Consider the following 133,930-nt stretch of genomic DNA (forward strand, 5'->3'; position numbering starts at 1 on the left):
GAGGTGCGCGCAGGATGGCATCAGCCCTCCGCTCCCCGCTGTTTGTCCGGCTAGCGGAGGGATACGGCGGGGGCGGGGCATGCGGCCGCGAGTGGCGAGGGAGTGCGGGAGAGAGGCGGCTGAGGCGGGCGCGGGGGGGCCGCGGGGGGAGCCGCCGTCGCTGCCGCCGCCGGGGGGAACCATGCGGGGGCCGCGGGGCGGGCGGGCGGAACAGCGGCGGGAGGCGGAGCGGCGGCGGCTGCGGCGGCCCCGGCAGCAGCAGCAGCAGCATTAGGGCCCTGCCCGGCGCGGGGCGGGGCCGCGGGGCGGTCCGGGGCGCACGCGCCGCCCGGTGCGGGGCGATCGCGCCGCTTCGCTACATTGTATCCGCCGGCGGCGGAGAACAATAGGCGCCGCCGCCGCCCCCGGGCCTGGGCGCCGCGGCCGCCCCCGCCCCCGCCGCGACCCCCGACACCCTTCATGCGCTTCCCCTGCCCCGGGCGCGCCGGGCCTGGAACAGGTAAAAAAAAAATAAAATATAGAAATAATAAAATAATAACTAAGCCAACCCGGCCGCGCCGCCTCGGGGCTGCGCGGAGCTGGGGTCCCGGCGCTGCGGGAGCTGTGGGCTCCGGGGGTGCCGGTGCGGCGGGGCTCGGAGCGCGGCCCCCTCGCTCGCTCGGTGCGCCCGGGGCTGCGGGCGCGGAGCGGGACGGGACGGGCTCGGCGCTATTGTCCCCTCGGCAAAGTTTGCCGGGGCCGGGGGAAGGGGGGCGGCAGCGGCGGGGCGGGCTCGGGGAGCGTGCGGGGCGGCTGGGAGGGGGTGCGCGGGTTCCCGGCGGGGAGGGGGGCCGGTGCTCGGTCCTGCCGCGAACTTCAGCCGAGCGCAGCCCGCCGAGCCCCCCCGGGGGTCCCTGAGCCCCTTCCCGGCCAGGGAGGCTGCAGGAACCGCGGGACACGGCGCGGGGGCGGCTGCTTCTGCACGGAGGGGGCTCGTGGGGCCGCTTCGCTCTCCTGCACCTCTGGGCTGCCCGCCGGGACCCTCTCCCCACGGGGCAGTCAACAACTTCACCCCCGGCCCGCGCCTGTCCCGGGGCAGCCGAGCCTTTGTCCGGGCTGGGGAGGGACATCGGAGGGGAGGACCCGGCCCAGCGGGCTGCTTTGGGGTTAGAAAGTGCATGGAACAAATAAAAATAACCCGTCCAGCCTGGCTTTGGGGTGGCCGCGGGTTTTGTTCACGATGTCCCCGGGTGCCTCGGGGGTGCAGGGTTTGGGGGAGCTGGGAAGTGATGCACCGACCCCCCCCCTCCTTCCAGGGGCTCTCCGGGGTCTCGTCTCCCCCAGTCTCACTCGAGACACCAGGGCAGAAGGTTGGGAAAGTAGCTTTAAAAACACTGGCCAGATGCACTTATGACACTTTAAAAAAGGCTTTTCAAAGAAATGGGGAAAAAAAAATCCATGGCTGTTTTTTATAATGGTGAAGGGTTTTTACACTCTGGGCTGATTTTAGCCTTTTTTTATGAAACTTCATTGAAATGTAGTGGCTGAGCCTACAAACACTTTGGATCGTGTGGAGATTTTTTTTTAAAACTTTTTTTTTAACCTTATGATTAATGAGTTAAATTTATTGGCCAGCTGCCCTTCGTAACCATGAATGAGTTCCTAAAAAAAAAGGCCAAAAAAAAAAAAGGAATCTTTTATCTCGTCCCAGGCCTCTCTTCCTCCCTCCCAAAGAAATATTTTTCTATCATAGCAAGCTGGCCAAAAAGATCAATCTCCCTTTTGAAAAAAAATAATCTGTAAAATTAGGAAGAATAATATTTACCTATCTTGCAAGGTTGCCTGGAGGGCTTTATTTTTGCAAAACACTCCGAAAACAAAATTTTTTTGTTTCCAGTCCCTTTTGGGAGTGGAGAGGTTCAGTTCTCACTGAGCACGGCCTGGCCGGGCATCCCCAAACACAGCCCCTGAAAAAGCAGCTGCAGGTGCTCGGCGACCCGAAGGAAAGAGCTGTAACATCAGACTTTTTTTTTTTTTCACTTTTTTTTTTTTTAAACAAAACTCTGCAAGGACAAGAGAGCCTCCTGCGGGGAGCAAGCGTGGGGGAAGGCAAGGGGGCGAGCCGAGCCAGACAAGTGCCTGAGTGATAACTTGCCTGAACCCTTTGATAAATGAGTTGACTCTTTTTTTTCCCCCCCTTTTTTTTTTCTTTTCCCTCCTTCATTCGCCACACGCCAGGAACAGAATTGGCCCGAACTAGTGGAATTGGCAGCAAAAAACTAACATACAAGTGTGTCTGGTCAATAGAGCGCTTGTTCCTGCCGCTGGGTGCTGTGTGAGGACTCCGACTGTGCTCTGGCCCCAGAGTTGGACGCTGCAGACGCGCTCAGGGTTTTTCTTTTCTCGCCCCTCTGCTCTGTCTTTTTAAAATATTCATCAATGGGGTGGGTAGTTTGCTGTAGTCATTAAAATATCTCTCTCCCCTCCCCCTCGCTTTCTGCAGGACTGCCACTGTTGAGTCTGTGGGAATATGAATCAGCAGCAGCAGAGAATGGCTGCAGTTGGGACAGACAAAGAGCTCAGTGACCTGCTGGACTTCAGTATGGTGAGCGAGCGCGGCCGGGGGGCTGCACAGCCCCGGGGCTGGGAGCTGCACAGGGGAGGAAATGTGAGCCTGTAAATTGGACGTGATGGGTTTCAGATGTGCCGTGTTTGTGTGCGTGCACATGTGCTGCAACTTGTTTATTTTCGAGTTAAAGCAAAGCCTCTGCCCCTCCTCTGCCTCTCTTCCCCTGAAACGTGTGCTGTTCCCTCGCAGGGAGGGCAGAGAGGTTTTTTCTCTGGATGGGAAATTTTGGGGGAATTAACAGAGTTGTGTGTTCTCTGTTTAAATGCTCACTGGGTGACTTTTTCTGCAGCCATGCAGAGATGTAACTTCAGTAGCTGATTAATCAAGCTTTTTTCCTCTCCCTAGATCCAGACTATTAAACTTTTGCTCCCACAGGTTATTTTGTCACAGTTTGAAATGTGTCCAAGCTCTCCAGCGCATTATTTTTGCAGGAGTTGGACACTTGTGCTCCCCATGCTCTGCTCTTCTGTATCCTGGAAACCTTGAGCTGCATTTAGGAGCTGTTTATTTTCAGAGAAATAGGACCTAAGAGTTCCCCCCGAGGGATGTGCACAGCTCGGAGGGAGGAGAAGTCCCTTTAGTCACAGCAGAGCGGGGTTAGTCCCTGGCACATCCCGCTGTGGCACTGCCAGCGGTGCTGCCTCTCCTTGCCAGGTGACTTGTGGAGGGCAGAGCTGCTGTTCAAAGGCAAATAACTGTCTGTTGGGTTCCTCTGTTGTGTGCTGCACCCTCATGGCGCTGGGAGCGTGTGTCTTGCTGCCGAGATAAGCAAACGTGCTGCAGAGATACAAACAACAGCTCCAGGAGGGGGAATGGCCATGAGAGTCACCCCAGCCTGGGTCACCCAGCCCACAGCCCTGCTGGGCTGGTGTTCTTGCCCCTTGGAGGAGAAGGGAGGAAAAGTGGTGGCAGAGCTGGGGTCACCTGCTGTCCTGGTGGCTGTGACACCTGTGGATGTGCCAAGGCTCATCCTCTTTTCTGCTGAGGTTCAGCCATGGGAAAGAAACCTTTTAATACAGCTGGGGGTTGTACATGTCCTGACAGTGCTCTGTGCTGGAGGGGGGGCACTGGGGGGGCTCTCAGGCCCCCCAAGAGCAATTCTCCTGCAGGAGAGGCCCAGTTCTCCCAGTTTCATACTTTGTTGGAAGGCTGGTTCCATTAAATTGCTGGTGATGGATTTTTCCAGTAGCATGTTTTACAGTGGGTACAGGGATGGCAGTGATGGTATCCCTGTAAAACCAGGAATTTGTTCAGGGTTTGCTGTGGTTATTTATCCCTCTCAGAGGTCCTGCAGGTTGGCAGAATCCCTGGGGCTTTCCATCTCCTGCACTGGAGATTTGGAACTGCATTTTGGGTCAGTACCGCAGAATCTGCTCCCTGACTGGGGCTGCAGCAGCTCCCGAATCTCTTTTTCTCCTCCTTGGAAAAAATCAAATCCCAGTCACCACTTAGAGCTTTACAAACCCCCAAGACCTTCTTTTCCAATTTAACCAACCATCCTCATTTGCATGCCTAGAGCTGTATTCCCTGGAGGAGTCCTGACCTGGTCCCTCTGTACACGAATGTTTCCATCCCTGGCGGTGAATCCACACCAAAAAGGTTGAATTTGGGTTTGGATTCAAAGCTCTTACACTGGCTATAATCCTGGGAAGCAGCAGAATTCATCCTTTGCTCCTTCAGGGCTGATATAGAGGTGCTGGGGGTGGCTGCTTGCAGCATCAGGGCCTGCAAATGTCATTTGCCAGCAAATGACTCAAAGCCATTCCCTCCAGGATCCGTTGGCCGATGGGCTCCGGCGCAGCCTGGACCAGAGCCAGCTCTGTTTCACAAACCCTCATCTCCGCACACCCTTCTCTCAGTTTGCATAAAGGGAATATTAACATCTCTCCGCAAGGACGAGGAGCTGAAATGGAAAAGCTTCCTAGACATGGATGGTGGGTCTGTTAAAGAGGCTGCTCCATGGTTTGCTTTCCCTGTGTCCTTGGGATACAGGATTTTTGACCACAGAGCTCGCTCTTTCAAGTGTATTTATATTTTTCTTTGAATAAACAGGAGTGGAGCATTGGTTCAGTAATCCTCTCCAGGAGAGTAAAGGGGAGGGAAAAGTAGAGATACTCAGAGCAGCTGGAAGCATTTGCTTCAGATCAGTATTTTGTTTCTTTTTTTCTAGGGAAAGTGTGTTCAGCCCCAGCAGTCTGTGGTCCAGCCCTGTGTTTTGCTGTGCAGGGAGGGAATTTTAAGGCCCTAATGGGGTGGCATGGCCTGCTGTGAGTTGCTGGGGTCAGTAAATGACAGGGTTGTGGGAGATGCTGCAAACTGGGCTTGCAGTCCTGAAAGGAGAGACTCATCCCTTCTTTAATAAAGAAATCAATCCATTAAGTAGATACAGAGCTCCAAAGCACTCACCCAAAGCTTTGTGCCACTGTAATTTGCCAAAAAGGGCAAAATTCAAAGATATCTGTAAGTGAGCAGGAGCCAAAGGCCCAGCAATGCTTTGGGGTGTGCATGGCAGCACACTTACCTCTACTCCCAAATAAATTGCCTTTTCTATTGCCCCCAAGTGCAGGTAATTTGTAATCTTGCCTTCACCACTGCTCCCTGGCAGCAGGCCAGGATGGGCTGGCAAATCTGGAGAGGAGCTTTCGAGAAAGCATCCTGCCTTAGTGACCCGAGTGGGCAGCTCAGCCTATTGGTTAGGGTGGACTTTGGTGGCTGCCAGGCTTTGCAGCTTGGCCTGATGTGCACAGACTGTGTATGGGGGGAGCTGCCCTTGGCCTGTGCTTTGGGAGATGCTCAACCACAAGGATTGGGATCTCAGGAAAGGTACTTTCCCCAGAGGGTGCTGGGGCACTGCCCAGGCTCCCCAGGGAATGGTCCCTGTCCCAAGGCTGCCAGAGTTCCAGGAGTGTTTGGACAGGATGAGATTATTGGGATGTCTGTGTAGGGCCAGGGGCTGGACTGATGATCCCTGTGGGTCCCTTGGAGCTCAGGATATTCCAGGATTTTATGACTTGTCGTGGTTATTTGTTATCCCAGGCAGTGTCTCACGTGTGGCAGTGTTGGCGTGCAGTGTCACACAGGTGTCCTGGCTGCGCTGGGCTGCTCTGTGGCCAGGGCCACCCCGGGCAGGGGACACGGAGCAGCCCCGGGTGTGGCAGTGCCACCGAGCGCCAGCCGAGCCGAGCTGGGAGCGGCTGTGTGCCAGTGCCAGCCGGGGGCTCTGGCAGGAGCGAGGTGCTGTTAACAGCCATGATTATTAGCAGAGTATTAACCATATGCTGCGGGGAGCTCCTGGCAGAGGGGGTGTCTGGCTCGGCGCAGGGTGGGCAGGGGCTTGAGCAGTCACACAGGACCTGCCGCTCATCGCTCCACCAGCGGCTGCTCCCGCTGTGCCGTGGCTGCCGCAGCTCCAGCCCCGGGTCCGGGGGTGGGAGCCAAACTGTTGGCAGCTAGCAGGGCTGGAGCAGCTCTCCTGCCCTGCTGGAGGATGCTGAAGCTGTGTACTGCTCCGGCCAAGGCCCAGCGCCTGTGTTTCCGCGATAAAACTCTCAGTTTTGTTCAGAGCTGAAGCAGTTGTAGAGTTTAAAGCTTGCCTTCACACTGCAGCAGGCGTTTGGGGCTGTAGTCAGGAAGGTCTGTCTTAAGTGAACACGTATAAAATGTCCTGCTGGCAATGTATTTTGAGTTGAATTCCCTCTTCTCCTCGAATTAACAGCTGGATACTTTCCATGCTGCAAAATAGATTTCAGGTTTGGAGTTCAGGCCTGAGGTTGGTTCAGCCTTGAGTTCATCAGGTGGGAGAGAGTAAGCACTGATTTAATTTGAAAAGCAATGCACTTCTAGAAGCACACAATAAATGAAATGCCTCCTTGATGTTCCTTGTTTCAGGCAAATTCCCTTTCTTCCTTAGGAGTTTGCTGTATGAGGTGTGGGGTCTCTTGGCTATAACCGCCCCTGGGGAGTGTGCAGGCATTTGGATCTTCCCATGCTCTGGATTTGCCTCTTTTACCCTGGGAGAAATGGAGAAGAAATTCTTTGGGAGGGGTGGAAATCGAGCTAGGAGGGATTGCAGAAGTTGTTGTCAGCTCTCAGGGAGGCTGGAGGTAGGACTTGAAAAACCAAATACAGTGACTTAAGATGGGGGATTTTACATAACCGTTTAAATCTACATTATTCAAATCTAACAAAGGCCAAGTAATGACCCAATTACAACTCTTGAGAGCTCATGCCTGGGTCCTTCAGTAGGTGCCAGCTCGGGTTCATCTCCTCCCTCCCCCCAGTTTATTTTTAAAGCAGCATTTAAAAGCAGAAAGGAAATTTGCAGTGGGTGGATGAACTTTGCCTGTGAGCAACGCACGCCAGCAAAGGCACTTCATGTATGACTTGTGCTGGGCTCCTCGGGGCAGCTTCAGCCCACACCACAGTGGAAAAAGAGGCTGGCAGCAAGAAAAAAGCCTAAAACACCTCCCGGGGTGGGCAAGTGATAAGTGTGGAGGGGTAACCCAGGGCTCCTCCCTCTCCATCACCCTTCTTTAACAGCATGAAGTTGTGTCAGGGGGTTGGGATGATCCCAGGGAAAGGTTCTTCCCCCAGAGGCTGCTGGGGCACTGCCCAGGCTCCCCAGGGAATGGTCCCTGCCCCAAGGCTGCCAGAGCTCCAGGAGCATCTGGACAATGGTGCCAGGGATGCCCAGGGTGGGATTGTTGGGGTATCTGTGCAGGGCCAGGGGTTGGACTGATGGTCCTAGTGGGTCTCTTCCAGCTCAGAATATTCCAGGATTTTGTGCTGTAGCATCCCCACCTGCCCTGCTGCAGGAAGGGGTCCATGATTCCTAAATCCCTTGGGGAGGGAAAGCAGGAAGGTGTTGCATCAGCTTCAGAATCTCTCTTGGAGCAGGCGGAGGAGGGGAGGGATTCCCCGGGCTGAGGGGGAGCGTGGGGAGTTTTGGGGGTGCTGGGGGGATCCTCCTGTTCTGCCGAAGCAGAAGGTGCTGGGTGCACAATGGAACAAGGCTGTTCATTTTCTCCACTCGTGTTTGCTGCTCAAACCTTGGGTTTTTCAGCCTCAGCAAGTGCTGAGCAGAAACGCTCATGAAAGGAGCCGGCAGTGCCTTTCTGTAATTTTTTTTTTTTTGTGTGTGTATGTGTGTGCTTTTTGCTGCTCAGTTCATGGTGCATCCCTTCCCCCTCTGCTTGCACATGCAGACCTGCCCCATGCCACTTGGAAAAAAGGGAGTTTAATCTTAATCTTCTTCCCTACCTTAAGAAGAGGGAGTGAGCACAGGTGGGGTGGGATCAGCCATGTAGATTCCATTTTCAGCACTTTTGGAGAAGTTTGCAGAACACCCCTCTGCCCTGCGAGGGGGAGGGGGCAGGGAAGCCCTGCAGCAGTGCAGAGGAAGGTGAGCTGCAATCTTTGGGGTTTGTTTTTATTTTCTAGCCCAACTTCCTGAGGAAACAAAGCTCATCCGACGGTGGGGCTGCTGGGCCACCCCGAACATCTCAGGAGCCTTTGGGGTGGGCAGCAGCCTCAAGGCACATCTGAGGGGGCCAGGGGGCCGTGGGCAGGCAGGTGAGGGCAGGTGTGTGCAGGCAGCTGGGGTGAACACTAAACACTGTTTACACCTTCCATGTGTAAAACATCTACACCCCGTGCATGCATATATATGATCCCAAATTTGTGCTCTTTATGAATGGCAGTTGGTTCCTTAACTGCTCTCTTTGCATCTCTACCACATTTAACTGTTTTTTGTTGGGTTTTTTTTTTTATTCTCCCCAGCATTTGTGAAAACAAAGCTGGGCAGACGGTTCTGTACAAAGGAATGTTTCTGACCACAGCCAGACATCAGCTATGTCAGGGCATGAAACGCTGCCTTTCTGTAGGCTCTTGTGCCATTACATTGTTTAATCTTCAAAGCATTAAACTTTTGAGTTACTCAGACATTACAAAGCTAAAAATAATAAAAATTCAAATGACTTGGTGGTGAAAGTATCTTGAGTAGAAAAAGGATATTAAAATGTTAATTCACTAAGCGTTTTCCCACCAGTTGTTTTATTGGCTGGAGCTCCATTTGTGTGGAGGAGAATTAGTTTTCTTTTCTGCTGCACGCAGGTGCATGTAAATTATTAAATAGCAGCCTCTGAAACTCTCCCAACTTTTATTAAAAATATTTATACAGGTTAGGTGACAAGGTGTGCAGTATTTTTGAGGAAGCTCCTGGCAGGAGAGGCTCAGTTGTGATAATGAAGCTGCAGTGATAGAGCAAACAAGTCCCCAGAGTGATCAATTCAGCGAAATATATTAATTTTTAAAATAATGAGTAACTATCTTTGCCTCTGGAGCAGCTTTTCCCCTCAGGCCCCAGGGCTGTGTCAGGTCCTGGTGCTGCTGGAGCCCCCAAAGCAGCAGGGTGGGAGCTGCTCCATGAGGCTGGGGCTCATCCCTGACCAGGGACACTCACGGGCAGCCCCGTCCTGCCCAGCCCTGCACGTGGCTGGAGGTGTGGGATGGGACTGGGACTGCTGTGGGAGCTGGGATAGTGAGGGATAAAAGGAGCTTTGGTGTCATTATCCTGCTGGCTTTTTATGAATGGAGTCTGCCTTTCCCCAGGGCTCACCTGTAGCCAGGGTGAGCAATTTTGGGAAGAAACTACTGGTTTGGACCACAGCAAGGATGCTGCTTGGCTGGTTTCCAGCTGCCCCTGGGGAGCCAGGGGTTGTGCACGTGGGGATGTGTGTGTTGGAGCAGGGATGTGCCTCTCCTTCCCCTCCTGAGCGATGGAGCAGGGACAGGAGGAGAGGGAAGTTTTTTGCATCAATAAAGGGCTGCTCTTCCCCCTTCCTTCCCCCAGTTTGACCCCTTTGCAGTAAAACCAACATACTGAAATCTCTTTTCTCTTCCCTTCTCTCTCATCTCCTTGTTTTTCTAGATGTTTCCCTTGCCAGTGGCTAATGGAAAAAACAGACCCACGACCCTTGCAAGCACTCAGTTTGGAGGATCAGGTACTGTCATCTTCGGGTTTTTTTTCCTTATACCATAATGTTTCTTGCAATAAACTTGTGTTTGGTTCCAGAGACACCGTAGGGGAGGGGGTTCTGTACTTTGGTGATGTATTTTTCTGGTGGTGCTCTACTGCTGTTTCTCTGGATTGTTTCCTTGTTGCTCCGTGTGTCTCTGGTGGGCAAAGCTGCTCTTGCTGATCCTGTTAAGAAGTTGCTGCCTGAGCTGGAGGTTGTTGTCCCACTGTTTCAGGAGCCTGGGAGCAGACAGGGCTGTTCTCTAAGCTGCTTAGACGTGTCTGCACCGCCCTGGAAGACTTTTGCCGTTCCTCTCTGGAGACAGGGTGGTGGTGGTGGCTCATTCCTGGTGCAGTTTGGGGGTCTGCTCCACGCAGCTCCTCCAGCAGCTCTCTGCTGTTGGGTGACATCTCAGCATTCCCAAAGGGATCTTGCAAAGCCCTCCAGGGTGCCAAGAGAAGGCCAGGGATGCTGACATCCCAGGGCTTTGGGAGCAGGGCAGTGGGGAGGAAGGAGCTGGAGATCTGACTTGGATTGGAGACTCTAAAAATATGCTGGTTGATTTGAGGCTCAGGTGGAGAATTCCTGGGCAGTGCTTGCCAGGGTTTTCATGCTCAGGAAAGCTGTACTGTGCAGGGCTCACATGGCCCCTGGTATGAGGGAAGTTCAGCACATTTGCCCCTTTTGCTGGACACTTTGTGAATGGTTAAAACTCGACCTTCCCTAGCCTGGGCTGGCTCCAGCTGCCCAGGGAATCTCCTGGCCATGCCATGACACTGGAAGGCATCCCTGAGACTGGGCTGGGATTCCTGGAGAGAGGCTTTGGTGCCACAGTGTGCTGTGGAGCACTGCGGTGCCTACAGCAGCAGGATGGGGCATCTGCCCTGCCCTGCCCTGCCCTCCTTGACCAGGGAAATGTGATGCCTTCAGAGCTGTTTAGCTGTGTGTCAAGATGGTTTTGAGCAAACACTTTTGCAGGGAGTGAAGCTGTTGAGTGGGCGCTGGAGGAAATCGGAGGGGAGAAAACTATCGGCTTAACCCAGATGGAAGCCGCTCTCCCCAGCAAGTGTTTCTTGTGCTGTTAAAATAATCCACAGAAGACGTGCTACACGCTGGGGAGAGAAGAGCAGTGCAGGAGCTCCCATTAATCTGTTTCCTGCTCGGAGCCTGCCTTGGCTGCCGGGAGTGTGGAGCTGGCCAGGAGCAGAGGCTGGAGCAGGGCCCTGCAGCACAGCCAGACCCCCTTCAGCCCAAACACCACCAAATCTTTGATTCTCCCCCCACAGCCCTTCTTTTCTTTCGGGTGAGTGAAAGGTAATGTTGACACCACCCTTCCTCTGGGCTGCTGTTCTCCTAGCCTGAGTGGGAGCAGTTCATGGAAACAGAGCTCTCATATTATACAACTGCACTGAGGGGACATTGCACAATCCCTGCTGTCCCAGCCTTGAACACTGCAGAGGCTGCTTCATCCTGCCATGGGCATCCTGGCTTGGCAACACAGCTCAGGGCTGGGTGTAAGGGGAGAGTTTGGCTCCAGCAGCATAGTTACCCCTTGGTGAGCCATCTTTTGCCTCACCTGGAGATCAGGGGACAAATTTCATCTCAGTGTCAGCTTTGGGACTTCTTCCTGCTCCTGAATCTTTGGCTCTTTGCTGGTGAGGTGAATAACTGCAACATCAGCGAGTTGTGCCATGCACTGGGGCGTGCTTTGCCTGTTAGAAGGATCCAAGGTGTTTAAACAACGTCCTAGATAATGGCAAGAGGTCGTTTACACAGTTTGCTGGTGTCGCTTTAGCTTTATTCACTGATTGACAGCAAGGTGCAATCAAGTTCTAGTTACAATTGTAGAATCATGGAATGCTTTGGCTTGGAAGGGACCGTAAAGCTCATCTTCTTCCGCCCTTTGCCATGGGCAGGGACATGTTCCACTAGATCAGGTTGCTCCAAGCCCTGTCCAACCGGGCCTTGGCCATTCCCCAAGGTAGTTCAACCCCCAAGGTAGCTCATTCCCCAAGACACAGGCAGCCATCCAGCTCAAAATTTGATTGGAAATGGAATCATCATTAACCCTGATGTGGTCAGAGGGTGGAAAGCAGATGGTCCTTGGATTTGGGGGCCTGGAGTTGCTGGGGGAGCAGAGCAGCTTTACAGCCACACCACAGCGTGGGCCTGGAGATTTGCTTCCTAAATCTTGCTGTGCAGGAAGGCCTGGGCTTCATCTTGAATGTGCCACGTGTGTTTCAAGCACTTCTCAGTCAGGGCCTGCCCCAGCAGTGAAGGCAGTGCAGCATTTCCCCTCCCCTGCCTGCAAAGGAGAAGCAAACACTGATTTGTGTGAGTCTGAGCTCGGGGCTGTGCACCACACTGCCAGGATCTCTTTATTTGGGCTTATTGTGGTAACCTCAAGATAACAAACTGATGCTGTCTCAAGTGCCAGAAATACTGGTGTTTTAGCCTTCTGCCCACCCAGGATGGGAACCCACCACGGGGTAGGTGGTGGGTTGGACATGGCAATTCATGATCTCCCTCTTCCCATCTCCTCCTTGTGGAAATCCTGGGGCAGTGTGGAGCTTTTATTCACTTTCCCCTCCAGAGGACCTGTTACCTCCAGGCTCTTTCCTCCCCAGGGAAGTGAGGAGGGAAGGCAGCAAAGCACTGACTGATCATTTCTAGCCAAAATGAGATCCTTGCTTCCAAAGTCCAACTGGTAAATAAATGAGCACAGGCATTTGAAACAGGGAATCCCAGTGATAAAATTGCCTCAAATTCAAGTCCTTTTCAAATTCAAAATTTCTTTACCAGAAGTGTAGTTAACTATTGGCACAGGCTGGCCAGGGCAGTGATGGAGTCACCATTCCTGGAAGTATTCAAAACAGGTGTTGATGTGACACTTGGGGACATGGTTTAGTGGTGACCATGGTGCTGAGCTAACAGTTGGACTTGAAGACCTTGAAGATCTTTTCCAACCTCAACAATTCCATGTTTCTAATAACTGCCCAGTCTAGGCTGCTGGTGGCCCCTTTATCAAGGGAACTCATTTTTCTCCCTTCAGGCCAGAGAGACTCAAAGTGCTCACGCAAACTCTCCAACTTCGAGATCCCTTTGCTTTCCTATTTGCCTCCTACTTTTATTTTAAGCCCTGCCACTGTTTCCCTCATTTCTGTCCTCAAATGCTCCGGGGAGGAACTGGTTTCGCTCCCCCGCCGCATGGACAATTCAGCACCTCCGCTTTGCCTTTTCTTGGCAAGGAGAGACCCAACGATTGCCACGGGGATGGAGCTGACGTCACCCAGCCCGTGGCTGCAGCATTTATAGCACATATAGGTCACCGCGGGAAGTTGGTCTTCCTGGGGCTGGGAGCTGCAACCAGTGTTTGCCAGCATGGGCCTTTTGCTGCCGGGGTTTTATTTTAGCCAGGCTGCTCAGCCCATGCTTGTTTTCCTGCTCCTCAAAGGGTTTCACCATCCCCTCCCCAAAATGTGTTTGTTGTTTGCAGCAGCAAAACATCTCAGAGCGTGTCCCCCGTCGTGTCATAGTTCATAAATGACTAATCTGAGTTGCAGTGAGCTCCCTCCCACCCAGCCCTGCCTCGAGCAGGAAAGCACTGGGCCTGAATTTCACATGGAAATGACCATTTTAATTGACATCGAGGCGGTGGGAGTGGCAGGAGGCAGCAGAGTTGTGCTGTGGCCTCGTGGCTGCTGAGTTTTCAGCTGGGTCAGTGCGTGCCAGCTGCACCTTTGCTCCAGCAAAGGGGTTTGGGCTCTGCAGAGCAGGGAAATAAACTCAATACATGTGGTTGTGTGAGGTAAAACATCTCCTGGAGCAGCACCTGAGTAGCACTTCTACCTGTGGGTAATGTGGAGGGTGTGCAACCATCTTCCTTCCCATCCCGAATGGTGTGGGGTGCCAGGATTGGGTCCTGTTGGAACAGGAGCCCAGGGATCTCCTGCTGACAAATTATTTTGTCCTCTGCCAAAAAAATAACCTTTTTTTTCCCTCCCCTTCTTTTAAATAAGTGAATTCAGCATTAAATGCCTTTTCCTTCATGCTTTGTGCCAAAGTGACACAAAGTTCCTTTGCTTGGGCTTTCGGGTGGGTTTGGAAGGGAGAGTCCCCTCCTAGCCTGTGCTGGGATTCCCCAGCCCCAAAATTTGTTGAGTGCTTCCTTGCTCGTGAGCTGAGGGCCCCTGTGAGGGAATTGCTTTGATCGGGGGAAGTTCATCAAGTCCATTTGAAGCTGGAGAAGCAGGGAGTTTTTCAAAGGGTTACAAGCTGGTGCATGTAACAAATTTTAAGTTATAGTCTGGTGAACAAAGCAAATGGATTCTCCCTGGAGGGAGGCGAGCCCGGATCCCCTTTGAAACCCGCTTTAAACAACGCACAAACTTGGATACCTGTGGCAACAGCACTGAGAGTCATAAATTCTCTGAAAGCTGGGGTTGTCTCTTTAATTGGTGCTATGGGGGAGCTGTTTGAAGGTTTAATTATTTCGAGTGTGCAGGCAGCCGTGCGTTGGGAAGCTCCAGCGGGATGGGCAGGGTCTGGTGGCAGCAGGATGGTGCTGGGCTCCCCCTGCTCCTGGAGATGGGTGCTCTGCAGGGACACGGCGGCAGGCAGAGCTGGGAAGAGCCGAGCGCAGCGTTTCTGTCGCCGGGCTGTCAGCAGTCGAGTCCCAGGCTGCACGAACCCATTTGCAACCGTTTTCCATAGTGAGGAAAGCAGGAGCTTTTATTAGCAAGGCTGTATCACGTTTTCCTACTAACTGCCTCGAGTTCCCACATGTTTTGCTTATGCTGAAGTGGGAGTGCTGGGCTCTGCTTGCTATTTTGATGGATGATGAAAGGCAGACATGAGGTGTGCAATATGGGACTTGATATTTAGAACTGGCACTTCCCCTTCAAGTTTGGAATCGGGGCTGCGTGTTTTTGCGGCATGCCCGTGCAAACTGTCACCAAACACCCCAAACACAAAGTCACCACGACAGAAAAAGGGAAAGCAGAAAAATTCACTTGCCAGCCCATTGGTGTGTGACCATTTGTTTCAAAGCAAATGTTACTGTTTAGCCATTATCAAAAGAAATCGAAGGAGAGCTGGGGGTGTTCACCTGGAGAAGAGAGAAGCTCCAGGGAGACCTCAGAGCCCCTGCCAGGGCCTAAAGTGGCTCCAGGAGAGCTGAAGAGGGACTTGGGACAAGAGCCTATAGGGACAGGACAAGGGAGAATGCTTCCCACTGCCAGAGGGCAGGGAGAGATGGGATATTGGGAAGGAATTCTGAGAGTGATGAGGCCCTGGCACAGGGTGCCCAGAGCAGCTGTGGCAGCCCCTGGATCCCTGGCAGTGTCCAAGGCCAGGCTGGACAGGGCTTGGAGCAACCTGGGATAGTGGAAGGTGTCCATGGCCCATGGCAGGGATTTGGGAGGAACTGAACTTTAAGGTCTCTTTCAACCCAAAAACCATTCTGGGATTCCATGGAAAAGCTTAGCCATGGACACGTCCAGCTTGCAAAGCCATGAGGTCTCATTGCCCCCAAGGAAACAATCCCTGTTCCCCACTGCTCTCCACAGCTCTGGAGCATTTCCATTTCTGCTGCTGGCTCTCCCGGATGTAGGAGGATGCTCCAGGGATGGCAGGGACACACCCTGATGCTGCAGTCCCCACCTTGCTGGTAACAAAGCCTGGAGGACTCTCGGTGAGGTTCATCTCCTGTGTGCAAGCTAGGCTTTCTGCTTTGGTTTTGTCTGTGCCCTTGGGAAGCTCCTGTTTTCCTTACTCTCCCCATGCTGCTCCCTGTTTTTCTTGTGGGGTATGGATATGGAAAGCAGGGTCTGGAAGGAAAAGCTGGGACAGCCAGAAATCTGGGGGCAGAGAGTGCAGGTTGGCAGGAAATGAAATGTTTGAGGGAACAAATGGCAAGGGAAGGTCTTCACACCTGAGTGCAGAATCACACCCTAACTCTGATCCTCATGTCCTGGAGTGCATGTTCCTGCTCCCAGGGCTTCCCCACCTGGACAGATGTTTCTCCTGTGCCTTTGCAGTGAGGTGAAACAGAATCCCAGAATGGTTTGGGCCCATCTCATTCCACCTCCTGCCATAGGCAGGACACCTGCCATGGACCCCTTTGACTATCCCAGGTTGCTCCAAGCCTCATCCAGCCTGAAATATGAACAGCTCTCTCTTCCCTGCAATTAATTTTTTCCCCTTGAATTTTATTTCACTACTGAGAGCAAGGGTAGCCTGTCCTGCCAGAGGCACAGGTGGTTTCTAAGGGACACATGAGGACTGAGTCTGGCAAGAGCAGGGACATGGTGACAGTGCTGTGGGGATGCTCTGGCAGCAGCTCAGGGCTCCCCTAGCAGTTGGGGAGAGGCAAATATAACCCAGTCCCTGTCTCGGTGTCTGTTTAACTTAAGGTGGGGCAAGGGTGCATGTTTTCAAGGGAAGGTTTTTTGGGGTACTTTGGTGTTTTTTTTTGTTCTTCTCCCACCCTGGAGAAGAATCCTCTTGACTGGATTTGAGATTTTGAACTGGGAAAGAGCACAGGGAATGCTGGGGGTGCCAGAGCCAAAGCTGTACTGAGATAAGTGACAGCTTTTGTTTAGAAACTGCCAATTTGCCACAGACCTTGTTTAAGCACAGTTTTAACTTTGCCAGAATTGCTGAAGCAGTGCAGGGCTCTGTTCCCCGCAGAGCTCTTTCCTTCCCTGGATGAGGCAATTCCGTACCAGTAAGGCCGTGATGGGATCAGTGTGTCTCAGGTAAAAGTCACGAGCCTGGGCTGAGGGGAAGCTGGGCTTGGTGTGCACCTTCTGTGTCAAGATAACAGGTACAAGCTCCAGCACCAGCTTGTCTTTAAATGAGAGGAGCTGGTGGGTAGCAATTAGTAAGTAAAGATAATAAGTTTAGCTTAGATATTGGGAAGGAATTCACCCCTGTGAGGGAGGTGATGCTCTGGCACAGGGTGCCCACAGCAGCTGTGGCTGCCCCTGGATCCCTGGCAGTGTCCAAGGCCAGGCTGGACAGGGCTTGGAGCAACCTGGGATGGTAGAAGGTATCCCTGCCTATGGCAGGGGGTGGAACTGGATGGGGTTTAAGGCCTCTTCCAACCCGAACCGTTGTGGGATTCTGTGAACACTGTTCCTACCGCTCTCATCTCCATTCCAAGCTCTCACATGGTCTCTGGAGAGCAGGACACTGGGATTTGGTGCAGGATGCACCAGCTCTGCCTGAGTTCACCTCCAGTCCTGCCCTAACCGAGGGCTGCCTGAGCAGCATGTGTTGGCTCAGCATCCCAGCTCGAGGCCTCCACGCTTGTTGTGCCCTTTCCAAAGGGGAGAGATGGCTTTGGAAGGGACCCAGCAGGTCTGGCAAGTGTTGCTGCAGGACCTTGCTGCTGCTAATTTGCAATTCCTCATGGCCTGTGGAGTGCCCTGCTCCGGCACGTGTCCCACGTGTGACCAGCTCCTGGTGCATCTCCATTGTTAATGGTTGTGTGCAGTGACATTCCAACTGCAATTATTAGTGGTGTTATTTTTAATTTGAGACCACAAATGGGTTTCTCAAGGGGGTGGATTTGATGCAAAGTGCTATTTTGTTGCTCTGGAGGGCTGCATCTCTCACCTGGCCCTGCATTCCCCAATTCCCACACAACTGAAGGACACTATAAATGTCTGGTTCCCGACTGTTGTTCTTGTCTTGGTGCCCTGCTGAGATTTGTCTTTGCTTCTGCCTGGCCTGTGCTCCCTGCTCCAGGCACAGGATGGAGGTGTTTGCCCAGTGCCATTCCTGTCATGGGGAGGGAGGGAGCTGAGGGGATGTGAGGGGATGTGAGGTGATACCAGGCAGGCCCAGGCACAGAGGTAGCTGTACTGGCAGCCCAGGGCCTTTGGGCTCTGTGCTTATGTCCAGAGGAGGCCACGGAGATGCTCCAAGGGCTGGAGCCCCTCTGCTTTAGGGCTAGGGTGGGAGAGCTGGGGGTGTTCACCTGGAGAAGTAAAGGCTCCAGGGAGACCTCAGAGCCCCTGCCAGGGCCTAAAGGAGCTCCAGGAGAGCTGGAGAGGGACTGGGGACAAGGGATGGAGGGACAGGACAAGGGGGAATGGCTTCCCACTGCCAGAGGGCAGGGATAGACGAGATATTGGGAAGGAATTGTTGGCTGTGAGGGTGGGGAGGCCCTGGCACAGGGTGCCCAGAGCAACTATGACTGCCCCTGGATCCCTGGCAGTGTCCAAGGCCAGGTTGGACATTGGGGCTTGGAGCATCCTGGGATAGTGGAAGGTGTCCCTGCCCATGGCAGGGGTTTGGGAGGAGCTGAGCTTTGAGGTCACTTCCAACCCTAATCATTCTGTGGTCCTATCTGCCTGTTGGATTCCCAGCTGTGTGGGTTGGGATTATCCTGCCCCTTCCCAGCAACTCCAAACAGCTGAGAGCAAGGGCTTGGCAGCCTGAAGACTCTGAGCAGGGGCACTGACTCACCGGTCCCTGTGTGGCCAGGATAAGGGACTGGGCAGTGTCAGGACTGGGTGCTGGGGTTTCCCTGGCACATCCCCAGGCCACCAGTGCAGCTGGTTATGTGCAGGGACCTCAAAATGACCAGCTTGGGAAGTCAGGATGGACAGTGATCCACTTGGGGCCCCTTCTCCCCAGGGGAGCTGGAGGGGCAGGGGCTGAGCTCTGCTCTGGGACAGGGACAGGAGCCCAGGGAATGGCTGGAGCTGGGTCAGGCTTGGGATGATCTCAGGGAAAGGTTCTTCCCCCAGAGGCTGCTGGGGCACTGCCCCAAGGCTGCCAGAGCTCCAGGAGTGTTTGGACAATGCTGCCAGGGATGCCCAGGGTGGGATTGTTGGGGTGTCTGTGCAGGGGTTGGACTGATGATCCTTGTGGGTCTCTTCCAGCTCAGCATATTCCAGGATTCTGTGATTCCCAGCTAGTGGGCAGGTCCCAGCCCCACAAACCCCTGGGATGATGTGTTGGTCTGACTGCAGGTGCCTGGTGCTGATGGAGCGGGGATTGTATTTTAGGAAATCAGAGCTTTTCCAGAGGCTGGTGGCAGTGCTGTGGCTGGACAGTCATTGCCTCATCCCCTGCAAGCAGAGCCCAGCCCATGCACACTTCAGAGCCCCCTCTGCTGAGAGGTCCCCAAATACTTGGCAAGCCTTGATTAGCACATTAGCTTCAACAAATTGAGTTATACATCCATGGAGGGAAGAGGTGCTGCACTCCTTCAGTGGTGACTTAGAGTTTAATTAATTTTGTTGCCAAATGAGGCATGAAATACAGTGTGAAATATATTGTGGTGGTGAATGTGTAATTGTACAGGGGCCTGGGAGCAGGGCTGAGGATCGGGGATCACCTGAGGCAAGCCAAGCATGCAGCTCCCATGGCCTCAAAACAGGGGGTTGTGACTACAGAGAGCTCATCTGGGGGGACAGACAGGGGACAGAACCCCTACGGTGCTCCCCAGGGAGTGGGGACCAGGCCAACCCCCCATCACAGCAAAGCAGTGCCCAAAGTTGTCATTGTGCCCACTGGTTTGTCACTGCTTTTCTGCCAGAGGATCCAAGTCCTGGGCAAGATTCAAACTCTGGCTGGGTCCCCAGGTGTGTCCTCCCCAGGAGCAGCCACTGTGGCAGTTCTGTCTTTGCCATCCAAACACGGATTTGCCCCAGGTTTTGGGTAGGACGGAGAATGGGAGTTTTGCCAGTTGGTTGTAGAGATCCTGGTTTGTCTGCCCCTGACTTGCAGGGTGGAAGTACATCTGGACAAACATCAGAAAGGGAAAAGCTGAGCTGTGAGGGGAGATTTCTTGGTTTAGCTTTTGAGAGTTTCTGAAGTGGCTGTTTGGATGCTCTTCTCCCTGCCCTGATTAATGTTTCTGGAGGGAAGTTGCCTCCAGTGCCTCGCTCCCTGACTAAAGAAGGGAAACAGGCAGTCCAGGACATCTGCCCTCATTTTTTAATCCTGAATTTTTCAATTAACTCGCCAGGTAGCCCAGCTCCAAAGTCAGCAGGGAGAAAAATCTAAAAAACACTGTCCATCTGCCTGTGAACCCTGGGAAGCACATCCCCACCTCCAAAGTGACCTCAGGCAACGTCTTCCTCTAAATTTAGCTGGGGATTGCGTCAGGAGTAAGAAGGAGGTGAAGTTAATGTGGCATAAGCTTTTTCTAGCAGGGGAGTTTGCCTGGTTAGACAGGCACTGAAAATAAATAAATGAGCTTTGTATCAGAGCCTCTGGGGCCAAGGCTGGCAGGAAGGGCAGCTTCCAGCACAAAGGGACATTTGGAGGTGGCTTTTTTCAGACCAAGGGAGACAAGGGACAGTCATCTATAAACCTGGCTCTATCCTAGCTGGGAATAGCCTTCCAGGAAGGTGGGTGATGCTCCCCATGCCCTGTCTGAGGGTACTGGACATGGCCAGTGAGTTCTGGGGTCACTTCTGGCAGTGGCACCTGCCTCTGTCTCTCCTGGGGACTGTGGCAGCAGGTTTGGTGGTGGCCACTGGGCACTGCTTGGGGCAGAGCTGTTCCTCCCCTCCTCAGGGAGTTCTGAAGCATCTTCTGCCCATCCTTCCTTCATCCCTGGCCCCTGCAATGAGGAATTGGCAAGGTTTTCTCCCTCCAAAAGCCCTCTCGGGTGTCTGTGCCAGTCACAGACGTGGTGGCATCCAGGGGTGCCCCAAAGGACAGCCTGACCTGCAAGAAACCAGACTCCTTCAGGGTACGCCTTGGGGTCACTGGTGTTGCCAATACCCTCTCTCACCTTTCTGCCTCTCATTGTGCCCAAGCCAGGGGGACAAATCTCACTTCTGACAAGTGACAAAGCCCATCCTGGTGGCGGTGAGTGCGTGACCTTTCCTGAGAGAGTGGGGGTGGCCTGGCCCCGCTCTGCTTTCTGGGACATTTTATTCTGAAGTGATGTGGTCTCCCTTGCAAAGGCTCCTCCTGCCCTGTTAACATTGTTATACAAAGCAGCAGTTTGCCATCTAATTAGGAAAAATACGCACTAACCTCTACCATATGTTGCTCTTCTTCTCGGATTTGCATTTGAAAGTCCAGCTGAATTTCAATGTGAAACTGGATTTTATCCAAATGATGAATGGCCCGAGAAGCTGTGGGAAGGTGGATGTGCCTCCCCATCACATATGGTTGGTTGGTTGGAGTTTTTTTTCCTTTTTAAAGAAAAAAATTTAAAGCAGGGTTCCTTCATTTCCTATCCCATGGTTCAAACTGTTCACACCTTTCCTTCCAAATCTGCAGTGGATTTGTCTGGTTGGGTGGTCATTCCGGGCTCTGAGGTGCAGGAGCTCCAGCCCCATGAGAGAGAGGGCTTAGATTTGCTCTGAAGCAAATTATTTTTGGTGGCAGCTCCACTTCTGGCTGTGTCCTGGGCTGAGCCCCCAGTGTGGGCAGGAACAGGGGAGGGGGGATTCTGCCCCTCTGCCCCCTCAGGTGAGACCTCACCTGCAGAGCTGACTCAGCCCTGGGGAACAACATCAGCAGGACATGGAGCTGCTGCAGCCAGGCCAGAGGAGGCCACAGAGATGCTCCAAGGGCTGGAGCCCCTCTGCTCTGGGGCCAGCCTGGGAGAGCTGGGGGTGTTCATTCACCTGGAGGAGGATCCAGGGAGACCTCAGAGCCCCTTGCAGGGCCTAAAGGGGTTCCAGGAGAGTTGGAGAGGGACTTGGGGCAAGGGATGGAGGGACAGGCCAAGGGGGAATGGCTTCCTCCTGAAAAAGAGAAATTTAGATGGAATATTGGGAAGGAATTGTTCCCCATGAGGGTGCTGAGGCCCTGGCACAGGTTGCCCAGAGCAGCTGTGGCTGCCCCTGGATCCCTGGCAGTGTCCAAGGCCAGGTTGGACAGGGCTTGGAGTAACCTGGGCTAGAGGAAGGTGTCGCTGCCCATGGCAGGAGGTGGCACTGGATGAGCTTTAAAATCCTTCCACCCAAAGCAGTGTGGGATTCACTCTGTTTTCCCAGCCCCTCATCAGGTGAGTTTGTGCAGGAGCTCCTCACTGCTCCAGGCATTCCCTGAAAGGGCCCCAAACACCAATCCCTGGCTGGGGTCGGAAGCTTTTTGGTTTTTCACTTGAGGTGGAGCAGTGGCTGCTCCAAGCCCCTTCCCAGACAGGGCCATGGTTTGGGCAGTGCTCCCCGGGCATCACGGAACAGGAGCAGAGGCTTTGCTGCTGCTTGGGTTGGTGCAGGTTTTGGGAGCTATGGGATTGCTGAGCCCACACTGCACATCCCCACAGTCCCATAGAGCTGCCTGGACTTCCCACTTGGCTTGAGGCTGGATTTTCCCCTTGTCCGAGGTCTGTTAAAGCTGAATTAAGTTCTGTGACAAACTCAGCATTACGTTGCTGAGCTGGGTGTGCTCACACAGCTCTTAGTGACCTTTTACCTCACCTACCTGGCACAAAAAGCTCTTAAAAATCACTTCACATCCTGATTATTTCACATCCTCTGTGAATCTCTCATTAAAGAGTGGCTTGGGTACTGGGCTGGCCATGGTGCTCACAGGGGGAGCTGCTTGCTCCGAGTATCTGACTTTTGTTCTCCTTTCTCTTCACTCCTTAGAGATCAATTCAATCTTTAAGACAGTTTTTGTTGGGGTTTTGTGTTGTGTTAATGCAGCTGAACTAATATGATTACATTTCCAGATTTGGATAATGGAATAACAAGTCAGGAAGCTCTTTTTTTTTTTCTCTCTCTTTTTTTTTTTTTTTTTTTTTTTTAAAAAAAATAAGGGGGGGAGAGTTTATGTCACTTCCAAGTCTCCGGTTGGGAAGTTCTTTCCCTTTATCAGTTACTCAGAGAGGTTGGGGACTCTCCATCCCTGGAAGTGTTCAAGGCCAGGTTGGATGGGGCTTGGATCAATCTGGGATGGTAGAAGGTGTCCCTGCCCATAGGACTGTATGAATTTTTAAGGTCCCTTCCAACTCAAAGCATTCCATAATTCCATGTTCTGCTCTTGACACGAGGGCTCCTTGGGGCTGTGGCCGTGCAGGGACACCCCAGTGCTGGGTGCTGCACTTTGTGCTCCATGTCCTGGTCAGCTGTAAACAGAGCAGCTGCAGAGATGTTCTGGGTGCCCCAAAGGATGCATCTTCCCTTTCCCCTGAGAGCTGCCAGGCCAGAGGGGCCATGTTCCTCCCCCAGGGCTGTGTTTGGGGCAGAGGCCCTGGCACACCCACACTTCCTGGGACAGTTTCACCAGCAGCTTAAGCCTTGTTGGCTTTGCTTATCCCTGTGCTTGCTCTCAGGTTCAGAGGAGGGATCTGGAAAACAGCTCAGCCAAAGCATCTCTCAATGGCAAGTTCCTTTCTAAAAAGAGAAGGATGTTGTGGAGTTGGTGGCTACCCATTATTTTCCCCAGTTTGAACTTTTTTGCCATTGGTCCTGCAGTGTCTGCAGTATCAGAAGGATTTAAAGCTGTTGGAGAGTGTCCAAAGGAGGGACACGGAGCTGGGGAAGGGTCTGAGGAGTGGCTGAGAGCACTTGGCTTGTTCAGCTGGAGCAGAGGAGACTGAGGGGAGACTCCTTGGGGGCTGCAGCTCCTCCCGAGGGGAGCTGGAGGGGCAGGGGCTGAGCTCTGCTCTGGGACAGGGACAGGAGCCCAGGGAATGGCTGGAGCTGGGTCAGGCTTGGGATGATCTCAGGGAAAGGTTCTTCCCCCAGAGGCTGCTGGGGCACTGCCCAGGCTCCCCAGGGAATGGTCCCTGCCCCAAGGCTGCCAGAGCTGCAGGAGTGTTTGGACAATGGTGCCAGGGATGCCCAGGGTGGGATTGTTGGGGTGTCTGTGCAGGGCCAGGGGTTGGATTGGCTGATCCTCCCGGGACCTTTCCAGCTCAGGATGTTCCAGGATTCTGTGATTCTGTGTCAGGCTGTGTGTCCTGCTTTGCTTTGGGATCAGCCTCACCACTGCTGGAGCTCATTGTGGCTCAGGGTGTCCATGTCCCAGAGTCACACTGTGTCACTGAGCTGCTCCTGGTCCCCCGGGATGGGGTCCTGACCAGTGGAGCAGAGCAGGAATGGGGCTATGGTGTTTGCCCTTTTTGGGAATGCTGTAAGTAGGTAGTGACTCACTTTCCATGGAGCTGATAGTTACCCTGCTCCTGTCTTGGATTTGTGTTGTGTAGCCAGCAGGATTATTTATAACTTAGCCAGCATCCCGAGTCTATTGTTTCTGCAAAGAGCAGGAATGACTAGATGACTTCCTGAGATTTTTTTTTTGCCACCCCCTCATTTTTTATTTTTTTAAAAATCTGCTTTTTCCTTCCAAGTATTATGTTCGCCAGTTGGATGCTTTCCCCCCACATCTTCCCCTCCTGATTGTGCATTTGTGCTGCTGACAATCCCACTACCGGTGTTGCTTTAACTCTAAAATCTCTCCCAGGAAAGGCTGGGGGCTGTCCTCCAGGAGGGCTGGGGCACCTTCCTGTGGCACAAGGGGCTCTCTGGCCTTGCAGGTGCTGGGGAATGGGGCAGGAGGCTCCAGCAGTGCCACTGATGGCAGGACTCTCACCCTGTGGATGCACTGGGGTGTGAGGTGCATCCCAGGAGCAGGGTTAGTCTGGTCTGGGATTGCACCATCGAGCTCCGGGCCAGCCTTGTTATCTCTGCCTCTCTGAAGGGTCACTTGGGACGATCCAGAGGCCTCACCTGAGCCTAGGGAAGCATGGAGCAAAAGCCATTTCCATCCTGGCACATCCAGCCCTGGGGGTGTGGCACTGGCAGGTGCTGAGCTCCTGTCCATGGCTGTGTGGCTACTCACTCAGTGGCAGTGCTCCTGTCTGGGCAGTGTTTGCCCTAAATCCTGGAGCTCTCCTGGCTCTTGTCCCCTTTCCCTTTGTCCACCCACCTGCCGTTGTTTCACCATCAATATCACCAGGCCTAGCAGGCATCCCCACTTTAATTATTGAATTAAGCACTTCCCTGGAAATCAGTGGAAGGTGAAACACCCTGGAAGGTGCAGAATGGAGAGAAAGGGCAGGGTGGGTTTGGCCGACTGAGCTGATCAGAGCCCTTGGGAGGGACATACACGTGGAGATTCCTTGGGGAACAACCCCCAGCGTCCTGAGGCTGTGTCCACAGCTTCTCCTCACCCAAACAGCTGCACCTCGCACCTTCTCGCTTCACCTTCACCCTGAGACTCCTGATTTGGGTTTGGTTGAGTCAGTTCTTGTGGTCAAGGGGATGCTCTGAGTTGGAGTCCCAGCTGTGTTTCCTTCGTTAGCTGTGATGTAACGAGCAGTGTCTGAGGTTGGAGCGGCTGCAGAGGCAACGGGGGGCGAAACAGCTGAAGGGGAAGGAGCCTGAGCTGCCTTGTGAGCAGCAGAGACCCTGCTCAGCTCCTCTCGGTTTCCATCAGTTCAGAACTCAAAACTTGGGGCTCATTGAATGCTAAGCTGCTGTTTCTGGCTGAGGTGCCTGGAGGCTACTGCCTGGCCTCTCCCCATCAGTCACAGCCTCGTGTCCCCTCTGGCTCTGGCTCCTTCCCCAGCTGCAGGGAAGCCATGGAAAGGGCTGGCAGTTTTGGTTCCCCCCCTTCCCAGGATTCTGAGGTGGCACTGAGGTGTTGCTGTCCCTGTGCTGACTTTCCAGGACCTGCCTGGCTCTGCAGGGAAGCATGAGGTTGATCCAAGTGGATCATGCTGGAAACACCACTTGGATGTGAGCAGCTCAGAGTGGAAAATGAGTCCTGAACTCTGTCCTGTGGGGTTTTTACGTGCTCTTCTCAGAATCCCAGAATGGTTTGGGCTGGAAGGACCTTAAAGCTCAGCCAGTCCCAGGCAGGGACACCTTCCACTTGACCAGGATGCTCCAAGCCCTGTCCAACCTGGCCTTGGACACTTCCAGGGATCCAGGGGCAGCCACAGCTGCTCGGGGCAACCTGTGCCAGAGCCTCACCACCCTCACAGTGGGGAATTCCTTCCCAATATCCCATCTCACCCTGCCCTCTGGAAGTGGGAAGCCATTCCCCCTAGTCCTATCACTCCATGCCCTCTTCATAGCCAGTTTTGCTCTTCCAGGTTTCCTGTGGTGCAGAGCACCATGTGTGGGTCAGAAACTGGAGGAGTGTCTGTCACATGAGATCCTGGGCTTGGGGGAGAGATGATGCTCCAAGAAGGGTCTGGGAACTGAGGCATCTCAGGGAAGTGATATCTGGAACATGAGGTCACAGCAAACTTTCTGGGGTTCTCTTTTGGTGCTTGTTTTAGTCAAAACTGGAGGTTCTTTGGCCTGGGCACTTCACTTGCTTCCTGTGAGAGCTCATCCCAACACCTTTATGGTCTGAGTGGAGCAGGTTTGTCTACCCCAGAGAATGGCTGTGCTGGGCTGCTCCTGCTGCTGTGTGTCCTCATTCCTGTGAGGTTTTCCAGCTGCCAGGGCACCCTTGTGCTGGCTCCTTCCCATCCCAGACACTCAGTTATTTGGGGTTTCTCCTATAGTTGGACCCTGCAGGCAGTGAGTGATGTCCCAAGCCAAGTGCTGGTCCATTCCATCCCATCTGGCTCATTGCAGCATTTCCTGGAGCAGTGGGCAAAGCCATGCTGGGTGGCACTGAATTCCCAATTCCTGCTGGCCCTCAGCTTCCTTTAAATTGACGTGCATGGGAAATAGAGCTGAGTGAAAAATGGGGAGGTTCCCCTGGCCAGCAGGACCTGAGAGCCAGGCAGGAGCATCTCCCCCAGCTCCCTGCCCTGCCCAGCCCTCCTGGGTCAGCTCAGAAATAGAGAAGAGCCCTTCTCCCCCAGCTTGCTTTGTATTTTTAAAATCATTGTGGTTTTTTGTTCTGTTTTCTTTAAATAATTTTCTAAAAAGTTGAAACTGTAGAACTGTTTTGGTTTTTTTTACCCAAAGAAGAAAACTGAAAGATGGGTGAGACGTTGTGGTTTGGAGCACCAGTTGTAAATAAATTTTTGGGTGCTCCAGCATGCCAGGCTTTCCCACCTGGAGAGTGAGTGCTTCTCCCAGGAGCTGGAGAGGTGTTTGTCCATGCAGGTATTCCAGGGACAATCTGTACATTGTGCCAGTAGGAAGCTGAGCTAGCTCAGCTCTGGGCTCTGCTGCCTCCCCAGCTCTGCCCTCATTTTTGGGCAAGTCTCTCCATCTGTACAATAGCAGAGTTTTGTTCCCTGGAGAGGATTCGAAGTTTAACATTTACAGAATGCTTTGAGATCTGCAGATAAAGGAAAGCCAGACAATAACCAATGCCCGGGGCTGTGCCAAAGGAGTCCCCTGGATCACCACGGCAGAGCTGTGCAGGATTGGGTGGAGGTGGCTTTTGTGAGAGGGCAAAAACTGCTCCAGCTGCAGCCCTGGTGCTGAGCTGGCCTTTAAAGGGCTCCGGGCAGGGAGATAACAAGGAGATAACATCGTGGAATCACAGGGTGCCTTGGGCTGGAAGGGACCTTAAGGATCAGCCTATTCCACCCCCTGCCATGGCAGGGACACCTTCCACCATCCCAGGTTGCTCCAAGCCCTGTCCAACCTGGCCTTGAACACTGCCAGGGATCCAGGGGCAGCCACAGCTGCTCTGGGCACCCTGTGCCAGGGCATCACCACCCTCATCTGAAGATCAGGGCATGATTGATGCACTTAGGCGATTTTTTCCAGGGCTCCCTGGGAACAATCCTGATGTGGCAGAGACGCTGTCCATTTGCTCTTTGCTTGCCAGGCAGCACTTCATAAAACCCCTGGTAAATCTGATCCACCCCATAAACTTCATTAACTTTCCTTTCACTGCCTCTGCCTGTCCCTACAGCGAACTCTCTGCAGTCCCCAAACAAAGGCAGGCAGTGGTGGGCAGGACAGGACGGAGGTACCGGGAGCTGCTCCTCCCTCCCCGGGGCTGGGCTGGGCTGGAGCGCTCGGCACAGGGACCCGGGCTGGGCACAGGGACCCAGGCTGGGCACAGGGACCCAGGCTGGGCACAGGGACCCCGGCTGGGCACAGGAATCCCTGCTCCTCGCTGCCAGCGGCTCCAGGGACATGGCAGCCCAGAACAAGCTGTCCAGGGGTAGGTGCTCCTCCTGGCAGACATGTGGCGATGCTGGGATTTTTTGGCAGAGGGTGGGAGGATGGGTTGTGAAGGGGCAATTTGTAGTGGGTCAGTTGGGAGTTGTGCTCTCGAGGGATTGGGAGGGCTGGCAGTGTGTGGGGATCTTCTTCCTCCCGCTCGGAGTGATTTTTGGTGCTGTTGGGAAGGAACTGAAAGCGTTACTGCTGCTTGGGGATACCCAACCCTGCTTTGGGAGCAGGAACAGCTCAGCTTTGTCTGCTGCCTTCCCCCTGTGTGTGCCCAAATCCCCTAAAGCTGTTACAGCTGTGACAAAGGCAGGGCTGCAGGAGCAGAGGGGTCTGTAGGGTGGGGACACAGCACGAAGTTCACGTGCCAGCCGAGGGTGTCCTGTGTGGGGGTGACCCGTGGTCCCCACGCTGTGAGCCCATTGCTCACACCTTAATTGCTGTATTGTTAATTGCTGTGGTGACATGGCCTGAGTGTGGGGTTTCCTTGCCCTACAAGGGGCTCGTGGGAGGGTTCTTATTTCAGGTGGTTTTAGATATGAATCAAACAAGGCACAGCTCTCTGGAGGTGCTCTGGCTTTGATTGGAGTGACCTGTGCGTGTCGAGTTTTAACTTGAGAGGAACCAGTTTGTCTGAATCGCTGCACGTGGTGCCTGCTTTGAACTGAGGTGGGGTCCAGGGACACCCTGGGAAACCTGCATCTCTTGAGTTTTAAATAGATACTGTGTTCAGGTGAGGCAACAGCCTGGGTGCAGACTGGGTGCTCTCTGGGATGCTAAGAAGCAGCTGAGGCTTTGGGATGCTGTGAGGTCATGGGGAATGTGCAGGATGGACAGAACCGTGCAAGCTCAGGAACAAGTTCCCATGAGCACCCTGGGCTAATGGAAGGTGTCCTTGCCCATGGAACGACATGAGTTTTAAGATCCCTCCCAACCCAAACCATTCTGGGACTCTCTGAGAGGGTTGAAGTTCCATGCCTGAGGTCAGTGGAGGTTGGTGTGTGCTTCTTGCCCTGACCAGCACAGTGTGGGCAGGAGATGGATGCACAGCCCCAGCGTGTGGTGGATCCTGGGCACCAGAGAGTTTGATAACACCTTGTTTCCCCTTGGTTCTGTCAGGAAATGGGGGTTCTGGTGGGGCAGCCAGGGCAGTTTATCCCCCCCAGCCTGTCCCTGCTCCCTGTGCCACGGTGGCAGCAGCGCTAGGGCTCTGATAGGAGAGAGGTGTGGGGCTGTGGTTTTGCAAACCAGCTGCCGGCTGAGATCTTCCTCTTCCCGTCCATCCTGGCCTGCCCCATCTTGGGGGCTCCTGGGGCACGTTGTGCTCCAAATGGGGAACTGATTTTCTTTGGGTTTCCTGCTGTCTTACGTGTTCAGCAGCCCTTGGAAAGTCCAGCGAGCCCAAAACTCTCAAGAAAAATGCAGGGTGAAAAAGGCCCTTTCCTTCCACAGCAGCCAGTGCTGCCATGCCCTGAGCCACTCATGAACCTGGTGCAGGGAGGATCTGGAGGGAGCTTTGTGGCCAGTGTGGCCCTGGATGTCCCCAGAGCAGAGGTGGGAGCTGCCAGCAGAGCTCACGTGCTGGAGGCAGTCCAGGGATTTGGAGATAACTTCGGTCCTTCTTGTTTTCCTTGCAGCATTAGGCTAGGAATGACTTCTTTTTTTTTGGTTTTTTTTCCCTTCTCATTTTTACACACATACATACATACATACATACATACATACATACATACATAGATATATATATATATATTTATTCTTTTCTAAGTTGCATTTGAAAATGCAGCCACCTTACTTCAGGACAGCAGCTTCTCATCCACAGTGGTGAGCTCAGCTCTCACCACCCCAGCGAACTGCAGCTCCAGATGTTTAACTGATGCAACTCTTTGTTCATGGAGGAAAACATTCCTTTGAGTTTCTTGTAGTTAAAAGAAAGCAAGCTTTGAGCAAAATATCAGAGGAGCTTGTTAATGGTCAATTTTCCTAGACAGTTGTATTGGGATTCCTGATAAGGAATGTGAGTGCTTGGCTTGACAAAAGCACCAGGAATCGAACTCTCATGTAGAGGAGAGACAGACAAGATAATCTAATGGGTCTCTTTTTGTCTCCAGCTTGTTCTGAGCAGCACAGAACACTGATGTGTGAGTCCTGGAAGGGCTGGGCTGGGCTGTGAGGCCAGGCTGATGCTGCTGGGGGTTTGCCGTGCTGGCTGTGGAGCAGGAAGGGGAAACCCCCTCCCACCTTCCCGGGGTCACACATCCACAACCCAAACAATGGTCAGTGCATGCCCAGCTTAACGTGGAAGATCTCAATAAAAACAATAAAACCTCATTTCCTGAGATCCCTGTGGGGCTTCTGAGGGACTGAGCAGTGGGGTTTTTTCAGGGCTTTTTTTGTTGCCCAGCACAAGGGATGTGACCACGGAGCACCAGCTCCTGCGAGCTGCTGTTGAGTGATGCCAAAGTTGCACCCAGGAAATGATTTGAAATGTGCAGGCAGGAAAAAAGTGTTGGTTAGTCCTGGGAAAGAGGAGGATCCGTGCTACTCATTGAGTGCCATCTACTGGCACCTCAGCTGGGGCACCGTTTGCCCAGCCCCAAGGGATGGTGAGGGTGAGCTCCCTTTGCTCCTTCAGCCATGCCCTGCTTGCCCCTCGTAGTGCAGGAGGAGCCTGGCAGTACCTGCCCGAGGGTTGCATGTCGTGTCCAGAGCTGGTGCCACCACGACTGATCCCATCCACACTGCTGTTGGCTCCATGCTGTCCTCTCCCTGGAGCTGCCCCAGGCACTTCTCTACATCCCAAATCTGGTGACACATTTAGATTTATAAAACACATCCTCCCCACCAGCTCCATCCCCTAATCCCTCCACCAGCACTTGGGCACTGTTTGGAGATGTGTGCTGGGAGCTGGATTTAGGGACAAGGGGACCTAGGGCATGAGGGGCACTTTTTATTGTCCGCGGAGCAATGTGTGGCAAAGAGGGGCTGATTGACACCCTAAATCCACAGGGTGATGCATCAGTGACTCCTGCCAAGGTCACAAGGCCTGATGGCCCTGCCCCATATACACCATAAACCTTGGTAGCCTTAAAGCTGATGATTTGGGATTTGTCTTCAGGTAAACTCTTCCTGTGACTTGGCCTTTTGGCTTTAATGCTACAAGGGGAATTTGGGGCATAGGGTATGGTTATACAGGGAAGTGGATTCTTTCAGGGGAAGGGACAAGTGAACATCTTGAAGTGTTTATATTTAAACAGAGGGAAGAAAAGTTGTGGTTCGTGGAAATGGTGCTTCGTAGGAGCAAGTGGATTGAATTCAGCCCTTTTTAATGCAATTTAAATAATCGATGGTCTATTCAATTACAAAAATATTTGGCAGAGCTCTAAATAGGTCACATCTGCCTTTAAATTGTTCTTCAGGTAAATACCTCACTGTGTGGTGTCACATGGACCAAATTCTGTAAGAGCTGCTGTCTGGGAGGGAGAACTCCTTGGCTGGACATGCAGTTATCCCCAGACCTCTGCCCCTGGTGTGCTCTGACCCACGGATTTGCTTTAGGGATGCCTTAGTAAGCCTGGCATGTATATTTTGGGCATATCAAGCTCCTGAAGTTTGCAGCCCTTGGGTTGCTGGCTGTAAGTAGGCATGGCCAGGGGCTTTGTTGGCAGCTTCTGTGTGACTCTCGGGGGGCCAGGATGGAACCTTGAGCCCACTGTGCTCCAAGAATGTTCACCTTGGGAAAGGGGAAAACAAAAATACTGGCTTGTGTTGTGGTGACCGCAGCCTGGAGGTTACTCTCGAGCAGGAGCCAGGGCTGAGGGAGGGAGGCAGGTGGTGGTGAGAACGCTTTGTTTGGGAAAGTTTTCCTCATTGTGTCCAACAATTCTTCTGAGATGATCCTTCCTGTGGGCTGAATCATCGTCTGGGCCAGCGCTGGCTCTCGGGCCCTGCGGCCGCATCCTGCACGCTCGGGGAATCCACGGGCTGGAGCGGCCCAGCGCCTGCAGGATCACAGCCTCTGGCCCTGGAATAACCACCCCTGGGTGTCTTCCTCACCCCACTGGGAGCTGCTTTTCCCTAGAAAGTTCGCAGGGATTTGTGCATTAATGCTCAAGTCATTCCCCACCGTCCCTCTCCCTGCTGAGAGGAGACACAAACAAACTGCCAAGGCCACCCTGGTGGGGTGTACGTGTGTTTGGCCACTTCCCCGCGTAGTTTCCACATTTTTTGGAAGCTGTCCTTAATTTGTCTAATTTTTAACAGCCCCTGGCCTCCCTACCTGCAGGGCTACAGTGGTGCAGGGCTGGGAGGGCTCACGTACACACGGCTGGCACTGCCTGCCTGTTTGATTTCAAATGCCTCTCTGGCAAACTTCTGGGGTTTTTTTTTGGTCACTTGTAAGTAAACAAGCTTCTGTCCCCATTTGTCTTCCTTGGTGAGTAATGGAAACCAAGTGGGAGAAGATTTCTGTTCCCCAGTGTTCCGGCTGCGTCTCTGAGGCCGTAATTTGATTTTACATTGCAAATTAAACAATACTTGGAAAGATGCAAATCAGAGCGGAAATAGAGATGGGTGCTGCTAAGTGGAGTAAGCGGGGGTGTTGCAGCTCCTCTGTGCATCTGTGGGAGTGTGCAAAACACCCCATGGCCCGAGGAACACGAGAGGTCACCAAGTGTCCCAGGGGACCTGCTGTGTTTCAGTCCTCGCTGGCTTCAGGCTGCTGAGTTCCCTCGTTCACTCAGCAAAATTAATTTTCTCCCTTTGGACAGCAATCTGTGTGTGAGTGTGGAGTGTCTGCAGCTCTCATGAGTGTGCAACTCTGTGGTAAAATAAATGACCTGGAAAAACTGGGATGTGGATTTACACTCGCTCTTCTCCCTAAAGCTTTCTGTTTAATGGAATATAACCCCTGGCTTTGGGAATAACACTGTATCACCTGAATTTCAATTGTTTTGTAGTAGCAAATGTGTTGATGTTGAATGAGGCAGAACCCGGGAAGGTTCTTCACAGGGCGGCCTGTGCATTTGTGGGAGAATGGATGGAGATCAGCCCTGGGGAGAAGGACCGGGTGTGTTGGTGGGTGAGAAGCTCAACCTGCCCCAGCCATGGGCACTGAAACCCCCAGAAACCCCCTGTGCTGGGCTGAGCCCCCAGTGTGGGCAGCAGGGATGGGGGGATTCTGCCCCTCTGCCCCCTCAGGTGAGACCTCACCTGCAGAGCTGCCTCAGCCCTGGGGAACAACATCAGCAGGACATGGAGCTGCTGGAGCCAGGCCAGAGGAGGCCATGGAGATGCTCCAAGGGCTGGAGTCCCTCTGCTCTGGGGCCAGGCTGGGAGAGCTGGGGGTGTTCACCTGGAGGGGAGAAGGATCCAGGGAGATCTCAGAGCCCCTTGCAGGGCCTAAAGGGGTTCCAGGAGAGCTGGAGAGGGACTGGGGACAAGGAATGGAGGGCCAGGACACAGGGAGTGGCTTCCCACTGCCAGAGGGCAGGGAGAGATGGGATATTGGGAAGGAATTCCTGGCTGTGAGGGTAATGAGGCCCTGGCACAGAGCAGCTGTGGCTGTCCCTGGATCCCTGGCAGTGTCCAAGGCGAGGCTGAACAGGGCTTGGAGCAGCCAGGGATAGTGGAAGATGTCCCGCCAATGGCAGGGGGTGGAACTGGATGAGCTTTAAGGTCCTTCTGGACCCAAACTCCTCCATGATTCAATAATGACAGACACTGCACTGTGTGACACCCTCCTGGGAAGGAGGTACCACCAGGTTTGGTCTAGGCCACCTCCTTGTTCTTCTGCAGGGTTGGGTTTATCCCAAGCTGCTTCCAGAGGTTTGGGACAGCCCCTCGTGCTCTCACAGCCTCCATGGTGCCTGTTCCCCACCATTGTCCCAGTGCAGTGTCACTGCAGGGCTGTCCAGCCTGGCCGTGGGGTTCCCACTGTCACCTCACACCAGGTTTCTGTTCCATTTGCACAGAAGGAGCAGAGCTGCCCCTCCAAAACACGACTGATCTGAGGGACAGTAAAGAAAAGTGACTACTCTGACACCTGTTGTGTGTCTGACTCAGCCCAGTGTTATTCTTGGTCCATTTCCCTGCACTTTTGTCCTTTGGACCCTCCTTGACATCCTGCTTCTTGCAGGGCTTGTCGGGCTTGGATGGAGGCTGGGGATGAGGGACATGGGTAAGTTTGTCCTGGAGTGGCTGGGGACAAGGGACACGGTGGGTTTGTCCTGCAGGCTGATGACCTTTCCAAAGCCCTGACTGTGTTATCCTCCATCCCCTTCTCCTGCCGCTCCTTTGTGCTCATGTTTGGTCACTGCTGGCCTTTGTTTTTACAGCTGGGGGAAGTGTTTTGAGCTTTAAAGTTTATTTTCTTCCCTCTGGTTGTCGTCACAGGTTTGTTTTCTTTCTCCGTGTGGCATCTTGCTGGCTCTCCCAGGGGCTGGGAGAGGGACTGGCTGCTGCTCTTGGGGCGTTCCTGCTGCAGGGAGTGGGATCTTCCCTGAGCTTGGGAGGCCCAAAGGCCTCACTGCATTCACTTCTCTCGCAGCATTTTTGTTATCACAGAATGCCAGAACGGCGTAGGCTGGAAGGGACCTTTAAGCCCATCCCATTCCACCCCCTGCCATGGCAGGGACACCTTCCACTAGCCCAGGTTGCTCCAAGCCCTGTCCAACCTGGCTTTGGACACTGCCAGGGATCCAGGGGCAGCCACAGCTGCTGTGGGCACCCTGTGCCAGGGCATCACCACCCTCACAGGGAACAATTCCTTCCCAATATCCCACCCATCTATCTCTGCCCTCTGGCAGTGGGAAACTATTCTCCCTTGGCCTTTCCCTACATCCTTTGTCCCCAGTCCCTCTCCAGCTCTCCTGGAGCTCCTTTAGGCTCTGGCAGGGGCTCTGAGGTCTCCTTGGAGCCTTGTCTTCTCCATTTGAACACCCCCAGCTCTCCCAGCCTGGCCCCAGAGCAGAAGGGCTCCAGCCTTTGGAGCATCTCCATGGCCTCCTCTGGCCTGGCTCCAGCAGCTCCATGTCCTGCTGATGTTGTTCCCCAGGGCTGAGTCAGCTCTGCAGGTGAGGTCTCACCTGAGGGGGCAGAGGGGCAGAATCCCCCCTCCCCTGCTGCCCACACTGGGGGCTCAGCCCAGCACAGGGGGGTTTGTGGGGGTTTCAGTGCCCATGGTTGGGGCAGGTTGAGCTTCTCATCCACCAACACACCCAGGTCCTTCTCCCCAGGGCTGGTCCCATCCATCCATCCATCCATCCATCCATCCACCCATCCACCCCCATTTTTTAAATTTAATAAATCCTGTCCAGTCTGGCCCATCCTCCAGGAGGAGCTCAGCCCAACAGTTTGCCACTGGTGTGAATCTTGGGACCTGGAATTGGGTCCTTGGCCATGCTCTGGACATGGGGGGTGGTGGCTGTGAGCCAGTGCCACCACAGGCACCCTTTGCAGTCATTTTGCAAGACCTTGATGAAGTTTGGGCTTCCCCAAGTGATTAATTTCCTTAATGATTACTTTAAATCATTGGGTTTTTAAAAAAAAAAAATTTAATTGCCTGAAATGCCTAAAATGCAGGGGGGACCTTAATCTACATCTGCAAGTACCACTCATGACTCAAGTGAGGGATGGTTGGGTTTTGTTGGTTTTTCCAAAACTTCCTCACCCATGTTCTGGGCACTGGTTTGCACATTTATTGTTATTATGTTTATGCACATGGTGGGATTGTTGAGGTGTCTGTGCAGGGGCAGCAGTTGGACTCAGTGATCCTTGTGGGTCCCTTCCATCTCAGGACATTCTAGGATTCTGTCACTGGGATGCTACACCAGCACCCCCAAAACCAGCCCAGGGGTTGCCTTGGAGCCTGGCCTGTCCTTTGAGAGCAGTTTCAGTGACATTGGAGCATCTTCCAAAAGACCAGGAGTTACTAAAGTACTTCTTTGACTCTTTTCCCCTCCTTCTGGCTTTGTTTGGTGTTGGCTGTAAGTTTAATTTCTTTCCATACTTATCCCTCATGGAAAGCCAATGGGGAATAGATCATTTTCCCCCACTCTTTGCTGGGTTCTATCCCATCTTTCCCCAGCCCCAAACATTTCCTAAAGCCCATCTGTGTGTGTGCAAAAACTGCTGAACTGGAATACAGTGCAGGAGATGCCAAGCAGATGCTGAGTAGAGGAATTAACAATCACCAAAGTGGTGGCATCAGCTCTTTGAAGTCAAAAATTATCCCTGAATGCACATTTGGGGAAGAGGTGGCAGCAGCAGGTGCTTCCCTGGATCTAGGGTGTGTGGGGTGGATGTGCCTGTCCTGGCCTTGGGTTCTGGGTTCATTCATCATCATGGAGAGAAATGGGCAGAATCTGCCTCAGAAATGGTGGTGGGATCTGTGAGTTTAACGTGTCTACTGTTGTGTGTCCCCCCTTGGGTTGCCTGGTCTGGAGGATGGTGTCACTGTGCTGTCCTGGTCCAGAGTATCTTATGGAATCCTAGAATATCCTGAGCTGGAAGAGACCCACAGGGATCATCAGTCCAACCCCAGCCCTGCACAGACACCCCAACAATCCCACCCTGGGCATCCCTGGCAGCATTGTCCAAACACTCCTGGAGCTCTGGCAGCCTTGGGGCAGGGACCATTCCCTGGGGAGCCTGGGCAGTGCCCCAGCAGCCTCTGGGGGAAGAACCTTTCCCTGAGATCATCCCAAGCCTGACCCAGCTCCAGCCATTCCCTGGCTCCTGTCCCTGTCCCAGAGAGAAGTGCCACCTGGCCCACTCAGTGCCCCTGGAGAGGTCAGGAAGTGGCAGCACATTTCACCCTCTGCCATGGGCAGGGACACTTTCCACTATCCCAGGTTGCTCCAAGGCCCATCCAGCCTGGCCTTGGACACTTCAAAGGCAGCAGAACAGCTGAGCCTCACTGTCCCAACCAGTTTTCGTCCAACCTCCAATTCCAAGGCACGGATTGGGATAAAACATCCCCTGACCTGCCCCATGAGCAGAGCCCTCCAGGGTGGCATTGCCAGGGATCCCGTGCTGCCCTCCAGGTGTTCAGGGGAGGTTTTTTATTCCCCCCCCCCTTATTTTTATTTTAATTGTTTTGTCGTGCGCCGGGAAAAGGAAGTGAACAAATTGTATGGTCCCCTCCACAATCGACGTCCTGTAAACAGCTCCCGGCTGCCTTCCACTCACAGCTGTTTTTTCCTATTTGGGGGTGGATGAGGCTGGTAAATAAACAGGAATTCTGGGAGCTACTTCCAGCACCCCCTTTCCCCTCACAGGGGCTGTGCCAGCACCCCATAGCCCTTCCTGGGGGGTGCCTGGGTGGGTTGTTCCTCACTGAGTGGAGGCAACTCTCTTCAGGAAAAACAACTTTGCTGGTTTGCTGGGACTAAAGCTAATTACTAGTCGACTAATTTTATTGATTTCCAATCCCTTTTAGCAGAGATTTTGCTGTGGGGCTGATCGCCAGAGCGATTAGCACACAAAGCCGCTTAATTTGGAAGTGTTTATCAAGCAGCCTTCTGTCACCTCTGCTTCAAATCAAATCACGGTGCCACCGGTGGCCCTGCCTGTGGTGGCTTGTGCTGTTGTACCCCCGAGGGAGGCAGGTGGGGAGCAAGGCTTGTCCTGGGTTAAATAACCATGGCAGGGGCTTTGGAACCAGGTGATCTTTAAGGTTCTTTCCAACCCAAACCATTCCATGGATCTAAGTATTCCATGAGCTTCAAGAGCTGCTGGCTGTGGGGTTTTTACTTCCAGCAGCCACATCTCTGTCCTGCTCCAACCCTCAGACACTGCTGTGGCTGCAGAGCTGGAATTTCCCTCCTGGCCCTCAAATCCCCACGGTGGGCACTGTGTGGTCACTGTTGAAGGATGGAAGATGCACCTTTGTGGCAGCTACAGCTGCTTCTGAACCTCGTCCAGCCACGTGAGGGATTTGGCCTAAATATTTTTAATAGAATTAAAAAAAAAACAAACAAAAAACAAAAAAGCCTGGCCCAGTCATTTTGCTGGGAATCAGATTAGGGAGGGCAGATTGTGGAGGCTGGGGGGAGGGAGATGCTCAGCCAGGCTCAGTCACAGCTCCAGCTGCACAGAAAGCCCAGCAGTGTCACCCAGTGTCACCCCTGGAGCTGCTCTGAGGGTCCTTCGCTGCCTCCCCTGATAATGAAATGAGGTGCCTTTGGGACATTTCAAGTCATAGGAAGAAATTCCAGAATTTCTTCCCTGTGAGGGTGGGGAGGCCCTTGCACAGGCTGCCCACAGCAGCTGTGGCTGCCCCTGGATCACTGGCAGTGTTCAAGGTCAGGCTGGACAGGGCTTGGAGCAGCCTGGTGTAGTGGAAGGTGTCCCTGCCCATGGCAGGGGGTGACACTGGATGAGCTTTAACGTCCCTTCCAACCCAAACCATTCCATGATTTAAGCCTGTGGGGCTGCAGCTTTCCAGCAGTGCATGTTCTCCTCAGGGTATCCCTTGGTACAGGATTTAAGAGCAAAAACTCTATGTTTGCTTTACAAATGGTGTCTGAGAGGTCTCAGGAGCAAAACATCCCATTCTCTGTCTCTGCATGTCCTCTGGATCCAGAGAGTTGGCTGCACACCCCCTGAGCTCTGCTTTGAGCAAAGCAATCATATGGGACTGAGCTTGTTTTGAAAGACCTTTCATGGAATCCTGGAATATCCTGAGCTGGAAGGCACACAAAGACCATTGAGTCCAACTGCTGCCTTTGCCCCATTCACATAAAGACCATGTGTTGTGGGGTCCTTTGGCTCTGTCCAGTGGTCAAAGGAGACTCCAGAGTCACATTCCCTGCCCAGCCATATCCCAGGGCTGTGGACATTCAGGGCTCCAAAGCAGCCCAGGGCTTGGGGAGCAGCACCTGTGCCCAGCTGGGTTTGGGGGCTCTGTTGAAACCAGGGCAGCCTCTCTCAGTGTGGCATTTTCGGCTCCAGAGACCCCATGGATGACAGCTGGAAGGCACAGGCCAGGAACTGAGCAGGAGGGATGTGAGATGTGGGATGGATCACAAAACCCTGCCCCCTTTTAATGCCTTTCATAGAATCCCAGAATGGTTTGGGGTGGAAGGACCTCAAAGCTCATCCCATTCCACCCCTGCCCTGGGCAGGGACACCTTCCACTATCCCAGGTTGCTCCAAGCCCTGTCCAGCCTGACCTTGGACACTGCCAGGGATCCAGGGGCAGCCACAGCTGCTCTGGGCATCCTGTGCCAGGGCCTCCCCACCCTCACAGGGAGGAATTTCTTCCTAAAATCTAAAGTAAATCTCTTCTCCTTTAGGTAAAACAGTTCCCCTTTTTCTATCATTCTCTATCCTTGTTTTCTTGTTGAAGTAATGTATCCAAAGTGGTTCTGTCCCTCCTGAATGAGAGCAGCTCCCATTGCTCTGTGTCACTGGACACTTGTCCATAACCTTTACTGGGCTTCATTACTGCACCAAGGACTGTTTCTCTGAGCCTAAATGTGGGTAAATTATTTTTATCCCTGCTGAAGCTTAGGACAGCTCTTGTCTATCAGCTCTTCTTGGCTGTGGCAGGAAAATCGTGAGGGAAAAAAATGACTGTCTGACAGCTACATCTTATTCTATTAGTATGTTTTAATTAGAACATGAGCAAGAAATGTGTTATGAATATTCATGCTCAGGGTTATTAAAATGCACAATTAATCTGTACGCAGTTTAATAACTGTATTAATGGCGAGAGGAGGTAGTTCCTATTTTTGTCTTTTCTCAATTGGAAAGTGTGCCTTAACTTGGGTAGCTGGGAAATGGGGTTATTTTAAAATCAAGTTGGCTCCTGCCAGCAGTGTGGGCACGTGGGTGTCTCCAAAACTCACACTCCTCACAGTGGGAGAGCAGTGGAAGGGTGGCAAAGCCAAGCACTCCAACGCTGGGATGTGCCAGGATGGAGCTCCCCTGTGCAGACAGAATTCAGCTCTGTGCCATGGGAGTTTTCAGTCACAGAATCTCAGAATGGCTTGGGTTGGACAAGACCTTAAAGCCCATCCAGTGCCACTCCTGCCAAGGGCAGGGACATCTTCCATTAGCCCAGGCTGCTCCAAGCCCTGTCCAGCCTGGCCTTGGACACTGCCAGGGATCCAGGGGCAGCCACAGCTGCTGTGGGCAACCTGTGCCAGGGCCTCCCCACCCTCACAGCCAGCAATTCCTTCCCAATATCCCATCTCTCCCTGCCCTCTGGCAGTGGGAAGCCATTCCCCCTTGGCCTGTCCCTCCATTCTTTGTCCCCAGTCCCTCTCCAGCTCTCCAGGAGCCCTTTTAGGCCCTGGCAGGGACTCTGAGGTCTCCCTGGATACTCTTCCAGGTGAACGAACGTCCCCAGCTTTCCCTGCCTGGCTCCCGAGCAGAGGGACTCCAGCCCTTGGAGCATCTCTGTGGCCCTTCAGACATGATCTCAGTTGGTGACTTGTATTTATGATGTTTTTTGCCAGCACTGGGGCTGTTTTAAGGCAGGAGATCTGTGCCCAAGGATGGGGCAGTTGGGGGTACAGGAAGTGCCTATGGGATCTCTGTCTCACCTGGGGCAGCTCATGGGCAGTGTCCAGAGGCAGGAAACACATTCCAGGTGTCCTGAGGTGCATCTGACCCTTCCCTGGGCACCTGGGTCACCCCTGCAGTTGCTGGGGTGCCCTGGGATGAGTACTGAGGCTGCCTGAGCTGTGTCCCTCCCACCCAGCTTCCATCTGTCCTGCCCCTGCCCCTTCTCTCCCTGCACTCATGTCCAGCCCAACTGCTCCAGGTCACAGGTACAGCCAGGATGTGTGACTGTGTTTGGGGTGACACCGTGTTTGGGGGCTTTTTGCTGGGAGTGGAGCAGATCCTGCTGATGGAGCTTTTCCAGAGGCACCTGCCTTTGGCCTAACGTTGGGATTTTGCAGGGTTGGCCGAGGGCATTTGCTGCCAAATTGTAGATCCTTAGGAATATGAAGGGAGGGAAGAGTGGGCTGGCAGTGAATGTAGGACAGATGCCAGACGCTGAAAGAGGGCAGTCTGCTTTTTCCTGGCTTCATCCCAGAAATCCCTGAATTCCTAAAACACCTGCAGGCTGAAAAGAGGGAGATTGTTTGCCAGCACCTTTTCAAGCCAATGACTGCAGCCTGGGGAAGGTGCAAGACTTTATTTTCCAGGAGACCTTGGACAGAGCTGGCATGCGTACCTTCAGAGGTGCTTCCAGAGCCATGGGATGCTCTTTGCTGCTTGGGAGGGAGAATGAAACCTCACTTCAGCTTGGCAGCCATGTAAATTATCTTGAGGGTTCAAGAGACCCTTTGGGTTTCCATGAAGGTTATAGAATCCCAGAATCCCAGACTGATTTGGGCTGGAAGGGACATTAAAGCTCATCCAGTGCCACCCCCAGCTATGGCAGGAATATCTTCCACCACCCCAGGTTACTCTAAGCCCTGTCCAACCTGGGCTTGGACACTGCCACGGATCCTGGGGCAGCCACAGCTGCTCTGGGCAACCTGTGCCAGGGCCTCAGCACCCTAACAGGGAAGGATTTCTTCCTGAAAAAAAAACCAGGGTTGGTTTGCTGTGACGCCATTTGGGGTCACAAAGGGGCCAAGGAAGGGGTTTGGGACATGGACATGCTCTGGGAGAGATGCTCCTCCTCTGCAGCCACTGTTGGAGCACTCAGGGGGTTCAGCCACTCTCTGGGATCTCTCTGCCACTCTGGTGGCACTACAGGGTGGAACAGCTCATGCCAGGGGTTTGTCCTTGTCCAGGGGATGTGTGACCCTCACCCTCAGCCTTTGTCACCCGTGCCACCTGCTGTCTCCTCTCCGTCCTTCCCTGGGGAGACTGGACAGGGATTTACTTCTATTTTTCAGGAATTTTGGCACAGAATCCCAGAGTGAGTGAGGTTGAAAGGGACCACGGTGGGTCATCTGATCCCACCTCCCTGCACATTGCACAGGAGTGCATCAAGTGGAATAACTGAAGGGAATGTCTGAAGGTTCTTGAACATCTGAAGGGACATTCAAGGGCAGGAGACTCAACCACCTGAGGAATATTCCCCTAGACTTGCAGGCTCCCTGCCGATTCTGCCCCACTGGGCATCCTGTCCAGGCCTGGGAATGCTGCTCTGCTGTGAGGTGCTGCAGGAGCGAGGGCTCTGGGGGAGCCCTCAGGGTGACCCAGGGTGACCCAGGACCCCCAAACCACATCCTGCACGGGACAGGGGTGGCTGGGAGGGCCAGGACCCCCATGCCTTGGCTCCCTTCTGCCTCTGGGGCTCCTTGTGGGGACTGCGGTGCTGCAGTCCTTGTCATTCCAGTCCAAAGGGACCATTTTTCCAAGGATGTCCAAGGCTGCAGATCCTGCTCGTGTCTTCTCCCCGACCCTTGGGGAGCTTTAAAACCACCCATGACAGCAAAATGACTCAAAGGAGCGTTTCTGCCTCCTGCCTCGCCAGGGTTTGCAGGGATTGCAGATGAATTGCTTTGGAAAAACACATTAGCAAAGCAAAAGTTTATTCTAGGAAGTAGGAGGTGGGAGAATTGGCAGTAATTCTCCCTAGTATCCAAGGTATTATTAGAGGCTTATCCCTGCTCTGCACAGTAATCACATTGGAAATTTTTGATTAGAAAACAAAATCTAAATGAGAATTATGAATATTCATTAGGTGTGGAGATTAATATGCATAATTATGCAAATTAGACAGCAATTAAACACCAATTCTCTGGGGAAATGATTAACACAAAGGCACAGAAATAGAAGGATGTAATTTGAAAGAAGTTTCTGGTTAAATGAACAGTGAGGGGAGCGGAGGAGACAAATCTGAGGCATGTTTGCCATAATAATCAGCTTTGCCAACCAAAATGGGAGTGAGCCCTGTCCCCCTGCCCCCATGTCCTTGCTCCCACACAGCGCCCTGCTCCCAGAAGGGCATCCTGGGGCACCCAGATGTGCCATCCCTGTTGGAAAAATCAGCACAGGGCAGGTCCCCAGAGAGCCCCCAGGGACCTGCTGCTGCCACAGGGCGATGCTGTCAGGAGGTTCTGGTGTCACTCCATGGCCAGGGTGGCCATGACCCCCGGCGTGGGGCTGAGGGGTGGCCATGGGCTGGGAGGTGTCCATGGCTGGTGGCATCCTCACTCTCAGCCTCCTGCAGATCTGGGATTTCTCCCCTGTGAGCCCCAGCAGAGCTCAGTGTTTGTGCAGCACCTCCAAAGGTGATGGATGCCCCCACCCTGCCCAGCCCCTCTCAGATCCCTGGATTTACCCCCTTTGAACATCAGCTGCTGCTCACCCTGCTCACCCACCAAGCAGCACAGTCCTGTGCTGTGATCCTGTGGCTGAGTCAGGTCGAGGCTGTTTTCCAGGGAAGGTTCCTTCCGTGTGGTTGTGGTATCAACTGGAACTGTGGGAGCTTTGCTGATGCAACATCCCAGGAGTTTTGTGTCATGATGGACATTCCCATCTCACTGAAGGGGCTCCAGGAGAGCTGGAGAGGGACTTTGGACCAGGGGCTGGAGGGACAGGACAAGGGGGAATGGCTTCCCACTGCCAGAGGGCAGAGTTAGATGGGATATTGGGAAGGAATTGTTCCCTGTGAGGGTGGGCAGGCCCTGGCACAGGATGCCCAGAGAAGCTGTGGCTGCCCCTGGATCCCTGGCAGTGTCCAAGGCCAGGCTGGACAGGGCTTGGAGCAGCCTGGGCTAGTGGAAGGTGTCCCTGCCCATGGCAGGAGGTTGGAAAGGAGGAGATTTAAGGTCCCTTTCCACCCAAACCATTCCAGGATTCTGTGACTCTCCTGGGTGCCTCGTGCAGCCCAGGAGGTGCTGCCTGCGTGGACTTGGCAGGGGATGAAAGGAGCCGATTTCCACCGCAGCCTATGCAGAAACATTGCAAAACCTTCTGCTTGGTTCTCTGCCGGGTTGGGTTGGATCCCTTTTTGCCAAGGACATTCTTGGGAGGGCTAAAGCTGAGAAGGCTGGGAGCGTGCTCTGATGGCCCCCATTCCTGTGGGGGACCTTGGGGGGTTTAAAGAGACCTTTGGATAGGTCATTCTGTAATGTTGGACTTGCAGAAGTTCCCACCAGAGGATTTCAGCTCCAGTCACTGTTTCATTCTGCTCAGGTGCAATGTTGAATGGAGTTTGGTCCATGATCTTGCAGCACCATGGGCAAAACTTGTGTCCCACTGGAGCATCTGAATGAGTGCAATGTGGTTTTGGTTCAGAGTTAGTCCCTTTCACCATCGCTCTCTGGGGAAAGGAGGTTCGTGGGTGCTCTCTGGAATAAAGGAGTTAAAATACTTGTTTCTCCTCTTCCCACTGTCCCATGTTTTGAACCATTTCCAGGCTGTGGTGGGATTTGCTTTGAAGTTTGTGGAATAACTCCCAGCGGGAGTGGGAAGGTGAGGAGGCAGAGGGGAGGCTCGGTCACGCCAAGTGGAAGTGGTTTATTAATGAAAATATTGTTTTGTTTGTAGAAGGAAGAGTTAATTTTACGAGAACACCTTTGAGGCTTTGCTGATAAAGCAAAGAGTAACCTTTGTTCTTCCTGTTTTTCGGTAGGCTTGGATGAAAGACCGGGATCAGGTTCCTGGGGAACGGGAGATCAAAACAGCTCCACGTTTGACCAAGGAAGGGTAAGGACAAAGCGCAAACACCAAGCTCCAACCAAAACAAAAGGGGTCTTTCCCAGGCCTTTCAGAGTGTTGAGTCTAACCCTGGAACAGCTTTTCTTGCCCCATTTTGGACGTGGGTTCAGTGAACTCTGTAGGGTTTCCCCCATTCCCATCTCCCCATCTTTGCTGCCTCAAGGTCCCCTTGAGGTTTCTCCTCCAGAAACCTCCCCCAGACCTGCACTGGGAGAGCAGCCACAGGGCTCCCATGGCTGCTCAGGCATCTCCCCTCCCTGCACCTGGTGGTGGTGTGGGGAGAGGGGGCTCAGGGGGTGGGACAGGTGCCCAGAGGAGACACGGACGGGTGGGCTGAGGGATCTGAGTGGGTTGAGAGATCCCTGAGTGGGTTGAGAAGCAAAGCTTCCTGGGTACACACCCCACAAGACTTTGGGAACCTGAGGAGGGAACCTCTGCAGTCTGCCACGTTGTCTGGCTACAGTGTCCTTGGTGGGGATGGAGAACTTGGGAAAGGTTTTGCAGGGAAGGAGTTGAGGCTGCAACACCTCATGTCCAGGGCGCAAGGATGGGAAGAGAGAAACACCATGAACTCCATGGAAATGGTGTTATTTTTGTTTCAATGGGTTTGTGTGATTCATTTTTGCAATGGCACCTTTCCCTCCCCTCCAGGCGGTGGGGGAGCCAGTGCTGTGGTGTCAGCTCTCATTTGTATATTATAATTTATATATTTATATAAATATGTCTAAAAATATTCATTTATATTCATCCAGCCTTTTCCTCACCCCTTCACCCCCCTACCTTGGGGAAGGGCTGCCTGGCTCTCACCTGGTGGGTGCCAAGCTGCCCGAGAGCTGCCAGCACAGGGCAAACCATGGTGCCATGTCCCCTCCTGCCATGTTCCCCTCTGCCATGTCTCCCCCTGCCATCTCCCCTCCCAACACCATGGCCTCTGCACTGCCCAGCTCTCCCTTGGCATGAAGATAAAATAATCTCCGTGCCCTTTTTACAAGGAGCCATTGTCTTTGCCTCTTCCTGGGAGAGGCTGGGCCTTGTATCTTGGGATGTGGCTCAGCAGTGTGACTGTCCTGTGCTGTCCCAGCAGAGCTATGGCGAAGGTCCCCACTACGGCGAGCACCGGGAGCTGCCATCCCACAACAGCATCTCCTCGTCACCATTCCTGGGCGCTGGACTCGTGGGTGAGTGCCCTCAGCTGCTTGGCAGGGCAAGGGACATGTGGCACTGGCTGGCCTGTGCTGGGGAGAGCGTTGGGACAGCATTGCTGTTCCCCGTGCTTGACCTGCTCCAGGTGCTCTCCAAGCTGTGGTCCAGGGAGGTGGAATGCAGAGGGTTCCATCAGTGCCAGCTGTGCCAGCAGGTTTGTGTGTGTGGTTATTTTTCCCTGCTGTACCGTAGTACCTGGGGGCAGTGGCGGGGATCAGTGCCCACCAGGATGGGCTGACTCTGCTCCTGGGAGCTGGGAATCAGGGGTGGGAGAGATGCTCATTGTTAAGGATTTATTAAGGGCTTGGGATGACCCTGCTTGAGTGGGGAGGTGGCACCAGATGACCCCCACTATGGTCACTTCCAAGCAGACCCACGCAGTGACTGTGGCTTGCAAGGGGCTGGTGGCTGTGTCACTTCCCAGAGAGCTGGGGGTGCTCCCTTTGCTGCAGTGGGGTTTGGAGAGGCCTCTTCCCATTCCTGCAAGGCTCCAGCAACCTTGTCTGGCTCCTCCATCCCCAGCTGCAGCCAAGCCGTGTGAGGAGCTCTCAGGGACTGGCGAGTGCTGGGGATGGCGATCCTGCGTGACCGGATGCGTGTGACCATTCACCCAGTCACCTCTCCCAGCTCTGGGGTGGGAGGAGAGATTAAGAGCAGAAAATATCCCTCCTGGAGAGCTTAGAGAGCTCTAATGGCATTAGGTCAGGAATTGGGGTCAGTCCTCCCCACCTTTGCCCACGCAGTGGTGGTTAAACGCTCTAGCACGTGTGGAAGGAGCGGAGCTGGGGCAGGCCTTGCTCATGCTTGGAAGGGTGGGGTAACAAGAGGGAATTGTATTTGAAGTAAAAAATCTCCCCAACACAAAATCCCCCCCTGTGGAGCTGGTAGGAAAGGGGAAGAGCAGAGCAGGGTGATGCTGGGACAGGAGCAGCCATGTGTTGGCTCCTCCTGGCCTGGCTCAGTGTCACTGTGAGCTCTGCTCCCCATTTCACTCCCTGTGCTGCTGGGGATGATGTTTGGGTGTCCCTTGGGGGTCCTGTGCAGGGCAAGGAGCCTTTCTGAGCAGCTCCCCCCATCCCTCCGCAAGGGAGGTTCTTCCTTCTCCTTCTCTGGCCCGGGAGGATGGAAGTGAAGCACAGACAAGTTTTTGAGTAGGATGTGGAGCCCTGCTGCAGCTCACCAGGGCTTGGGGGAGCTGTGCGTGGGGGGACCCCTCCCAGCCCATCCCACACCTGGGGCCAAGGCAGCCCTGAGAGCTTCCAGCTGAGAAGGAGCTGCCCGGGGAGGAACACGGAGGTTTCCCCTTTGATGTGTGCAGGGAAGACGCCTTTGGCTCCCTCTCAAAGCCAGGGCTCCTGCTCCTTGGCAGCCACTGCGGCTCCCTGCGAGCCCAACCGGTCCCCAGCACGTGGAGCCTCCAGGGTGATTTCCAGTGGCTCTGGAGCTGAGGGTGAGAGGTGGCCCTCTGGCCAGCAGGACAGTGACCACACTCTGGCCCAAGGCTCTTGGGGCTATGTCTCCCCAGGGGGGTCAGGGAGCACCAGGAGCTCCACCACCAAAATAGGGAACAGCCAGGGGGCAAAGGATTCCTCATATTTCCATGTCCTTTTGTTCCTAAAATTGAATGTTGTTAAAGTAGAAAGCATCAATTCTGGGAGCAGGTTCCAAAATACATAAATCCGTTTTCATTGTAGAATCAGGGAATCATGGAATGATTTGAGTTGGGAGGGACCTTTAAGCCCATCCAATGCCACCCCCTGCCATGGGCAGGGACACCTCCCACTATCCCAGAGTGCTCTAAGCCCTGTCCAACCTGGCCTTGGACACTGCCAGGGATCCAGGGGCAGCCACAGCTGCTCTGGGCACCCTGTGCCAGCGCTTCCCCACCACACAGCCAGGAATTCCTTCCCAATATCCCATCTAAACCTTCATGCTGGGAAGGAAGGACGGGGAAGAGCAGGGGTGGAATTTTCTCATCCTGTTTTCCAATCTGCTTCTGAAAACTTTTTGAGTGTTAAAATGCAAAGGGATAAGGGAGAGAGAGAGGAGGGCAGGACAATAAAATAATGCTTCTGTCAAGGCAGTGACAAACGGGGAGGGAAAGAAGAGTTTTAGAAATGTGTCCCCTTGGCTGCCAGTCCCTGGTTGCCAGCAAGGTGCCCCTCAGGCTGGGAAGTTCATGCTGGTGGGGTGGTTGAGTGGAAGCAGGGAAATTTAAAATTTGAGGAGGTGGAGGGAGCAGATGAGGATGAACGTGTTGTGGTACTTGGTGGATGAAAGGTGCATGAGACATCTAAGCCTTCTCCAAGGTCACAATTTATATCCCTTTCCCGTTCAACCTCTGTTTCTTCAAGGAAGATCAGAAACTGCTGGAAAAACCATTTTGGGAGGAGCATGGATGCTCAGCGTTGGCAATGGTGGGCTTGGCTAGCAGAGAGGGAGGCTGAGCTGAAAGGGCTCCCCAAAGTCAGCACTGGTGTCCCACACTGAGGCTCTGAGCAGTCAGGGTGGTGCTGGTTCCTCCTGGCACTCCTGTCCTTTGGGTTTTGTTCCTGGAGCCTGCATGTCCCAGGGCCAGGCTGCAGCCCCCCATCCTCTGAGGATGGGCTTTAGGGACAGCGAGCACCTTCCCAGTGAAGGGCCACTGCAGGCCAGGCAGCACTTGTGGGAGAAATGGAGCAAATGGGGATATTTTGGCTCTATTTTCCACATGGAAAAGGAGGCTCTGCGCTGACCAGGCTTTGGTGGGCTGAGGAGCTCCTGCCAGCCTGAGCTTTCAGCAGTGGTCACATCCCTTCCAGGGTGGAGACTTCACCCATCCCTGCAGGCTGGTGGCATTTTGGGGCCCTGGAGCTCCCCAGGGGGATCCTGGCTGCAGCCAGTGCTCCCCTTCCTGCACAAGCCCTGTTACCATTGACTGATCTGACAGGAGCAGAAAGCAAGGAGGGAGATTTGGAAGCTTCAGGGTGGAGTGGCCATTTGGGTGAAGGATCAGTGGAATGTGTCCATCCAGATTTCTGCCTGGTGTGTCCTGTGCTGGGAGCTGGTGTCACAAACTCCAGAGCAGCAAACTCTCGAAAAGGCAGGGCTGGAGGGATCTGCCTAGCCCAGGAGAGAAAGAAAATGGGTCTGAGTTTGGGGGGAGCAGGACACTGCCAGCACATCCCTGAAATCCCCATGAGGCTGCATCCCTGCCTCTTATTCCTGTCCTGGTTGGGCCCTTTGGTGTCACCCAGCCAGTGCCCTCCTCCCCTGCCCAGGGTCCCCTCCCAGGGGCAGTGAGGAAGGGGCTGCTCAGCCCTTGGGGTGGAGCTGGGGGAACACAAAGCTCTGATTTAATCCCTGTTGTTCCCTGCAGCAGTCCCAGGGCAGGAGCAGCATTTCTGGCAGCCCAAGGGATGGTCACTGCTCCTCAGCCCAGTCCAGCCCAGTCCCAGGGTGATGTCCCTGTGGATCAGAGGGTGCACACCTCATCCAAAGCCAGTGTGAAAGGAAAAGCACTGATTTCTGTTCAGCTCTTGGATTTGGCCTCATGGATGTTCTCTGGATGAACATCTGGCACAATGAGAGCTTGGCTTTGGGAGGCACCTTCAGCACAGAGCCAGAGGGGCTGCACTGACACAGGGCCTGTGGGAACTGCTGCCAGAGATGAAATCCCCCCTCTCTGGTCTCCCAGGGCTGTAGGTGATGCCCCTTCTGCTTTCCTGAAGAGGATGGTGTGAGGAGAATCTTCAGTTACTTTCCTCTGCCACAGCTGCAGCTCCACGAGCTGATGGGGAAAACCAGAGCTCTCTGCAGGACTGACTGTGCAGGGAGCTCTGTTTTGCACTGGATGGAATAACCTCAATTTGTCAAAAGAATAAGAAAACAAATTAGAGTGTCCAAAGGAGGGACACAGAGCTGGAGAAGGGTCTGAGGAGTGGCTGAGGGCACTTGGCTTGTTCAGCTGGAGCAGAGGAGACTTAGGGGAGACTCCTCGGGGGCTGCAGCTCCTCCCGAGGGGAGCCGGAGGGACAGGGGCTGAGCTGTGCTCTGGGACAGGGACAGGAGCCAGGGAATGGCTGGAGCTGGGTCAGGCTTGGGATGATCTCAGGGAAAGGCTCTTCCCCCAGAGGCTGCTGGGGCACTGCCCAGGCTCCCCAGGGAATGGTCCCTGCCCCAAGGCTGCCAGAGCTTCAGGAGTGTTTGGACAATGCTGCCAGGGATGCACAGGGTGGGATTGTTGTGGTGTCTGTGCAGGGTCTGGGCTTGGACTGATGATCCCTGTGGGTCCTTTCCAGCTCAGGGTATTCCAGGGTCCCATGATTCTAAATCCCTGAATGGAAGCACCATCAGTGCTTTCAATGAGAAGCATCTCAGGCTGCCGGGTGGGGATCTCTGAACCTGGTGAGCAGGTGCAGAACCAATGTCTCAGCCCTCCATTGCTCCCTCCAAGTTTTCCAGGTCTGAGCCCTTGGTGCTGCTCCCAGAGGACAAGGAACATCCTGGGGAGTTCTGAGCTTCCCAGGCTGGGGTGGGGAGAGGTGACAGGAGCGTCCCTGGCTGTCCCGGGGTGGTGCCAGGACACAGCACAGTGACAAACTGGCTCATCCCAGAGGATGAGGAGGGTGAGGAGAGTGAAGAGAGCTTTTCTGTCTGTTTGAAGTCACCAGTTTCACAATTTCCCATTCATCTTCAGCAGGGACAGGCGTGGAGGGGGTGGTTAAACAGCGAGGAAACTGATAAGCCATAACAGATTTCTTTCTAGTAATTATTTCTAGTAATTAGCTGCCTTTCAGAGCAGTGTTCCTAACAGGGTGGGTATTGTCAGGGCCTGTGGATTGGTGTCTTCCTGGACAATGGGTTTAATCGGGGGGGTTGCTGCTGCTCCTGGTTTTTTAACTTCTTTTTTCCTCCTCGTTTTTAATCCCTGGCTGTGTTTTGCCTCCCCTTTTCCCCCAGGCTGGAATTCTAATGGAATTCTAATGGAATTAGCAGTGTGGGGCTAGAGGAGGTGCATGGTGGGTGGTGGCTGTGGTGGGGCTAGGGTGATCTGGGGGCACTGGTTTTGCCAGGGGGTGCTGGAAAAACTTGTAGGCAGCATTTAAATACCTTTCCTTGGGCTGTCAAGACCAGGGCCAGAAACTGGACTTCAGTGATCCTTGTGGATCCCTTCCAATTCTTGCTGTTCCATGATTCTGTGGTCTCTGAGAGAAATGGCAAACCCATGAGTTCATTTAAAAGCAGTTTGCTCCAGTGGAGGTGAAGTGCTGCCATGATCCAGGGTGCCAATCCCTGACACTGCCAGAGCTGGTGGGAACCTTTGGGGAGAGCAGTTTTTATTTTTCCATTTTGTCTCCATGCTGAGGAGCAGATGTGCCTTTGGGGGTGTTGCACAAACAGCGTGGAGGGTTTCTCTAGAAAAGCCCTGGGTGAAGGCAGGGCCTGGGGGAGGCTTCCCAGAGCCCCACACAGCTGGATCGTGCAAGAGGGAACATGCTGGGAGAGGAGAGAGGCTGGGAAATGGCTCCTTAGCCAGGTGAGGGGCAGGGGAAGGAGCTGGCAGGGGCAAAGGCAAGAAGGAGATGCCACAAAGAGCTGGAAATGCTCAATGGTCCCAGCCTGTGATGGCTGCACTGACTCGAGGTGCCCCACTGTGCTTCACCTCCCTCCCAAAGGAAACCCCTTTCCTCTTCCAGGGGTTTATTCCCACTGTCTTCTCATCCTCCTCCCACAAGATCCCCTAACAACCTGCCTGCAGGATTTCAGCAATTCTGTTGGGAGCAAGATGGAGTCTGGGGAGATTCCTGCTGTTTTTTACCCAGGTTGCTGGGACTTGTCTCCATCCTGGTCCTTGGCTCCTTCCTGGGGCTTTGCCACCTTTCCTGGTTGGTGTCCTGGGCTGTGGCTGCCAACATGGGACGGGGTGGGTCCAGGTTTGCCACCTGTGCCATCTCCCTGCCCATAGAAATAGCTCCTGCCAGCGAGTTCAGCCTTTCCCTGCCCAGCTTCTGCACCCTTCAAATTTCAGCAGGCTTAGGTACATTCCAATCCAGAATAGTTTGCCATTCTTTCTTCTGTCTTGTTTTCACAGACAATTAAATGTAAAATTTCTCCTGCTGAGTATTTTGCCGCTTTTTCCCCTTTTTGTGTGATGATGAAGGGCACAGGAGCTGGGACTGCCTAGGGGCTGCTTTCCCTTTCCCAATGGCGCTCATCCCATGGGGCATCCGCAGAGCCAAGGGTACAGCAGATGCTGCTGCCAAGTGAGGGATGAGAGAATGTCCAGAAAAGGTTGTGGGTTTGGAGCAGTGCAGAGCTGGCACTGGGTTCATAAAATCCCATAATATCCTGAGCTGGAAAGGACCCAGAGGGATCATCAGTCCAAGCCCAGACCCTGCACAGACACCCCAACAATCCCACCCTGGGCATCCCTGGCAGCATTGTCCAAACACTCCTGGAGCTCTGGCAGCCTTGGGGCAGGGACCATTCCCTGGGGAGCCTGGGCAGTGCCCCAGTAGCCCCTGGGGGAAGAACCTTTCCCTGAGATCATCCCAAGCCTGACCCAGCTCCAGCCATTCCCTGGGCTCCTGTCCCAGAGCAGAGCTCAGCCCCTGCCCCTCCGGCTCCCCTCGGGAGGAGCTGCAGCCCCCGAGGAGTCTCCCCTCAGTCTCCTCTGCTCCAGCTGAACAAGCCAAGTGCCCTCAGCCACTCCTCAGACCCTTCCCCAGCTCTGTGTCCCTCCCTTGGACACTCTCCAACAGCTTTAGATCCTTCTGATCTTGTGGTGCCCAAAGTGCCCCCAGCTCTCAAGCTGAGGTTGCCCCAGTGCAGAGCAGAGCAGGAAAATCCCTCCCTGACCTGGTGCCCCCAGGACACAGTGGCCCTTTGGGCTTCCAGGACCCAATGGGGACTCAGATCCAACCTGCCACCAACCAGGACCCCCAGATCCTTTCCCACGGTGCTGCTCTCCAGCTGCTCCTTCCCCAGCCTGTCCCTGCATCCAGGGCTGCCCTGTCCCAGGGCAGGATCCAACACTTGTCCTGTTGAACTTCACATGCATTGTGAAGCCCCTTGGTTCAGCCCAAGTTCTCTGGTGATGGCAGAGGCTGCTGGATGAGGTTTGGAGCAAACTGGGATGGTGGAAGGTGTCCCTGTCCATGGCAGGGACTGGAACAAGATGAGCTTTAAGGTCCCTTCCAACCCAAACCATTCCATGATTCCCCACTCCAGCCAAACGTGGAAGCAGCAGTGTGCAGCCAAACCCCCATGGCATTACCCTGCTTTTCCTCTGCTTTAGGAGTAATCAGGACCTGCCTGATGCCACAACATGCTGAGTCCTTTGTGCCCATGGCCGGCGCTGCGGCGGATCGAGCTCTTAAGCTCTTTTAGAAATTAGGTCATTTAGGAGATCCATCCTCTGACATTTTGACCTTTGTTTACTTAACGTTTAAGCCTCTGAAAGGAAATGGCAGCAGTGGCCAGAGCCTCCGGCTGTCACTGGAGGTGAGGGAGGGGGAGGCTGTGCCGTGCCAGGACCTTCCCATCAGGAATGGGGGTCTGGGGGTTGTGGTGGGGGAATCCACTCTAAAATTTTTGGGTTGAGTTCAAGGCCTCCATGGTAAGGTTGCAAAATGAGCAGCCTCCTCTCTCTTCCCATCTGGCACAGGGTGCCCAGAGCAGCTGTGGCTGCCCCTGGATCCCTGGCAGTGTCCAAGGCCAGGCTGGACAGAGCTTGGAGCATCCTGGGCTAGTGGAAGGTGTCCCTGCCCATGGCAGGGGGTGGCACTGGATGGGTTTTGAGGTCCCTCCCAACCCAAACCACTCTGGGATTCTCTGATCTCTTGGCCCTGTGCTTCAGGGGTGCTGGTTTGAGGCATTTTGCTCCCCCTCCCCTCTTCATCCTCTCCCCAAAACCTCTTAGTGATGTGGGGAGGGTCCTGCCAGCCCCAGTGTTGCCCCAGTGCATTAACCTGCATCTTAGTGGCCTCAGGGCTGGCTTTAGGCTAAGCAGATTGGCAAAATCCCGCCCCTCCCAATTTTGCTCACTAAGCCAGACCGGAGGCAGGATGTGATCTGTGATCCCCTTTTCGGGAAGGGTTTGGGGTTGGGGGCTGGTGGAGTGCCTATTCCCCACTAGAAGAGTGTCTGGTTTTGCTTTGGGGGGACAGAGAGGATCCCAAAGGACACTGTTGTGCTTCCAGCTGCCCCCTAAGCCCAGCACAGGACCATTCCCTGCCTCCCAGCCTTGTGTCCTTCACTGCCCTGGCACGTCTGGGTGCTGCTGTCTGGGGCCACACTGTGCCCAGGGTAGTGACCATATGGCAGGAGAGTACCAGGACATTTCAGAATGGGACCATCCCAGCAGGAGTCTGGGGTTCTTTTTTTTGGTCCTTGAAAACTTTATTTTCAGTTGCATGTGTGCAGGGTGAGGTGGGTTTGAGAGAAGCCTTCATGATGCTGAGTGCTAGGACAAGGGGGAATGACTTCCCACTGCCAGAGGGCAGGGTTAGATGGGATATTGGGAAGATATTCCTCCTTGTGAGGGTGGTGAGGCCCTGGCACAGGGTGCCCAGAGAAGGTGGAAGTGCCCAAGGCCAGGTTGGACAGGGCTTGGAGCAACCTGGGATAGTGGAAGATGTCCCTGCCTAGGTAGGAGTGGCACTGGATGAGCTTTAAGGTCTCTTCCAACCCAAACCAGTCTGGGATTCTATAAAGTTCACAGGGGCACATGGGCACTGCTGGCACAGGGCTGTTCCCACACAGATCCCACTTTGCAGCAATGCTCCATCTGTGAGGAACCCCTGGGTTTTGGGAAGTCGAATCTCCCCCAGGAGATGGGGAGAAGGTGCCCTGTGTGGAGCAGGAGCTCAGCTCTCGTGCTCTGGGATTGGATTTCCTGTTGTCTGGAAAGCACACCCGCAGTCTGGTCACTCGTGCTGGCCTTTGGTCTGCTCCAGCCCTGCCTCTGCCAAGCCCAGCTGGCTCTGTGGTGTCTGCAGGGAGCTCTTGGCTCGAGCTGACCCTGCCAGTTTCCATGGCCACAAGCACTTCCCTGCACCACTGCAGCTCTGGGCTGTTGGTGTTTATGGACCTGCTCTCCCTGAACTTAAAGCAGCTCCTGTTTGAGAATGAGCTTTTCAGGGCTGTCACTGCATGGAGAGCAGAGGGAACTGTCTCACAGGAGCAGGATTTGTCCCTGGGTAGGATCCGGGTGCCTGGGGGCAAAGAAACCTTCCCTCTTAGCCCAAATCTTGTCTTTCTCTTCTCCTCTGCAGGGAAGAGCAGTGAAAGAGCCTCATACTCCACGTTTGGAAGAGACACAGGGATGCCAGGACTAAACCAGGTAATGATAAAATGCAGTGAGATTTTCTGCTTCATTTATTGGCTCCTGAGAGCGCGAGTCTGGGAATGAAAACCAGCCTGGATTTGCATCTCACCTCCGTGCTCAGGGTCCTGGGAGGCCTCTGCTCAGCTCCAAAACCTCTGCAAAGTGTCAGGATTCATAGTGGTGTGTGTGGCTGGCTCAGAAGAGTTGTCAGAGGTTAGAAAATGTTGGTTGTAGCAGCCTCTCGCTTCTTTCCCAAACTTCTTCAGGCTCACTTGTTTTGTTATTGTTACTCCTGGTTTGTATTTGATCAGCCATGACCCAGCCACGCTGCCCTGCTGGGGACTTCCAGGCAGTTGAATCCAAGCAATACCTTCCCCTGTGCCAGGCTGGCTGTGGGCAGCAAAGCATTCCAGGAGGCTCCTGCCCCCTCCACTGTGTGCCCTGGGCTTTCCCTCTCCCTCCCCAAAGGCATCTCCCAGTTCCCTGGCCGTTGCCTGTGTCCCAGCTCAGGGATTGGGGGGTCTGTGAGGTTTCTGTGCTGCTGCAGCATCACTGGAGCGACTGTCAGGCAGAGCTTTGGTTTTATGGTGGGGCTGTTGATGTGGGACCTGCAGCAGTTCTGTGTCCAGCTCTGGGCTCAGCATCAGGACATGGAGCTGCCGCAGCCAATCCAGAGGAGAACACGGAGATGCTCCAAGGGTTGGAGCCCCTCTGCTCTGGAGCCAGGCTGGGAGAGCTGGGGGTGTTCATCTGGAGAAGAGAAGGATCCAGGGAGACCTCAGAGCCCCTGCCAGTGCCTAAAGGGGCTCCAGGAGAGCTGGGGAGGGACTGGGGACAAGGGATGGAGGGACAGGATAAGGGGGAATGGCTTTCCACTGCCAGAGGGCAGGGATAGATGGGATATTGGGAAGGAGTTGTTGGCTGTGAGGGTGGGGAGGCCCTGGCACAGGGTGCCCACAGCAGCTGTGGCTGCCCCTGGATCCCTGGCAGTGTCCAAGGCCAGGTTGGACACTGGGGCTTGGAGCATCCTGGGATAGTGGAAGGTGTTCCTGCCCATAGCAGGAGGTGGGAAAGGATGAATTTTAAGGTCCCTTCCAGCTCTAACCCTTCTGAGATTTCATGATCTCCATAATCCAGGAGGGACCCAGCACACCAGAGCTGCCTCTCACAGCCACAGCCCTGCCCTGTTGGGTCACCCCACATGAACTGCACAGGAGAACCAGGGCTGTGCTGGGTGAACAACTTTGCTTCCTGTGGAGAATACCACAGGCGTCAATCCGAGCCTGGGAACACGGTTGAGCAGCCCTGAGATAACCTTCCCTGCTGCCACCAGCATCCAGAAATAGCTTTTTGGGAAGGAGCAAGCACCTCCCTTTGATGTGTGGCTCCAAGTGCCCCTTCAGTGCCCGGCGTGGCCCTGGGATAACAGTCCCAGCATTGGAGCCAAGGAGGAGCTTTTGGCCGGACAGCTTTTATTTTATCCCTGTACACACACACATATTACATGTTTTAATTTTACACAAATTTGTCATAATTTCCTCCTCTCTGAAGTGAGGATGTTTCCTTTGCTGGAGCAGCTGTGCTGGCTGTGCCAGAGTGGATTTCATTTACCACTGAAGCTGCTCAAACAAAACTGGGCCTGGTGCCAAGTGTTGCTTTTGGATGTGATGGTTTTGCTGGGCTTTCATGGAGGAGGGGGAATATAAGGTAACAGAAATGGGGGGTCAAATGGCCGGGAGAGGCCCCGGGAGAGGCAGGCACAGGGCTGGGGATCGGGTGGCAAATCCCACTTGATGTGGAGAGGAGACAAAACCCCCTTGTGTGGGGCAGGGGGAGGCCAATGGAGCTGCTGTGGCCCCCAGAGCAGTTGTTGCTTCTGGCTCCAGTTTGGGGCAGTGAGGGGGGTTGACCTTTTTTTGCTTGTTTTTGAAAAGACAAAAAATTGTCTGGTGCAGATGCCCTGGATGGGGAGCAGGTTCTGCCTAAAAACGGGGCAGAGCTACGGTTTCCCCGTTGTTCAATCCTGAACCATGTCCTGAGGCATCCCCAGGGAGAGGAAATAGGAAGAAAACCCCTTTTTCTGGGAAATTGCCTCAAAATCCCAGTGCCTCTCCCACCTGCAGGAGGAGCAGGGCAGCAACTCCCAGGATCCCTCCGGGTGCTTTCCTTGGCTGCTCACAGAGTGGGTCCGGAGCGAAGGAAACCTGAGCAGTGGAACAGATTGCAGGAATGTCACCAGCTGTGAACACACAAGCTCCTCTTTCCCTCTCTGACCCCTTTCTGGAGGAGACGGAGTTTGAAAGCAAAGGTTTCTCTTTCCAGTTTCTCAAAAGCCTGAAATCCTTCTTTATTTCCATGTGTTGCCCTCGGAAGATGGGTCAAAGCTGAGCTTTTGGGACTTCAGGGCCCTTTGCCAGCCCTGTGCAATTCCATGTAAATACTTTGAACTTCCTGCTGAGGTGAGAGGGGCAGTGCTGGAGGAGAGGCTCTGTCCCAGGAGGGAGCACCCTGAGCTCCAGCTCCCCCAGCTCCGCACTGCTTCCCAGCGTGCCCAAGGTCAGCTGGGATAAACACGAGGGAGGAGTTTCCTGGCTTTAGAAAGAGGGATTTGGCTTTTCCCTGATAAAACTCAGGAGAAAACCACCCTGAGCAGTGGCAGCACCGTTCTGGGGCACTAGCCATGACATGGGCTGGTGACATGGGGCTCATCCTGCCCTCCTAGACATCCAGGTGAGCATGGGACCGTGATGGTCCTGCCGTGGCACCTGTGAGGTGACCATGGGACCACCATGTCCCCCACCGTGGCACCTGCTGTTTTTATCCTTGGTTTGCAGAGGTTCCTTGCTGGGGTCCAGCAGGAAAGCACAAGTTGAAAGCCCCTTTTGTTCCTCCACACCTATTCCCCCACCTCCACCCCCATATTTACAGATTTGCTTTCCCTCCCGGCCCCTTGGCTCATGTTTATTTTTCCCCTCAGCTGAATTGGTGTGAAGGTGGCTCAAAGCAGCTCTGTTCTCTCCCAGAGAGTCATTTTCCAGCGTAATTCCATGGAAGGGCTTTTCTCTCTCCTTGTTTGCAGCCTGGTTTCCTGCCCAGCGAGATGGGAATCGCCAGCCCCAGCACACTTTCCCCCACTGGGGGCAAAGGGGGGTCTCAGTATTTTTCTTACCCCAACAATCCTCGCAGGAGAGGTGCTGAGAGCAGCATAGGTAAGTGACTGCGTGTCCCCCGGGTGCCACCACGCTACAGGACTGTCACCTGGCCAGGTGCCCTCGTCAGATCTGCCTTTGGGAATGAGCAATTGACGCTGGGAATTAGGACAGTGGTGTTGGGAATGAGGGGCTGATGTTGCCATGTGTGTACCTGACGTGGATTTGGCATTTGTTCTTTTTTAAGGAGGGAATGCATATAAATATCTCTTATCTACATATAGAGATACCTAACTTCAGAACAGGGGTGCTCAGGGTCAGGGTCAATGTCCCTCTTTCTGAAAAATGCCAGATTAGCTGAAAGCAGCAAATGGCATGAGGTTCTTCTAAAAACTCCTCCACCCACACTGCACATCCCTCATCCTTCCTGGAAAGCCTTAGGCTGCCTCAGAGGCTGTTTCTGCGGGTTGTGGCCCTCCTGGAGCTGCAGCAGGCAGGACTGGCAGGAGCAGGGCGTCAGGAGGCAGCAGGAGGGCTCTGTGCCCTGGGACACAGGGAATGTTTGCTCCAGGAGCTCTCCCTGCCTGCTCCAGTGTTCCCAAGCAGGATTTGCCCATGTCTGGATCTACCTGGAAATAAGCTTTTACCAAAGGCTGGGGTCAGGTGTGAGTTGAGCTCTGGAGGGAAGGCAAGCCCCAGTTCACCAGAACTTGTGTTTCTTGTCACAGTTCCCCCTGTACCCTCCAGAGCCACTTTCCTGCTGCTATTTCTGGCTTTCCCCAACAAACGAAACCAGAAGTGACCCAGTGAGGGGTGCATTTTTCAGTGCTTTTCAGACAAAGGCACCTACTCTAGCGCTGCCACTTCAGCCTGGAAGACGATTCTTTAGTATTCTGTGGGATAATTTCTGCTCTGGAGGTACATCAGAGTCCCTGGCTTGGCAGGTTGCTGTGTTAGCACCCTGCACCGCTGCCAGGGCTTGCCTTAATTTTGAAAAACAATAGAAAATAATGATGAAAAATAATAAAAATAATTGTGGAAAAGAATAAAAATAATGTTAAAAATAGTAATTATGAAAAATAGATTTTTTTTTTTTTTAATTTAGCCAGTTCTTCCCCTTAAGCCACTCCTGGATGTTTCCCCACCAGCTCCCTGAATTGTCCCCTTTCCCCAGGATGCTGTGTACCCCTTCCCTGGAGGGATGGGCTGGGGTCTGTCCCTGGGAAGCACACCCCTGCCTCCTGCAGCAGTGAAGCTTTCCCAAGTATATCCCTGTGTAGAGAGCAAATGAAAATAGAGCCCAGCCCGGCATGGGTTCCCTTTCTGCATCCTCTCTCCGCAAACCCACTTCAAGTTAAAGTGTTTCCAATAAAAACCCCAATGAGGGGTTATAACATTAAATGTTATTATGTTTGTGGGCTCAGTCTCTCTCAATGAGCCCTTGCTGCCCTGGGATCTCTGTCTGGGGGTGAAACCTGTCCCCAAAGGGTGCAGAGATTCAGAGAGGCTCATCCTTGGACGTTTTCACTGTTGATGCTTCCTTGGCCACGGGACATTTGGGATTTCAGCCCTATCTGTACCTGCGGCTTCCAACCCTGGGGACTTTTGCTGTAGCTTCTTTCCCCTCCCACTAACCAGCTGAAAACTCAGATCCTCTCTTGTCTTCCCTAACGCAGATGGACAGCCCAAAAAGGTTCGGAAGGTGCCTCCTGGACTCCCCTCCTCGGTAAGTGGCAGCAGCATGTTCCCATTCCCCATCCCCTGGGAATTATCCCTGCTCCCCCTCCCACAGAGCTGCCGGGGGGAGGCCTGCACCCCCAACCATCGAGGGGTGGGATTTTTGCAGGATGGGGAAGGGCTTTCCCATGTAGGAGAATGGGGAAGCGATGGGAGAGCTCCGTGGGGAAGGAGCCCGGAGCCTCCTGCCCGCAGCTCTGCTGGGTGTTGGTGATGTCGCGAGTGAAAGGTGACACCGGCGGGGCTCGGGTTTCACTCCAGAAGGGAAAGCAGCGCAGTTGCGCTGAGGGCAGGCAGCTGAGCCAGCTCCAGGTGTGCGCTGCTTTATAGGAAAGCTGAGCAGCCTGTAGGAATACGCTATCCCTGCTCCCGCGGCTGTTCCAGGGGAATAAACTGAACAATGTCTTTGTGGCTGGAAGTAATGGGATCTCCAGGAAAGCTAATTGGAGCGGGCTGCGGGGTTCCTGCAGGAACACGGGAGCTGTCTGGCGGCTGAGGCTGCATTCCTGGCTGGAATGTTTGCGTGCTTGGAGGGGGTCAGGACGGCTCTGTCCCATCAGGCTCTGTCCCCAGGCTCTGTCCCCAGACTGGGGCTGTGGTGGAGATGTGCCCTCACTCCGTGCCAAAGCTGCTGTGACGCTCCCCCATTCCCCAGGGAACACCCCCATCCATGAGGGAAATCCTGAGCTGTGGCATTCCCTGACTGCTCGTGCAGAGCTATGACCTCCCCCACAGGCTCTGCCTTTGGAATCGAACCCCAAGGTGCTGATTTTGGAGGATGGAGGGAGAGGAGGGCACTGAGGCCTTGTCAGGTTGGGCTCACAGATCTGAGGGTCCATGTGGATCCACACGAGGCAGAAACCAGCTCCAGTTGCTCCAGGAATCTGTGTTTTAACAGGGAAAACATGTTCCAGGCAGAATCCGGGTCGCTGCCTGGAGTTTCTGTGTGAAATTTGGAGCTTTAAACCCCAGTCGACATGTGGGGAAAACATTGCCCCCGACAAATGGCCTTTATTGGCCTCGGATTTCAAAGTGCTGGGGCTTGGCCCGTCCTGCTGGCAGCGCCCTGGAGGCCCTGATTCCCACAGGAAGAGCTGCTTGGCACTTGCCAAAGCTCAGCCCCTTCACTGTGTCTGAGTGACACCTGCGTGCCAGCCTTTCATAGCATCATGGAATGGTTTGGCTTGGAAGGGACGTTAAAGTTCATCCAGTGCCACCCCCTGCCATGGGCAGGGACACCTTCCACTATCCCAGGCTGCTCCAAGCCCTGTCCAGCCTGGCCCTGAGCACTGCCAGGGATCCAGGGGCAGCCACAGCTGCTGTGGGCACCCTGTGCCAGGGCCTCACCACCCTCACAGGGAGGAATTTTTCCCCAACATCCAACCTCAATCTCCCTCTCTGCCCTGGCTGTTTCCTCGGCTGCCCCTCAATGCCAAAGCTCCAATTTTCAGAGCATGGGCTGGTGCTGCCTCTCTGCCTCACACTCCCTGTGCTGGGAGCTCTGGCTTCCTGGTTTGTTTTTGAACTTCCACACCTGGGGAGACAGATCAGTGCCGAGGCGGCAGGAGAAGTGTGAAGCAGAAGGAGTGGCCTCAAAGGCAGCGGATCAAAGGCTCTTTCTTGTCTGACTCGCCCGTGCAGGAGCCCGCCCCATGTTATCGCTGGACCCTGTGCAAAATAAATAGGTTAATCAGCATCTTATTAAAATGAAGTGCTTTAATCTGTAATTCCCGAGCTGCTTTGAAAACTCGCCGAGGTCAGTGGCTGCAGGAGTTGAGGGTGGGTGGGTGAACAGGGAGTGGTGCCAAAAGCACCAAGAGACACCAACAGCATGAGGGAGTTCAGGGGGTGTGAGGAGTGATGCCAGGCAGGGCCAGGCACAGAAGTAGCTGTGCTGGCAGCCCAGGGCTTTTGAGCTCAGTGCTTGTGTCCAGAGGAGGCCACAGAGATGCCCCAAGGGCTGGAGCCCCTCTGCTCTGGGGCCAGGCTGGGAGAGCTGGGGGTGTTCATCTGGAGAAGAGAAGGATCCAGAGAGACCTCAGAGCCCCTGCCCGGGCCTAAAGGGGCTCCAGGAGAGCTGGAGAGGGACTGGGGACAAGGGATGGAGGGACAGGACACAGGGAATGGCTTCCCACTGCCAGAGGGCAGGGAGAGATGGGATACTGGGAAGGAATTGTTCCCTGTGAGGGAGGTGATGCTCTGGCACAGGTTGCCCAGAGCAGCTGTGGCTGCCCCTGGATCCCTGGCAGTGTCCAAGGCCAGGCTGGACAGGGCTTGGAGCAATCTGGGCTAGTGGAAGGTGTCCCTGCCCTTGGCACGAGGTGGCACTGGATGAGCTTGAAGGTCCCCCTGAACCCAAACCATTCCATGATCCTATGCAGTAGGTGCTAGGCTGGGGCTGCCCTTGGGGCACAGAGCCCCTTGGAGCCTCCCTGCAGCTCTGGAGCTCCTGGCCAGGGCTGCTGTGTCCAGGCACAGGATCCAGGGCTGGATGTGGCTGCACATCGGCTGCGGTGCCAGAGGAACCCAAGGAGGGATTTTATGCAAGTTGGCTCCTGCAAGATTTTGTTGCCCACAGTGAGTTCAGTGCCTGGGAGCTGTTTCAGGCTGTGCATTCCCAGTCTGGTCATTGCTCTGTTTAGCCTCAGTCTGCCCAAAGTCCCACCCCAGCTCCTGCATTTAAGCAAGCAAAACAGGGAGGGGAAAACAACCCAAGACCACAAAGCACTGCAAATCCCAGCACTGGGGCTTTTCGAGCCGCTCTCGCCGCGCTGGCAAATTTTAACCGGAGGAAATGACCTCACCTGGAGGTCCCCGAGGCTGCCGGCGCGAGGGCTGGGGCCATGGGCTGGGGAACAGCCCTGGCCCTGATTTACAGCTTCCTGCAGCGCCTGGCTCGGCCCCGGCCCCGCTGCCGTGCCCGTGCAGGGAGGGATGCAGTTGGCTTTTCACTGCCTCCCCTGTGCTGGGCAGCAAGAGTAAAAATTTGCAGGGGGCAGGGCCAGGATTGTGGTGAAAGTTGTCCCCCCGGGATCCAGCAGGAGATGTTCCGGGGGGGGTGGAGCAGGGTGGATACACAGCAGGGTGAACTCCCCCTTGCTCTGCCTCCACCCTGCTCTGCACCCCTGGTCCTTCCATCCCTGCGATTTTATCCCCCTTGTTTTCTCGGTGGGTTCCTGGCTTGGCTGTTGGTGCAGCTGCCGGGCGCCTGGCCCCGAGCCAGCCCCTGCCAGATGGCGCAGGGCTCTCAGACGTGCTGCGCTCCATTCCCTGTCCTGGCTCCCGCTATTTAATCAAATTATAGGAAAAGTCAATTTGCTGGATTCCTGTTCTCCGCTGCCTCCCCCAGCCCCCCCCGCCCCACGCGGCTCCCTCTGCCCATGGCACCCGGCAGCATCCCGGGGACAAGGGCTTGCAATTCTCTTTTTTGAGTGAGGGACAAAGGGCAGCTGCTGGTGTCTGTCAGGATTTGCCCTTCCCCCTCTCTGCAATTCTCTTTTTTTGTCTATATTTCACAAGTTCCCTGTAGAATCACAGAATCATTAAGGTTGGAAAAGCCCTCTAAGGTGGTCATAGAGTCCAGCTGTTCCCCAGCACTGCCAAGTCACCACTGACCCATGTCCCCAGGTACCACATTCACACATTGTTTGAGCACTTCTAGGGATGGTGACTCCACCACTGCCCTGGGCAGTCTGTTGCAATGCCTGACCACACTTTCATTGAAGTTTTCCCTAAACTCCAACCTAAGCCTCCCCTAGCACAGCTTGAGGCTGTTTCCTCTGGTCCTGTCCCTCGTTCCCTGGGAGCAGAGCCTGACCCCCTCCCCGGCTGTCCCCTCCTGTCAGGGAGCTGTGCAGAGCCACAAGGTCTCCCTGAGCCTCCTTTTCCCCAGCCTGAGCTCCTTTCCCAGCTCCCTCAGCTGCTCATGGGGCTCCAGCCCCTTCCCCAGCTTTCTTGTCCCGTGTTGGATTTTTTGGGGGGCTTTGGGGTTGGTTGTTTTAACAAAAAGAAGCCTGGCACAGACTGCCCAGGGCCATGGTGGAGTCACCATCCTGGAATTGTTAAAAAAATGTGTGGAGGTGGCACTTGAGGACGTGGGTTAGTGGTGACCATGGTGGTGGTGCTGCTTTGATGGTTGGACTTGATCTTAAAGTTTTTTTCCAACCTTAAAGCTTCTCTGATTGTTTTTTATTCCCCACCACTAATTTTGCCCCTTTTTGCTGGTGAGGACCAGGGCTGGAAGGGAACAGCTGGCTGCGGGGAAAAAGAAACTCAGGCAAGTTTCCTTCCCAAAGAGAACTGTGTGTGCCAGGCAGAGCCCAGCCCCTGCCCCACCTCTGCTTTCGGCTGGATTTTAAAAAAAATTATTATCGGTTTCAGAATGAATCAAAGGGGATGAAAATAAGCTGTGACAAAAGTTCTCACATCATTTTGAGTGCCATTTCAGTTTCTTTGAATGCTGTTTCAGTTTCTTTGCGTGTTGAATTTCTGCTTTAAAAAAAAAAAAAAGTCTGTTTTTGTCCTGGCAGAAGCTGATTTTCTGTCAGGGCTTTCTAGGATGGGTTTGGTTCATTCAGAAGGGAAGGAAAAGCTTTTTCTTCTGCTTAATGTGCTGTTAAATCGCAGAGCTGAGCAGTGCTGCAGAAATCTGTCCCAAGAGCTGTCTGAGAGTTGTCCCCTCCCCTGTGACAACCCCTGTGAGGGGCTGCTCAGCCCCCTGTGCCTCAGTTTCCCATCCAGCAGGTTTCCCTGTGGGCTTTGAGCAGGGCAGGAGCCTGGCACAGGGCAGGGTTGGCACAGGGGGGTCTGAGGGAGGTCCCATTGCCCAGCCTGTCCCCCCAGCACGGGGTCACTGCAGCATTGGTGGCTTTTGTGGTTACCCAGAAAAAGTCATAACCATGGAAAACGGAACTGGAGCAGAGTCGAAACTTCTGCTGGAGCTGGGCATGTCTGGAGATGTTGGAGGGTGACAGGAACAGAGAGGAGCCCTGTGCTCTGTCCCCTGTGCCCTCTGCCCTGTCCCCTGTGCCCTCTCTTCTGTCCCTTGTGCCCTCTGCCCTGTACCCTCTGCCCTGTGCCTTGTCCTCTGTGCCCTCTCTTCTGTCCTCTGTGCCCTCTCCCTTGTCCCCTCTGCCCTTTGCTCTATCCCCTGTGCTCTCTGCCCTGGCCCCTGCCCTGCTCCATGTAGGGCTGTGCCCTTCAAGGACTTTGGCTGAGCTGCTCCAGTCCCCTCCAGATCTGCTGTGGAATGAATAAAAGCAAAGCTCCTGGACTCATCAAATGGTTTGGGTTGAAAGGGACCTTAAAGTCCATCTTAAAACATGGACAGGGACACCTTCCACTAGCCCAGGTTGCTCCAAGCCCTGTCCAACCTGGCCTTGGACACTGCCAGGGATCCAGGGGCAGCCACAGCTGCTCTGGGCAACCTGTGCCAGGGCCTGTCCACCCTCACAGGGAAGAATTTCTTCCCAATATCCCACCTAACGCTGCCCTCTGGCAGTGGGAAGCCATTCCCCCTTGGCCTGTCCCTCCATCCCTTGAAAGGTCAGTTGAGTGAAGCACTTGCTGTGTTGTTGCTGTGGGAGAGGTGGTCAAACACTGCTGAAGTTGGAGGTTTGAAGTTTAGGCTTTGCAGGGCTGGGGGCAGCCATGGGAGGATGTGGGGCCATGGTGTGGCAAAGCCCTTCCCTTCAAGCCCTTTCCTGCCCCACAGGTGTATCCATCCAACTCAGGTGATGACTACAGCAGGGATCCAGCTGGATATACTCCCTCAAAACCTCCCAGCACTGTGTATCCTGGAGCCTTTTATATGCCAGGTGAGTCATTCCCAGCCCTGTGATCCCACAGGCAGAGCAGGGGCAGCTGGCCTGTTATGGACCATGGGAGAGATTGCACAGATGGAGGGAGCTTGGAGCAGGAGTGCACAAGACACAGTGCAGCCCCAAAATCATGGAATCTTGGAATGTCCTGAGTTAGAAGAGACCCACAAGGACCATCCAGCCCAAGCCCTGGCCCTGCACAGACACCCCAACAATCTCACCCTGGGCATCCCTGGCACCATTGTCCAAACACTCCTGGAGCTCTGGCAGCCTTGGGGCAGGGACCATTCCCTGGGGAGCCTGGGCAGTGCCCCAGCAGCCTCTGGGGGAAGAACCTTTCCCTGAGATCTATCCCAACCCTGACACAGCTCCAGCCATTCCCTGGGCTCCTGTCCCAGAGAGACTGTCCTGATTTGCTCAGCGGGTGATGCTCAGCACAGGCGGGACATGCTGGGGACATTCCAGCCCCTCAGCCAGGGCTGACTTGTTCCCCCCTGGGGTCTGGGGGCTGTCTGCTGGTGTCCCTGCGCTGCTCATCTCCAGGTTTTCTTGCAGATGGACTCCATAACTCACCAGACCTGTGGAGTTCCCCGGGTGCCATGAGCCAGTCAAGTTACGGTGCCATGCTGGGCAGCTCCTCCTCCCCGCTCCCACAGTCCAGTGGCTTCAACAGTTTACACCAGCATGAACGCATGGTAACGTGTCCCCACAGGCTGTCAGCTCCCTGTCACCTCCCCTGGCTGTGGGCTTGGGGCACCTGGGTCCTGCTTTTCCAGGGCCCCTCTCACGCCTCTCCCCTCCCTGCCAGAACTACCAGCTGCATTCAGGAGAGGTGAACGGTGGACTCCCGTCTGTGTCTGGCTTCTCCTCGGCCTCCACGGCGTACGGAGTGTCCAGTCACACACCCCCGATCAGCGGCACGGACAACATGATGGGTATGGCCAGTCCCCAGAGTGACCCCCTCCGTCCACAGCTGGGCACAAGCTCACCTGGAATACCAAGGCTTGTGCAAAGCTGGTGCCTGAGGCATCTGATACACCCAGACGCCTTTGGTCCCTCTTGGACACCCTTTGTGTCACCTGTGCCTGGAGTCCCCGCCCGGGGAAGAGACGCAGCGAGGTTTTGCTGCTGGAGCAGCTGGGTGCTGGTCTGGGGGTTTACACCTCATGGGGTGGGTCTGGGAGGAGCCCAGGAGCTCTGGCAGCATCTCCTGGAGGTGCTGTGGCTTAGATGAGTTGCAGAAAGGATTTGCACCTGTGTGAAGCTGCTCCCCTAAATCTAGAACGGGAATGTTCATGATGGGTTTGGATAGCACGTTAACCCCCGAGTGCTTTAATCTCTGACCCTGCTGAACCTGTTACAAAACCTGCTACTGAAGTGAGCTCACACTCCCCAGGAAATGAGAATCCTGATATGTATTTATAGAAAAACCCTTGTTTTTCTATGGAGAAGCAAGTCTGGGATTCATAGAATAAAAGAATCATTAAGGTTGGAAAAGTCCTCCAGGATCATCCAGTGCATTGGTGGTTGTGGGGGCTTGAGATGCCCCATGACAATGGCTGTGCTGCAGCAGAGATGTCTGAGTGCTGTTGGTGGCACTACACCTCCAGCCCAGAGCTTGGAGAGATGTCCCTGCAGTCCTCTAAAGCTGCCTGGGGAAGGTGCCCCTTGTCTCAGCTGCTCTGAGCTGAACAAACATTTAATTTTCAAGCAAAGCACGAAAAACAGAAACTTTCCATCCCAGAGGTCTGTAAGGTACTGTGTCCTGCTGGGGTCTAGTGCCCTGGCAGTGACATCTGTGTCCTCTCCTGGCAGGCAACAGAGGAACCACAGCCGGGAGCTCCGGAGATGCACTCGGGAAGGCTCTGGCCTCGGTAAGAGTTTGGAATGGTCCTGACCTGCTCCTGGTCCTGCTGCTGCAGGGACCCTCTACCCAGCAGGGAATCTGGACACATTTGGGTGAATGCACCCCAGCTCCATGGCAGCCTCTGAGGGATGGTTTTCCCCGCTCTGTGCTGCTGTCTCAGTCCTGGCGCCTTTTGGCAAATGGGGAAACTGAGGCACTGGTGGGGAAACTGAGGCACTGCAGGTTGTTGTGGCTCTGCAGCCTCATGATCAGCTCTGTGCCCTCCCAGCCTGGTGCTGCTGTGCCAAGACCACCCTACAGCCCTCGTGGCAGGACTTGCAGGTGCCAGCAGTCCTGGCCCTGCGTGTGCTGGTTCAAACTGGAGGGCACTGGTCCCAGTGGGTTACCAGAGTTGCCTCTGTCCCCTTCAGTGACCTTTGCACGGTGGCAGAGGAGTGCTGGCAGTGCACCCTGCAACAGTTCCTGAGGGCTCCTGCTCCCTCCCAAGGGAGAGCCTGAAGAGCAGAGGGTCTCAGGGTGGTGACAGTGGGGACAGAGAAAGACCCTGGGGTTAATGGGGGAACTGGGGCGAACTGGGCTGGGCCTTTGTGCTGGCTGTGGGTTTGGGAAGGGAGATGCCAGTGGGGGTCCCAGTGGGTGGTGGGTGCCAGTGCGAGGGAACAGCTGGCTCAGGGTGGCACTGCTGACTGTCCCCCTTCTGTCTCTGCAGATTTACTCCCCCGACCACTCTAGCAATAACTTCTCCTCCAACCCCTCCACCCCGGTCGGGTCCCCGCAGGGCCTCGCAGGTGAGTAGAATTGTTGTCTCTGGGTAAAGGGGGGATTGGGTTTACTTTCAGGGAGCTCTGAGGCAGCAAATTTCCCAGGTCAGCCCCAAACCCTCAGAACAGAGCCCAGGCCTGGCAGCAACCCCAGGACCTGCTGCCTGACCCTGTCCCTGAGTGTCCTATCTCAGAGAGGGTGTGGCCGGTTTGTCTCCCATGGTAGAAGCGCAGTGTAAACCAGGAAGCAGCCAAATGGTTAAAACCCATGTTCAGCACCTGGTGAAAGCCTGTCCCTGGTCCTCTTAGGTAGAACAGGTCCCATTGTGCCCAGCAGAGCTGGTGCCCCAGCTCCCTATGCCAGAGGTGCAGCATAATGTGGCGCCAGAGTCACAGTGTGTCACTGAGACCAGGGACATTTGGACACCTCTTGAGGTCTGAAGGGCTGAGGCAGAGCAGAGCCCACAGTGCCATGTGGTGCCACAGTGTCCCTTGCGGTGCCACACAGCTCTGTGGTGGCCCATGCAGTTCCATGGTGGCCTGTGTGTCACCATGGTGGCTCATGAGGTGTCAAGCAGTGCCATGGTGGCTTGTGTAGTGCTATGGTGGCCCATGCAGCTCACGGTGCCGCAATGGCCCGTGCAGTGCCATGCTGTGCCATGGTGGCCCAGTGCAGTGCTGTGGTGGCCCATGCAGTACCATAAGGTGCCCCAGTGGCCCATGCAGTGCCGTGTGGTGTCCCAGTGGCCTGCGTAGGGCTGCACATGGCAGTGGCTGGTGTAGTGCCGCGGTGGCCCAGCTTCCAGCCCCATCTAGTGGCAGCCTTGGCCTTGGCCGGTCCCCAACCTTGCGTTTGTCCCCAGGCTCGTCGCAGTGGCCGCGGGCAAGCGGAGCGGGTGCCTTATCTCCCAGCTACGAAGGGAGCCTCCACACTTTGGTGAGTGGCACCAAAAATTCCAGCTTCTCCTTTTCTCTCTCATCCCTCAGGGCCTGGGGATGAAGGGTTTTGGGGTGACATCCTCCCCCCTGAATGCCTGGAATCACCCCTGGTTGGTCAGGGGTGGATGTTTGGGTGACAGCAGCTGAGCAGAGCCACGTGCTGCATCCCTGACCTGGAGCCCCCTGGCAGCCTGGCACCTTCCCCTGCCCCCAGCCCAGGCTCATCCCGGGGGTCTGGCCCAGCCAGAAGGATTCCTGGCAGGTTTCTGCCTCCCTGCCCTTGGCAGTTCCTCTCATGTGACCCCTCGTGCCTTTAGGGAATGGCACTGACTGGGGGGAGGTGGGGGAGGTTATTCCTCTCCATCCCTGCCCTGTGGCACCTGAGTGCAGGATTGCCACCAGCCATTGTGCAATGCAGAGCAGCAGGAGGCTGCTGGCTTTGTGGGATTGCAGTCATGGAATTGGCTTGGAATCATGCTATGGTTGGAAGGGATCTTAAAGCTCATCTCATTCCACCCCCTGCCATGAGGGACACCTTCCACTAGACCAGGTTGCTCCAAGCCCCCTCCAACCTTGGACACTTCCAGGAATAGGGCAGTTAACACAGACCTGTCTCTGTCCTGCCCTTCCAGCAAAACAAAATGGAAGACAGGTTGGACGAAGCCATCCACGTGCTGAGGAACCATGCTGTGGGCCAGACCTCTGCCATGCCCAGCAACCACGGGGACATGCATGGGCTGCTGGGCTCAGCACCACCCCACAGTGCTGCTGTGGGCAGCCTGGGCCAGGCCTTCCCTGCCTCAGTCATGGCCCTGGGGAACAGGCACCCGAGTCTGGTGAGTGTGGGAGCACTGTGGCAGCTGGCAGGGACGCACTGGGGACACGTGTCATGTGTGAGGTGCTCTGGCATTCAGAGGGACATTGCCTTTGGTGCAATAGCTCAGTGTGGTCCAGCTTGGGTCACGTGTTGGCAGCATTGCTTGGGTGACATGCACAGAAGTCACTTCCCATTTTCCTGCAGGGAGATTTGAGTCACAGAATCCCAGAGTGGATTGGGTTGGAGGGACCTCAAAGCTCATCTTGTTCCACCCCCTGCCTGGTCAGGGACACCTTCCACTATCCCAGGTTGCTCCAAGCCCTGTCCAGCCTGGCCTTGGACACTTCCAGGGGCAGCCACAGCTGCTCTGGGCACCCTGAGTCCAGCATTGGCACAAGCTCTGTGTGCACTTCCCCTCATGCCCCTTCTCAGGGCACACAGAGGTGGTGAGAGCTGCTCTTTATTCTCTGTAACATGACTGGAAATCCTTCAAAACAACTTCATGGCATCCCCGGGATATGCAGGGAGGAGAAGAGGGATCCAGTGGGTATGAGAGTGCCAAGTGTCACCAGCAATTCCCTGCACTGAAGGGTTTGGGCAGGCACCATATCCCTCTTGTGCACATCCCCAGTGTCCAGTGAACCAGTTGTGATTTCCTTCCAAGCTCCCTGGACTCTGCTCCTGAGCAGGGAGTCGGATGTGTGTCCTCTGCAGGCTGCTGCCAGCTGGGGACCCAGCTGGGCTGGCTCTGTCCTGCCAGGCACCAGCCTATGTGGCACAGCCTTGGGACCATGGGCTCAGAAGGGTCCCTCATCCTTTGCCTTCAGTCCCTTTGAAGCCAAGTTGACATTGCTGGGATGTCCCTTGCTCTGGTGGCACTGGGGAGGTGGCAGAACAGTGGTGCTCAATGGGGACAGGACATGTGTCCTTTCCAGTGTGCTGGCATTGCAGCAGGCACAGAGGGGCTTTTGCTCGGGGAGGGTGGCAGCACTGACAGGGGCTCTGGGTTGGGTGCAGCTCCTGTTCAGAGCAGGGTGCAGTAGTATCCCCACCATGGTGCCCAGAGAGCTGCTGCTGGAGCAGGCTGGCTCTTCCCTCCCTCATTCCAGTGCTCTGGGGGTGAGATTGTGTGAGAGGAGCACACAGCTGTGCCTCAGCCTGGTCTGCAGAGCCGTGGGGGTGTCCTCAGGTGACTGTCTCAGGTGACTGTCCCCATTGCCTGCTGGCCATGCCACATCCTCCCTTAAAGCTTGCTCTGCTTGTTGTGCTGCAGGTGGGAGGAGGCCACCCCGAAGATGGGTTGTCCAGCAACCCCAGCTTGCTCCACAACCATGTCACACTTCCATCACAGCCGAGCTCACTCCCAGACCTCAGCAGGCAGCAGGACACGTACAGTGGTAAGGCAGCTCAGCATGGGTGCAGGATGGGGCTCACCTGTGCTAGGGGTCACCTCCTGGGGGGCGTGGGAGGTCCCCTGTGGGGTTGGGTCCAGCCCTGTGCAGCAGCAGCCTAGGGGGAGATGGATGTCTCTGCAAGGCTGGTGCTTCCTTGCAGCATTCACAGGGCAGTTTCTACCTGAAGACTTTTCCAGAGGTTTCACAGAATGGTCTAGCTTGGAAGGGACCTTAAAGCTCATCTCCCTCCAACCCTTGCCATGGGCAGGGACACCTTCCACTATCCCACGTTGCTCCAAGCCCCATCCAGCCTGGCACTTCCAGGGATCCAGGAGCAGCCACAGCTTCTCTGGGCACCCTGTGCCAGGGTCTCATCATCCTCACAGAGAGGAATTTCTTCTCAATATCCCATTTAACCCTACTATGCTTGACCTGTATTTCCCTGTCCCTCTTGCCAGGTGTAGGTGCTCAGTGCTCTTCTGGGGAAGTTGGGCTCCCATTGTGGAGGGTCTGGGAAGTAAGGGGGAGAACAGGGAGTGGTAGGAGGGCAGAGCCAGCACCCCTCCATCTTCCCTAGCTGCAGGGCAGTGATGCAGGATGAGTTTGGGATGCCACTGCAGGAGCAGCGCCTGGGAACCTGGGAGGCCCAGAGCTGACCCTGTGTGGATCAGGCCCCTCAAGCTCTGTGTGTGGCTCTGTTCTCTCTTCAGGCTTGTCTGGGGGGCTGGGGAGGAGCAGCATCTCCTCGGGAACGAGCGAAATAAAGAGGGAAGAGAAGGAGGATGAAGAGAACACGTCGGTGGCAGATAACTCCGAAGAGGAGAAGAAGGAGCTGAAACCCTCCCGGAACAGAACAAGGTGCTCTTTGAACAGGTCTCTCCCTTCACTTTCTCTGTTCCCAGGCCAGGGATGTTTGGGCTTGGATTCGGTGCTGGGCTTGGCCTGGTGAGGCCAGGGGTCATCCTGCAGCACAGACCCCCCAGCCCCTGCCCACCCTGAAGCCTGGTGTGGCCTCACACAGCCTGGGCTCCTGCTGCTACCCCAGGGGGAAAGGTCCCTGCCACCCTCCTGCTGGCTCCAGTCCCTGTGGCTCAGGGCTTCCTCATGCTCCTAAAGCAGAGGGACACGCCTTATCCTGCACCCTCCTTCGTGGGCACTCGGGGCTGTGCAGGGAAGGAGCAGCTGCTCAACCCCAGGCAGGGAAGGTTTGACCCTTTCCCTGCCTTGGGGCATCTCTGCTCTCAGCTTTGGGCTCCTGTATCCTCTGTCACATCCAGCCAGAGGAGTGGCAGTGGCTCAGGTAGAGTCCTTCAGCATGCTGACTGCTCTGCAGCCTCGCCACCAGCTCAGAGACCTCACCAGGGTGGTGGTGGCCAGAGAGGTAGCACCAGCCCCACTCCTGCCCTGGAGGCAGAGAGTTGTGTTTTCCCAAATTCCAGCCGGGGATTCCAGTGTTGGCCCTCACCTTGTCTGGGCCACCCTGCACTCTCCTGGCAACAAGCTCAGGCCTTACTCACATTGTGGTTTCTTTCTTTGTTGTTTCAAAACAAAGCAAAACAAAAAAGAGGCAGAAGAAGAGCCTTAACTGCTTCTCTCCAAAGCCCCTGCGTGTCCCTGTGTGTGGCACAGGCCGGCAGGTCCTGGCAGGGCACGTGGGGGGCTCGGCATCTTGGTGCCTCACCGTGTATTTCTTGTCTGTGAGTTGACCAGTGCTGAGAGTGCACGCGAGGAATGTCCCTGTCTCGTTCTTATTTTAAACCATTAGTCAAGATGAGGATGAGGAGGACGATCTTCTTCCCCCAGAGCAAAAAGCCGAGAGAGAGAGAGAAAGGAGGGTCGCCAATAATGCCCGTGAGCGCCTGCGGGTCCGTGACATCAACGAGGCCTTTAAAGAGCTCGGACGCATGTGCCAACTGCACCTAAACAGCGAAAAACCGCAGACCAAACTGCTAATCCTACACCAGGCCGTATCAGTCATACTGAACCTGGAGCAACAAGTTAGAGGTCAGTGAGGGTCCCGGAGTGGTGATATTTTACGTATCTGATCGGCACGGGGCTGTCTGTCTGTCTGTCTCCTGTGACGTGCTGTGGTGCCTCGCACTGTCTCTCTCCCCTGTGGCCTTGGGGACCAACCCAAGGCTGTCGATGTCCTTTTTATTTTTTTTTTTTTGCCTTTTTTGCATCCATCCCTGCTGTTCTCTCCTTTGTCCCCCGCTGCCACCATGTGTGCTGCATGCCGGTCCCCGCGGGGACGCCTGCGCCGTCCTGCTTCCCCACAGCCAGGGGTGCTCAGTGCTTGGCCAGCAAAGTGACAGAAGCCCCAACAGAAAATCTGACGGAGGGGCCCAACTCTGCTGTCTCCGAGGGCTGCTCTGAGCACAGAGCCCACTGCTGTCCCCTCTGTGTGCCCGATGGGGCTCTGCGCTCCTGTCCCTGCAGTGTGGCACCTGGCAAAGCCCTGGGACCACGGGAGCTCTGCAAGGGCAGCAGGATGCCTGGGCTGAGCAGCCCTCACTGCCTGCACTCGCTGGTGTCTGACACAAACTGGGAATGCTGCGCATTCCAAGCCTGGAGCTGCCAGCAGGCACCTGCAGGCTCTGCCCCTCACTGGAACACCCTCGCTTCCTTCCACACGCGTGTGCACCCATGGTGTGTGTGCACCTGTGGTGTGTGCACCATGTCATGTGTGTGCACCCATGTCATATGTGCACGTATGTTGTGTGGGCACCCGTGGTGTGTGTGCACCATGTCACATGTGTGCACCCATGGTGTGTGTGCACCCACCCTGGGGCACCGTGTCCCCGTGGGAGCAGGGAGAAGCGAGGGGTGGGTGTCCCGCTCTGAGGACTTGGCTGCTTTGTCCCACATCCTGCAATGCATGCTGCTGCTCCTGCTCCTGCTCTGGCCTGCGGCGTGGGGTGCTGGGGCAGGATAACCCCTTTCTCTCTGCAGAGCTGTCGTAACACGTGTCGGGGGCTGTGCCTGGCTGTGCTCCTCTCTGCTGGCCTTGCTGTGCCTTGATGTTGGAGTCCTTTGTGCCTCTCTTCAGTTTGTAATTTTTTGCCTTTCATAACGTATATTTTTTCCTGTCTTCTTTTTTAATTTCCCCTTCCTTTTGATTTTTTTTTTTTTAATTTCGAGTTTTTATTTATTTTTTGGTTCTGTTCTTTCCGATCTCCTACAGACAGTCCCCAGCCGTGACCTCTCGGTGGTCCCACTCTACCTTGTACTTGCTGCTCACGGATCCCAGGCAGGACCTGGGGTGGGGCAGGGCTTAGGCAGAATTGGCACCATGTTCACTTTGGTCTCCCACGCTTGTCCCTTTTTAAACCCTTCCTGGAGGCAGCTGAAGAAGCGGCCAAGCCTCACAGGCTGCCCTCAGCAGTTAGTGCAGGCAGGATTGTCCTCTCTGTGGGTTTGTGCTGCTTTCCAGGAGACAATCCCACCCTCACACCCCTCTGGTAGTGCTGTGGAAGTGGGGCCATCGGGTCCCTGTGTGCCCAGCTGGGACTGCCAGGATCCTCCCACTCCCACAGATGCTACAGGAAGGGAAAGGAGGAGACAGGAGTTTTGGGGATCCCAGGCAGGCAGGTTGGTGACCCCTTGGGGCACAAGGCGGCCAGAGCATCCCATCCTCACAGCAGTGCAAGCTGCCAGCAGTATGTTGCTGGTGGTGGGGAGACAGCTCTGTTCTGCCCAGGTGTGACATCCAAGCCTTGTCCCTGCTTGGGGAGCCACCAGCCAGGACCCACGGCCACCAGCCTGCCAGGACCCACGTCCAGCCTGGACGAAGGACCTGGGGTCCTGCTGTGGGAGGCTCAGGTGCCAGGATGGCTCCATCCCCTCACCCATCCTGGGCATGTGCAGAGATGGCAACAGTGCCAGCTGGGGCAGCAAGGAGGGGACACAGGCAGGGACAAGGCAGCGAGGACAGGGTGCAGCAGGGACAGTGGGCAGCCCTCTGTCCCACACAGGCAAACACTTGCCTGGGGAGCACTGCTCCCCCTTCACATGGCTGGAAGCTCTCCAGGAAGGCTCTGACTCTTCAGCCCCTCTCTGCTAAAGGCTCATCCCCACGTGGCTTCCCAGGAGCCAAAGGCCACAGGCTGTCCCAGTGTCAGGTCTCACCCAAGCACCCTTCTCAGATAGGTGTCTTCCTGCAAGAATTTTTGCTCTGGGGGAGAAGGTCGTCCGGGCTAAATTGGGGCTTTGGGGGGGATGGACAAGGCCATGGTTCAAGATGCTGCCAGCACTACTCTGCCTCCCCCATCCCTCCCTGTGTCGGGCATCCCTGGGGTGCTGTTGGCAGCAGGGGCTCTCCCAGAGCTTCTGACTGTGCTTGGAAAAGAAAATGACCTTTTCTGGCATGCTTTTGGCTGTGTGGAAAGATCGGGATTCAGTGTCTGCATCTGAGTCTGCTCCTCAGAGCAGCCCTGGCTCCTGCTTCTGGTGCTGCCCTAGCCCCTAAGAGGATGCCAGGCCAGGCTGCTCCTGCTGCTGCAGCACCACTGCTCCAAACACCTGCACTGGGAGCTGCAGATGGAATTTGGGAAGGAAATCTTACAAAGAGAGATTTGCTTCCTGCCAAAATCTTTCCTTGGGGGATGAATCTGATGTTTTGGGTGGACAGCCTCCCCCAAACTTTGAGTTTTCAAGCCAAAAGCAAACAGGAAGGCAAAATTTTGCAGAGGGGAGAAGGTGTCAGTGGCGATGCTGTGTCACTGCCCTCCCTTGTCCCCAGTGCCCCCTCCAGCCCCTTGGGCACCTGGCCGTGTGCTGGCAGCACCTTCCCCTGGCTCGCAGAGGTGACACAGCCCGGGCTGCACTGGGAAGCACCCGGAGTAATTGGCTTTGCAAAGTGAGGCCGTTTGGGCCATTTCCAGTGGACATCCGGAGCACTTCCAGCACGGCAACATAAAGCCCCCCTTGGTGCCACCCCCTGACTAACCCCTGTGGTGCTATGAACCCAGCAGTACAGACGAGGCCTTGTCACTGGAGGACAAAGATCTGAGGGACCGAGAGAGGAGAATGGCCAATAACGCCAGGGAAAGGGTGCGTGTGCGGGACATTAACGAGGCCTTTAAAGAACTGGGACGCATGTGCCAGATGCACTTAAAAACGGACAAAGCACAGACCAAACTGATCATCCTACAGCAAGCGGTGCAGGTCATTCTGGGCCTGGAGCAGCAAGTACGAGGTATGGTACCACTGGCAGGTGCATTTCGGGGCCTGTCTCTCCCCCCGTCTCTGCATGCTCATGTTTCTCTGTCCTGACTTCTGCTTTCCATGTGAGGTGTGTGTTTGCAGCGCCAGCAGCACCTCTGGGTGCTGAGCTCTTCCCAGCCCTGGCCTGGGGTGGATTTTAGGTTGCTCTCTCCCTCTCCGTACATGCTTAGTGGGAGTTTGTCACCTGGATCCCATTAAGCAGCTTTAGAAAATTCAGTCCTCAACTTTAAGTGCTGGCTGAGGCACTTGGGGGTTCCTGTAACAAGCACATGAAGAAGCTCTGGCACAGGTTGCCCAGAGAAGCTGTGGCTGCCCCTGGATCCCTGGCAGTGTTCAAGCCCAGGCTGGACAGGGCTTGGAGCAGTCTGGGATAGTGGAAGGTGTCCCTGCCATGGCAGGGGGTGGCAGTGGATGGGCTTTAAGGTCCCTTCCAACCCAAAGCATTCCATGATTCCATGTTTAAATTGGCATGGGGGTCCAGCTGGGCCTGTGGTTCTGCTGGAGCAGGGGCCCAGCCAAATTCTTGCTGGGCCTGCAGGGAGCAGCAAGCAGTGCATGGAGCTCATCTCCTCACACAGTCTTTGGGTCTGCCTGGGACTCTGTCCCTGCTGTCCCTCGGGGGTGCTGCTCCCGTTGTGATGCTGTTGCCCAGACTGAGGTTGCTCCCCTCCCTTGCTGTTTTGGGCACAGAGCGCAATCTGAACCCGAAAGCAGCCTGCTTGAAGCGTCGGGAAGAGGAGAAAGTGTCCGGAGTGGTAGGAGACCCCCAGATGACACTTTCAGCTTCACATCCTGGTCTAGGAGATGGTCACAACCCTGTTGGACACATGTAAAGGTACTGTTCCCCCCACCTGTGATCCCACATCCCACTGTGGGTCCAGCCTTGTTCCCACCCACCCTGCTCTGCTCAGCCCCAATCCTTCAGCAGCAGCCACAGCCCTGCTTCATTTATCTGAAATCAATGACTTGCACTTGCAAGACCCTAGCACAGGTTGCCCCTGGATCCCTGGAAGTGTGCTAGGCCAGGTAGGACAGGGCTTGGAGCGACCCAGGACAGTGGAAAGTGTCCCTGCCCGTGGCAGGAGGGTGGAATGAGATGGGCTTTAAGGTCTCTTCCAACCCAACCCATTCCATTATTCTCTCTGTGTGTCATGTGCCCCATGGACACCCAAAGCCTTTGGCCCACAGGAGGGTCCAGCCCTGTGGCTCGGATGGGGGATTTTGGAGCTCTCTGAGTAGCCTCAGCTCTGTTCTGCACCTCCCAGTCCTGCCCTAGTTGGCTACTGGAAACCAACAACTCATTTGCCTTGCAGGTCTATGGGCAATGGGCAGGGCCCAGAAATGCCAAGAGAGTCAGAGAAGGTGAAAATCCCCCCGTGAGGCTGTGGCAGGTGCAGGCTTTGAAGGGCTGTTCCTGTTTTTAAAGGAACCCAGGAGCGTCTGAGCCTGTTTATCTGAGCAGCACAGAGATTGTGGAGGGGATTGAGCAGATCCAGGAGTTGTGTCCATCAGTCCCTCGATGTCCCCTGCCCCAGTGTGTGCCTGGAGAGGGCCTGACCAAAACAAAGGCAAAGCTCAGTTGCAGCCCTGTCCAGCCCAACAGGGACAAGCCTGCAGCAGGAGCCTTGGGGCCTCCTGTGCAAGGAGCACAGTTTTATTCTCATTTGGTTTCTATCACTTCAGACTTTTCTTTTTTTGTTATTTTATTTGTAGATCTTTTTGTTCCTCTGGATACAGAGATGAGTAGGAAGAAAACCTTCGGTGTGACCTGCAACCTTGTTGAACCATAAACTGTAGTACTGCTCATACTGACACACGCAGACGGATCCTGGCGTGACGTAAGGGGTGGAAAAAACACTTTGTCAGAAACAAAACGGAAACAAAAAATTGCCTTAAGTATAAAGTGCAGAACAGTCAATACATATCACTCAGTTAGGAGGGGGTGGCGTGTTCTCTTGGCTTGTTCACAAGCAGCCAGCAGCAAAATTGTGCCTAAGCTTGATATTTCTTTTTTAAAAAAAAAGAACATTAGTTATGAGATTTTTTATGTAGAACAAATAGCAATGCCTTTTGGTTTTTTTTAGCTTCTTTTGCATATGTTTTGTAAGCGACGAAAAGAATTTTTTTTTGTATAAAAACATGTCTTGTACCCTCCGCTTTTCTGCTGCTGTTTCTATAGTTAATGTTGCATCTTTAGGATCAACCAGAATATTAAAATTGTATTAAGAGAGACTGGATATAAAGAGAGGAATTCTCAGATTCGGCTCGGAAAGCCACTAAAAGCGAATGTAGCCACAGTGAGGGAATGGTCTTCCTTGCCTGGCTTGTACCTTCCATGACAAAAAACAAACAAACTCGTGCTGAATTCGCCATCTCTTTGCTTCAGCCACTTCTGATTTGGGAAAAGGAAGTTATACAGCAAAGCAAGTGGCAGCAGTGCTCCCACTCCTCCCAGGCGGTGACCAAGGTGCTCTGCAGGGTTTGCTTTATTCCCGGATATCCCAAGGCCCCATGGTTCCATGTGGGAGAGGATGTGGCCCACAGCTGTCCCGGAGCGTCACCATCGGGAGGACGAGCTGCTGGGAGAGAGTAGGCGCCGGGTGGAGGAGAACCAAGGGACTGGGATGCTTCCAGGTGAGCAGAGCAGCAATGGTTGCATGAGGGAAACACCTCCTCCTACATGGCAGAGCTGTCGGAGACACTTCCAGGAGCAGCGCTGAACAAAGACCAAGTGAACAAAGCTGGAGCACTGGGAAGAGGCAGTGGCAGCCAGAGCATGGGCAGCAGCAGCAGGATACAGGGCTGAGAAGCCGAGCAGCAGCAGACCTGAGGATGCTAGAGGCAGGAAGGGAGAAGCAACCTGGCTCACTCCAGCCCTCGGCAAAGCCATGACCAGCAGCAGGATCCCTTCTCCTTGCAGTGGAGCTGCTGCCATCAGAAATGCAAAATGCTGACTCGGGGAGAGGGGTGGCTTCACACCCCACTGTCACCTGCTGTCTCATCTCTGGAGCCTCCTTGGAGGCAAACTGAGCTTGGCATGGTGCCATGGGATGAGAGTGGCCACCATCACCTGCATGTGGGCTCCTTTGTGCTGGGAAGGAGGGCAGCAGGAGCGCCTGTCCCACACCATGTGCTCCAGCAGCCAAGCTGCGCCAGCCATCCCTTCACTCCAAGGGATTCTCAGTCACTCCAGACCACTCCGGTGTGCTCAGCAGGAGGAAGATCCCTGGCAGCCCCCCTGGGTGCCCCAGAGGTGTGGAGCAAATGAAGAGGTGCTGGGCTACAGCAGCCCTTCTGGAGATGGCCACGGAAAAATATCCACCAGGAATTTACTCTTGTTTCTTCCTTCTCCTTCCCCTTCTGAAACGTTTTGTGCCTGGTTCTTTCCAGCCCTGCTGAGCCCAGGCAGGCAGGATGGTGGATGGGACACGGGTGCTGGTCTGGGGGGATGGGGGACTCTCCCTCTCCCCTGCAGAGTCCATCTCTACCCTCTGCTGCTCCAGCCTGGGCTCCTGGGGAAGCTGAGTTGCTTTGACACAGGGAGAGACTGGCAGACAGGATTAGATCCTATGGCACTTCCCAGCAACACCAGGCTTTGGCATAACCTCCTGGTGCTTCTCCATGCTCATGGCTGTGCTTTGTGCTCTGGCAAACCCTGCTGGAAGTGCTCAGGGCAGTGCTTATCTCCTACCCACACCTGGGCACTGTGGCCTCAGCCCCTGTAGCAGCTCCGAGCAGAGCCACTCCAAGTGCCAGGGCAGGATGGGACTGTCCCTGCTGCCCCCGGCCCTGCCCTGGGGCTCCTCAACCTCCAACCACAGCTCTGAAGCTTTTGGGTGCTCCTGGCTTTCCCCAGCTTGCTGCTCCCACCATTCCTTCTGCATGGTGAGACCTCAGCAGCCCAAGCTCTGTCCCCGGGAAGGCTGGGAAAGCTCAGTGGTTCCAGCAGCCCAGGTTCTTCTTGCCTGTGTCAACAGACACATTTAAGCCTAATCAGCTCGTCAGGTTACGACACTTCCCTCGCTTGGGTTCTTCTGGCTGCTGAAGCAGTGGGCAGGGAGATGGATGAGGTTTCCCTCCATGTCTGACAGCCTTGACTCCCATTCATGCTCTGGAGTGCAAATCTGGGGGCTCAGCGGCTGCTTTTTGTTTCATCTGTGGGCATTCCTGCTCCATCAGTGAGACAGTGCTGGGGCTGCACAGCACCCACTGCTCAGGGGTTTTGGCTGGCTCAGTGCCCCTGTCCCAGGGCCAGGAGGGATGGAACAATGCCCCAGGACTGGGAGGAATGGAGCAGTGTCCCCACCCTAGCAAGCTTGAAACCCTACAAAAAATATTTAAAAGTGCTTCCCAAACCCTTTGATTCTGCCCCAAGAATTGGAGGTGGCAGTGAGGGACAACTGGACTTAAAGGGACTAGTCAAGAAAAATCCATAAATCAAAAAAAATTGGAAATTTGAGAAGATTTATGAGTTGTTCACAATTTTCCTGAACTTCATCCCCTCCAAGTCCTGCAGGCCAGGGAAGAATCCTGATGAGCCAGAGCCTTTCTCACCATCCCTGAAACCCCAGGCATTGAAACAAAGATGGGGCCTTTCAGCTGCATTTAGGTGGTTTAAGATGTTATTTTGATAGCAAATCCAGACAATTTCCTTCTATGGCAAGGTTTGGGTGAAGATCCTTGAGCATAAACCCTCAAACCAGGGTTTGGAGGAGATCAGCTCAAAAGCACAATGTAGGGGCTGGTAGAGCTGTCCGTGGAGCTGCCTTGATGGCGCAGGGTGACAGCTTTGTGTGCCAGCCCAGTGTGGCCTCAGTGGCATCTCTGCCTTCCAGGTGCTATGGGAGCAACTGAGAAGAGCAGCAAGGAAAAGTTCCTTTGTCTTGCTGGTGTGTTTGGCTCAGTGTGAACACGGTGCCTGTAACCTGCTAGGGGAAGTGGCTTTTCTCAAAACGACCACTGCCAGGTGGTGTCCCCAAAATACCACCAGTCCTGCCCTGAAATGTCTCCCTGTAGCATTGAAACTCTTGTCTTTGTGTATTGTGGTCAGCGAGGGCCAGGTCTGTGCCCTTCCCAACCCACAACTCTGCTGGCTTTCCGCTTGGGATCTTATAGATCCCCAGACCTTCTCCTCTGCCTGTCTGCGTGTCCCTCATACCAGTGGTGCTGCCAGGAGAGGTGTCACTGGTGGGTGACATGCTGTAGAGTGCCATTTATTCCATTTTCTGCTTCCTCTCTCCTTGCATGTGTGGCTGCTCCTGGGGACACGTGCCCTCCTCTTTGTGGGCCACTGAGACCCCCAAAGCTTCCTTCATCAGACAGGGGGGCTGCCTACCCTTCTGTGCAGCTTCTAGTTCCTGTTTTCCCAGGCTGCATCCCAGTGAAGCAGCAGAACTGGGACACTGCCACAGAACATTTCTTGTGTCTGGGGTCCCCAGCCCAAGGGCCTCCTCTTGCCCCCCTCAACCAGCCCCCTTGCCTCCATGCACACAAGCTGTACATGCCATAGTGCTGGGGAGTGTCTGGAATTCAGTCTATTAACAGTAAAATTGCAGGGTTTTGGTTTTTCTCCCTTTTCACCTGCTTTTGCCCCAGAGCAAAGCAGTTGTAGATTCCCATGGGATGGTGCTCAGGGAGTGGTGTCAGCCTGGCTGCTCCTGCTCACAACCCCAGGGAATTCCAGCTGTTGGGCAGTCACCCCCTGCCCATGACCCCCCATCAGACCTGCTCATGGCCTGGCTGGAGTTCAACCCCAGCTCTTTGCCAGCATCTCCCAGGGCTCTCTGCTCCCCTGCTTTTACAGGTATCCCGCAGAGGCACATTGCCAGGAAGGATGGGATCAGGCTGTGGTTTCCTTAAGAGGGTGCAATTCCAGATTCAGTGCAGAAGCTGCTCTCCAAGGTCCTTTGTGTCTCACCAGTGCCCCCACTGAAGCTGGCAGAGCCTTTGGGCCCTTGCTGGGCAATTCCAGTTGTGGGGTTTGAGAAACAGGACGCTTTGGAAACTGTCAATGCCCTGCATCCCTGAGCTTTGCGGCCAACTTTGGGATCAGTAGAGCCCAAGCTCCCCTTGCAGGCCCTGCTGTGCTATGCTGAGGACTCTGGGCCAGCTCCAGTTCCATCCCTGGGCTTTGGGAGGTGAAGCAAAGCTGAAGATGGAGCTGGGGCAGAACAGGCTTTCATCCCCTGCCTGCAGTGCTGACTAACCCAGAGCAAGCCTTCCCCACTGCACTCCCCCATTCCTGCCCAACACCAGCAATAGCAAGGCCTTTTTTCTGTACCCTGAGCTTGCACAAGGTCTTTGCCCAGTTAAATCCTATGCAAATCCTATCCCTCTACCCTCCCCTGGGGTCTGCAGATCCCAGCCCAGCCCATTCTCTCTGCTCTTGTCCCTGATTGCTGAGTTCCTGCTCCCTGCTGTTCTTAGTGTCCAGCTTCATTCCCGGCAGCTCCCTAAGCATTTCAAGACCTGTGCTCTGGAGCTGGGAGGGGGCAGGTATAGGAACAACCTTCCAACTTGTACTGCAGGAGCTGAGCACTGAACTGGAGGGGGCAAGACCTGGTCCTGGGGCTCCTCCATGCACCCTTCACCCTCCTGTGCCTTCCGCTCGATGCTGGTGGGGCACTGTCAGCATCCTTCATCCCCCCCAGCCCCCTGAAGGGAGAAGCTCTGTCCCACCTTGTTGCTACCCAGACTGTTCTGTTTCTAACACTTAAGCCTCAGGCTTGGCTGGGCTCCTCTTCCATCAGTCCCAAACCTGAAGGGATGTTTCCCTTCCTCCTGTGTTCCCTGATCTCCCCAGCCAGCACCTTCCAGCTGTTTCCCTTTGTAGAGGGGCAGCCCATGCCACCAGCTGCCCATCGGCTGGGGTGCAGGCGGGAGGATTTGGGAGGTGGGTGCTGCAGGTGTCCCGCAGCACAGCTGCCTCTTCTTGCCCTTGGGGCAGCTGTGGGGGAACCTTGTGCTCCATACTTTGATTTCCAGGACAATTCAGCCCTTCTGGGAAGCCAGCACTGCCATGCCTTGGTCTGCAGGACTCCCACAGGGAGGTGGGCTCTGGTGATGAGGATGGTGCAGGCTCCACATGACCTTCTGCCAATCCTTGTGTGTCCATCTGCAGCCCAGCCCAGGGCCAAAGGCAGTCCTGGGGGGTCTCCACACTGGCGTCTCTGTTCTTCTGGTTTTGTACCCCTCCTGCTCCTCTGGGAACTCTCCATTCCCATCCCAGCCCAGCCAAGCCCTGCCGTGGTGGAGGGCAAGGCTGTAACACTCACCCTGGGACATCTTGGCTCAGCACAGCTGTGGCACCAGCTCAGGAGAGCAGAGGGGTTTTTGCTTCCATAGGGGGTGTCCTGGTACCAAGGCCTTTTGTCAAAGAGCATCCCCTGGCCCTGCATCCCTGGGCTGTGCCTGGGGGAGCCATGGAGCTCCTGGCAGCAGTGAGCTGGGGACACCATGGGTCCCCCTTCCCGGAGCCACGTCTTCCCAAATCACTTGAACCCACCAGCTTTTGAGCAAACCTTGTAATATGGAGCCACCCGGGAGGGAAGGAGCCATGGGAAGCCACACATCAGCCATGGTTCATGTGTCAGGAGAGGGGAAAGAGGCACCTGGTGAGGTAGGACAGGGAGGATCCCAACCCCACGTGTGGATGTGACCCCTTGGGTGTGGAGGGCTCCAGCTCTCTGCGGAAACAAAGCATTCCTGGGATGTTCTGTCTCTATATTTTTGTAGGAATGGGGGTGGGAGAGCAGATGGGAGATGCCTGCGGAAGTTGTTTATTTTTAACCCTGTAGAAAGTTTTGGGTTGTTTTTGGTTTTTGGCCTTTAAAATAAAAAATGGTCCTTGCTTTTGATGTTTATGCTGCCTACCTGTAAATCCAGATGTACTTAAGTGGCTGAAATCCTTGTTCTTAAATCAGATACACATTATAGTTTTGAACTATATATATAGTAAATATATATATATATATGCCTAACCCAGCAAAAAAAAAAAAATAAAGTATTTGGGGGTGGGAAATGCGTTGCTCTTTGAAATGAATCACAATTGGGGGATGAAATTGTGTTTCTGAGTGCCTCAAGATATGAATCGTTTTCATTTTTTTAAATAATTTTATACAAGTGTCAAAACAGCTGGCTGGATTATTTGGAATTTTTAAATAATCCTAACTTTTTTAAAGTAGATTTTGAGAACTGTCCTGTATATAACAGTAATGTAGCAATAAATGTGACATTTTATAACAATATTACTTTTTTTTCCCCATGTCTGTCCTTCAGATGTTGTATCCCTAGGAATGAAAAGTTGGAATAAAGGTTTTACCTTGTACTAAAAAAACACAAAATAAGAAACCAAACACCAGACAAGTTTTCATACACTCGCTGTGGGTGTTGGTCCTGCCTCCCTGTATCACTGTTGTTTCCTTGCCTCTGCCCTGCCCTGGAGAGCACCCTCAAGTGGGAAATCTGGTCAAATGCCCCCAGCCCATCCCAGGAGCCCACGCACCACATCCACATTGTTTGAATACTTCCAGGGATGGTGACTCCACCCCTCTGCCCTGGGCAGCCTGTGCCAATGCTTGACAACCCTTTTTGTGAAGAATTTTTTCCTAATATACAACCTAAAGCTTCCCTGGCACAACTTGGGGCTGTTTCCTTCTGTCCTGTCCTTTGTTCGCTGGGAGCAGAGCCTGACCCCCACCTGGCTCCATTCTCCTGTCCTTCGGGCTCCAACGTCCCCCAGCACCTTCATACAATCACAGACTGATTTGGGTTGGAAGGGACCATAAAGCCCATCTCGTTCCACTCCCTGCCACAGCCATGGACACCTTCCACTGGACCACAAGCCCCATCCAACCTGGCCTTGGACACTTCCAGGGATGGGCTATCTGCCTGGAAGCAGCCTTCTTTCCTCAGGTTTGCAGCCTGTGTTTTTACTGTGCTGCTCCTGCTCGGGGCTTGTCTGCACAGAGCAGGACAAACAGTCCAGACTAACTGAGAAGTGGCTCTGGCAGTGGTTGGTTAATCTCCCTTAGCTCTGGCTGCCTTCTCACAACAGTGAGCCAGCTCTGAGGTAGGACACTGCCCTTCCCAGGCTGCTCTGGGTGCATGGAATGACAATCCTTGCATAGATTCCATCATAAAATCACAGAATCATTACGATTGGAAAAGACTTAAGATGACCCACTCCAACCATTAACCTAGCACCACCACGTTCGCCACTAAAAATGTCCTCAAGAGCCACATCCACACATTTTTTGAACACTTCTAGGGATGGTCACTCCACCACTGTCCGGGGCAGCCTGTTCCAGTGGTTTACAGCACAGATCCAGACAAGGGAGAAGTGTGTGCTTGGGAGCAGCCTGGAAGATGGATGCTCAACAGATGCACAAGATGGAGCGTAGAGCAGGTGAGTACTGGTGTCTGGAGCAGGCTGGGGCTGGGAGAGCAGGTGAGGACAGGGACAAGGAGCAGCACACAGGAGTTGCTGAGAGCAAACAGCTTCCCAAGATCTGAGCAGTGGCCAGCAACTGAGGCAGAGCTGGAGGTTGCTGACCAGCACTCCCTCCCTGGACATGAGCCAACAGGTGGGATGTAACTATCAGATCCTGTGGGCAAATGTCGTTGTGCTGGCACTGCTAGACAATCACAGAATCCCAAAATGGTTTGGGTGGGAAGAGACCTTAAAGCTCATCACATTCCACCCCCTCCTATGGCAGGGACACCTTCCACTTGACCAGGGTGCTCCAAGCCCCATCCAAACTGGCCTTGGACACTTCCAGGGATCCAAGGGCAGCCACAGCTTCTCTGGGCAATCTGTTCAAGTGTTCTTCCAGCATGTTCACAAGAGGCTGAGCAGGCTCAGAGCTAGGAAACATTATGGAATTGACGGTGATTTTATGACACTGTCCAGAAAAATCTGGCTGGAAACTCCCTCTCCTGTAGGGAGGGTTTGGGGAGGCACTGAGGGGCTCTGTGTAGGGGTCACTTCCCTCCAGCCCAAAAGGCTGAGAAGCAGCTCAGTGTGGGGACAATGCCACTCCACAGGGCCCAAGGTCCCCTCTCCATTGCAGGGGACAGAGAGCCTGTTCCCTCAGGGCAGCTCATGACCCCTCTCTGGTGTGGGGACAGCCCACCACTCAGATCTGGTATCCCCCTACAGCATAGGGACATCCTGTCCCCTCAGGGCTCCTGACAGGGCTCAAGTTCCCTCTCTGGTGGGAAAACAGGACCCGTGCCCATCCCTGTCAGGGCTCATGTCCCCTCTCCAGTGTAGGGACAGACCATCACTCAGGGCAGCTCGCGTCCCCTCTCAAGCATGGGGACAGCCCATCATCTGCTCAGGGCTGGCGTGCTCTCTCCAGAGTAGGAACAATCCCGTCCCTTCAGAAACTGTGACCCCTCAGGACGCGTGTCAGGGCTGGTGTCCCCTCTCCGGTGCGAGGACAGCCCATCTCCTCAGGCTCGCGTCCTCTCACGGCTCGTGTCCCATCAGGGCTGATGCCAGAGCTCGTGTCCCCTCTCCGGTGTGGGGACAACTCGTCCCCTCGTCCCGTGCCCCCTCAGAGCCCGTGTCTCCTCAGAGCCCGTGTCCCCTCAGAGCCCGTGTCCCCTCAGAGCCCGTGTCCGCTCCCCACAGGCGGGGAGGCGGTTCCTCATGGCCGCTCGGTGCCCGTTTCGCTTCCCGCCCCGCCCCGCGCGTGCTCGGAGCTGCCCCGCCGCCACGGCCGCGCCGGCGCTCGGGGTCACTTTGAGGGGGCGCCATCGCCATGTTGAACCAACTGCTGGGGCCGCGCTACGTCCAGCTGCTGCAGACCTGGTGAGGAGGGACCGGGCTGCCCACCCGGCACTGGGGTCTGTCCGCTCTGCTCGGGGTCTGCCCGCTCCCACCCGGGGCTGTCTGCCCGCTCCCAGCCGGGCTCTTGCGCCCGCCAGGCCCTGAGGTCTTGCTCGCTCCTCTCAGGGTCCTCTCGCTCCTCCGAAGGTCCGCTCGTTCCTCCCGGGTCTGTCCGCCCGGCCCGGGGCTCCTTCCCGGCCCTCACCGTGTCCCCCGGGCACGGCCGCGCACCCAGCGCGCACTGTGGGAGCCTGAAGAGCTTGCCGAAGCGCTTCCCGAGCCTTCCCCGTTCCCCCCCGCGCTCTGCGCCCTGTGAGGTTCGCAAGGACCGGTCATGGGGTCCGGAGCAGCGCTTCGGAGGGGCTCAGGAGCCGGGGAAAAGGTTCCCCCCCCGCCGGGGGCTGCCTGTACTTCACATATATAAATATCGCAGTGCCCGTGGGTGCCCCTTGCAGGGCCGTGGGGGGAGAACGGAGAGTTCTGCGGAACAGAGCCGAGGGGATGTGGCTGCTGTATGGTAGAGCAGAGTGTTTTGTCTTTGTTGAGTCATCGTCTTTTTAAGTAAACGAATGTCACTCTTTTAATATAACACGTCTTATCTACCCTGTGGACTAATGCCGTTCTGTGTCTGTGAGGTTGTTTCCGTATTTCTGTGTCCAGTTTGGACACTACAAGATCAGAAGGATCTAAAGCTGTTGGAAAGTGTCCAAAGGAGGGACACAGAGCTGGGGAAGGGTCTGAGGAGTGGCTGAGGGCACTTGGCTTGTTCAGCTGGAGCAGAGGAGACTGAGGGGAGACTCCTCGGGGGCTGCAGCTCCTCCCGAGGGGAGCCGGAGGGGCAGGGGCTGAGCTCTGCTCTGGGACAGGGACAGGAGCCCAGGGAATGGCTGGAGCTGGGTCAGGGTTGGGATGATCTCAGGGAAAGGTTCTTCCCCCAGAGGCTGCTGGGGCACTGCCCAGGCTCCCCAGGGAATGGTCCCTGCCCCAAGGCTGCCAGGGCTGCAGGAGTGTTTGGACAGTGCTCTCGGGGTGAAGGGTGGGATTTTTGGGGTGTCTGTGCAGGGTCTAGACTGGATGCTCATTGTGGGTCCCTTCCAACTCAGGATGTTCCAGGATTCTAGGCTCTTTTCCTGATTGAAGTGACTTTCTCAGGTACTTCAACATGAGCATCTGCCAGGCCTTCCACAGTGGGGGAGATTTGTTGTTTACCTGTGCATGTGTCTCTTCTTTAGGACCCCCACCCTCATGACATGGGGTGGTGTGGCCGGTGTTGGTGTGATCTGGGCCACAGACTGGAAGCTGGTCCTGCAGTATGTTCCCTACATCGGCGGCAAGTTCAAAACTGAAGACTGAGCTTCCCTCTAATGGTGAGTTTTGTTTGTGCATCTCTTGACCTAAGTAACAGAATCATAAAATCACAGAATCCCAGACTAGTTTGGGTTGGAAAGGACATTAAAGTTCATCCTGTTTGACCCCATGCCATGGGCAGGGACACCCTCCATTATTCTAGGTTGCTCCAAGCACTGTCCAGCCTGGCCTGGAGCACCTGAACACAATAACCCTATGTTGGTGTGACAGTGGATGTTTCCTCTTTGCCTGGGGCACGATCATATTTTTTGTCCAAAACTGCTCAGTTTGATTAGTCTGATCTTGTTTTATTAATATTTTTAAATGGAGTTTCACAGAGCACCAGAAGGATGAAATATTCATTAGAATACGTTTTTCAAGTGATTATCTTGCAAGCAGTCAATTTTCCACAACATAATGTGGTTAAGAGGTCAAATCAAGCTAACTGGGAACTTTTGACAAACCTATTTACTTCTGTTCCTGAGCAGAAGGGCTGCAAGCTCAGAACTAGTTTTTTGACTAGGCAAATTCAGACTCCTTTCTGCTCCTTGCAACTGGTATTAAAAGTAAATTGAACTTTCAGAGCTAGTTTTGTATTACACAAATTCCTTGGAAGATTTGCTTTCTCAAGGTTTTGGTTATTTTTCTTCTTTAATTGTGTGTCAGAAGTGCTGTACTGAATGTTCTGGAAGTCTGAGCATCCCTTAAAGCTGGAGCAGCAAGTAGACAGTCCTCTTGGGGCTCTAACTGCATATCTTTTCTAATAGGCAGGTTTTGGATTTCTTTATTCCTTGCTGCAGATAGAAGAGAGTCAGGAAGATTTTCCCCTGTCACTAAAGGATGCTAACGGGAAAACTCTGAGTCCAGAGTTTGTTTCTTCCGGTCAGAATAACAGTTACATCTAAATGTTGATTAATGAAAGTGAGCTGCTTGTGTTCCAGCTACACAGTATTTTATAGGGAAGTCAGTCAGTTTGGAAAGCACAGAAAGTACTTCTTAAGTCTCTTTTTTCAGCAATAGTTGTCACAGTTTAAACAATCTACTGTTTGCAAACTTGGTATTGCACAGATCCTTCTGTAACCAGAAGAGGAATGAAACTTGTTATGGAAGTCAGCTGAACTGGCAGCATTTTTGGTCATTGTGATGTTTACAGAGAAGTCATAGAACCATTGAATCCCAGAATGTTTTGGGTGGGAAGGGTCCTTAAAGCCCATTCAGGTCCACCCCCTGCCATGGGCAGGGATACCTTCCCCTATCCCAGGATGCTCCAATCCCCATCCAACCTGGATAGAGAAAAGTTTTCAAGTGGAAAAGCTCCCAAGTTATATAGAGGCAATTAAATTAACTTGTAAGGGCTTTCCTTACTTAAAAACTGTCCCTTGTGAGAACACAGCTCTATTCCTGAGCCATCACTGTGTGGTTTCCATTTTGAAGTTAGACCTTTGTGCATCAATCCTCTGGAAAGAGGAACAGAGGAAGGGGATGTGTCTCTGGTGGCCTGTGCTTCCTCCCAGAGGGACTCCAGGCCCGCACACCTGCACCTGGATCAGCTCCTGTACCAGAAACTTCTTGCCTCGATACTGGAGGCTTTTGATATCTTGTGTTGGCTGCTGTGACCCTGTGCAGGAAGCTCTGCTTAACCACTGCTCTATGTTTTTTGTAGGAATGTTATTGCTGGAGAGAGGGTTTAGAGCCATCCGTCCGCTGAGAGGTCACCGCGCTCGGAGGTGTCCCTGAAATGCCCAATACAGATTCTGCAACAAGTTGTGATGTGCATCTCTTTCTCCCGTGAACAGCTGTGAGCAAATTCACCTTCACTCACCACTTCCTCTGAACACTTTCCCAGCACATCTTGCCTTGATGGGAGTAATTTATAAACCTGGTGTACAAAATAAACCAAGTGAATGATTTTTTGGGGTTTGGGGTTTGGGGTTTGTGTGTGTGTGTTACCTTGTTAGTCCACATTCTTAAGGCCAGCCTCCTGGTTTGGTTTCGGGTTGTAGAATCGTGGAATCACAGACTGGTGTGGGTTGGGACACCTTCCACTATCCCAGGTTGCTCCAAGCCCCCTCCAAACTGGCCTTGGACTCTTCCAGGAATCCAGGGGCAGCCATAACTGCTCTGTGCACCCTGTTATGTCTTCAGCTGGTTTGACTCTGTGTCTTAAGACAGGTCTGCCATGTGTTTGCTGCTTTTCCTGTGCAGGTTCCTTGGGAATCAACCACTGGCTGGTGGGATGCTGGGTTTGATGATTTATTTATATCAGTTGCAGTTCTTGAACTGCTCTTAGTAATGTGTTGGTTTTAGGCTCATCATCCCTAGATCACTGTGGCCTCGTACATGCACTTAACTTTTCATAGCCAATATTGCAGAGTTTCATTGTAACAGATTCCTGGAATTCAGTTTAAAGAAAAGATTTGAGGGTTTTTTAACATCAGTTCATGGACCCCTTAAACAGTCTGGTTTTTAAGTTTTTCTGCCCTATTATAGGGGCTCAAGGAAGGCAGGCCCCAAACCCTGGTTGTCTCCCTTTGTACCAGGGTCTAAATCAGGGGTTCAGAGAGTTTCAGTTCTTAAAGTGGAGTTTGACTACAAAAATAATCTGTATCCTTAATTCATAATGTCTTCATTTGTGAGCATAAATCGGTGATGAAACAACCCCCAGCAGCAACCCTTAAGATGAGAGTTTTTAGCTGTAAAAAGAAGGAAGAACAAGGATTATTCTTGCTCTGGTCTCTGCCACTCAGCCACAGATGACTCAAACTCAGGGGGTAAAAGTTCATCCCTTTTCACAAAGACCAGAATTCACAAACAGGCTTCCTCTGTGTGAGAACAGGGTTGCTGTTTTCTGTCTGCTTAGTGCCCAGTTTTATCTTATTAGAATGTTTGGCTGTAATGCAGGGTTTGAATCTCCTTAGGGGGAAATCCCAGTTGTAGTTGTGCTGCCAGTGTGTCACCCTCAGGGCTGTGTCAGCTTCAGGGATGTTTCTGTGAAAAACTGTTGGAAAACTTGCCCAAATAGTAGCACCGTGCAGGACACTTGGACTACTCAATTAATGGTATAATTGCTTAGTGTTGCTTCAGCAGCATCATTGTTAATTAATTTAGGGCAAAGAATATCATTTTCACATGCAAAAACTGCCTTTGCTGCTCTGCTGTGTCCCGTAGGATGCAACCACATAATCCTGGAATATCGTGAGTGGGAAGGGACCCGCAGGAATCATCGAGTCCAGCTCCTGTCCCTACATGGACACCCCAAAAATCCCACCCTTTGTATCCCTGAGAGCATTGCTCCTGGAGCTCTGGCAGCCTTGGGGCAGGGACCATTCCCTGGGGAGCCTGGTGGTGCAGGAGCTTATGGGATAATGATGCTGTTTCCTCAGTCTGTCCCACTCCCTGCTCCAGCAGTGCTCCTGACTGACTTGCAGGAGGCCAAAGCCTCACCTCAACCTCAGGCTACTGAGAATGTAGGTGTGACAACAGCAGCCTTCTGCCTTATGTGGGGGTGTTGATACTGATCCATTTCCAGGCAAATTATACCTGGGAAGTGGATATTCCTGGAAAGTGGATATTCTGTCATTCTGTCCTCGCATGGCAGCCGGATTGGAAGCTCACACCTGAATATCTCAGGCCTTGCTCACTCTTACCTGTGTGACACACCTGGACAGGATGGGCGTAATCTGCTGTTTCAGAAATTCCCTGCTTTTGCCTTGTTCCCATGGGTGAGCTTGTTCCCACATCCTGGAGTTCTTCAGGAGGCCTGGGGCAGGGGGTCTGTGGTGCTCACCCCTCTGAGGACCCTGGGCTCCCTGAGCTGCCAGTCAGTGGTGACAGTCACCTTTACACAGCCCCGGTGATGGTGTTGTGCCCAGCAGGTGAGATTGGGAAATACTGCAAGGAGAAAAACTTAGTCAAAATCCTGACTGTGTGAACGGGCAGCACTGCAAGGAGCATGCAGACCCTGGATTTGTTTGGGGATTGTTCAGCTGCTTGCTCTTTGTGCAGGATTTCCAATGATGGATTTATTGCTAATTAGCACTAGGATTAGTGTGTAACTGATTTAATTTCTATATTTCTGCTGCTACAAGAGCAAGAAACACTCTCTTAGAGATACCTTCTGCATTCTTGGGCAAGTCTCTCTTAAAGTTTGAATAATTACTGATCAAGTGGCATGGGTGGTCTTTCTAATTTTTAATATCCTAGCATTGCTTCTCTTCTAGCAGTTATTTTCATAATGAGCTATGAATGCCACATATGTTATAGTAACAAATTAAAAGAAAATGACATGACAGAGGGGGAAAAGCTTCCCCTTCCAAACCTGAAGAGGGCACAGAGGTAATTTAGGATCAATAGACATCAAACAAGCTCTTGGTTGATGATGTAACTTTGAAACTGCCTCTAAGAAAAGGAAAGCTTTGCATTCCATTCCTGTCTGCCTCTTCCAAGTGTTTGTCCTTGCTGGTACCCCTGCTTCTGTGGTGGAATGTGTAAGTGGAGATGGGACAGGGAGTTGTTACTGCAGCTACCTCAGCTCTGTGAGCCTGCAACAACCCTTTTTGGTCTCTTCTCCTGGAAGAGCCTCTACAGGGGCTCCTGGGTTGGAAATTCCATGGCCAGTCCTGCTCTGGAATAAGCTCCTCATTTGGCTCTGGGAGTGAAGAGTAGGAAGCCTCAAACCAGAGATACCTGCAAGGCAAAATCGGGTGGTTTTCTGTCAGGATGTCCTGCCGCTCCTTCCATGCCTGACAACAACTGATTTTGGTGATTTTTTGGATTATCTGTCCATGCTGGGGCAACACAGAGTCTCTGGCAGCTGAATCCACTTTCAGCTGGTGGCTATACCTGCAAATACCCTACCTTGGCAGTGTTCCCAGAGGAACACTGGAACATTTTCCCTTGGGCTTAAGAGTTCATTTCTACCCAAACATTTCAAGCAGTCCTAGGAGAGAGTAAATGTTTCCCTTCCACAAAGTGGTGCCAGCTGCCAGTGAAAACTGATTTTCTACTTCCTGATACCCTGCGTTCAAGACCCAGAGGACATTTAAGGGATCCCATTTCTCATTCACACCCACAGCTCCACCTGCACCCAGCTCTGCCAGTTCATTCTTTAAAAATACTACTGAAGGTTTCATTGTGCCTCAGTTTCCCTTTTACACTCCAAAGCTCCATGCCAGTACAAGTTTTTGGTTAGAACAGTATGAGGTGAGCCGGGTTGTGAGGTCTGGGGTGTTTTTATTTAAAAAAAAAAAAAAAAAAGTGGAAGTGCATTTATGGAAAATAATGTGGGTTTGATCAATAGTGGAAATTGGAAGTTTTCCATCTCTTGTGCAAGATTGCAGAAAATAACAGCAACAGCAGAGCGAGACATTTCCTACCTGTGAGCCCAGAGACAACAAACTACCAAACCCCAAACCAATCCCCGGGGAGGTGGAATGCCTTCAGGACAAAGCTCAGCATTGATCAAGTTAAAGACAGCACCTCCACCCTCATGGATCTTAAACCTTTCTGAACAAAACAAATGTAACCCAGCACCTACAGGCACACCTGGCTCTTGGAAGTCGTTTCCAGTTTCTACCCCCCGAGTCTGGACAATTTGCACCCCATTGTGAGGGTGTGGGCTTCCCTTTCATTGATGACACATCGCACATCCTCCCTCACGCTCTTGCTGCTTTCCAAATGAGGGAGTTTGAAACCAGTGAGCCCTGACTTTAAAAAGAAGGTAATAAGTAATAACCAACCATGTGATGTTTGGCGATGCCAAGTGCTGGATCCTGCCCTGGGACGGGGTAGCCCTGGACGCTGAGACAGACTGGGAAAAAGAGGCTGGAGAGCAGCGCCGCGGGAAGGGAGCTGGAGGTCCTGGTCGGTGGCAAGTTGGATCTGAGTCCCTCGCCCTGGGGGTCACCAGGTGAGGGAAGGATTCTCCTGCTCTGCTCTGTGCTGGAGCAGCCTCACCTCGAGAGCTGGGGGCACTTTGGGCACCACAAGATCAGAAGGATCTAAAGCTGTCAGTGTCCAAAGGAGGGACACAGAGCTGGGGAAGGGTCTGAGGAGTGGCTGAGGGCACTTGGCTTGTTCAACTGGAGCTGAGGGGAGACTCCTCGGGGGCTGCAGCTCCTCCCGAGGGGAGCCGGAGGGGCAGGGGCTGCGCTCTGCTCTGGGACAGGGACAGGAGCCCAGGGAATGGCTGGAGCTGGGTCAGGGTTGGGATGATCTCAGGGAAAGGTTCTTCCCCCAGAGGCTGCTGGGGCACTGCCCAGGCTCCCCAGGGAATGGTCCCTGCCCCAAGGCTGCCAGGGATGCCCAGGGTGGGATTGTTGGGGTGTCTGAGCAGGGTTGGATTCGATGACTCTTGCGGGTCCCTTCCAACTCAGAATATTCCAGGATGCTAAGTTACTGCCAGCTGAGGACTGAAGGAAGCATTGGCTATTGACACAAGCTAAGTTTGATGTCAGACCAGAGCAGTGGCTGGAGAGAGCGGACATCCTCCCGTGGACACCCCTGCTGTAAAGTCCAACACTGATCCCTTCCCGACTGCTGCTCCAAGCAGAATTCTTAACAAAAATCTAATACATCATTCATTAAAGGAAAATTGATTCCTATTACTTGCTTTGGGAAGGAGGCTGCCTTGTGGTGTTTGGTGTTTTCCAGCATGTGGATACTGGAACGGCGAGGAACACGAGCTGCTGGAATTCAGGTGCTGGGTGGCACCTCATCCCCAAAGCTGGGGTTCCCAGGAGGATGTTCCTTGGCAGCAGGAGGCAGACACCCCTGCTGGTGGTACAACTGTGGGGAATTTGGCCACTGCAGCTGCAGTAGGTGCTGGTTTACACGCCTTCCTGAAAAACTTTTCATTGCTTTGTCTTCACTCCATCTCCTCGTGTTCCTCCTATGCCGATTCCCCCTTTTTTTTTTTTTTTGGTTTTTTGTTTGATTTTTTTCCCCATTTGAACGTTTTTTGGGTACGCTGCTGTTTCACGGCACGAACCCAGCGAACCCCCTCGGGAGCAGCCCCATAGCGAGGAGCCGTTTCTCCCCCGGGGCTTCGGGCGGGTCCGATCCCCGGGGCGCGGGCGGGGCGGGGGGCGCGGGGCGGGGCCGGGGGTCGCGGGGCCGCCAGTGTGGTCGGGGCGGGCGCGGGGGAAGATGCCCAAAGCCGCGCTGCCGGGACACCGGGGGGGCCCGCGGCGCTCGGCGCAGGGGTAAGGCCGGGACCGCGGGGGTTCGCCGGGGGGAGCGGGGCTGGGACGGGGGGGGCCCCACTCGGGGGCGGCGGGGGGAGGGACTATATGCGGGCGGAGGGATCCGGGCGCGGCGGGCGGTGGGAGGCGGCTCGGTGGGTGGAAGGGGCGGGCGCGGAGCGGTGGGGGCGGGCGGAGGGAGCGGCGCGCACCGGGCGGCGGGAGCGGGGCCAGGGCCCGGCAGCGCCCGCGGGAAAGGGACCGGGAGCGGGACCGGGAAAGGAGGGAGACCGGGAACGGGAGCGGGACGAGCCGGGGCGCGGCGCCGCCGCCTCCCGGGGACAGCGGGAGCGCGGAAGAGCCGGCGGCGGGAGGAGAGCGCGGCGGCCGGGAAGAGCCGGCGGGAGGCGGCTGGAGCCAGGCGGGAGCGGGCCGGGAGGAGCCGCCATGGAGCGGAAGAGGTGGGAGCGCTCGGTGGGGCCGCCCCGGGCGCGGGGGGGCCGCGGGAGGCCGGGCCGGGGCTGCAGCCACAGGTGGAGGGGAGGGAAGCGGGGATCTGCCCCGGGGCAGCTGCGGGGGGTCTCGGATGCTCGGCCCGCGGCAGTGATAGGCGAGCGCCGTGAGGAGCCCGCGCGTCCCCTCAGAGCGGCTCGTGCCCTGCGACCACTCGCGGTTCTTTATTCTCAAATGAGCAGCTGGGGTGTCGTTTCTCCTTTCCCGGGGCTGGCTCTGCTGCTTTTTGGGGGTACTTAGGAATTTCGGGGAGGGAGCGTCGCCTGCCCGCGGTGGTGCTCGGGATGCGCTTTCCCGGGAGTGTGGCTGTGGGGGAGCACATGGCCCGGGAGCTGGAGGGTTTCTATTTATAGCCCTGCATGGCTCATATGGCTGTAGGTGGCCATATGGATCCTCCCCGCACCCACGAGGCACCCGCGGGCTGAGGTGTGAAACTCGGGTCCAGCGGGAGCTGCGAGCGCAGCGGGAGTTGTCCCTGTGTCCTCACCTAGCCCTGCTTGTCGGGAAAATCCGTACCATCAACTTCTGCATCTATCACAGAATCCTCACAGGATGGTTTGGGTTGGAAGGGACCTTAAAGTTCATCTCATTCCACCCCCTGCCATGGGCAGGGACACTTTCCACGAGACCAGGTGGCTCCAAGCCCTGTCCAACCTGGGCTTGAACACTTCCAGAGATGGGCAGCCACCGCTTTAGCTTCAGGTTTCATTTTTAGAATCGGGTTATGGTTGTGAGAAGAGAGTGAGTGAACCAGAAAGCACCATCCTTGAGAGTGTGAAGTCGATTCTGCTGCTGCAGCTCAGAGGCTGAGGGCAGGATAAGACCACCACCAGCGGCTGAAAGCTTCGAAGATCCCTGTTTTTCCCAGAACTTGTTTGTAAAGTTGCAGTGTCAGAGCTGAACTTCTCTTTAAAAAGGGGGAGAGAGGATAAGTAGCATATTTTTGCTCCTAAATTATTATGGGTTTTCCCTTTGTATCAATTTGGACAGAGATCAAAAGTAGAATAGAGCTTTGTTGCGCTAATTTTTGGTTTCTGTTGCATTTTGCATTACCTCAGAGTGGCAAATACAGGTGTGGCTGTTCAGCAATACCTGTGCGAGTTCTGCCTTTTGTTTACCGGGGTGATGATTCTGTCCAGCTCCTGGGGATGTACAGACATAGGGAGGGCTTGTGGAAAACACCCTGTGAGATGTGCGTGTGAGCCAGTCTCTGCCTGAAAATTACACTTTCCTTGAGGTGTGAGTACCTGGGCCTCTTTTTAAAACCAGTCCTTGAACCTCATCCCTAGGAGGCTTTCTGGTTGATACGGTGAGACTTGTGGGCTGGATTTGACGTGAGCAGGAAGAGTGCAGGAATGCAGGATTTCAGGGAGAAAATAATGTCAGGGATTTTGTGAAAGTGGCAGGTTTTCTTTGAGAGAGTTTTGGCTCTCATCAGACTCAGGGTTCTCACACGGGGGAAGGAGAATTTAATGCTGCTTTGTGGGGCTTTTTTCTTCAGAGTGTTTTTCTTCTGAAGGTTTGATGACCAAGAAATTTGGGATCTCTGCCTCAGGTTGTTGACATCACTGTGCTAGGAAACTTCACGCTCTTGTGTGAAACTTACTTTCTTGAGAATTCCTTACCTTTGCAGAACAAATGTAAGAAGTTGGAAGGGAATGTTTTTAACACTCCCCGAAAGATATTTTGGTCGGTACAGTCTTCTCCAAAATAAAATTGTGGAGCAGAATGTTTTTACTGAGTCTGAGCTTTACTTTTCCTCTGTTGGTCTGGTTTGCCTGCAGGGAAGCTCATGATTTCTCTCATGAGAAGGAAATAGCCTTAAGTTGCATCAGGGGACATTTAGGTTAGGTATTAGGGAAAATTTTTTTCATGGAAAGGGTTGTGAAGGATTAGAACAGGCTGCCCTGGGCAGTGGTGGAATCATTCCTGGAAATGTTCAAAAAACATGTGGATGTAGCACTTGGTTAGCACGTGGGTTAGTGGTGAACATGGTGGTGATGCTGGGGTGACAGGTGGATTGATGATCTTAAAGGTTTTTTTCTTTAAGAATATTGTTAATTGTCCTTAACAATTCCATGATTCCCAAGTTGAGCCCTCCAAAAACATCTGGTTATGTTTGTGTTTGTCCCTGTGTTACAGAGCTGCCACTTGGGCTCTTTAGGGGTGTGGTGCTTCTGGAAATTTGGGAGATTTTGTGTGTCTCGAAGTATGTTGTTTGGGGCTTTTTTTTGTGTGGTTGGAGCACAAGTTGCTGAACAAAGACACCCCCGTTGCCCTGTCCTAAGGAGTGTCATCTCTTGGGAGCATCATCCCTTCCACATGCTTGGGACAGCCCCGGTGGGAAGGGACAGGTCGGGACCCCAAGGCTGCTCCGTACAGAGCCTATGGGATGGGGCTGTGGATGTGTGAAGGTGTGGGGCTGTGGCAGCTGGACGTGTTGTGTTGTCCACCTGGTCTGGCTTGGTTTTTATGGCTGTGCCAGCCCACCCCAGCGTAACCCAGTTGGAGTGTGGGACCCCCGAGGCAGAGCTGGGTGTGGATGCTGCATCCAGTGATATCGTGAGGATGCTGCAAGAGAGACACTGACAGTGGTGGGGCATGCGGTGTCCCGGGGTCCCCTTCTCCCTGGGAGCACAGTCGAGGGGTCTTGCAGCCCTCCAGGAGGCCCTGGCACCAGGATTTGCCTGGAGCAGAGCAGGGGAGAGAAGTGAGAGGAGGGAGCGCAGTGGAAAGTGAGGAGAATCATTTTGTGTTCTTCCCTTGCCCCATCCAGTGAGGAAGCAAGGCGCTGAGTGTCTGCTTTCAGTGACCCGTTTTCCCTGGGTTATTCCTGCCTCCATTTCTTTCAGAGGCAGGCGGTGGCTGGGTTTGCTCGGGTTTGTTTTTTTTTTTTGTTTGTTTTGTTTTTTTGGTTTTTTGTCTTTTGTCCCTTGCTTCCCAAGTTGTGCAGATCCTGTGCAGGCTAAATGGGAGAGCAGAGGGGAGGAGACTGTGATGAGGGAGGAGGGGAGAGAGCCTGGGCAGCCTCTCTCTCCTTAAGGATATAAGGCAGGAAACAAAGGGTGAGCTGCACATGGAGAGCAGGGGCACCTGGCAGGCCTGGCCCTTCAATAGGCTGCCCCAAACGCGGCTTAATCCGCACGGAAAAGTCTGGGAATGAGAGCTGGGGGTGGCTCGGGGTGGGTCCAGCAGCCAGGTCTGTTTTGTTAGCGGGAGCCAGCGGGCCGAGTGGATAAAGCCCTGGAGCTGGTGATGGACGAGCATGTAAAATCCTTTGCAACTTGTAAAATCCTCTGCAACTTGGCCGTGTCCTTGCCTTTCACACACGGGGAACTGTGACAGTCCCTAATTTGGGAGCTCGGCATCAATCCGGTCTCGCTGCGTCGCTGCCTGGGGGTTCATTACAGAGCAGAGGTTGGGGTTTTCAGCTTTGTACCAAAATGTCTCATTTCTGGGCCTCTTTAAAATCTTTGTATCCCCAAGCCAGGAGAGCCGAGCAAGGCTTTTGTTGTGGGGTGGAAGGAGGTAAATTCTGCATTTTGTGACAGATAAATGGCACTTTTAACAGCGCTCAGAGTTCCGTGATGTTGGGGTAGTTTCTGTGTGTCCTGGTGTGCAGCAGGAGTCCTTCTCGAGTTTTGGTTTCCTCTGGCTCCCCCCCACACCTCTGACCCTCCCAGGTGTGTGTAGGTGTCCTGCATGGTCCTGTCAGAGGGTCCTCAGGTGCTCCAGAACACCTCACCCCTTCCTTTCTCTGTTCACTGTCACCTTTGAGTTGTAGCTTTGCTCCCTGATCTGCTGTTGTCCCAGAGAGCCTGGGGATGATCCCACCTTTTGCAAGACCTAATCAGAATAAAAGTTTTTCTTCTGAACATTTCAGTGCTTTTCCTTTGGGCCAAGCTTCCCCAGGAAGAGACAGGACTCTCAGTCATTTCAGGTGGGTTTTTTGAGATTTTGAGCAGCTTTTCAGTTCTTCATTGCAAAATGACCACAGCACATACTAAACACACAGAGCTGAAGGGCTCTGTTAACTTAAAATCTTATCTTTGAGTGTATCTGACTGTTCTGGAAGTTGCTCTACACTTTAATGCATTATTTTTAAACCTGCTAAGACACTAAACTTTAAATTGGAGTAGCAGATCTTGGAAGAGGAAGCAGTGCCATGTTCTTCGTGTAGCAGGAGTTTCTCTTCCTGATTTCACTGGCAGCGACAGCTCTGCCCTAAACTGCTGGAGTTGGTTATTCCTCTCCCTGGATTGGGGCAAATAACTCCCTTTATAGTTTGAAAAGTGATTCCCAAATGTGAGACTGGACCTGGGCTCTGTTCCTGGCTGCTTGGTCCTACTCTGTGTCTCCTGGCCTGAGTGCAGCTACACAGGGAGCTGGTCCAGCTGAGGAATAACCAGTGAGGGAGTGTTTCCTCCTCCTCTCCCTGCCCTCCAAAGATGAATTATTTTCCTCAGCTGGTTCATTTGCATGAACACTGGGCTGTGTGAGCAGTGGTGGTGGCAGGGAGGAGATCCAGGCAGGATAAGCAGCTTGGGAGCAGTCAGAGCCAGGAGCTTCCTAAACAGATGCTGTGTGGGATGACCACAACCTTTCAGTCTTAACTCCTTGGAGAGACTTTTTCAAATTTCAGTTTCATTATAATTTATATTAAATTTATCTCAGTTTTGGAGAGCTTCTTATGCTTTGGTTCTTTCTGGGTTTGTTTTTTTTTAAATCTATTTTTTTCATGTGCTGTCTGACTTGGCCTAATTGTGTTATCACTGTCCAATACCAGAAATTCTCTGCTTGTGCTGGTTTTCCCCTAATAAAGCTTCAGGGCAGCAGATACTATGTGAAAATAGACTTTTCGTGTTTTCTGTTTTGTTCTGTTATTGTTGAGAACACCCTGGTGAGGTTGCCAGTATCTCACCAGTATGAGGAAAGGTGGCAACTGGCATTTTTTGTCTTAAAATGCCTCTCAGCCCATTAACCTGTGATTGCGTGATGGATGTACAGGGATGAGTTCCCATCTCTTGGATGAGAACTAGGATTGAATATGCAAGTTGAAAGGTGGGGAAAACCAGAAGTGAGAGTCATTGAGGGAATAAAGAGGTGTTGTTATGATGCTCAGTGAGAAGGTAAAGAATATTTTTGTGCTTATTGACTGTAGAGTTCAACGCTGCAGCCATAACACACTGATTTATTTTTGCTTTATGCATAAAAAATAGATTATAATGTTGTATTATTAAAAAAAAAAAAAACCAGCCAACCCAAAACACCAACAAAGAGTTGGAGTCATTTGTGCCTGCTCCCCAGGCTGAGTCTTCATGGGAACCCAGGTGTTACAGAAGGATCTCTCTTCCCTTTTGCCATTTATGGAAAGTTTTCCCAAAGTTTTGACCTTTATCTTTGCATCACTTTGTGGTATTTTGTTCTGCAGCATGTCAGCAGTTAACTTCTGTTTTTCTCCTTTTCTGAAGTGTTCAGGATGCTGCAAAAGATGTAAACAAACCTGAATGTGCTGTTCAAGGGGCAGAGAGAGGACACAAGGAGACATTTGTAGTGCTGGTCAAATGTAATAGTCCTGGAAGAAGAAATTATGTTTGACATTGGGCATTTACTATGAGAGACAACTGAGTGAAAAGTGCATCTGTGCTGACATCTCCCTTGGTGGTTATTGTGTGAATTATGCTACATTTGTTTACATGATCTGAATCTTCCTCTTGATGTATAAATACATTTTAGCATGGTTTGCACTTCGTTTGTCTGTTCCATATGAGAAGGAGTTAATATGAAAGCAAAAATACCCACTTAGAATTTAATGTGAGCTTCATTCTTGGAAGTTCAGCACATGTTTTTCAGGAGCAAAATGAAAAATACCTCTCCTGATTTACGCACGTGCTGGTGTGGAGCTCCAGAGGGTTTAAATTTCCCTCCATGTGTCTTTGTCGTGTTTTTTCCAGCCCCAGTGGGAAGAAGTTCCGGAGCAAGCCGCAGCTGGCGCGTTACCTGGGTAGCTCCATGGACCTGGGCACCTTTGACTTCCGCACAGGGAAAATGCTGATGAACAAAATGAACAAGAACAGGCAGAGGATGCGCTACGACTGCTCCAACCAGACCAAAGTAAGGCTGAGAGGCAGTGGCACTTCCCCTCCCTGCTGTGGGATTGCCAGAGCAGTGTCTGGGAGAGAGGAAAAATGCAGCATTTTGTAACTGAAGTGTGAATTTGGAGTTGTCAGAATATCTCTGCTGGTGGGGATTGGACAAATGCTGCTCCCAGGAGTTGGTGCTATGGATGGGAGTTGTGGTACTGCTCGCCTTTCTGGAGAGAAAGGCAGAGAAGAGACTGTCACCTTCCTCTCTTCCCTACACAAGAAAGGCACTGACCTGTGGGAGCGAGTCCAGAGGAGCCCCTCTGCCATGGAGCCAGGCTGGGAGAGCTGGAAATGTTCACCTGGAGAAGAGAAGGCTCCAGGGAGACCTCAGAGCCCCTGCCAGGGCCTAAAGGGGCTCCAGGAGATTTGGAGAGGGACTTGGGACAAGGGGTGGAGGGACAGGATAAGGGGGAATGGCTTCCCACTGCCAGAGGGCAGGGATAGATGGGATATTGGGAAGGAATTGTTGGCTGTGAGGGTGGGGAGGCCCTGGCACAGGTTGCCCAGAGCAGCTGTGGCTGCCCCTGGATCCCTGGCAGTGTTCAGGGCCAGGTTGGACAGGGCTTGGAGCAGCCTGGTCTAGTGGAAGGTGTCGCTGCCCATGGCAGGGGGTGGGACTGGATGGGCTTTCAGGTCTCTTCCAACCCAAACTGTTCCATGGTTTCGTAATCCCCTTCCCTGGAGTGTGAGCTCACCTTCTCCAGCACAATCTCTTCCAGAGCCCCACATTTCCAGCTGACTCCTGGGGCTGTGCCGCAGCTCTGTCCTGCCCTGGCCTTTGGTTTGAGAGGAGAGGAGGGATTTGGGTCCACAGGGATGAACAGATGCTGCAGCTCCTGCCAGTAACTCACTGGAGCTCTCCCAGGCCTGATGGTGTCCCAGCTTTGAAATTGATGGAAGGGGAAGTGGCATTTGGGGCAAAAAGTGGGAGAGGGAAGAGGACTGTGGGGCCTATTTGTAGAAGAAAATGAAAGATTCTGTAGCTGGTAATTCAGATTAGTGAGATGTAGTCAGGATGGCAGTGACAGGGTGCCTGTCTGGATTGATTGTCCCAAGTCATTGCTAGCTATCTTCATCAGATGCTAAGATCTTTCCCAGGACCCAAAAGCTGCTCTCTATGTGCCTCAGTGCTGAATGTGGAAAAGGCACAATGCTCATTTTTTATATACATCCACCAGTGAAGAATCATCATCACGAGAGTGCTGGGAACATTTCTTGCAGTCCTGGGTGCTGCAGTGATATTTTGAGACCTGCCTTGAGGCAGAGACCAGCAGCTCACACACCTCTCGGGCTAAAAATTCTGCCCAAAACTCTCAGTAAATGTACAAATGTTATCACTGGCTTCTGAATGGATTAGCACCCAGATGGTTCAGAATTATATTTGTCCTGAATACATCTTTTCTACATCTCATGAATAAATCTGTGAAGCAGACACAGTGTTTGCATCCCCAAGAACAAAGTGTGTCCTACAGCCATTCCAAGAGTTGTGTGTTAGATTTTGGGAATGAGGAACAGTCTTCCTATGCTTCCCCTAACAGAAAATGCAGTCATGTAGTGCAAAATTGATTATGAGCTTCATTTTAAAAGTGAGCATTGTTCAGAACTAAAGGTACAAAAAGGGATCCAGCTTCCAGCTGTGTTGGTTTGTTTATTGCTCACAACTGGATTTAAAAGGAATGGTTTGGAGTGGCTTCTGGATTCAGAAACCAGCCTCTAAATCCCTGATCATAATTTTTTTATTTATTACAAATACTGTGTTGTAATCCTCTGTTTTAGTGATTACACATGGCTTGTTCTGACTCCTAGAGACATTAAAAATGGGGGTAAAACTGATGTGTATGAAATAGGAGGAGGCTGCTATGTTAAACAAAATGAGTTTTGATAGGTCTAAGGCAAGATTTGAATTTCGTTATGCATTTTTAGCAGCCTAACTTGTATAACTTGAGATCAGACAAGATTTCAAGCCCCGGAACCGTTCCTGGCTGCACATCTTTGTGGCTGTAGTAGCATTTTTGCAAATCGAAACTATTTTTGTGGCCCTTTCCTTTTCTTTTTGTTTGAAACAGGGCAAGCCTGATTTGAACACAGCCCTGCCCGTGAGACAGACAGCCTCCATCTTCAAGCAGCCTGTCACAAAGATCACAAACCACCCCAGCAACAAGGTGAAGAGTGACCCCCAGAAAGCTGTGGACCAGCCCAGGCAGGTAAGGCTGAGAAACTCCTGGATTTGCTACAGGGAGGATCCCAAAATAATCCACTTTAATTTTGTGATGCTGAACAAATACTCCTGGCAATTCCTGATCTCTGACACTTCAGAATTCAGAAAAATCTGATCTTTCAGAAGCAGGGGCTTGCAGTGGTCCCAGCTCTTAAAATCAGAGCAAACCCCGTTCCCAGTTTATAGCTATGGGCTGTGTGCACTGGGATTTATGAACTCCAGCCTTTGGTTAAATCACAATTCTGGTGTAGCTAAACTTTAATTTCCTTAATGCTGAAATTGAGTATTAACTAAAAATTTAGTCAGACATTGTAACCACTTGAGGGAACACTTAGGATTGGAATCACTGTCAAATGATGCAATTGTGTAAGAATTCTGTGTTCCTTGAAATCCATGTTCTTGTACAGACCGCATCCAGTGTGGCGTTTATTGTAGTGTGAGGAATTACACATCAGTAGGAGTTAATTCTGCCAGTATAAGATCATAAATGTGCTTAGATTGTCATTATTAATACAAAATCGAAGTATTTTTCTTATCATAATGTGTCTTTGCAAACAAGAGAACACGCCAAAATTAAAGGGTGATTAGGACAAGGAAAGGCCCTGGTAAAATAATCTGTACCTGTTGGAACACTGAAAACCTTTTCTGCACAATCAAAACCCCATTTTTAAGGCAGGTTTTAAGAATTACTTAAACCTAGTTCAACTAGAACCTCCAGGTGTGAGATAGAACTTACCTGAAATTGAGTTGGGTGGTTTGTTTTGGTGGTTGGGTTTTTTTCTGTTTTTTAAGCAGGTTGGCAGTGTTTTACCATGGTTTCCTATGGAAGTAAGGAAATAAGGAAACCCTGTGTTCAGTGTTGTTGCTATTCCTATAGTTTTTATAGCTAAGACAATAAAAGAGAACACTAAAGATAAAACACCCTCTCCGAATTCCAAGCTAGAGTGAGATTTGTGTTCCTGTGTAAGATATTTTACTGGACTGCACAATATTTGGACTTTTGCTCAGCAGACTCCAGATGTCTCTGCAAAATTTGAAAGCAGTGCTAAGTCCCATCATGCGCTGGCTTAAAAATCACAGAATGCCAGAATTCTTGGGGGCTGGAAAGGATCTTAAAGCTTATCCCATTCCACTCCCTGCCATGGGCAGGGACACCTTCCACTAGCCCAGGTTGCTCCAAGCCCTGTGAACGTAGCCTTGGACACTTCCAGGGATCTGGCGGTTGCTCTGGGCAACAAGAAAAATCATATATTTGAAAGGCTAGTCCAGCCTGAGTGTTTGGACTGTGACTGCCCTCATTCCCCTCTTTGGAAAAGTCATGTGGGGTCAGTTGCACTTGGATTTTTAGAGGCAGGAAAAGGGGATGGGATGTGCATGGACTGTTTGGAATAAATTCTTTATTTCTCAAAATCTCAAAAAAAAAGTGGTTTTTTTTCCAATATAATTGATCCTCTGGCTGTTCATTGATCACCTTCCTGCACCAGTGCAGAGTTGAAGGTGTATCAAGGTGATGTCTTTGACTTTTATACCAAACCAGACATTCAGGTGGTCTTAAGCTTGGGGAGAGCCTCAAAATCTGGTAAAGGACCAGACATGGTGGAAAGGACCAAACTGCTTTGGGAGGAACAGAATACTTTACCTTGAGTACAATTCTAGCATTCCTTAACTTTCTGTGGGATATGAAGGAGAGTAATAGGGTGTAAAAAAAGGCTGTCTCACACCATGGGCTTGTAGCTGAAAGTCAGCAAGCCTGGCCTTGCTGCTCCAGCTCAGAGCAGTGAAAGTACACCAGGTTCTGGAAGAAGAGTTTTTCAAGGCAGTAAATTGGGACAGAGGAGTTGTGGGGGCCATTGGCAATGAGGATTGTTCCTGCTGTTGGATGTGGCAGAATCCTTCTGTGTTAAATCCACACTAAATTGTCCCCAGCAGTGCTGTTCCCTCTCTGCACAGGAAGCAGGGATTTTATGAAGTTGTCAGTTCCATTTCTGGTTGTGTCAATAACCACCTGCTTTGACTGCAGCTCTTCTGGGAGAAGAAGTTGAGTGGACTGAATGCCTTTGACATTGCAGAGGAGCTGGTGAAAACAATGGACCTTCCCAAAGGGTTGCAAGGTAATCAGAGGGTGCCCTTCACTCAGGACTGGCATTTTGGCACCTGGCAGCAGTGAGTGAAGGTGCTGAGGGTGAGCTCCTGGTTCCCAGGTCCTGGTAGGGCCATGGCTGGGTATTCCTGCTGCAGAGGAACTTTCAGTGCTTTGCCTGTGGTCTCAGTGCCCTTTGTCCTGAGGAAACACGGAAGCAAAGCTTCTCAACCTTTTTGGGGATTCATTTTCCAGAAGCAGCAGACAATCCCAGAATGGTTTGTTTGGGAGGGACCTTTAAGTCCATCCCATTCCAACCCCTGCCATGGCCAGGGACACCTTCCACTATCCCAGGCTGCTCCAAGTCTTGTCCAACCTGGCCTTGGACACTGCCAGGGATCCAGGGGCAGCCACAGCTGCTCTGGGCAACCTGTGCCAGGGCCTCCCCACCCTCCTAGGGAATTCCTTCCCAATATCCCATCTCTCCCTGCCCTCTGGCAGTGGGAAACGATTCCCCCTGTGTTCTGTCCCTCCATCCCTTGTCCCAAGTCCCTCTGCAGCTCTCCTGGAGCCCCTTTAGGCCCTGGCAGGGGCTCTGAGGTTTCCCTTTTGCTTCTCCATTTGAACACCCCCAGCTCTCCCAGCCTCATTCAAGCGGAACGGAAACATCTTCCCAATTTGGTGGTTATTATTTTTTTGGTTGTAATAACAGTATGAGGAACTGCTCTAAGTTTAAATACCCTAGGAGAGCTGCACAGGTGCTGTTAGGAGCATTTAGGTCTGAGATTTATGTCGTGTGAGTTTTCAAACTGACAGCCTGTTCTTTGCCATTAAAATTTAATTCCCATTGTCCTGATTTCCCAGTCCCTGCCTGGGGCAGTGCTGGTTATGGATTTCCCTCCCCCTTGCAGGGGTTGGCCCTGGCTGCACGGACGAGACTCTGCTCTCTGCCATCGCCAGTGCCCTGCACACCAGCACCATGCCCATCACGGGCCAGCTCTCTGCAGCCGTGGAGAAGAACCCTGGGGTCTGGCTGAACACCTCCCAGCCTCTCTGCAAAGCCTTCATGGTGACAGATGAAGATATCAGGTATGAACTAGAAATAGCATTTGCTTGGAACAAGGTTCCTTGTGCTCAAACAGTGCTTTACTTTTCTTTCTGAATGTCTGATGGAGCACTGTGGCTTGGGAATTAATTTGAAAGACTCTCTAGCAATAGAGTAGGCAAAAATAGTTAAACCCCATTATTTTTTATTTTGGCCATGCTCAATTACTCTGAATTTTCAGGCTCATGTTTGTTTTTCTTGTCAAAGTTTCTTTTTGCTGACAAAGGTGTTTGAATTGGGGTAACCTTGACTGAGGCACCTCTGAGCAGAGATGGTATTAGAGAAATCCTGAATGGTGGGATTGGATTCTCTTCATCTTCCTCTGTACCATGAAATGAAATAAATAAAGTTTGTGGATTGACCAACTCCAAACCCTGCCTGCTGTGGTGACAAGAGCAAGAATGCAGTTTATTCTGCTATAGGTTGCTTTAGTAATGAAATACTGTTAAATCAGGACTGGTCAAACTCAGCTTTAAGCTTTTGATGGAGAATTGGCCATACCAAAGGCCTGCAACATGCAATTTGCATTCATTAAGTGTTTAAAGGCAGCTCTTGCTTTGACTACTTGATAAATCCTTTGGAATTGTAGGATGACTTTTCTGTGCTTGATTAAGACATAAATGACCAGGAAAAACAGTCTGTTTATGACTTTGATGTCCTGTGGCTGAGCTGAAATAAGTGCCCCATGAGCCATTGATTGTTGATCACTTCTTTGCTGTGACTTTGACTTCTTAGGGTTGGGACTCAAAAGGAAAATGAGCAGAAAGAAATGGCCAGAAACTTAATTTTCTCTAGGCTTATTTTTGAAAGTCTGCAGGGTAGGCTGACTTGTTTGATATTAGTACTAGGAGTCAAAAATTAGTATTAGCGTAAAAAAAAATAGTCAGCTGCTAGATTAGTCAAATTTCAGCCAGAATTCAACAGGTGCAGGACTTGTAGAAGAAAATACTGGACAAGTTTTTAAAATGCTTTTCATCTTCACTTACAGTACAATGCCAGGTGCTTTTTTTGTTGTTGTTGTTGTTGTTTTACAATGGAGTTCTTAGAGGGCTTTTCCAGTCCATGCTTATCTTGTATTGGAGGGGTTGGAGACTTTTCCCTTGACAGAGGCTGCCTTGGGGGCTGATGTTGGGTGTTCCATGCATTGGGCAGGAAGCAGGAGGAGCTGGTGCAGCAGGTGAGGAAGAGGCTGGAGGAGGCCCTGATGGCTGACATGCTGGCCCACGTGGAGGAGATTGCCAGGGATGGGGAGCCTCCCTCGGAGAAAGAAGGAGCAGAGGAGGAGGGAGAAGAAGAAGAGGAGGAAGAAGAGCAGGACCATGACCAGGAGATGGAGAATGTATAGTCCAGGTAAGGTGACAGTGTTGTGCCTCACCTTAAATATTGGGGACAGGAAGGTTTTCAGGGGGAATCTTAAATATTGATGAACCTTTGCTTTTTAGCCTGTGTTTTAAAAGGTATGTTGGGTCAGGAACAGGGGAGGGGGGGCGGTTCTGCTCCTCTGCACCATTTAGGGGCCTCACCTGCAGAGCTGCCTCAGCCCTGGAGAACAACATCAGCAGGACATGGAGCTGTTGGAGCCAGGCCAGGGGAGACACAGAGATGCTCCAAGGGCTGGAGCCCCTCTGCTCTGGGGCCAGGCTGGGAGAGCTGGGGGTGTTCATCTGGAGAAAAGAAGGCTGCAGGGAGACCTTGGAGCTCCTTGCAGGGCCTAAAGGAGCTCCAGAAGAGCTGGAGAGGGACTTTGGGCAAGGGATGGAGGGACAGGACGCAGGGAATGGCTTCCCACTGCCAGAGGGCAGGGAGAAATGGGATATTGGGAAGGAATTGTTGGCTGTGAGGGTGGGGAGGCCCTGGCACAGGTTGCCCAGAGCAGCTGTGGCTGCCCCTGGATCCCTGGCAATGTCCAAGGCCAGGTTGGACAGGGCTAGGGAAGGGTCTGGAACACCAGGAGTGGCTGAGAGAGCTCAGCCTGGAGAAAAGAGGCTCAGGGTTCAGCTCCACCTCTCTCAGCCTGTCTCCACAGGAAAGGTTCTCCAGCCCTGAGATTAACTTAGTGGCTTCCTCTGGAGCCTCTGAGACAGGAATCAAGAATGTGGTGGGGGAAAAAAGGGACTTTTTAGGATGAGTAGCAGAAGAAAAGTCCCTTTGGAAGGAATGGGAATTTCAGGTTGGGAGGAAGATTGATTTTGTTTAGCAATCCTTGAAGCTTGGAGATGGATTATAATACGCAATCTGCTTGGCCTTTGGGAGATCCCATCTTATATCTGGGCTTTTTTTTTCCTGTTTCCCAAATCACCAACAGTAGCTTTATTTGGTCAGTGAATACCTTGAATTCCTTTCTGCCATAGAGGTCTGGCAACAGGCAGGAACCAGAACAAACTGACTGCTGCAGGTAAAATCTAGGAGATGAAGACATGGATGTGTTATGGCAGTGGGATTTCTTCTTTTACGAAAAGATATAAAAAATCCTTTTTGACTTACAAGGTCTTTTTTTTCCCCTCTTCCAGGGAGTTCCATCTAAGAATTGCCAGTATAACCCCACTCAGCAGGGTCAGCACAACAATTCACAGAGCCAAGAGTGCACCACCAGTCCAACTGTACCCCAGAGCCTTTGGATGGACTTCAGGAAATGTGGAAGCTGATGGTTCATTCATTGCTGGGGAGTTTTGCAGATGGAACTTGACTAAACTCTACTCTCCTTCCTTTTTCTAAAGGGGTAGGGTGATTGGGAATGCAAAAGTGGGAGGGGATAAAGGAAGATCACATGGTGGGAGGGAAAATTCTAGGAACCAAATTTGCTGGCTCTTTTTTTTTTTTTTTTTTTTTTTTTTTTTGGGTCAGTGGTGGGTGATACATTTTTAAGCTTTTCTATCAAAGTACTTTTAATGACCCACAGAAACAATTTTCTCTCTAACCCGAGGGAGGGAGATGCTGTTTCACTCCTTGGCTACTCTGCTGTGGGCTACCTGTTTGTACCTGACTGTAGGGAGGTCATTTCATGTCGTGGATGCTTCATTCCATGTGTGAATTCCAGTCACTGAATTGCCATTTCCTCACAAGACCACATTGGTCTTGGAAGTGCAGTCTCAGAGCTGAGCTGCCAGTGCCTCTTCCACCTGAGCTTGGGTGAGGAGGGGAAGTTGCACTCAAGGACTTGGGCTGCCAGCTCTGGGAATTGGGGATTTTGGTTATTCCACACCACAGTTTGGATACGGAGTTGCATGTGTCCAAACATTCTGAACAGTCTTGGAAGCAAATATACCCAGCCTGAGGTATATTTTACTTTGGTTTAAGTCCAGTCAGAAGGACTTTCTCAACTGGGGATGGAAGGATGACTCATTTCTGACTGACAATGAGGAAAACTTCCTCCTCTTTCTCTTCTGGTGCCAAGAACCTGCCCTCTGTTTCTCTCTGTGGAGGGAAGGGGATCCATTCCAACAGGTGTGGCTCCACACCTGCTTTTGTGTGCAGTAATGTTCTGACCTCTTTAAAAAAAAAAAAAGGAAAAACATTGATTTTTCTATAATTGATATCTAAAAAAGGAATTTAAAGCTTTTTATTGAGTATTGAATCTTTCTTATTTGCATGTGCAGTGAAGTGACCAGCATTTTGTGTGAAAAATTGGACTGATGTGAAACCTGCCTTAATGTGTTGATAAATATTTGGCTTCACCATGGGTACCTTGATTAATTCCTCAGTCTCTTCCAGTACATCTTTGAGCATATTGGGGTAACTTGTGGCTAAAAATGCATTTCTCTGGGAAGAGAGACAAGGAGAGGGGAGGAAGATGAGAGTTGATAGCTTGGGGAATGTGTTGACTGGGTTGCAAATGTTATTTTAGTCTTAGGGTATCCATTGCATAATCTGTGTGTGGACATCTTGGCTGAGAGAACACTACAAAGTGGTGGATTAAATATTGTGCCACCAGCCAATTGTACAAGTTGTTGGTATCCCAAAACTTGGGGAAGAAAGTAGCTCCCAGAGCCTTTATTGTGTGAGAAAGATTAGCAGGGACAGCCAGGGGCTGGGGAATTGCCTTTGGGAGTAGTGCAGCTTAGTGATCCCTGAAAAATATTCCATGCTAAAGTGATTGATCCTGTATTCACTCTTTTCTTAAAGGTTTGAAAACACAAAATTGGTTGATATTGCTCATTTGAGTACTGCAAGGAGACTGAATTGTACTTTACTGCTGCTCTGCCAGGTGCTGCTTTGGGGAGCTTTACCTGGCACTGCAGGCAGCGACCATTATTTTCCTTTCTGAACAGTCTGTTACAATTATTACTCTGTAAATCTGTCCTCTTGTAAGTCATGGTGTTGAATTAAATGTTTCTCACAAAGAAGAGGTTCTTTTAGTCTGCCTCAAGCCCTTATGTGGAGTTTTGTGCTCTGCCCTTTGCACTTCTCCCAGGGGAGATGCTCTTGGTGGTTTTGTTGTGGGCTCCACTCTGAGATTTGGATCTTGATACTTGGGGCCTGGATGAGTGGAACATGGAGGGAAACTTGTGGAAAACAGTTCATTCTTGTTGCAGAGTCCTCTCCTGTGCCCTCACGGAGAGAGAGGTTGCCAGGGTGTCCCATCTCATGGGCAGGTTGATGATGGAGAGTCATGGAATTGTTAAGGTGGGAAAAGAGCTTTAAGATAATAAAGTCCAGTTATCAGCCCAGCATCACCACATTCACCACTAAACCATGTCCCGTGTCTTTATCTACTTTTACTTGAATCTAAACACCTAAAATGTTGGTAGAGCCATACCATAGGTGATTAAGGCGCTGATACTCATATCTTGATGCACTGAACAACGAGTTTAAATTGCTGCCAACTCTTGTTTTCCCCACCCTGCTTTCCCTGTCCAGTTCTCTTTCCTTCCATTTCTAAAGTTTATTCATGTTTTCATTCACATGGAGGAGTTGCTTGTGCAAAGTGGCACAAAGTGCCCAGGACTTCTCTCAGAGCCTAAGAAAGTGAAATAACTTTACTGTTTACCAAGGCAAGGAAATAAATATTTCTTTTCACTGACCATAATGTCTTTTTCATGCTGCTGCAATAACAACTGGATTAGTTTGTCTTGTCTCAGCCCTGGATGTGACTGACAGGCATAAAGTGTCTGCCATCATCAAATCTATCCCCAGGGTGGAGGAAGTAGCTTGTTTGAGGTATAACTTGTCAAGCAGATGATTAGGAAATAATATACTTAAAAGCAGTTGAGGGGAATTGGGGCAGAGCTTGTATTTCATTAATTAATATTCTCCTCTGCATAGGGTCTTGATGGCTACAGTCTTCTCTGCTTTTTTTTACAAAACTTAAAGGGAATGCCATTACCCTGCCATTTGGGGGGTGTTATTTTTACTGAATTCTAGCTGGATGAAATTTGATGCAATCCAGAGAATAAATTGGAATGGGTATTGCTACAGTCTTGATTTGGCCAGCAGAGCTCTTGGAGGTGGTTCTGCCCAGGAAAAGCTGGCTCGATTCACATCTGAAATTGAACTTGCTGAACTGGCTGTTGAGCAAGGAAAGGGAGGAGTTTTTTCTCTTGTAAACTGAGCACGTCAGGAAGGGAAAACAGTCAGGGATGACATGGCTGGACTCTGGGAATGCAGGCATGTTAAACCTTGCCTGAGGAGGCTCTGATGTCATGGCTGTGAGTGTGGATTGGAAAGGACCTTAAAGCTCATCCAGTGCCACCCCCTGCCATGGGCAGGGACACCTTCCACTATCCCAGGCTGCTCCAAGCCCTGTCCAACTTGGCCTTAAACACTTCCAGGGATCCAGGGACAGCCACAGCTGTTCTGGGCACCCTGTGCCAAGGCCTCCCCACCCTCACAGCCAACAATTCCTTCCCAATATCCCATGTAAATACTCCTTGCTACTCTGCGGGATATAAATCAAGAAGGACACCTGGAAGGACTCCTAAGTCATATCCTTCTGTCTTGCTTTAAGGAGAGACCATTCTGTCTGGACTGATATTCCTGGTCCTTGTGAAGAAGGTGGGATAATATTTTTAGAGGGGGAGGAGGCAGGAGAATGTTTAATGAGGAAAAAGGTTTTTTGGTAGTAATTCTCCAATCAGGAAATCCTACTTATTTGGGATTATGTCTGTAAGAACAATCTCCAAGAGTCCAGATGCCCATGCAAATACTTGGATAATACCACTTCTTCCCTATCATATAAAATGCATATTCCTAGCTGTTGTCACTCTGAACAGGAATTTCTGCATCCACTGGAATTGCTCCAGACTTTGGGGTCGATTGAGGTTCCCAGTGTTGCCTATTTTACCTCTCTGCTTTAATGAAACACAGCCACGGGAAGGTGGTGTCCTAATTCTGCAGCATAGAAAATAATGTCCTCTATGGGCTGTAGTGAGCTAAAAACTTGGATTTGTTCTCAGATTAGCAGGGATCAACTTGAATTAATGAGGGAAAACCTTCTCCCTCCCCCTCTCCCCAGGCCGATCCCGTGAGTAGCTGGAGTGTAGGAGAGAACAGCACAGAACAGTGTGTGCTAAATGGTATTTACAGTGACAGAACATTTGGGAGGGTGGGGAGAGAAAAACGTTTTGAACTTCAGAATGACCCACCAAATGCGTTTGAAATTATCAGAGCATTGGTTAGAAACCTTTTAGTATTGCTAATTTCTTCCCAATATCCATAAACAACTGCTTCTAACACTTAACTACTAGTAATAAATAATACTGACTAGTCAATTCATACTTTTAGTCAATTCATAAATTTCTTAGTGGATTTTTCTTACCTTGCAGAGTCAGAATTGGCAACAGTTGGAGGCTGTACAGGACTGGAGTAGTGGGGCAATGAGTGACCTGAACTGGTTTGTCCTCAGTGGTAAAATTCAGAAGTGCTTTGCTGTAGGAATCTGGTTTTATTTGCATATCCAAATGACAGGTTTGCTGATAAATAGAATCCCAGAATGGTTTGGGTTGGAAGGGACTTTAAAACCCATCCAGTGCCAAGCACTGCCATGGGCAGGGACACCTTCCACTATCCCAGGCTGCTCCAAGCCCTGTCCAACCTGGCCTTGGACACTTCCAGGGATCCAGGGGCTGCCACAGCTTCTCTGGGCACCCTGTGCCAGAGCAGGGAATAATTCTAATCTGTGCCATCCTCACAGGGAACAATGCCTTCCCAATATCCCATCTATCCCTGCCCTCTGGCAGTGGGTAGCCATTCCCTGTGTCCTGTCCCTCCATCCCTTGTCCCAAGTCCCTCTCCAAATCTCCTGGTGCCCCTTTAGGCTCTGGCAGGGGCTCTGAGGTCTCCCTGGAGCCTTCCCTTCTCCAGGTGAACACCCCCAGCTCTCCCAGGCTGGCCCCAGAGCAGAGGGGCTCCAGCCCTTGGAGCATCTCCATGGCCTCCTCTGGCCTGGCTCCAGCAGCTCCACATCCTGCTGGTGTTGGGGACCCAGAGCTGGACACGATGCTCCAGGTGGGATATAGACCCCTAACACTGAGCTTCTGGAAAAAGGTGAATTTTAAAAAATTCCTATAGTTTTGTTTGCAAGATGAGTCCAGTTCCGTGTCCTGGATTAGCCTGTTGGGCCCATTTTGTGGCGTTTAGTGATCTGAAGGGCTGTGAAACCTGAGTGTGGTGTACCAGCTTTTACTTTTTCATGCTTTTGTCTGATCTGCAATTAATTCTTAGCTTTCCATCAAGCTGGATTCTCCACAACTCCAAAGTCATTACCTGACAGCTCAATTCTCCATTCATCTAATGCATGAAAAAGAGCTCTTTGCTAATGGCTTCCCCCAAGGTGCTTCTTTCATGTCCTGCTGTAGGGAGGGAATCTCTGAAGGTGCTGTGGTGGGGATGCCAAGAGGTAGCAGAGAAAAGGCTGCTTGGCCTGGTGGTGCTGAGGGATCACAGTGGGCCAGGCTGTGGGTGACCTCAGTTGCAGCTTGTGCCTCTACTGCAGTTGTGGCACATCACGGTGACATTGAGCCTCGTCACCTCGAGCTGTCCCCATATGCTGTTCCCTCAGTCAGCGACTTTGTGGGATGATTGATCTCAGGCTGAGGTCATCTTTCAAGTTCCAGATCTTGTCAATCTGTCTGGCTCCACCCACATGCAGTGATTCAGCTCCTGATGTGCTGAAATATTCCCTTAAGCCTTCCCACACAGAGTAAGGGCTTTTTTGTGATTCTGCACGGAGCTGCAGCACCTCTTCTGTGCTCCAAGCCTGTGCTTTCTGCATGGTATTTGCATGTGCTTGGAGAGCTGCAGAAGCAGAGATTTAGCTCCTAAAGAGGAGAGGAGCAGCTACAATGGTGCTTCAAAAGTACTTCTTCCTCTAAACTTTGGATCCCTTTTTATAGAATTTGGCTAATGTGCTGTGATTTAGGCAAGTGGATAAAGTAGTGAGAGCAGCCCTGGGGAGAAGGACCTGGGTGTGTTGGTGGGTGAGAGGCTCAACCTGCCCCAGCCATGGGCACTGAAACCCCCAGAAACCCCCTGTGCTGGGCTGAGCCCCCAGTGTGGGCAGCAGGGGAGGGGGGATTCTGCCCCTCTGCCCCTCAGGTGAGACCTCACCTGCAGAGCTGCCTCAGCCCTGGGGAACAACATCAGCAGGACATGGAGCTGCTGGAGCCAGGCCAGAGGAGGCTATGGAGATGTTCCAAGGGCTGGAGCCCCTTTGCTCTGGGGTCAGGCTGTCCTGGAGGGACAGAAGAAGGGGGAATGGCTTCCCACTGCCAGAGGGCGGGGCTAGATGAGATATTGGGAAGGAATTGTTCCCTGTGAGGGTGGGCAGGCCCTGGCACAGGTTGCCCAGAGCAGCTGTGGCTGCCCCTGGTTCCCTGGAAGTGTCTAAGGCCAGGTTGGACAGGGCTTGGAACAACCTGATCTAGTGGAATGTGTCCCTGCCCATGGCAGGGGCTGGAGCTGGATGGTCTTTAACATCCCTCCCAACCCGAACCAGTCTGGGATGATTCTATGACAGCTGTGGGGTTTTTTGGTGGGGGAGCTGGAGGGTTCTCCTGTCTGCATCACTAATCCCATCTTTAGGGGCTGAACTAAAAAGGATGGTTTCTATAGCAGAATAAATATTCCAGCTCGGATATTGTCACTTCTGCCATTGCACATTTGACCTGGAACAAGCAGCAGTTGCAGAATTGTTCTTGGGGGAGTTGGGCTTGTGGAGCTGTGGTGGCACTGATGCTCTGCTGAATTGTTGCTGTTTCTCCATACAGGAGACACCTTATTGGGTGTTTACACCTGGTATGCTTCAGTCCAGTGTTCTGTAATGCCCTGTCTGTGCATAGGATCATATTGATCTTTATTCTGGAGATTACGGAATCCCAGAATGCTTTGGGTTTGGAGGAACCTTAAAGCTCATGTCACCCCACCCCCTGCCATGGGCACAGACACTTTCCACTATCCCAGGTTGCCCCCAGACCTGTCCAACCTGGCCTTGGACACTTCCAGGGATGGGGCAGCCACAGATCTAATAGTTTAGACACCAAATTTTTTACAGGCAGTACAAACAGTTGGGAATGATCCCTGCTGGGAAGAGGGGAAAGCACCTGGAGGAATGGGCTTGGAAGGAGCAAGCAAGCACCTTTTCTTCTCTTGTGTTTAGAGAAGTTGGTTCTTCTGTATGGTCGTGTTGTGGTAAAGAAATGGAGTTGTGCTGAGCTCCTTGGTTTGTAGACTCATTTCCTCTGTTAATGGGAGATACAAGTCTCTTTAAGAACTGCTAATTGCTCAGGTTAAAAAAACCCCAAAGGCCACTTGGTGTCATGCGTGGAATTAAGACTCAGAAGAAAGTGTGAGCTAGTTCTGCTGAAAATGGAACAGATCAGAGGCACAACATCTACAAACCAGGTTTGCCAAAGTGCTTAAAATAACAACTGGCAGTTTCCCTGGGTGTTGTTGGACTTGATGTAGAAATTTCCCAAAAGGACTGAGAGAGCACAGAGAGACAAAAATGGCAGCATTGGGAGTGCAGTTCCTGAGGGAATTTTAAAAGCCCACGTACAGAACTTGTCAGTGGCTTCAGAGATGGTGACGTGGTGACTTGTGGTGGCCAGGAGTGTGTTTAGTGCTGGAATTGCAGCAAGGACATCTGTAAGGAGCCATTCAGGTACACATGTGATCCTTTTGTGTTGCTGGAGGTTGCCCAGTGGAGTTAGCAGAGCCAGTGTTGGTCATTCATGAGTTTTCTGCATTATCTGGAAAGAAAAGCTCAGACAGGAGGGGTTGTACCCTTCCATCTCAAGTTATGGAAACCCCACTATTTTTGGTAGTTTATTGGAGTGTTTCAACGTACTGTGTTAAATATTTTGGGAAGTGAGGGGGAAAAGGGGGGAATGTCTCAAGCTCAGACCTGGATTTCCTGCATCTGTCCCTGGAGGAGAAGCTTCTGTCCTCAGTGGGTGCAAACCCTCATCCCAAAAATAGCATGGAGCTGGGTCAGGGCTTGGGATGGATCTCAGAAAAAGGTTCTTCCCCCAGAGGCTGCTGGGGCACTGCCCAGGCTCCCCAGGGAATGGTCCCTGCCCCAAGGCTGCCAGAGCTCCAGTAGTGTTTGGACAATGCTGCCAGGGATGCCCAGGGTGGGATTGTTGGGGTGTCTGTACAGGGCCAGGGACTGGACTGATGATCCCTCTGGGTCCCTTCCAGGTTGGGATATTCAAGGATTCTATGCAATAATCCTGAGAGCCTGCAGCTCTCTGAAGAGCTCATGGCATGGAGAAGGCAGGTCTGGAGTGGGAGGATTCTCAGAGCTGTGCTGATGCTGTTGGATCTGTCTAAGCACTGAGGAATTGGGATGGATTCGGACACAATTCTCCTAAATTGAGTTGTTTGGGGGGAAAACAGAAGTTCCAGCTTTCTCTACAACAGCCAGACAGAAGGAAAGGGCTGCTGAGAGTTCACAGCTGAGTCCTCCAGAGAGAAAGCAGGAGAGGAAGAAGAGGCAAAGCAAGAGGAGAAGCAGCTTATTAACTGTTTTCATTAAACTTTTTAGCAGCTGGATGATGTTCAGTTGTCAGGTGCGAGGAGGGGAAAGAATTAAGGAGACAGTTCCTGGTGGCTGCTACCTTGCTGGAAAGATCCCATAGAAGTTTCAGGTGTCCATTTCCAGGGACCAGAAGGTAAAAGTCTCTGTCCATAGAAGAGTCACCAGCTGAACAGCAAAGCTTGGAAGCACAGGGCCAGCCCTTGTGGCTCGTGTTTGGGCCATGGAGCAGCAGGAGTTAATGTTTCCTAGGATCTGAAATGGGAACAGAGTGGGTGGATTGAAGGGGGGGTTCTAGCCCAGACACTGATGGTTCTTGCAATTAAAAACAATCCCAAGCCAAATGGTTGAATTATTCCCAAAGACAGTGATTGGGAAAGACAATTACATGTAAATGGAGAAAATTAAACTTGAATGTCGAGCTGTAGAATGGGAATGTCTGGGCATGTGGGGTCCTGGGTGGTCTCAGTGTTGTTCTAGGGAAGGACCACGGCCAGGGAAGGTTTTCCAAAAGCCCTGGCTGTGGAAAGGCCCTGTAAAGCCCTGGTCCAGCTGGGACAAAGAGTTGGGAGGCAGCTGCTTGGCAGTGAGCCATGGCAGGGGTCATCCATGGCAGCAGGGACCTGCTGTCGGGAGGTAGTGGGGAAGGTGATTGCATCCCTGGTCTCAGGGCATTCAGGCTGCCGAGGTGTTTGTGGCTCGGTCAGGCAGAACTAGGTGATGCTGCTGCTGAGCATAAACAGAAAAAGTGGCTGTTGGAACTGGATTGTCCCTTCCACCCCAAAGTGCTCTGGGATTCTGTGGAATAACCCTGTGAAATAGAAGCTAAAGATCCAAGGGGAAATGGTGGGGGAAAAGACAGAGATTTTATGTTTTCTTAAATGTAGTTGCTCGGGGAGAAGGAGGAATCCAGCGGTCCATAGCTCTGTCCCCGAGTGCCTGGAAGGGGCAGGGAGTGGCTGTCCGGTACCGTGAAGAGCTGCCGCTCCACCGGCGCTGCGCGGCTCCGGTCCCTGCTGTGCCGAGCGGTACCCACTGACCTGCTCGGTGCCTGCTGCCGATAGACGGTGGCAGTGGTGGCACCGCCAGGCTGTCCTCTCCGTGCCGATTGCCTCCCGCCTCCCTCGGTTTCGGCGGCGCTTTTCAGGCAGCTCAGCCCGGGCTCCGCGATGGGAACAGCCGCGTCTGAGCTGCCGGGGTCGGGGGGGGGAGGGACGGCGGCGGTGCCGTGCGCCGGGGATGCTCGGGGCCCCCGGGGATGCTCGAACCTCTCGGGATGTCCGATACTACCCACTCCGCGATGCTCGGGGTCCCCTTCGGCTGCTCGGAACCTCTCGGGATGCTCAGAACCATCTGCGATGCCGGAGTGCCTCTGGGATGCTCAGTACCCCCTGTGATTTTAGGAGCCACCCCCGGCGCTGCTCGGACCCCCTTGGGGATGCTCGGATCCTTCCCGAGATGATGAGAACTCTCCGGGATGTTCGGAGCTCCCCGGGGATGCTCGGCTGCCCTCAGGATGCTCGGCCGCCTCCCCTCCCCCTGCGATGCTCAGGGCCCCCGGGATGCTCAGACCGACCCCCCAAACGCTCGGACCCCTGGGGCTGGGCGGGGCGGGGTCGCGGCTCCGCGGGGAGGGCGGGGCCCAGAAGGGCGTGTCCGGTGGGCGTGGCTCTAGCGGTGGGCGTGGCTGGGCGGTGGGCGTGGTCGTGGCGCGCATGCGCGCGGCGGGCGCGGCCCGGCCCATCGCCGGGCGGGGCGGGGGGCGCAGGGAGGCGGCGGCGGCGGCGGCCCCGGGCAGCGGCACCGCCCCGGCCCCGGCCCGCTGCTCTCCGCGCCCGCTCCGCGCCATGCCCGGCTCCATGTACCAGCCCGAGCCCGGGCAGCCGGCCCGCGGCCCGCCGCACTGCCTCACCCTGCTCAGCCCGCCGCCGCCCGCCGGGCAGGACCCGCCGCCGGAGCCCGAGCCCGGCCGGGAGCGGGAGGGGCCGCCGGGGCCGCCGGCGCAGGGCGAAGCCGCCGCGCTGAGGTTCGCCCTGGACCAGCTCTCGCTGCTGGGGCTGGAGGGCGCGGAGGAGCCGGCGGGGGGCTCGGGGCCGGGCGGCCTAAGGGAGCGGGAGCGCGGCGGCTCCCCGGTGCCGGCCCCCGCCCCGGCCGCGGGCGCCTTCGGCAGCCTGGCCCCGCCGCTGGGGCCGCCCGCGCTGCTCCCCGAGCCGCCGGCGAGCAGGAAGAAGAGCGTGAACATGACCGAGTGCGTGCCCGTGCCCAGCTCCGAGCACGTCGCCGAGATCGTGGGCCGGCAAGGTAACGCGGCGTGGGGACACGGTGGGACGTGGGGACCCCTCCTCCCTCGGGCCGGCCCCGCGCGATTTGGGGCAATTTCGGGGCTTTGTCTCCGTGCGGAGGCGGAAACTTAACGGCGACAGATCCCGCGGCCCCGAAAGTCGGCCGCGAGTCCCGGGAGCTGCGCTCCGCGCCGGTCCCGCCGAGCTGCCTGGAAATAGCAATTAAACTCCGTCGGCCCGAGTGGGATAATGCCGGGTGCCCACGGAAAGTTCCCGGGAGCCACGGGAGTCCACGGGAGCTGCCAGGACACGGAGCGAGGCGAGAGCTTTGGTTTCATTGTAGTTGTGCCTCAGCCCCCTCCCCTCCAGCTCCGTATCTCAGACCCGGTGTGTAAACGGTGCCCCTTATCTCGGACTTTATTAATCTTACTGATCAATCCGATATAAATGGTCATTCACCCGCTCGTTTGTAGGTGGCCGGAGCTCCGGAGGCAGGCGGCCGAGGAGCCCCTCGCACCCAGCTGTCACAAAAGGACGCCCCAGCCCTCGCCGGGTGGGTGTGCCTGGAGTGGGCTTTGTCTCCAGGACACACCAAATAAACCAAAGTTTCACCTTAAAAAATCAAAAAGAAAAGACCTCAGGGCGGAGGATTTAAGGAAAAAAGGGAAAGGAACTGCTGCCCGCAGGGATCCCGGCAGGAATCCCCTCGCAGGGAGCGTGACCTCCGGGCTGTTTTGCCCTTGTGGGGTCTGGCACCCCAGCCCTGCCCTCGCCCCACGGCTCCCGCCCCTCTCTGTCCGGGGGACTGCGGGCTGGGGGTCGGGGGGCTTTTTTTTCCAGGGGGGAAGCGGGGAACTGGGCAGCCTCATTGTTCTCTTTGTTAGCCAGAGCCATGCTGTGATGAGCGCGGTGACATCATGCTCTGCGCTTCCCATTGGCCTGCGCTGCCTCCCAGCCGGCCCCGCTTCCCGGCCTCCCAACTTTCCGTGCACCCCTCTCCGGTCCCACCGCCCCGGCCGGGGGTCCCCCCAGGCTGCCGGGCCCCGCCGGGCCGGGTGTGCGGCGGGGCAGAGCCGGAGGAGCAGAGGGTGGCACCGCGCCCTGCTGCCGAGGATCCTCCTCCTGCTCAAGGCTGGATGGAGACCTGGATTTGGTGGCCTGGCCGCGGGGCTCTGCGGAGCCACGGGGTCTGGCAACTTGGAACCGAACCTGTGCCGGGGTCTGGGCTCTGCTGGGAACCCTCTGGTTGTGCCACGGGAGGAGGCCAGAGGAATGGCTGTGTTTGGCCCAGGAGCTGCCGCTCGGTGCCTTTCCCTGGGTGTTTCAGTGTGCTGAGACCCCAGTGCTGCACTTCCAGCACCCCGAGGAGTTCAGTGCACAGCCAGGCACCTGCCCAAACACCTTGGCAGAGTTTGGGTGCTTTCTGAGCTCTGTGGGCTTGTGGAGCTCTTGAAAAAAGTGCTGCCAAAGGAATTATTATACCAGCTTGAGGAGGTGTGCTGGGGGCACTGTGTGGGCTTGGAGGTGACCTGGGGCCAGCTGTGAGCTGGAGCTGCCTGCTGCAGCCCTGGCCCATGGGCAGGAACAGCCCTCTCCAGGTGTTTCTTCAAATATTTCCTGCTCCTCTCCTGGTCTTGGCCTGCTGGGATGCCATGCGGTGGCCTCACACTGGATTTTTGGTGAGGAGGGAGACTCGGCACCCTCGGTCACACTGTGGAATGGGGGGATTGGGCAGCACTGGAGGGGACAGGACTAGCGTCAGAGTATCTTTGTGCTCCAGCTGCTCTCAGTGCTATTGGCAGCTGGATTAAACCAAGGAATACTCTGGTGTAGGCTGAGCAGGGGCAATACCGGGGTCATGCCTCAGGGCTCACACTGTGCAGAGCCTTTCTTGCTCACCCTGTGCTGCATCCTGGGTCCTTCTGGTCTCCAGGGCCCCCTTGTGAGTTTCTCTCAGTTTTGACAGCCCTGTGGTAGCAGGGTCTGGCTGATGACCTGAGCCTTGGGGTGTTTGGCTGCACCATCATCATCGTGATGACAAGGTGTGCCTTGCTGGGCTGCAGGGCTGGGTTGGGTCACCCAGACTATGTCCCTAGCGCTCTTGTCTGTCCCTCACTGTCCAGCCTGGCCATGACCCAGGGAGGAGAAGTTTGTGGTGTGACCATGCCTGGAACACAAAAAGGGGTGAAGATGTGGATGTTGGGTGCCCTGAAAGGGGCTGGAGTTGGAGCAAGGCTCAGGATCTCTCCCCACACACCGTGTGCTGAGGAGCAGCTCTTGGGGCACTTTGGGACCCGTCCTGCTTTACCCAGACCCAGCTGCTGTGGCGAGGGGGCAACCAGGGAGGTCCTGGCAGCCAGGACGAGCACACAAATGTCCTGTACAGGCTGAGGTGGGACAGAGGCAGTCAGACACAGCTTCTCCTTTTCTGCAATTTCTCTCCCCCCAGATTCCCTAATTTAACCCTTTTCCAAAGGAGTAGCAGCAGCCCAGCAGGTAAAATCTTTCTTCTGTAAGGCAAATTGGTATTGTCTTGCCTGAGCTGGAGGATCATTTGCCATGACTCCATGTCCAGATTGGCATCGATGACACCACACAGTGACATGTGCCGGCCGGGATCTGCGGCTCCCCTTCCAGCAGGGATCTGCAGCTCCTCTCCCCCTGCCCACACGGCTGCGTGGCCGGGCGGGATTCCCTGGCCGTGCCTCTGCCTGCAAGCCTGGTCATGACTCCTGCTGTGGGAGGGACTATCTCCAAAAAGTGCTGTGGGCACCGACAGGAGCAGTGTGGGCTTCTCTTGCCATCCAGCAGAGAGAGCCGTGGGGATAACAGGAATCACCAGGAGCACGGGGCAGGCCTTAGAGCTGCCCTGGCTCCGGTATGTGGATGCTGTGCTGTTGTGGATTGCTGCTGTCCTGGCTTTGGAGGGGCATTTCCAGCAGCCTCTGCTCTCTCCTCCCACACCTGGTGCATCCCATGGGATGGAGCCACAGCTCCTCTTCCCATCTGTGCCATGCAGGGACTCTCAGAGCTCTACAAAAGGAAAGTTGCCATTTATAGAAGACACCAGGATGCTCAAAGGGGAGATCCAGGGTAGGATGGCACATGGCACCTCTCCTCATTCAGTCACTCAAGCCATCATTCCCATGCTTGGAGGATGCATAGGGAGACCTGGGCCTCTCTGGACCAGCCTGAGCACCTGTAACCGTGCCATGGATCATAGGGGTGTGATGAGTCCTCTCTGTTGTGTCCTGCCCACTGTGCCATGTCCTTGGAGGCACCTGGCACATCCTCCTGGCTGTCTCCTCCCAGCTGGGTTGTAGCAGAGCTGGGAGCTCCTGAGGTTGGTCACACAGACGGATCTGGTTTCTGACAGATCTGCCTGTACATCTCAGACCTGACACTGGCTGCACACTGTGTCCCAAGGAGAAGAGCCCAGCCCTGCCCTGCTCTTCCCAGTGTCTGGAGAAGAACCCAAGGTGTGATGTGCTCCCTTCCAGCAGCAGGGCTGCAGGGATGAGTTCCTTCCTGTGTGCAGAGATGGGAAGGAATGCTCGGCAGAGAGAGAGGAGCTGTGATGGAGGTGCAACGTCTTCTCTTCCACATCTGGCCCTGGTCCTGGCCCATCCTGTGCCATTCGCTGCTAACAAAGGGGACCAGGAGCTCTGGAACTCTGGATCAAGAGATGCTGCAGAGCTGGGAAAGAGGAAGAGCCATGGGTAGTGCTCTCCAGGGGCTGGGCACAAGGCATCAACAGGTTCCCAAGGCTGTGACAGACACCATCCTCCTGCCTGGTGCTATCAGAGGCTCCTCCAGAAAAGCTCTGCTGGCTCCTCTTGGGTTTTATCAGCTCAAAGCTGGGCACTGCCAGCGCAGACCTCCTTGGGCAAGTGGAGATGTGTTCTGGGCAAGGGGATGGGCTGGCTCTGTCCTCCTTGTGTGCAGGAGGTAGCTGATGTGGGAGCAGAGGCTGCCTGGGCCATGGTGGGATTAGGGCATGGAGGAGCTGTGAGAGATCATTCACCTTCGTCGTGGTTATTGGAGCAGAGGATGGAGAGACTACCCAGCCCTCTGCCCCAGTGTTGTACTGGTTTTCATGGCTCTTGCAGTGATCTCAGCCCTGATCTGACTGGGGCTTCTTGCAGAGTCAAGTTTTCTTTTGTGATGCCAAGAGAGGATGTTCAGGGAGAGCAGCTGCCTTTCCTGGGATGCTGCCTCCATCACCACATCATCCTGGGGAGAGTCCCCTAGGATTGTGTTTCTTGTCAGAAACAAGTGATTTACCATCCCAAGGGCAGGTGGGGTGGGTCCAGCCAGGGCAGAGGAGTGCGGTGGGAACCATGTGGGATGGGTAGAGGGTGAAAGAGGAGGGTGGGAAGTTGAGACAGTCGCTTTGGAAAGAGTGTCCTGCTCACCCCCTCCATCAGGGCTGTCCTTGCAGGCAAAGCCGGGTGTGGTGTCACAAGGGGCTGTGACTTGGGTGGAGTGAGACCTCTGGAATGCCGGGCTTTGCTGGCTGCTGAGCGCAGCCATGGGGTGTCAGGATGAGTTTGTGCCCACCAGGACTCAGAGCTCCACCAAAGAGCTGTAACAGAGCAGCTGAGCTACTCTTGGGCTCTGGCAAGACCCAGGCTCTGGTGTTAACAAAGGGCTGTTAACAAGGGGCTGAAGCATCCCTGGGCCTGTCCCCTCCACCATGCCCCCGCTTTGGGGTGTTTTCATTTCCATCTTTAAAGCCACTTTGGTGGAGACTTGCAGCAAAGTCTGGCACTTTGTTCTGCTCTGTTGCCATTGATGCTGCACAGTGACCCTTGACAAAGGGAATGTGGGGATGCCAACTGCTGCTGCTGGGCTGAGGTCTGGTACTGCCTGGGCTGGGTGCTCACCAGAACTGCCAGGCGACCCCAGGTCCTTCCCACAGCCCCTCTGGCACAGCCCTGATCCTGCAGCAGCTTCACAGGGATTTGGCCATCCAGGATGGTGTCACAGGTGCTGGGCTGGGAGCTTGCAGAGGCTCTCATACAGGTCTGGATCATTCTGAACACAAGAAAAACATAAAGCTGCTGGAGCGACTCCAGAGGAGGCCACAGAGATGCTTTGAGGGCTGGAGCCTCTCTGCTCTGGGGCCAGGCTGGGAGAGCTGGGGGTGTTCACCTGGAGAAGAGAAGGCGAAGCCTCAGAGCCCTTCCAGTGCCTAAAGGAGCTCCAGGAGAGGTGGAGAGGGACTTGGGACAAGGGATGGAGAGACAGGACGCAGGGAATGGCTTCCCACTGCCAGAGGGCAGGGTTAGATGGGATATTGGGGAGAAATTCTTCCCTGTGAGGTTGGTGAGACCCTAGCACAGGGTGCCCAGAGCAGCCATGGCTACCCTTGGATGCCTGGCAGTGTCCAAGGCCAGGTTGGACAGGGCTTGGAGCAACCTGGGATGGTGGAAGGTATCCCTGCCCATGGCAGGGAGTGAGACAAGATCAACTCTAATGTTCTTTCCAAACCAAACCATTCCATGATTCCCCCAGCTGCAGTCGGTGGTTAAACCACCAGTTTACACTTCAAGTCCATCTGGCTCTGGGGGGCTCAGCCATCAGGTGCCATCACCCCCCTGAGTACAAGCAGGGGCAGCCCTGGCTCAGCCACCTCAGGGAGTGCAGGTGTGCTGGAGGACAGGAGTGTCCTGCTGGGAGGTTGTGTCTGTCACTAGTTCTTGGTGTCCCAGAGCTATTGCTGGCTGTGCCAGGCAGGGTTAAACACTTCCCTGAATCCAAGGCTGCTCTTCCTGCCCATCCTGCCTTCTCCAGGCTTTGGGATCTTTGCCTGGGAGTCCCTGCAGCCAAGGGGTGTCTCAGGAGGAGTTTGGGCCTGGGGACAGGGCAAGACAGGTTGGTCCCTGGGTGTGGCCATAGTGCTGTCGTGGCTCTGCTCCCACCATGTCCCCGGAGCGCTCCTGGTGTGTCCCGATGCTGGAGACTCCTCGCAGGCACAGTTCTGGTGCTGGTGCCAGCACATGGCCCCAGGCAGTGGCTTCCCTGGCCGATGCCTCCTTTCCCAGTGTGTCCCAGTGTGGCTCTGGGGACAGGCAAGGGGGTGACCCCGCACTCCCACCCTCTCAGACCTGCTATCCTCTTGTCCTACCCCTCCCTTGGGAAAACCAGCTCCCACCCAGGTTTTGGTGCCACTCATGGCTCTGGCAGCATCCAGCAGCCATGGGCTGGGGGCATTTTTCTTGCCCTGCTGGTTTGAGGAGGGTGGAACTGGCCAAGCCAGGCACCCATTTGATTTTTATCCAAAGTTTCTGGCCTTGTCCCTGCGAAGAGCTCACGGAAGCAGCCAGGTAAACTCTTCCTCTCTTTGCTGCTGCCATGGCACCAGTTGGGTCCGACTGGTGCTGCCAATGTGATGGAGTGAGGAGAGAAAGAGCTTCACTGGGCTATGTCCCCTGTGGGATGTGCTCCTTGTGCAGCTCCTGTGTGCAGCTCCTGGAGCTGCCAATGGCTTTGCATCCTGAAGTTGCCACTTGAGAGAGAGAGGGAGGCTTAGCTTGGGTATTAGGAGATGGTTCTTCCCGCAGAGGCTGCTGGGGCACTGCCCAGGCTCCCCAGGGAATGGTCCCTGCCCCAAGGCTGCCAGAGCTCCAGGAGTGTTTGGACAATGGTGCCAGAGATGCCCAGGGTGGGATTGTTGGAGTGTGTGCAGGGCCAGGAGTTGGACTGATGATTCCTGTGGGTCCCTTCCAGCTCAGGTTATTCCAGGGTTGTGTGATGCTGCAGAGGACAAATTTGGGACCTTGGGCATGAGACTGATGCCTGTGGGAGGCACTGGCAGAGTCCCTTCCCACTGCCCTGGGCTTGTCCTGGTTTGCCAAGCAGTGGAGCAGGGGCAGATCTTACAGCAGATACCAGGATAAATCTGGGAAGGGAATGTGGGAGTTGCAGGCATCTCTCCCAGGACAGCCCTGTAGGAGCTGGCACATAATAATGCCTTCAATAAATGTCACCTTCGATAGTTTTGCCCTGTCCCAGTCCCTGGCCCATCGCTTTTCTGTGTGCCCCAGCCACAAATCTACCTGCCAGTGTTGCTGAAGAGCTGGCTGTGACACCCAGGGCAGCTCTTGCTGCTCACTTACTGTGACAGATTTTACTGCTTGTCATCCATGAGGTTCAATGCTCTAGGAGATGCTGTGCTCCTGGGGCTGCTGTTCTCCCTCTGCACTCTGAGTGCTGTTGGAGAGCCTGGATTGATTTACCTGCCTGGGACAGACCTGACTGAACTTCTTGTGCCATTCCAGCCCTGGCTCAGTCACAGAATCCCAGAATGGTTTGGGTTGGAGGGGATAGTAAATATCATCCAGTGCCACCCCCTGCCATGGGCAGGGACACCTTCCACTAGCCCAGGCTGCTCCAAGCCCTGTCCAGCCTGGCCTTGGACACTTCCAGGGATCCAGGGGCAGCCACAGCTTCTCTGGGAAACCTGTTTCACTGTAGTGGGTCAGCTCTGGCTGATTCCAGGCACCCACCAAAGCTGCTCCATCACTGCTCTCCACAAGTGGACAGGAGAGAGAAAATACAACGAAGCGTTCATGGGTTGAAGTAATGGCAGGGAGAGATCCCTCACCAAATATTGTCAGGGGCCAAACAGACGCAGCATGGGGATATTAATTGAATTTACTATTAACAAAATCAGAGTAGGACCATGAGAGGTAAAATAAATCTTAAAAATACCTTCCCCTACCTCTCCCTCCAGCAGTGCAGGAAGATGGAAATGGGAGTCACAGTCAGTTCACCCCACGTTGTTCCTGCTGCTGCACCGGGAGAGGAGTTGGAGCCGTTCCCCTGCCCCAGTGTGGGGTCCCTCCCATGGGACACAGTTCTTCACACAATGCTCCAGCTTGGGCTTCTCTTTCCATGGTCTGCAGGTCCCTGCTCCACTGCCCACGGGATCACAGCCTTCTTTGGGCACCTCCCTGCTCCAGTGTGGGCTCCTCTCGGGGTTGCAGGTGCATCTCTGCACCGCCGTGGACTTCCATGGGTCTCACCATGGTTTTCCTCACAGGCCACAGGGGAATCTCAGCTCTGGCACCGGGAGCAGCTCCTGCCCCTCCTCCTGCCCTGCCCTGCCCTGCGTGTCTACAGAGCTGCTCCTCTCCCATGTTCTCACCCTGCTCTTCTCTAGATCCAATTATAGCTGCACAAAAACATTTTTTTCTTCTTAAATCCATGATTCCCAAGGCATCCTGACTGTGCTGGGCTGGGTGTTGGTCAGTGCCAGGTCTGTCCTGGAGCCAGTTGGAATTGGCTCTGCTTGACATTGGGGAAGCTTCTGGCTGCTTCTCACAGAAACCACCCTTGTAACCTCCCTGCTACCAAAACCTGGCCACAGAAACCCAATACTCACCATCTTCACAGGGACAAATTCTTTCCCAATATCCTGTCTATCCTTGCCCTCTGGCAGTGGGAAGCCATTTCCCCTTGTCCCAAGTCTCTCTCCAGCTCTCCTGGAGCCCCTTTAGGCCCTGGCAGGGGCTCTGAGGTCTCCCTGTATGCTTCTCTTCTCCATTTGAACACCCCCAGCTCTCCCAGCCTGGCTCCAGAGCAGAGGGGCTCCAGCCCTCAGAGCACCTTTGCAGCCTCCTCTGGCCTGGCTCCAGCAGGTCAGCATCTTTCATGTGCTGAGGCCCTTCAGCCTTCTAGGCCTCTCCTTCTCCAGCCTCACAGCTGGAAGAGCAGCCCTGCCCTTCCTCAGGGAGCATCTGGGAAGAGGAGGAGGAGGGGAAGGAGTGCCCGGAGCCGCTCACAGAGGAGCCAACCAGGCAGTTGCAGCTGCTTGGCTGTGCCCAGAGGAGTCGAGCTGTTTATCCATAGGGAACTGCAGCAGCATTTGCCATGGATAAGGACAATCTCAGGGCTCCTGTGGACAACCTCCATCCCTGCAGGCTCCCAGCTTTGTGTTGGGTGTCCTGCAAAGCTCAGGGGTGGAAGGGGACAGGCAGGGGTCAGTGCTGTGTGCCAGTGGCCGGTTTGTGCTGTGCCTGGTTCATGGGGACTTAATTAAGAGTGGATGTGATTACGGCTGGGGATGCAGGGAGTGGGGCTGTGCTGGCAGCCACTGACACCTCCTCAGTGGAGCAGAGCAAAGTGGCCCTGGAGGAGAGCTGGAGCCTTTTGCAGCCCTGGAGGAGAGTGGGAGCCTTTGGCTGGACGATGCAGCCAAGACCTGCAGCCAGAGCCCAGCTGGGCCAGGGCAGGGCCGGGGCAGGGCCAGAGCAGAGCTGAAGGCAGAGCTGGCAGCACCATCCCACAATCCCACATCCGGCCTTGCTCTGCTTGCTGAATCATGTTCCTCGTGAGGGGGAAGCAGGACTTACCAGAACAGGGAGAGCAAGAGCCCTGGGAGCACCCCTGCCCCAGCCCAGGCGCTGGGGATCTCTCTCCTGGGGCAGAGAGGGGAGGGGGTGGCTGTGCCCCCTGCCGTGGCTCCCCCATTCCTCTATAGGTGCATCCAGGGCTGTTCCTCAGGTTCAGCTGCAGGCTCAGAGGTGTCAGTGGACCTACAGGATCCAAACAGCCTTTTCCTTCCCTTCCCTCTCAGTGTCTTTTTTGCCTTGAACCTCCTGAAACACCTTTGGAATGAATCCAGCTTCTCATCCCCTCAGTGGCCCCAGTGGTGCCCCAATGGCCACCTGCCATGGCACCTCTGCCTACACCTGTCCCAGCCCTCAGGAGCAGGGCTGCCAGCTGCATCCTGCTGGTCCTCAGAGGGTCAGAATGGTGCCAGGAGCCCAGCGTGTCCTGGAGTAGCCAGGGCAGCACCCCAGCACTGAGCCATGAGCTCCCATCTGCCTCAGAGGTGGGAGGGACTCCTCTGTCTAAGGGTGGCCCTGCTGCAGGTGCAGAGCCAAAGGGACCTGCGGGTTCCTGCTGGTCCATTGTGTCCCTGTCCTGGGTGAGCAGAGAGTCACCATGAGGTCTCAGTGTTCATGTGTCATTTTCCCCCTTCTTCTTGCTCTGCAGGCTGCAAAATCAAAGCCCTGCGTGCCAAGACCAACACGTACATCAAGACGCCGGTCAGGGGTGAGGAGCCCGTGTTCATCGTCACCGGGAGAAAGGAGGACGTGGAGATGGCCAAGCGGGAGATCCTCTCGGCCGCCGAGCACTTCTCCATGATCCGGGCCACACGCAACAAAGTCAACGGGCTGACGGGGGCCATGCAGGGGCCCCCCAACCTGCCGGGCCAGACCACCATCCAGGTGAGGGTTCCCTACCGTGTGGTGGGGCTGGTGGTGGGGCCCAAGGGAGCCACCATCAAGCGCATCCAGCAGCAGACGCACACCTACATCGTGACGCCCAGCCGGGACAAGGAGCCCGTGTTCGAGGTGACGGGCATGCCCGAGAACGTGGACCGAGCGCGGGAGGAGATCGAGGCGCACATCACCATGCGGACAGGCTCCTTCATCGACGTCAACGCCGACAACGACTTCCACTCCAACGGCACCGACGTCTGCCTCGACCTGCAGGGCAGCGCGGCCGCGCCGTGGGCCAAGGCCCCCCACCCTGCCCAGCGCCCCTCGGCCACGCTGCGCAACGACAGCCTCAGCTCCCTGGGCAGCGGCTCCACCGAGTCCTTCTACAGCGGGCGCGTGGCGGCCGCCAGCCCCACCAGCCCCTACAGCACCTTCAGCGAGCCCCCGGCCCCGCTGGGCTCCGACGAGTGCGACTTCGGCTTCGACTTCTTGGCCCTCGATCTCACCACGCCCACCACTACCATCTGGTCACCCTTTGAGCGCTCGGGCAACCCCCTGCAGGCGTTCAGCAGCTGCTCCTCCATCAACAGCTCGCAGAGACGCAACAGCGGCCCGGCCACACCACGCCACTCGCCCACCCTGCCCGAGAGCGGGGCAGCGGGGCTGGAGCACCCCTCGGCGCGGCGCATCCCCAGCGACCCTGCCGGCGCCCTGGCCTGGCTGCCCGCCCAGGGCTCACTCTCCTCCTTCTCCAACAGCACCGGCTACTCCTCCTCCTCCTCGCTGCCCGGCAGCATCTCGGCCGCCTCGGGCTCGCCCACCGACTCCAGCAGCTCGGACGGGCACCGCAAGAGCTCCCGGGAGTGCATGGTGTGCCTGGAGAGCGAGGTGATGGCCGCGCTGGTGCCCTGCGGCCACAACCTGTTCTGCATGGAGTGTGCCCTGCGCATCTGCGGCCGGGCGCAGCCGCAGTGCCCCGCGTGCCACGCGCCCGCCACCCAAGCCATCCACATCTTCTCCTAGCCCGGGGGGCTTGCCCAGCGGCCCCCCCCCTCCACCCCAACACCACGGCGTTTTAAGGACTTTAAACTGTTTAAATCGAGCTTTTTATTTAATAACGGATCCGATGGGCGCACGGGGCGGGGAGGGGGGAGAGGCGGCGGCGAGGAGCTGGAGAGTGCAGAGGGCACGGCGGGGGTGGGGGGAGGCCAGATCCGGGGGGTCGGGAGGGTGGGGGAGAAGGGGCCGAAGAAGACGAGGATGAGGATGAGGATGAGGAAAGAGGGGCGTGAATTCCGCAAGGAGGAAACTCCGATGTTTACAGAATAGCTTTAACTCTTCACCTGGCTGTGGGGCTGGGGAGGGAGCCCGGCTGTTCTCCACCAGTCCTTCCCAAATACCAGTATTCCGTTTGCAAACTGAAATAACCAGAAAGAAAAGGTCCGGTTGCACTTTTTATTTTAGGACATGCAAGGGTTGTCTTTTATTTTTTTAAAATCATTCTATTATTATTATAATATTTTTTTGTGGTTCTTTTTGTATGTAGTTATTTTTTTGGATGATTCTCAGTGGTTCCACAAATATATTTTTTTTTTTTTTTTTTTTTGTAATGCAGGTCTATCTTGTATTTTGCCAATGTGAAAACTGCCCAAAAATGTGTGATGTGAGGTCAGGAGGTCATGGGATGGAGGGGGCACAGTTAACACACCATGTCACAAAAGCCAGATTTCTATCTCCATTTTATTTTGTGGTTGGTTTGGGGGTTTTATTTTTTGTTTTGGTTTCTTTTTTTTTGGTTTCTTTTGTTTTGTTTTCCTTTGTTTTTTTTTTTTTTTAGTTTTATTTTTTTATTTTTTACCTCTTTATGTATATGTAGGGAATTTATAGGAAAATATGTACTTTATTGAATAAATTTTAAAAACTAAAATATATTTTATTTTAAAAAGAAAATAACGGACCTTTAACCTTACATGGCTAAAGTACTGATTATATATTTGCTGAGCTGACTTGACGGTTATGAAAATTGTATCAAGAGTTTTATTTTTTGACTTCAAAGCCTTCTTAATAAAGACTTTTTACTATATATGAATCCTTGTGCCACAAACTGTGTCTCCCTGCCTGGACCCTCTTAGTACCCATTGCTCCCTTGTTCTTGGGCCCAGGCAGAAAAACAGATGCCAGCTTTGGGGCAGGAGTGGGAGCTCTGGGGGATATCTGCCACCTCCCACAGATGGATTTGTCCCAGTCCAGACTGGGTGACCCTGCTCTGGATCTGGCCTTTGCTTTGACCCCACAGATTCTCTTGCTCTGGGTGTGGTGGTGCTGCTGGACAAGTCCCAAAATCCATCTGTGCCCTGGGCTGAGCCCCCAGTGTGGGCAGCAGGGATGGGGGGATTCTGCCCCTCTGCCCCCTCAGGTGAGACCTCACCTGCAGAGCTGCCTCAGCCCTGAGGAACAACATCAGCAGGACATGGAGCTGCTGCAGCCAGGCCAGAGGAGGC

At 53.7% G+C, this 133,930-nt stretch overlaps 4 protein-coding genes across 15 annotated transcripts; all 4 read left to right on the top strand.

Annotated features, from left to right (window-relative positions):
* The first annotated feature begins 248 nt into the window (after positions 1 to 248).
* Positions 249 to 84,762, top strand: TCF3 (transcription factor 3). 10 transcript variants are annotated; one of them, XM_085040247.1, is made up of 20 exons: positions 249 to 499; positions 2,483 to 2,584; positions 9,537 to 9,609; positions 44,209 to 44,282; positions 45,376 to 45,472; positions 54,755 to 54,822; positions 57,887 to 58,016; positions 59,633 to 59,682; positions 65,407 to 65,509; positions 66,068 to 66,207; positions 66,321 to 66,447; positions 67,328 to 67,386; positions 68,089 to 68,167; positions 69,004 to 69,077; positions 69,712 to 69,915; positions 71,170 to 71,293; positions 72,001 to 72,163; positions 73,056 to 73,294; positions 77,207 to 77,351; positions 78,230 to 84,762. In XM_085040247.1, exons 2-19 carry the CDS (start codon positions 2,510 to 2,512, stop codon positions 77,347 to 77,349), a joined length of 2,022 nt encoding a protein of 673 aa, XP_084896373.1. In that variant the 5' UTR covers positions 249 to 499; positions 2,483 to 2,509; the 3' UTR covers positions 77,350 to 77,351; positions 78,230 to 84,762. The 10 variants fall into 10 exon arrangements, with proteins under 10 accessions (XP_084896373.1, XP_084896374.1, XP_084896377.1 ...); XM_085040248.1 differs by having other exon boundaries at positions 250 to 499; positions 45,379 to 45,472; XM_085040251.1 differs by having other exon boundaries at positions 251 to 499; positions 72,001 to 72,148.
* Positions 84,763 to 87,239: 2,477 nt separating this feature from the next.
* Positions 87,240 to 90,607, top strand: UQCR11 (ubiquinol-cytochrome c reductase, complex III subunit XI). Its single transcript, XM_085040259.1, has 3 exons — positions 87,240 to 87,332; positions 88,583 to 88,717; positions 90,361 to 90,607. The coding sequence occupies exons 1-2, from the start codon at positions 87,283 to 87,285 to the stop codon at positions 88,701 to 88,703; spliced, it is 171 nt and encodes a 56-aa protein (XP_084896385.1). The 5' UTR covers positions 87,240 to 87,282; the 3' UTR covers positions 88,704 to 88,717; positions 90,361 to 90,607.
* A 5,224-nt stretch (positions 90,608 to 95,831) lies between these two features.
* MBD3 (methyl-CpG binding domain protein 3) lies at positions 95,832 to 112,283 on the top strand. Of its 3 annotated transcripts, none has more exons than XM_085040192.1 (8): positions 95,832 to 95,899; positions 100,275 to 100,331; positions 102,346 to 102,505; positions 104,604 to 104,741; positions 106,776 to 106,866; positions 107,747 to 107,924; positions 109,093 to 109,290; positions 110,451 to 112,283. In XM_085040192.1, the coding sequence occupies exons 1-7, from the start codon at positions 95,844 to 95,846 to the stop codon at positions 109,283 to 109,285; spliced, it is 873 nt and encodes a 290-aa protein (XP_084896318.1). In that variant the 5' UTR covers positions 95,832 to 95,843; the 3' UTR covers positions 109,286 to 109,290; positions 110,451 to 112,283. The 3 variants fall into 3 exon arrangements, with proteins under 3 accessions (XP_084896318.1, XP_084896319.1, XP_084896320.1); XM_085040193.1 differs by lacking the exon at positions 95,832 to 95,899 and adding an exon at positions 96,077 to 96,339; XM_085040194.1 differs by lacking the exons at positions 95,832 to 95,899; positions 100,275 to 100,331 and adding an exon at positions 96,077 to 96,339.
* An 8,379-nt stretch (positions 112,284 to 120,662) lies between these two features.
* On the top strand, positions 120,663 to 132,613 carry MEX3D (mex-3 RNA binding family member D). Its single transcript, XM_085040276.1, has 2 exons — positions 120,663 to 121,213; positions 131,200 to 132,613. Exons 1-2 carry the CDS (start codon positions 120,760 to 120,762, stop codon positions 132,450 to 132,452), a joined length of 1,707 nt encoding a protein of 568 aa, XP_084896402.1. The 5' UTR covers positions 120,663 to 120,759; the 3' UTR covers positions 132,453 to 132,613.
* Positions 132,614 to 133,930: the final 1,317 nt, after the last annotated feature.

Source organism: Lichenostomus cassidix, chromosome 28 (assembly GCF_008360975.1).
Source record: "Lichenostomus cassidix isolate B80296 chromosome 28, HeHo_3.0, whole genome shotgun sequence".
Classification (NCBI taxonomy): Eukaryota; Metazoa; Chordata; class Aves; order Passeriformes; family Meliphagidae; genus Lichenostomus; species Lichenostomus cassidix.

What these genes read in the sequence shown, in the direction of transcription:
- TCF3 (XM_085040247.1), top strand. Translation starts at nt 2,510, where the DNA reads ATGAATCAGCAGCAGCAGAGAATGGCTGCAGTTGGGACAGACAAAGAG. An exon ending in CACTCAGTTTGGAGGATCAG is followed by an intron (nt 9,610 to 44,208) that starts GTACTGTCATCT and finishes GTTTTTCGGTAG; the next exon opens with GCTTGGATGAAAGACCGGGA. An exon ending in CCTGGGCGCTGGACTCGTGG is followed by an intron (nt 45,473 to 54,754) that starts GTGAGTGCCCTC and finishes TCTCCTCTGCAG; the next exon opens with GGAAGAGCAGTGAAAGAGCC.
- UQCR11 (XM_085040259.1), top strand. Translation starts at nt 87,283, where the DNA reads ATGTTGAACCAACTGCTGGGGCCGCGCTACGTCCAGCTGCTGCAGACC. An exon ending in GTCCAGCTGCTGCAGACCTG is followed by an intron (nt 87,333 to 88,582) that starts GTGAGGAGGGAC and finishes TCTCTTCTTTAG; the next exon opens with GACCCCCACCCTCATGACAT.
- MBD3 (XM_085040192.1), top strand. Translation starts at nt 95,844, where the DNA reads ATGCCCAAAGCCGCGCTGCCGGGACACCGGGGGGGCCCGCGGCGCTCG. An exon ending in ACTGCTCCAACCAGACCAAA is followed by an intron (nt 102,506 to 104,603) that starts GTAAGGCTGAGA and finishes TGTTTGAAACAG; the next exon opens with GGCAAGCCTGATTTGAACAC. An exon ending in CTGTGGACCAGCCCAGGCAG is followed by an intron (nt 104,742 to 106,775) that starts GTAAGGCTGAGA and finishes CTTTGACTGCAG; the next exon opens with CTCTTCTGGGAGAAGAAGTT.
- MEX3D (XM_085040276.1), top strand. Translation starts at nt 120,760, where the DNA reads ATGCCCGGCTCCATGTACCAGCCCGAGCCCGGGCAGCCGGCCCGCGGC. An exon ending in CGAGATCGTGGGCCGGCAAG is followed by an intron (nt 121,214 to 131,199) that starts GTAACGCGGCGT and finishes CTTGCTCTGCAG; the next exon opens with GCTGCAAAATCAAAGCCCTG.